The following is a 130335-nucleotide window of genomic DNA, read 5'->3' on the forward strand; positions in this document are numbered from 1 at the left end:
CCCCACCTGTTTGCAAATTTTCTGGTCTGCATTCGAAATCTAAGCTCCCACAACTTTTCCACTGAGGCATCCAGTGAGGTTTGGAAGGAGCTTCTGGGTCAGCAAATGGGATGGTGGGACAGACCAGAAGAAGGCCTTCAGCACTGCCCGCAAAGACCTGAGGTTACTTCCTTGCATCTGGAAATAGCAGAACACATTTCTACTTCCTCCTCTTCCATGTCTTTCCCCCTACCTTCTCTCTGCCACCCATACCTGCTTCTCACCGTACTCCCACCAGTAGAAATGGGGGTGGGGGTGGTGAAAGGGGAGCAGAAAGATTTCCAGCTGCTCTGAGGCCTTCCATATTGATCCATGTTTAGGCACACTTCCCCTCACCTCCTGAGGGAAGGGGTACTCCACAGGGGTATGGCTGAAAGGGAAGGGGAATTAGTCCTCCAGGCCACAACTTAGGGACATCATGAAAGTTCCTCAGCATTATGGGTCTTTATTCACTTTTCAAAATAACTCAGGTAATATTGTAAATACATATTTGTTGCAAACCATCTACATACAGGTATACATACAGCTAAAGTTAAAGGACTTCTTCACTCCTTCCATCCCTCCTTCATTCCCACTCCCTAGAGGAATTTGTTTTTAACATTAAAAAACAAAAAGTCTTTTCCTGCCTGTATGTGTGCGTGCCTGCTACATCGCTTCAGTCCTGTCTGACTCTGTGTGATCCTATGGACTGTAACCTGCCAGGTTCCTCCATTCATGTGATTCTCCAGGCAAGAATACTGGAGTGGATTGGCATTTCCTGCTCCAGGCGGATTTTCCTGACCCAAGGATTGGACTGGTGTCTCTTGAGTCTCCTGCATTGGCAGGTGGGTTCTTTACCACTAGCGCCACCCAGGACGCCCCATGTATGTGTGTATGTGTGTTTATCTCCACCTGTATCTGGAGAGCTACCTGCCATACCTGAGAGGTGTCAAATGCGTGTTTGTTCATTTCCTTAGATAAGTCTCAGCTACTGCACTCTGTAGGCTAGAACAAAAATTGCTTTAAACTCAGTCACCTGTGCCAAATAACAAACCACTTACAAAGGTAGTGACTTTAAAAACAAAACAGAACACCATTTTACTTCACTTGCAGTTCTGGAGTTCAGCTGTGTGAGGTTCTGACCTGGGCCCACTGGTTCATCCCTTTGGTCAGCCGGTGGATGGGCTGGGGTGTTCATTCACAGTAGCTGGCTGGCTGACTAGAGGGTGCAGGACCCTCTGCTGCAACTGCTCCGCCTGCCTCGAAGCGGGCTAGCATCTGCCAGCAGCTTAACCCAGGCTTCAGCACCTGAGGGCTTCCTGCGTTCCCAGTAGGAAAAACAGGTAAGCCTCCCAAAGCGGAAGTGCGTACGTACTTCTGCAATATGTCATGTTTGCAAACACTCTTGGCCACAGCCGATCACATGACCAGAACCAACTTCAAGAAGTGGGGAAATGGACTCTAACCTCTTGAGGGCAGAAGATGCAAAGTTACCATAACAGTGAAGGCAGGGAGGGGAGGAATTTGCAGCCATTTTAGTGTTCAATGGACCAGATTCCCTAAAGACCTGTGTAAGGCACGTGGGAATTCCTAGGAGTGTCTGACCTGGCCAGAAGAACAAGAAGCTAGAATGTCTATGGGAAAGGCACACCCCGATTTCAGATTCTTCGTGCTCAGGATGTTTAAGGGGAAAGCTCCTCTTTCAAAGGCAGAGCCTAAGAGGGAAGGCAATCAGTGGTTCCGGTCTAAGAGGTGGTGGGTAGCGGGGTTCAGTCCCGAGCAGCTATGATAGGAACAGAATGGGATAAGAGCTGTAAGTTTGTGAACCCAAGCAAAGGGCACTTGTCAACCAGGATGTGAATTATCCTCTCTGGAAAACTCAGGGCAGCGGCCTTTGCAGTTGAGATTGTGCCAACCAGGCAGGTAAGGGCTTAAGTGATTAACCTGTGAAAGGCAATGAGTGTGACCACTTTCACACCATTTATGGAGAAGTTTATATTAATTATACATATTTTAGTGAATGTTTGGTCATTAAAACTTGTCCTAATGTGTTTACTTCATGAAATTTGCTTCTGCTTCTTGGTCACCACCCCGCTACAATGGCTCACTGGAAACCTTGGCCCTTTTGTTTTCTTCAAGGTGGGTATTATAGACTGAATGTTTTCATCCCCTCAAAATTCATATGTTGAAGCCCTGACGCCAAGGGTGACTCTATGTGGAGATGGGTCCAGGGAAGAAATTAGGGTTAAATGAGGTCTTGTGGGGAGGGGCTCTGATCTGATAGGATTACTGTTCTTCCAAGGAGAGACACTAGGGAACTCACTCCACACTCCCCCACCCCCACCCTCAAGTGATCATGCACCAAGGCAAGGCCTATGAGGACACAGCAAGAAAGCAGCCAGAAAGAAAAATTGCTGGTCCCTTGGTCATGAATTTCTAGCCTCTAAAACTGTGAGAAAATAAGTTCATGTTGTTTAAGCCACCCTTAAACAGGCTATGGTATTAGCAGCCATAGCCAATTAAGACAGTGAATTTAACCTGGTCCTCTAACTGCTTCCCCTCCTTTGCCAGTTCTTCAGTATTCTCTCATGGTCAGAAGTCTGAAATGAGTCTTATGGGGCTAAAGTCACCGTGTTGGCAGGGCTTTGTTGTTGTTTAGTCACTAAGTCACGTCCCACGCTTTTGCAACCCCATGGACTGTAGCGTGCCAGGCTCCTCTGTTTGTGGGATTTCCCTGGCAAGAATACTAGAGTGAGTTGCCATTTCCTTCTCCAGGGAATCTTCCTGACCCAGAAATCCAACCAGAGTCTCCTGCTTGGCAGGCAGATTCTTTACCACTGAGCCACCAGGGAAGCCCATTGGCAGGGCTAGTTCCTTTCAAAAAAATAAAAGAGGAGAATGTAATGGAAGCCTGAGTGGTAGTTCTCTGTGAGGAGGTAACATGTGCCTTAAGACCTCAGTGAGAATTCCCTAGCGGTCCAGTGGTTAGGACTCCGCATTTTCACTGCAGGGGGCATGGGTTTGATCCCTGGTCAGGGAACTAAGGGAGAAAACAATGGCACCCCACTCCAGTACTCTTGCCTGGAAAATCCCATGGACGGAGAAGCCTGGTGGGCTGCAGTCCATGGGGTTGCTAAGAGTCGGACATGACTGAGTGACTTCACTTTCAGTTTTCACTTTCATGCATTGGAGAAGGAAATGGCAACCCACTCCAGTATTCTTGCCTGGAGAATCCCAGGGATGGGGGAGCCTGGTGGGCTGCCATCTATGGGGTCGCACAGAGTCGGACACTCCTGAAGCGATTTAGCAGCAGCAACATCAGGGAACTAAGATCCTGCATGTTGCAGAGTGCAGGAGTGAGGCCAAAAAGAGAACTGAGTGAGGAGGAACCAGCCTTGCAAAGGACTGAAGGAAGATCCAGAGCTAGAGCTGTAAGGTGGACCTTAGTGTCTTGGTTACCTATTACTGCTATAACAAATTACTACAAAGTTGGTGACTTAAAACAACATAAATGTATTATCTTACAGATAGCACTGTTTCGTTTCCTTCTCTAACTCCTTCCAGGATACTAACTTCATGAAGGCAAGGCCAGGCTTCCCAAGACAGCTCCCAACCAATGGTCTTACCCCATGTGTATCCTCAGAGCCTAAAGCACTGAAATCAAGTATTTAATGGATAATTCTCTAACTGAATGTAAAAATAATTGAATAAACTGGGGCATATTTACTTGATGTGATGCAAAAATTAACAAAACGATTGTGACATCATGTCAAATGAAGAAAAGCAAGATATAAAATTGTATATAATCACAAGATGTAAAACAAATGAATATACAGAGAAAGATGAGTAAAGGAAATGCCTCAAATGTTAATAGTGTTTTCTTATGTTTAGATGTTAGAAATGGGAGTAGGTTTTTCCCCTTCCTTTCTTTTATTTTTATTTTTTGAATTTTCAGATTTGCTACTATGAGCATGTGTTACTATCCCCTCACCCCAGCTTTACTGAAGTACAATTAGAATATGTATTAATACTTTTTTCAGTGTCTAGTACTCTGAGTTAGAAATAATCTGCCCAGTCATGCCTGAGTGCCTTCCCAGTAGTAATGTCATCGCACTCTAAGACACCCCCTAATGCCTGTGTGGTGGCATAGGTCACATTTTATTTTCTGTTAGAATTATTTGGAAGCTAGTCATAGCTCCTTCCCATCTGCTGGCTAGGGGCAGAGACTTTCCTTACTCATTTGTGCCCTCAGTGGTATTTCTTTTGCCCTTGGGTCTGCACTTCAAACACACTGCCCAACATATTGCCCATTACAATAATTTTCAGTTGAGTCTCCCTACTAATTAAGCCTCTGTGTTCCCATAATCTAGTGAGTCTAGTCGAATAATCTAGTGAGTCTAGTAGAGCCTAGTTTCAATAGTAAACTAGGCCTTGCTCAAAGCCCTGCAGTGGCTCCCCATCTCACTCAGAGTAAAAGCCAAGGCCCCACACTATTGCCCCCCTTGCATCCTCTGCTCCAGCCACACTGGCCCTTATGTGTCTACAATACTCCTCCCCAGGATCCCTCAACACAGCTCCCTGGCTTTCTTCAGGCTTCTGCTGAAATATTACCCTATCTATAATAGGACGACAGAGGATGAGATGGTTGGATGACATCACCGACTCAATGGACATGAGTTTGAGTAAACTCCGGGAGTTGGCGATGGACCAGGGAGGCCTGGCATGCTGCAGTCCATGGGGTCACAAAGAGTTGGACATGACTGAGCAACTGAACTGAACTGAGAGTAGAACAGAGGTCTTCTGGGCCCACTCTTAAAAGCAACTATTCCTATCCACAACTCTGTGTCCCTCCCACACATACTTTAATTTTCTCCATAGCACTATGACCTTCAGACACACTGATTATTTACTGAGTGTCCCTCCCCTAGTGTAAGCCTCATTCATAGTGGAAGAACAATAGCAAAAAACTGCCACCTTAATGAGGGCTGATGAAGGATGTGCCTGGCATCCCCAGTGTCTTGGTCCATTTAGACTGCTGTAACAAAACACCATAGTCTGGGTGTTTATTTCTCAGAGATTTATTTATCTGAGTTTATTTCTCAGAGATTTATTTCTCTGAGATTTATTTCTCTGAGTAAGAACAGAAGCCGTTTGTACTGCTGCTCCCCCAGGGCGGGGAATGGTCCCTGCTATATAGTACACACTGAGCATTTTTGGAATGAATGATTCCTGAGTGCCCTAAATGAATGAATGAAGTGGTGGATGGTGAGTCCTGTAGGAGGCAGAAAAGGGAGGGATGACCCTGGAGTGGTTAAGTTTCAGCAAAGATAAAGAGTATTTATTTCTCTGAACTTCAGGGGCAGTCCAGAGACAAGAAACAAGAAACAGAGTTAAGCTTAAGGACTGAAAGTGATGGAAGCAAAAGAGTTGAAGCTGGGTTTGACTGCAAAAAAAAAAAAAAATCATAAGGGGATATGCAGTCAGGGAGGGGAGAGCAGCAGAAGGATTTAAGGACTTTGGTAAAGAGGAATGTTTGCTACATCTCCCTTTCCCAAGGCTGTCTCTGCTGGTTGCATGGCAATCAAGAGAGAGCAGTCCATGTAAAACATTGAGGGGAAAGAAAGGTCCGTCTAGTCAAGGCTGTGGTTGGGGAAACAGTGGAAACAGTGTCAGACTTTTTTGGGGGGGCTCCAAAATCACTGCAGATGTTGATTGCAGGCATGAAATTAAAAGATGGTTACTCCTTGGGAGGAAAGTTATGACCAACCTAGATAGCATATTCAAAAGCAGAGATATTACTTTGCCAACAGAGGTCCGTCTAGTCAAGGCTATGGTTTTCCCAGTGGTCATGTATGGATGTGAGAGTTGGACTGTGAAGAAGGCTGAGCGCCGAAGAAATGATGCTTTTGAACTGTGGTGCTGGAGAATACTCTTTTCGAGTCCCTTGGACTGCAAGGAGATCCAACCAGTCCATCCTAAAGGAGACCAGTTCTGGGTGTTCATTGGAAGGACTGATGCTGAAGCTGAAGCTCCAATGCTTTGGCCACCTCATGCGAACAGCTGACTCATTGGAAAAGACTCTGATGCTGGGAGGTATTGGGGGCAGGAGGAGAAGGGGACGACAGAGGATGAGATGGCTGGGTGGCATCACTGACTCGATGCACATGAGTTTGGGTGAACTCTGGGAGTTGGTGATGGACAGGGAGGCCTGGCGTGCTGCAATTCATGGGGTTGCAAAGAGTTGGACACGACTGAGCGACTGAACTGAACTGAACTGAACTGAAACGTGCTCTCAGAAAAATTTTCTGAAAGGAGCTTGTGGGAAAGGAGAGGGTTCTGACATTTAGAAAGATGCTCCTCATAGCTAATTACTATGATCTAAGTGTTTTTGTCATCCGCCTTCCCAAAGGTTATATATTGAAATTTTAAAACCCAGTGTGATGGTATTAGGAATTAGGGCCTTTGGGAGGTGCTTAGGTCATGATGGTGAAGCCCTCATGAATGAGATTAGTGCACTAATAAAAGAGATCCTCCAAAAGCTCCCTTGCTCCTTCCACTCTTCCTCTCTGAGGACACAGTGAAAAGACAGAGGTTTATAAGCCAGCCCGTGGGCCTTCACCAGGCACCAAATCTACCACCACCTGGATCTTGTACTTCCCAGTCTCTAGAACTGGGAGAAATAAATCTCTGAGAAATAAACACCCAGACTATGGTGTTTTGTTACAGCAGTCTAAATGGACCAAGACACTGGGGATGCCAGGCACATCCTTCATCAGCCCTCATTAAGGCTGCAGTTTTTCGCTGTTGTTCTTCCACTATGAATGAGAACAATGCAAAAGCATCCAAAGACCCTAAACTTTCTTCCTGAACAGAGAACTGTCTTATAGCACATTTGAAGTATTCTGTATACAAATAAGTTTGCACTGGGCAAAAATTCACTCACTTGACTTTCTCAAAGTGGCTGTATTCATGGCAGTCTTCAGAGAGAAAATGGCAAATAGAAAGAGAAACAAAATTCCAAATGATGACAACAGAGAATATTCCACAGGAAAAAATATTTTTTAAAAAAATCTACTTACATCGGAAACACGTAAAACATTATTTCACAGATACTAGAAGTAATATTTTTTCCTAAACGAAACTATATGGTCTTATATGGAAGCAACCTAAATGTCCATCAACAGATGAATGGAAAAATAAGATGTGGTACATATATACAAGGGAATATGCAGTTCAGTTCAGTTGCTCAGTCGTGTCCGACTCTTCTCGACCCCATGAATCGCAGCATGCCACCCCATGAATCGCAGCATGCCAGGCCTCCCTGTCCATCAACAACTCCCAGAGTTCACTGAGACTCACGTCCATCGAGTCAGTGATGCCATCCAGCCATCTCATCCTCTGTCATCCCCTTCTCCTCCTGCCCCAATCCCTCCCAGCATCAGAGTCTTTTCCAATGAGTCAACTCTTCGCATGAGGTGGCCAAAGTACTGGAGTTTCAGCTTTAGCATCATTCCTTCCAAAGAAATCCCAGGACTGATCTCCTTTAGAATGGACTGGTTGGATCTTCTTGCAGTCCATGGGATATTACTCAGCCATAAAAATGAATAAAATAATGCCATTTGCACCAACATGGATGGATCTAGAGATTGTTATACTGAGGGACTTAAGTGAGACACAGGAAGACAATTATCATATGATATTGCTTATATGTTTGAAATCTGAAAAAAAGGGTACAAATGAACTTATTTACAAAATAGTAACAGACTCATAGGGCTTCCCTCACGGCTCAGTGGTAAAGAACATACGTGCCAATGCAGGAGACATCAGTTCAATTCCTGGATTGGTAAGAGCCCTTGGAGAAGGAAATGGCAACCCGCTCCAGTATTCTTGCCTGGGAAATCCCATGGACAAAGGACCCTGGAGGTTTACAGTCCCTGGAGTTGCAAAAGAGTCAGACACGACTTAGCAACTAAACAGCAACAACAACAGACTCATAGACACAGAAAACAAACTTATGGTTACCAAAGGGGAAAGCTGAGGGGAAGGATAAATTAGGAAGTTGGGGTATTAATATATACACACAGCTGCTGCTGCTGCTGCTGCTAAGTCGCTTCAGTCGTGTCCGACTCTGTGCAACCCCATGGACAGCAGCCCACCAGGCTCCCCCGTCCCTGGGATTCTCCAGGCAAGAACACTGGAGTGGGTTGCCATTTCCTTCTCCAATGCAGGAAAGTGAAAAGTGAAAGTGAAGTCGCTCAGCCCACCAGGCTCCTCCGTCCATGGGATTTTCCAAGCAAGAGTACTGGAGTCAGGTGCCATCGCCTTCTCCGATAGACCTCCATATTATTACAAGCTAGGCTGGTGCTCACTGCCAGGCCATGTAGTCCTCCTGTTGGATAGATTCTCGAAGAATAACAACCTCAAACAAGGGGCTACAAACTGGAATGTTGGTATCCCCTTAAAATTCTTCTGTTGAAACCTAATTTCCAATGTGATGGTACTTGGAGGTGGGGCCTTAGTGTAATGATTAGGTCATAAGGACAGAGCCCTCATGAATGGGATTAATGCCCTTAAAAAAGAGGCCCAGAGAGTTCCCTCTCTCCTTCTGGCATGTGAGTTCACTTCAGTTCAGTTGCTCAGTTGTGTCCGACTCTGTGATACCATGAACTGCAGCACGCCAGGCCTCCCTGTCCATCACCAACTCCCGGAGTTCACCCAAACCCATGTCCATTGAGTTGGTGATGCCATTCAACCATCTCATCCTCTGTCGTCCCCTTCTCCTCCTGCCCTCAATCTTTCCCAGCATCAGGAAATGAGCTCTTTTCAAAAGAGCTCTTTTCAAGTGACTCTTTTCAAATGAGTCAGCTCTTCACAGCAGGTGGCCAAAGTATTGGAGTTTCAGCTTCAGCATCAGTCCTTCCAATGAACAGCCAGGACTGATCTCCTTTAGGATGGACTGGTTGGATCTCCTTGCAGTCCAAGGGACTCTCAAGAGTCTTCTCCAACACCACAGTTCAAAAGCATCAATCCTTCAGCACTCAGCCTTCATTATAGTCCAACTCTCACATCCATACATGGCTACTGGAAAACCATATCCTTGACTAGATGGACCTTTGCTGGCAAAGTAATGTCTCTTCTTTTCAATATGCTATCAAGGTTGGTCATAACTTTTCTTCCAAGGAGTAAGCGTCTTTTAATTTCATGGCTGCAATCACCATCTGCAGTGATTTTGGAGCCCCAAAAAATAAAGTCAGCCACTGTTTCCCCATCTATTTCCCATGAAGTGATGGGACCGGATGCCATGATTTTAGTTTTCTGAATGTTGAGCTTTAAGTCAACTTTTTTACTCTCCTCTTTCACCTTTATCAAGAGGCTCTTTAGTTCCTCTTCATTTTCTGCCATAAGGGTGGTGTCATCTGCGTATCTGAGGTTATTGATATTTCTCCCGGCAATCTTGATTCCAGCTTGGGCTTCCTCCAGCCCAGCGTTTTTCATGATATACTCTGCATATAAGTTAAATAAAGCAGGGTGACAATATACAGCCTTGACGTACTCCTTTTCCTAACCAGTCTGTTGTACCATGTCCAGTTCTAACTGTTGCTTCCTGACCTGCATACAGGTTTCTCTGAGCGCCCAAGAATTGATGCTTTTGAACTGTGGTGTTGGAGAAGACTCTTGAAAGTCCCTTGGACTGCAAAGAGATCCAACCAGTCCATTCTGAAGGAGATCAGCCCTGGGATTTCTTTGGAAGGAATGATGCTAAAGCTGAAACTCCAGTACTTTGGCCACCTCATGCGAAGAGTTGACTCCTTGGACAAGACTCTGATGTTGGGAGGGATTGGGGGCAAGAGGAGAAGGGGACGACAGAGGATGAGATGGCTGGATGGCATCACTGACTCGGTGGATGTGAGTCTGAGTGAACTCTGGGAGTTGGTGATGGACAGGGAGGCCTGGCGTGCTGCGATTCATGGGGTCGCAGAGTCGGACACGACTGAGCGACTGATCTGATCTGATCTGAAGTTCTACAAAAATATCGAATCGTGTTGTACACTAGAAATTAATACAATATTTTAAGTCAACTATACCTCCTTTTTTTTTTAATTAAAAAAAATTTTAAAGACTGGCTCCAAATAAGCTGAGAAATTAGAAAGGAGGATCAGTTAGCAGCAGGCCGTTAGAATTTCCCGCTGGAGTCCAGAACACAGATGCCAAAGGAATCTGCAGGGGTCCTGGCTACCGTCCCCGTCGGCCCCTCTCCTCCCAGCGCCAGTCCTCCCGGCTGAGGGGTCCTGCGACTTTAACCTCCAGGCTCGCAGGCCGAACTGCGGGCGGTTGCCCAGGGAGACGGACGCACAGAAGGCGGCGCGCCCCCGGGCCCTGGACCCGCCGGTGTCCTTTGTGCTAGCGGGGATCCTGCTTCCCGCCTGCCACGGCCAACATGCACTCGCAACGCAGCTTCGGAAAGCCCGAGAAGGAGCAGGGCCACGAGGAGGAGGAAGAGGAGGAAGAGGAGCAGGAGGTGAACGTGGAGGAAGAGGAGGAGGAGGAAGAAGAGGAGGCGGTGGAGGAGGAAGAGGAGGAGGAGAAGGAAGAGGACCAGCAGGCGGTGGCGGAGCTGGAAAAGGAGCTGGAGGCCTTTGGGAGGTTCAGCGAGGAGTACTTTTCGAAGTTTTGGGACTTCGGAGATGCCAGTGAGGAAGGCTGGCCTCGCCCCCGCTTAGCCAGCGTCGTTAGCCCCAGCCTGAGCCCAACGCTGACGCTCAGGACGCCGAGCCTGTCGTGGTGGAGCCAGACGTCTGTGCCCAGCGACAGCGCCCCCTCCAGGATCTCTTCCCAAAAAAGTACCGCCCCCTCGCCCCTCGCCCCCGACGCCGAGCCCTTTCCTCTAAGGCTTCTCGATCCCTAGGGGAGAGCTGATACAACTCCTCTATAACCTTCGTCTACCGGGTGTCAGTTTCCAAATACACTCACCACTGCCCATACACCCGTATCTCAGTCCTTTCTCTCAAAGACCTTGAAATCTTGGCTGAGCGGCTGTGATAGTTCATAGTTTAGAATGAAGGGGAAGCATCCTCCTAAAACAGGAAACAGACAGTACTGTACCGAGTGCTCGCTTTATAACTTGTACGAGTGCATTCAGTGATCGTGTCCTCTGTCTCATATTCATTCTGTCCTCCCGCCTCTCTCTCTCTCTCTCATACCACGAGGAAGAGGAAGGAGTAGTGCTTTAAGGATGTTCTGCTATTGAAACAGCCCTACCTCCCCTTACCCCCCCCCCCAAAAATAAACAGCTCACATTTGTGCCTAAGTGTACTGAAACCACTCCAACCACTTGGAAGCAGAGCAGTTGCTTAGAGTAGATTTCGTCCATCCCCCAGTTTTGGTCTGGATCACTCTTTGCTGAGGCTAAGCGTGTTGAGGGCAGGAGGAGGGACTGTACTCGGCTTTATGGTATGTTTAACAGCATCCCTGTCTACATCTGACTCTGCTAGTTAGCCCCTACTAGGCTTTGTGACAATCAAAAATTGTCAAAATGTCTTTAGATATTGCTAAATGTTTCCTGGGGACAAAAGTGACCTTTGAGAACCATTGATTCAAATGGAATGGCTAAATTGTTTCGTGTTTTATTCAACAGGTTTTCCTAAAATATTTCAGACATTTAGGAAAGACATGTCTGAAATGAATTTTGATAGGTAAGAAATTGTTTTCAGTTTTCATCTTATTATTTTTTGAAAATGATGTTTACTTTGGGGATGAACGTGTCAGGAAGGTAGAGTAAGATCATCCAGGGCATTTGCAACTAATATATATATATTTAAAATTTTAATCTACACTGTTAGACACTTTGGAGCGGATAGAGACAGGGTCCTTGCCCATCTCTGGCCTATTATTTACCTGTAGATTTCTGTACCCCTCTCTGTTCCCTCTTCCACTCACCAGAGTTAACATACTATTAACAGTTTGTTTTGTTTCCAGTAAAATTTAAATAGCAGATTTTCATTACTTGATTTATTAACATAGCTACTGACCTCCCATCATGAAAGCTGAGGAATGTAACTCACACCACTTCCCTCCTCTCCATTTTCAGTAGTTATATTATATTTAATTTTTCTAACCTTTAAGACTTTAGAGTATTTAAATCTCTACTTCTTGGTTTATCAATTTTAGTGACTATTAACTCTTTTAAAAAATTAACACCTTAATGAACTGCTACTTCCTTCTCTCCTCTTACCCTTTACTTTCCCAATAAACAACAAATTATTTAACAGATTTTATTAAAATATATAATATAGTCATATAAAGTCATATTACTTTACTAAGTTTTATTGTGATTGTGTGTTGTGTAATTATTATTAGTTCTTAGTGCTTTGGGTGCAAGTTGATTCTAAAAGTTGGAAACCAATAACCAATACTCATAATTTCTTGCTGAGAAACCAATACTGTGACTGCACGCTTGTACAAGAAAATGAAAGCCTATGTCCATAAAACTTGGCTCCTAAAAGGAGAACTTCTGAACCCTTGGTTGTTTTTAGTTGTCTTCAATTTTTCTGAATTGGGCTAATGGCCATTCTTTCTTGATTTCCATTTTGCTCTTTTTCTTTTTATCCCTCTTCTTTTTGCTGGAGAAAATTCCTCAGGTAATTATTTTGTATTGATCTCATGGACAGTCAAATTTCTGAGTTCTTGCCTGTCTTAAAATTTCTTCCATGTTCCTTTACTCTTGGTCTCGTAACTTGTTTCCCTGGGAAGTTAGACAAACAGGACTCCCCCAGATGGAGTGGCTTCAACAGAGCAGTTCTCCAGCCATTACAGTACAGTCATTTCAGAATTAAAACACACAATGTACCAGAAACAAAGCTTCAAAAAAGGAAGGTGGAGACATAAGAGAACTGAGAAAGGTGAAAAAGTAACAGTCCTAACGTTGACTAAACTCTTTGGGAAATTTTTGTCTGATATTTTTAGAAGAGCCAGCAAATTACTGCAAAACAAACAAACAAACAAAAAACCCCTGAAACTCAAAGAGGCAAAGGAACTTGAAAAGCAATAGTTACTATTTATTTGTTACCAGTAACAGTCATTTTAGCTAGTCAGTAAATTCCTGCTTCCGGTTATGTCAATGTTAACTGACTGATAAAGCTCCACAATACTTGTGGGATGAATACAGAATGCTTAATTACGATGCATTTAACTTCAGCCCTTTAAAAAGACTGGATTTTTGTACAGCTATTTTAAAACGAACAGTATGTTCTAATTTAAATTCAAATAAATGTTTAAACACACATACCATCATTGCCAATGCCAACAATAATGACACACATACACAGAGAGAGGGGTGGTAATTTACTCTCTGAGAGAAATAATATGGTATTGGGAGCCTCTAAGATTTAGAAAGGAGTACTTTGCAAAGAACAGATACGACACTAGCACAGTGTGCCTGACTTTACTGAAGACATAAGAATGGAAGAAAATATTTCCAAGAAATCAGGGTCTTCTAGGGACATTTGTTATTTGATTGTTAAATGTACCAGATTTAAAAGGACTGCTAACAACTCTCTAGGTATACTGAAAACAAGCATTTTGTCTAAATTTCAGGGCTATCTATCACAGTCTGCATCCAAAAGTTCCAGTATCAATACAAACAGAAGAAAGTTGGCTTCAAGAATTGGCTGACATGGAGAAGCCCAGTGAGTGGTTTGGTTCTGAAGCTTTTGCTGGGAGGTGGGACTGCATGCTGGAAAGAGCATGGGGGTAGGCGACCAGGGGAGGTAGAATTAAACCCCAGCACCAACACGAACTAACACTGTGACAACTAGGCAAGTCAGTTCACCTCACTGACTCTCCTTCTTCCTCTATTGGCCATAATAATCCTTGTCTCATAGGACCATTAATGAAGATCAAAGTGAGATTCAACATTGAAAATCCTTGGCACTGAGTCTTTAGTAAATGGTAGCACCTGTGTTCACATCAAGAGATAGTCTGCCATCATATTTTGATACATATCTCTCTTTTTTATTATAGAAGTAACATATGCATGCTGTTTTTTAAACATCAAACCATTAAGAAAAATATAATGGGAACATTAAGTTTTTAACTTACTCAGTATATTCCTCAGAAGTGATCATTATGAACAGCCTTTCCTTTAAACTTTATTATTTGTTGTATGTTGGATCGTATGTTCATCAGATGTTTACAGAGCACATACCTGTAATAGGTCAAGTACCTGTCATAGGTCAGTTTCCTATTCTAGCGTCACAGCAACGAATAAAGCAGACAAACCCCTGTCTCAGTGGTCTTCTATTAAAGTGTGGGGGATGGAGGTGACGGTGATAGTGACATAAATAATACACAAAGCAAGTAAATGCACAATGGCTTAGATGATGTAAGTGCTAAGGAGAAAAATAGAGCAGGCAGAGGGCTGGGAAGTGCTGGACAAGTGGGTCAAAGTTTACACAGGATGCTCAGGGAAATCTTCACTGAGAAACTGAAGTGTTTGAGTACAGACCTCGAAGTGTGAGAGTGATGATGATCTCTGGGGAAAGAGTGTTACAGGCATAGGGAAGAGCAAGCTCTTCCCTCTAAAACAATGGAGGCAGCCAGAGTGGCTGCAGTGGAGTGAGGAAGGAAGTGAATTCTAGGTAATAAGGTCAGAGAGATGGTGAGGACCAGACCTTATTCAATGAGAATGAAGTCCGAAGTCACTGGAGGGCCTGCCCAGAGGAGTGACACAATCTAACATAAAAATCAGATGTAGAATTAATATCATATGTTAATATAATATTAAACCTACTATTAGAAAATTTGTTGGAGAAGGCAATGGCACCCCACTCCAGTACTCTTGCCTGGAAAATCCCATGGACGGAGGAGCCTGGTAGGCTGCAGTCCGTGGGGTCGCTAAGAGTCAGAAACAACTGAACGACTTCGCTTGCACTTTTTACTTTCATGCATTGGAGGAGGAAATGGCAACCCACTCCAGGGTTCTTGCCTGGAGAATCCCAGGGACCGGGGAGCTTGGTGGGCTGCCGTTATGGAGTCGCACAGAGTTGGACACAACTGAAGCGACTTAGCAGCAGCAGCAAACTTGTTAATTATTCCCAAATTAATCTATATAGTCCAAGTAATTGTGATGAGGTTTTTCAGCGGAACTTGACAAGTTGACTCTTTGATCTTGCTTTGTAGCATTAAAAGATAAACTGAGACATTTTCCATTTTTTTAGAGTTTACTTGGCAGATATGGATTGGAATTGGCCAGCGCCAAACCAGATATGGTTAGGAGCATTCCACAGAGGAGAGCTCTGGAGAGGTTTTTATAGAGAAGTCGAAAGAGCAAACCAAGGAAGTTATTTGATTGGCTATTGCTTAAGGTTGCATTATTTGGGAAAGCCCAGTTGGCTGTTTGCAGTTAGCTGTTCTTAACCTTGAGGCATTAACCTTGGCTCTGGCTTAGGTTGCCCTTTTGCTAACAGTTGGCTACCAAGGCATTATTAGAGCCACCTCATCGAATAGTTTCCTTCTTTGAACAACAGGAGCCTAATGTACATTTTCAATGTATAATGTACATTGTACTTTTGTACATGTACTTTTTTCATATCTTCTTTTATAGTTCCTTTTAATACAGAACTTATTTGTAGCTCTAATTAATTTATTCTGAGATGTTTTGCAGTTGTCTTTATTGATATAACAATTGGAATTTTTTTCTATTATATTTTCTAATTGGTTATTGTCCATGTATAAACTCGTTTGAAAAGACCCTGATGCTGGGAAAGATTGAAGGTGGGAGGAGAAGGGGACAACAGAGGATGAGATGGTTGGATGGCATCACTGACTCAATGCACATGAGTTTGAGTAAACTCCAGGAGTTGGTGATGGACAGGGAGGCCTGGCGTGCTGCAGTCCGTGGGGTTACAAAGAGTTGGACGCGACTGAGCAACTGAACTGAACTGAGGAAAATTATTGATTGATTGTATTAATCTTGTTATCTGATTCTCTTGCTGAACTTCCTAATTCTAATAATTTGTCAGTTAAAGGTCTACCAGACAATTATATTTCCTGTGATTAACAGCAGTTTTATCTTTTTTAATTAAAAAAAATTTTTTTACCTTCCTATGTCAGGAACAACTGATCTACTTTCTTGAAATGACTACGTAGCGTTCCCTTATATACCTATAGCATTCCCTATATATACACCATATACACCTATATATATATTCCCTTATATACTTACTGTGACTTATGTAATACATCTGATTGTTAGATGTTTCAAGGTCATTTGATTTGGTTTGGTTTGGTGTTTTGACCTCTTCACTATAACAAAAAATACTTTAATGAAAACCTTTGTTCACTCTTTTTTAAAAAAATATCTGTGCTGGCATTTCTGTTGGGCAAAATGCCTAAAACTTATTTTTAAATTGTTCAGGGGCTTCCCTGGAAGGCCAGGGGCTAAAACTTCACCTTCCAATGCAGGGGATATGGGTTTGATCCCTAGTCAGGGAGTTAAGATGCCACATGCCTCACAACCAAAAAACCAGAACATAAACAACAGAAGTAATACTGTGACAAATTTAATGAAGACTTTAAAAAATGGTCCACTTAAAAAAATAAAATTATTCAGATCCTCCACATAGGAAGTTGGAGAAGGAAATGGCAACCCACTCCAATATTCTTGCTTGGAGAATTCCACGGACAGAGGATCCTGGCAGGCTACAGTCCATGTGGTCGCAAGAGTCAGACACGACTTAGCGACTAAACCACCACCACCACAGAGGAAGGGTCTCATCTTCTGACACCTGTCTCTTTTTCCAGAACCAGCTCTGGCTGTACTGGGAGAATGGGCCCACCCTCCCCCTTTACCTCTGTCCCATTGTGGAATGTTCTGATTGGTTTTTCATCATGCCAATCTCATTTGTCTAACCTTCTAGACATTTATTCCAAGTGGCCTGTGTGCTGATGGCTGTCTTTCCCATTCCCAGTATTGCCCTGGAATCTGCAGAGGGAATTATCATGGTGGTTTAATTCAGTGTTTTGAATGGGAACTACTTGACCCCAGCCCAGCACTCCTCCCGCTGAAGACTCTTTTGCAGAATGATGGTCATAAATTAGACAGAATGGTATGCTTAAAAGGCAGAACACAAAAGGGCCTGCAAACCATGATTATAATCAAGTAAAATGTGCATTCCTGTAGTATTCTGAGACTCAAAAGCAGCAAGGAAACATCTTTTACGTCTCCTGCATTGGCAGGCGGGTTCTTTACCACTAGTGCCACCTGGGAAGCCCCAGGAAACATTTTTTAATGTGTTTCATTAGTGGTGCACCTCCTCTGTTTGTTATTTACTGTTGATAACATGTTATTTGGGAAAAGGAAAAACATTAAAAGATAAACACAATAAGGGCACTTATTTTCCTAAGAGGCGTATTTTCTTTTCTATGAGACTTCTTTTCTCCTTTGTCAGGACTGATTGACAAATGTACACTCTTTTTTCAGAGAAGAAAGTGCCCTCTGTAAAGAAGGAGGATGAACCTGAAAATCTAGCATCTAAGTTAAGAGGTAACTGGATGTTTGGCATCAACCCCACCTCCAACAAAGATAAACTGCCCTTAGGGAGTCTGCCTGAACTTGGGTGGCGTCCAACCCCTTTAGAAAAGAGCTCCCCTAAGAATATAGCAGAAACTAACACAACAGTGTAAAGCAATTATATTCCAATAAAAAAAGAATATATGCAAGAAGGTGGTGAAGGTAGGGTTTCAGGGCATTTAGACTCTGTGTGTGTGTGTGTGTGTGTGTGTGTGTGATGGGCTAGGACTTTACAGAAAATGGTTTTCAAACTACACTGCATAAAAGTTTTTAACTTTCCTTCTAAATCTGTCCCTTTTTTTCTTCAGCAAAATGGATAATTAACCCAGAAGAACCAAAACTAAGTATTTTATGTGAACTGGAGGTAAGAGATGTTTATCAACCCAACTAGTACACCATACTCATGGTAAAAATCACTTATTCAATCTTCCATTTTTTTCTTTCTCTCTTTTTAAAATTTAGTTTAAGGAAGACTTCGTAACACTCTTTGAGCCCTCACTGAGAACATTACCCAGCATTGGGCCACCATCTATTCTGACATTCAAACAAGAGAGTTCCAATTTAGGCATTAAGTTCAAGGTAATTTTCATTTACATTTTTTTTTATTTCTGTCATAAATGATGTAAAAAGACACATGATGATTTGCACAAAAGATACTGAACATAATTTTTTTAAGATTTTTTTTTTTTGATGTGGACCATTTTTAAAGTTGTTATTCAATTTGTTACAGAATTGTTTCTGTTTTATATTTTCGTTTTTTGGCCAAGAGTCATGTGGGATCTTAGTTCCCCAACCAGGGCTGAAATCCACACTCCCTGCGTTAGAAGGCAAAGTCTTAACAACTGGACTGCCAGGGAAGACCGAACTTACTTTAAAAAAAAAAAAAAGCAGGCTAAGAGCTCACTTACTTGAAATAGCACTTAGGGTGGCTGTGTTCATTTCCTAGGGCTTCTGTAACAAAATGCCAGAAACTAGGTGGCTTATGGCTTATGGCAACAGAAAAGTATTGTCTCACAGTTCTGAAGGCTAAAAGTCCAAAATCAAGGTGTCAACAAGTCCAGCCTGGGGGAGTCCCTTCTTGCCTCTTCTGAGCTTCTGGTGACGGCATCAGTCATCGGCATTCCTTGGCTTGCGGCCGCATCACTGTAGTCTCTGCCTTGACTGTCACAGCGTGTGTCTGTGTCCAAATGTCCCACTTCTCCAAGGATACCAGTCATATTGCTTTATTGCCCACCCTAATGACCTCCTCTTAACTTCATTGCATCTTCAGAGACCCCATTCTAAGTCAGGCCACATTCACAGGTACCAGGGATTAGGATTAACATAGCCTTTGGAGGAACACAGTTCAACCTATAACAATGGCCATAAGCCTGGAAGCACAGTGAGCGTTAGCTGTATTTAATAGTGTTAAGTGACCAATTAATGTCTGCTTTCAATGGGCAAGGGAGAGGTCACCTTAGTCATTCCGACAGGACGCACACCACCTTGCTTGGCCAAAGAGGTATGGGACTGACTGGCAGTATGATTATTTCCAAACTTGGACTTGTGCTGAGAGCTGCACACTCCCCAAACTGGAACCTCCTTGATTACTTCTTCTGGGGCACACTAAAGGTACAGCCTTATTTGCTGAAAATAAGATTCACCAACAAGTGAGGCAGGGCAGCACAGATATGCGTGCAGGAGTTGACAGGAACGCCCTGTGGATGCAGCAACATGGTTGGTGTTCACTGTTATTTTGTGCAGCACATTGAACTAAGCAATTCTAATGCGTGGTGACACATTAAATACATCATGTAATGTAAATTCTTTCTTGAAGAAAGAAATTCTTTCCTCAAGCATAAGTGTTAATCGTGCAGTCATGTCCAACTCTTTGCGACCCCATGGACTATATAGCCCACCAGTTTCCTTTGTCCATGGAATTTTCCAGGCAAGAATACTGGAGTGCGTGGCCATTCCTTTCTACAGGGGATATTGCTGACCCAGGGATTGAACCAGGTCTCTTGCATTGCAAACACAGCAGCTTCGTTTTTCTGAAGCACAAGAGCTTGTATTGAGCTTTCTTCCCTTGACACCCAGAGATGGGCCTGAGCTTGAGGAAGGCCTTGGGGGCTCCCTTCCACAGAGCTGTCCCTGCACTGGTCTCTGGGCAGGGCTGGTTCCACCTGAATCCCAGGCAGACCTTTCAGGTCTTCTGAGATGGGCCTTGACACTAGTTTAGGTTCAGGGTGGCGGCAGCTGATTGGCCAGCTCTCTTTTCCAGCCACACTCTTTGAAATGTGGATTCGCTAGCCTTGCCCAGGGCTCTGGCTTCTCCTGCTCTGAGAGGCTCTGGGCCTCCATGTGGGCATATCTTCATTTTTTCTCTCCTCTCTGAAGGAAGAAGAGGAGGAGGAATCACCCAAGTGTGAATTCTGTGGGAGCGACCTAAGAACATTTCTCTCCAATGTGGATGTTTCCTCTGATTACAGCAGCTCTGAACTGCCAGAACACGTAAGTTCTGGAGCAGGTTTACTGAGGAAATAGTGTTATTTTTAGACATTACTTTAAACATAAGCAGCATGTTCTTCTGCATCTTCCCACTACATCACCCCCCACCTTTTTTTTTTTTTTTGCCACACTGCATGGCTTGTAGGACCCTAGTTCCCCGAACAGGGATTGAACCTGAGCCCCCAGCAGTGAAAACCTGGAATTCTAACCACTAGATTGCCAGGGAATTCCATGAATTGCCATTCTTAAAAGGGTTCTGCCCCATTCTCTTGGGGCAATGCAAATCATAACCACAACGGGATACCATTTCACACCCCTTGAATGGCTATAACCCAAAAGACAGATAAAACAACTGTTGGCAAGGGTGTAGGGAAACTGGAATTCTCAAACATTGCTGAAGGGGAATATAAAATGATGCTGCCACCTTGGACAAGTCTAAACAGTAGCTCATCAAAAAGTTAAACATACAGATACCACATAACCCAACAAATAATTCCATTCCTAGGTATATACCCATTAAAACTAACAACATATGTCCACCCAGAAACACATATAAATGTTCACAGCAACATAATTCATGACAGCTAGAAAGTGAAAACAACCCAGATGCTCATCAAGATAGTGTAAAGAAATGTGGAGCATCCAGACTATAGAATCTTTTTTTTTTTCCAGATCATTAATTTTATTTTATTTTTAAAATTTATTTTTTAATTGAAGGATATTTGCTTTACAGAATTTTGTTGTTTTCTGTCAAACCTCAACATGAATAAGCCATAGGTGTACATATATCCCCTCCCTTTTGAACCTCCCTCCCATCTCCCTCCCCATCCCATCCCTCTAGATTGATATAGAGCCCCTGTTTGAGTGTCCTGAGCCATACAGCAAATTCCCATTGGCTATCTATTTTACATATGGTAATATAAGTTTCCATGTTACTCTTTCCATACATCTCACCCTCTCCTCACCTCTCCCCATGTCCATAAGTCTATTCTCTATGTCTGTTTCTCCATTGCTGCTCTGTAAATAAATTCTTCAGTACCATTTTTCTAGATCTAGATTGCATATGTATATGTTAGAATACAATATTTGTCTTTCTCTTTCTGACTTACTTCACTCTGTATAATAGGCTCTAGGTTCATCTACCTCATTAGAACTGACTCAAAGATGTTCCTTCTTATGGCTGAATAATATTCCATTGTGTATATGTACCAAAACTTCTTTATCCATTCTCTGTCAATGGACATCTAGGTTGCTTCCATGTTCTACCTATTGTAAATAGTGCTGTAATGAACAATAGGATAAATGTGTCTCTTTAAATTTTGTTTTCCTCAGGGTATATGCCTAGGAGTGAGATTGCTGGGTCATATGGTGGTTTTATTCCTAGTGTTTAAGGAATCTCCATACCGCCTTCCATAGTGGCTGCATCAGTTTACATTCCCAGCAACAGTGCAGGAGCGTTTGCTTTTCTCCACACCCTCTCCAGCATTTATTGTCTGCAGACTTTTTGATTCTTTTTCATTCTGACCAGTGTGAGGTGATATCTCATTGTAGTTTTGATTTGCATTTCTTTAATAATGAGACATGGACATGGACATCACCAGAGGGTCAACACTGAAATCAGATTGATTATATTCTTTGCAGCCAAAGATGGAGAAGCTCTATTCAGTGCAGTTCAGTTCAGTTCAGTCGCTCAGTCGTGTCCAACTCTTTGCAACCCCATGAATCGCAGCACGCCAGGCCTCCCTGTCCATCACCAACTCCCAGAGTTCACTCAGACTCACGTCCATCGAGTCAGTGATGCCATCCAGCCATCTCATCTTCTGTCGTCCCCTTCTCCTCCTGCCCCCGATCCCTCCCAGCATCAGAGTCTTTTCCAATGAGTCAACTTTTCGCATGAGGTGGCCAAAGTACTGGAGTTTCAGCTTCAGCATCATTCTCTCCAAAGAAATCCCAGGGCTCATCTCCTTCAGAATGGACTGGTTGGATCTCCTTGCAGTCCAAGGGACTCTCAAGAGTCTTCTCCAACACCACAATTCAAAAGCATCAATTCTTTGGCATTCAGCCTTCTTCACAGTCCAACTCTCACATCCATACATGACCACAGGAAAACCCATAGCCTTGACTAGACAGACCTTTGTTGGCAGGGTAATGTCTCTGCTTTTGAATATGCTATCTAGGTTGGACATAACTTTCCTTCCAATGAGTAAGCGTCTTTTAATTTCATGGCTGCAGTCACCATCTGCAGTGATTTTGGAGCCCAAAAAAGTAAAGTCTGACTCTGTTTCCACTGTTTCCCCATCTATTACCCATGAAGTGATGGGATCGGATGCCATGATCTTCGTTTTCTCTATACAGTCAACAAAAACAAGACCAGGAGCTGACTGGGGCTCAGATCATGAACTCCTTATTACCAAATTCAGACTTAAATTGAAGAAAGTAGGGAAAACCACTAGACCATTCAGGTATGACCTAAATCAAATCCCTTATGATTATACAGTGGAAGTAAGAAATAGATTTAAGGGCCTAGATCTGATAGATAGAGAACCTATGGAATGAGGTTCGTGACATTGTACAGGAGACAGGGATCAAGACCATCCCCATGGAAAAGAAATGCAAAAAAGCAAAATGGCTGTCTGAGGAGGCCTTACAAATAGCTGTGAAAAGAAGAGAAGAGAAAAGCAAATGAGAAAAGGAAAGATATAAGTAAATGAATGCAGAGTTCCAAAGAATAGCAAGAAGACATAAGAAAACCTTCCTCAGTGATCAATGCAAAGAAATAGAGGAAAACAACAGAATGGGAAAGACTAGAGATCTCTTAAAAAAATTAGAGATACCAAGGGAACATTTCATGCAAAGATGGGCTCGATAAAGGACAGAAATGATATGGACCTAACAGAAGCAGAAGATATTAAGAAGAGGTGGCAAGAATACACAGAAGAACTGTACAAAAGAGATCTTCACAACCCAGATAATCACGATGGTGTGATCACTCACCTAGAGTCAGACATCCTGGAATGTGAAGTCAAGTGGGCCTTAGAAAGCATCACTACAAACAAAGCTAGTGGACGTAATGGAATTCCAGTTGAGCTATTTCAAATCCTGAAAGATGACGCTGTGAAAGTGCTGCACTCAATATGCCAGCAAATTTGGAAACCTCAGCAGTGGCCACAGGACTGGAAAAAGTCAGTTTTCATTCCAATCCCAAAGAAAGGCAATGCCAAAGAATGCTCAAACTACCTCACAATTGCACTCATCTCACATGCTAGTAAAGTAATGCTCAAAATTCTCCAAGCCAGGCTTCAGCAACATGTGAACCATGAACTTCCTGATGTTCAAGCTGGTTTTAGAAAAGGAAGAGGAACCAGAGATCAAATTGCCAACATCCGCTGGATCATGGAAAAAGCAAGAGAGTAGCAGAAAAACATCTATTTCTGCTTTATTGACTATGCCAAAGCCTTTGACTGTGTGAATCACAATAAGCTGTGGAAAATTCTGAAAGAGATGGGAATACCAGACCACCTGATCTGCCTCTTGAGAAATTTGTGTGCAGGTCAGGAAGCAACAGTTAGAACTGGACATGGAACAACAGACTGGTTCCAAATAGGAAAAGGAGTACATCAAGGCTGTATATTGTCACCCTGTTTATTTAACTTATATGCAGAGTATATCATGAGAAACGCTGGACTGGAAGAAACACAAGCTGGAATCAAGATTGCCAGGAAAAATATCAATAACCTCAGATATGCAGATGACACCACCCTTATGGCAGAAAGTGAAGAGGAACTCAAAAGCCTCTTGATAAAAGTGAAAGTGGAGAGTGAAAAAGTTGGCTTAAAGCTCAACATTCAGAAAACAAAGATCATGGCATCCAGTCCCATCACTTCATGGGAAATAGATGGGGAAACAGTGGAAACAGTGTCAGACTTTATTTTTCTGGGCTCCAAAATCACTGCAGATGGTGACTGCAGCCATGAAATTAAAAGATGCTTACTCCTTGGAAGGAAAGTTATGACCAACCTAGAGAGCATATTCAAAAGCAGAGACATTACTTTGCCAACAAAGGTCCGTCTAGTCAAAGCTATGGGTTTTCCTGTGGTCATGTATGGATGTGAGAGTTGGACTGTGAAGAAGGCTGAATGCCAAAGAATTGATGCTTTTGAATTGTGGTGTTGGAGAAGAATACTCTTGAGAGTCCCTTGGACTGCAAGGAGATCCAACCAGTCCATTCTGAAGGAGATGAGCCCTGGGATTTCTTTGGAGGGAATGATGCTGAAGCTGAAACTCCAGTACTTTGGCCACCTCATGCGAAAAGTTGACTCATTGGAAAAGACTCTGATGCTGGGAGGGATCGGGGGCAGGAGGAGAAGGGGACGACAGAAGATGAGATGGCTGGATGGCATCACTGATTCAATGGACGTGAGTCTGAGTGAACTCCGGGAGTTGGTGATGGACAGGGAGGCCTGGTGTGCTGCAGTTCATGGGGTCGCAAAGAGTTGGACACGACTGAGAGACTGAACTGAACTGAACTGAATAATGAGCAGTGTTGAGCACCTTTTCATGTGTTTGTTAGCCATCTGTGTGTCTTCTTTGGAGAAATGTCTGTTTAGGTCTTTTTCCCAGTTTTTGATTGGGTTGTTTGTTTTTCTGTTATTGAGTTGTATGAGCTGCTTGTATATTTTGGAAATTAATCCTTTGTCAGTTGTTTTATTTGCTATCATTTTCTCCCATTCTGAGGGTTGTCTTTTCGCCTTGCTGATAGTTTCCTTTGCTTTCCAAAAGCTTTTAAGTTTAGTCAGATTCCACTTGTTTGATTTTGTTTTCATTTCCATTACTCTAGGAGGTGGGTCATAGAGGCTCTTGCTTTAATATATGTCACTGAGTGTTCTGCCTGTGTTTTCCTCTAAGGGTGTTATAGTTTCTGGTCTTATGTTTAGGTCTTTAATCGATTTTGAGTTTATCTTTGTATATGGTGTTAAGAAGTGTTCTAATTTCATTCTTTTACATGTAGCTGTCCAGTTTTCCCAGCACCATTTATTGAAGAGGCTGTCTTTGCCCCATTGTATATTCTTGACTCCTTTGTCAAAAATAAAGTACCCATAGGTGCATGGTTTTTTTCTGGGCTTTCTGTCTTGTTCCATTGGTCTATATTTCTGTTTTTGTGCCACTATCATGCTGTCTTGATGACTGTAGCTTTGTAGTATAATCTGAAGTCAGGAAGTCCTCTAGTCAGTCAGTCCTCTAGCTCCACGCTTCTTTCTCAAGACTGCTTTGGCTATTCAGGGTCTTTTGTGTTTCCATATGAATTGTGAAAATTTTTGCTCTAGTTCTGTGAAAAATGCCATTGGTAATTTGATAGGGATTGCATTGAATCTGTAGGTTGTGTTTGGTAGTATAGTCATTTTCACAATATTGATTCTTCCTACCCAGGAATATGGAATATCTCTCCATCTGTTTTTGTCATCTTTGATTTCTTTCATCAGTATCTTATAATTTTCTGTGTACAGTTCTTTTGTCTCCTTAGGTAAGTTTATTCCTAGATATTTAATTATTTTTGTTTCAATGGTGAATGAGATTGATTCCTTAATTTCTCTCTGATTTTTCATTGTTAGTATATAGAAATGCAAGTGACTTCTGTGTATTGATTTTGTATCCTGAAACTTTGCTAAATTTACTAATTAGCTCTAGTAATTTCCTGATACTATCTTTAGGGTTTTCTATGTACAGCATCATGTCATCTGCAAATAGACTTCTTCTTTTCCAGTCTGGATTCCTTTTATTTCTTTTTCTTTTCTGATTGCTGTAGCTAGGACTTCCAGAACTATGTTGAATAATAGTGGTGAAAATGGATACCCTTGTCTTGTTCCTGATCTTAGGGGAAATGCTTTCAGTTTTTCACCATTGAGAATAACGTTTGCTGTAGGCTCTTCATATATGGCCTTTACTATGTTGAGGTTTTTTTGAAGTTTTTATAAATGGGTGTTGGATTTTGTCAAAGGCTTTTTTGCATCTACTGAGATTATCATATGGTTTTTATCTTTTGATTTGTTAATATCATGTATCACATTGATTGATTTGCTTGTATTGAAAAATCCTTGCATCCATGGAATAAACACAACTTGATCATGGTGTATGAGCTTTTTGATGTGTTGCTGAATTCTGTTTGCTAAAATTTTGTTGAGGATTTTTGCATCTATGTTCACCAGGGATATTGGCCTGTAGTTTTCTTTTTGTGTGTTGTCTTTGTATGGTTTTGGTATCAGGGTGATGGTGGCCCCATAGAATGAGTTTGGAAGTGTTCCTTTCTCTGCAATTTTTGAAAGAGTTTTAGAAGGATAGCACTAGCTCTTTAAATGTTTGATAGAATTTTCCTGTAAAGCCATCTGGTCCTGGGCTTTTGTTTTTTGGGAGATTTTTTATCACAGCTTCAATTTCAGTGCTTGTAATTTGGTTTTTCATAATTTCTGTTTCTTCCTTGTTCAGTCTTGGAAGATTGAACTTTACTAAGCATCTGTCCATTTCTTCCAGGTTATCCATTTTATTGCCATATGGTTGTTCATAATAGTCTCTTATAATCCTTTGTATTTCTGCATTTGTATTTCTGTCTGTTGTAACCTCTCCTTTTTCATTTCTAATTTTGTTGATTTGATTCTTCTCTCTTTTTTTCTTTATGATTCTGGCTAAAGGTTTGTCAATTTTGTTTATCTTCTCAAAGAACTACCTTTTAGTTTTATTAATCGTTACTATTGTTTCTTTCATTTCTTTTTCACTTATTTCTGCTCTGATATTTATGATTTCTTTCCTTCTACTAATTTTGGGATTTTTTGTTCTTCTTTTTCCAGTTGTTTTAGGTGTAAAGTTAGGTTGTCTATTCGATGTTTTTCTTGTTTCTTAAGGTAGGATTGTATTGCTATAAACTTCCCTCTTAGAACTGCTTTTGCTGTATCCCATAGGTTTTGAGTTGTTAAGTTTTCATTGTCATTTGTTCCTAGAAATTTTTGATTTCCCTTTTGATTTCTTCAGTAACATGTTGGTTATTTAGAAATGTATTGGTTAATCTCCATGTGCTTGTGTTTTTTACAGTTTTTTTCTTGTAGTTGATATCTAGTCTCATTGTGGTCAGAGAAGATGCATGATACAATTTCAGTTTTCTTAAATTTATTGAGGTTTCATTTGTAACCCAAGATGTTGTCTATCCTGGAGAATGTTCCATGTACACTTGAGAAGAAGGTATATTCTTCTGCATTTGGATGGAATGTCCTGAAGATATCAATGAGATCCATCTCATCTAATGTATTATTTAAGATTTATTTCCTTATTTTCTGTGTTGATGATCTGTCCATTGGTGTGAGTGGGGTGTTAAAGTCTCCTACTGTTATTGTGTTACTGTCAATTTCTCCTTTTATGTCTGTTAGTGTTTATCTTATGTACTGAGGTGCTCCTATGTTGGGTGCATAGATATTTACAATTGTTATGTCTTCCTCTTGGATTGATCCCTTGATCATTATGTAGTGACCTTCCTTATCTCTTGTAATCTTCTTTATTTTAATGTCTATTTTGTCTGATATGAGGATTGCTACTCCAGCTTTCTTTTGCTTCCCATTTGCATGGAATATATTTTTCCATCCTCTCACTTTCAGTCTATATGAGTCTTGAGGTCTGAAGTGGGTTTCTTGTAGACAGCATATATATGGGTCTTGTTTTATTATCCATTCAACCAGTCTTTGTCTTTTGGTTAGAGCATTTAATCCATTTACATTTAAAGTAATTGTTGATGTGTATGTTCCAATTGCTATTTTCTTAATTGTTTGGGGTTGATTTTGTAGATATTTTTTCTTCTCTTGTATTTCTTGACTATATAAGTCCCTTTAACACTTGTTGTAAAGCTGGTTTGGTGGTACTGAATTCTCTTAACTTTTGCTTGTCTGAAAAGCTCTTGATTTCTCCATCAATTTTGAATGATATCCTTGCCAGGTAAAGTAACCTTGGTTGTAGATTTTTCCCTTTCAGTACTTTAAATGTATCCTGCCATTCCCTTCTGGCATGCAGAGTTTCCGCTGAAAGATCAGCTGTTAAGCGTATGGGGTTTCCCTTATATGTTACTTGTTACTTCTCCTTTGCTGCTTTTAATATTCTTTCTTTGTGTTTAGTCTTTGTTAGTTTGATGAGTATGTGTCTTGGCATGTTTCTCCTTGGGTTTATCCTGTATGGGACTCTTTGTGCCTCTTGGACTTGATTGACTTTTCCAGTTGGGGAACTTTTCAACTATAATCTCTTCAAAAATTTTCTTTTTCTATTTCTTTTTCTCTTCTTCTTCTGGGACCCCTATAATTTGAATGTTGGGGCATTTGATATGGTCCCAGAGATCTCTGAGACTGTCCTCAGCTCTTTTCATTCTTTTTACTTTATTCGGCTCTTCAGAAGTTATTTCCACCATTTTATCTTCCAGCTCTCTGATTTGTTCTTCTGCTTCAGATATTCTCCTATTGATTCCTTCTAGAGTATTTTTAACTTCAGTAATTGTGTTGTTTGTCTCTGTGTGTTTATTCTTTCATTCTTCTAGATCGTTGTTAATTGATTCTTACATTTTCTCCATTTTGTTTTCAAGGTTTTTGGTCATCTCTACTACCATTATTCTGATTTCTTTTTCAGGTAGTGTGCCTGTTTCCTCTTCATTTATTTGGACTCCTGTGTTTCTAGTTTGTTCCTTCATTTGTGCAGTATTTCTCTGCCTTTTCATTATTTTTTTTAACTTATTGTGTTTGAGGTCTCCTTTTCCCAGGCTTCAAGGCCGAATTCTTTCTTCCTTTTGGCTTCTTCCTTCCTAAGGTTGGTCCAGTGGCCTGTGTAAGCTTCATATAGGGTGAGATTTGTGCTGAGTTTTTTGTTTGCTTCTTTGTTTTTCCCTGTGATGGGTAAGGCTGAGTGAGGTGCTAATCCTGTCTGCTGATGAATTTTCATTTTGTTTGTTGTTTAGATAAGATGTCCTGCACAGGATGCTACTGGTGGTTGGGTGATGCCAGGTCTTGTATTCCAGTGGTTTCCTTTGTGTGAGTTCTTGATACTCCCTAGGGTTAGTTCTCTGGTAGTCTAGGTCTTGGAGTCAGTGCTCCCACTCCATAGGCTCAGGGGTTGATCTCTGGTCAGTAACGAAGATTTCACAAGTGGTTTGTTATGGCATTAAGTGGGATTAAAACAAATACCCAAAAACGAGAAACCAAAGATGAACCCCAGACAAATGGCAGTTACAAAATCAGGCAAATAATAATTAAAATAATGGAATATATACCCATAAGCAAAATCAAAACAGTCCAACAAAAATAAAGTACAGTAGAGTGATCTGCTGAACAAAGGAAACCAAGAATTATATCTACCAGTAACAGCAAAACTAAAGCACAAACTGGAAAACATAACTAAATCAAGGTGCCAAGTTGGGAATAAAGCAATGAAAACAAAACTAACAAATATGTTGAGAGTAAAGGAAAGAAAAAAAGAATAGATATGCAAAGATAAATAGAGGTAGATAAAGAAGATTTATATATATTAAAGATTAACTGCAAGGGGTAAAGAACAGTAGGAAAAGCAAACAAAGGAATAAATGTATAAAAAAATAATAACAAGTTTAAGAAAATTAAAAAAGAGAAAAGGAAAAAAAAAGGAAGAAGAAAGGAAAAAAGGAAAAACTCCCCAGAACAGCAAAACCCCACAGAAAGGCAGTGGTTTATAACAACAATAAATAATGTGATGAGAAAAAAAAAAGCTTAATTAGATTTCATAGTGCCAATAAAATTGACAACTAGAACAGAAGTTTGGGGGGAGAAAAAAAAGAATCCAAAAGAATCTGTAAAACAAGTCAAAACATAAGAATAATAAATGTTTTTCTTGAGTTACTGCTGTCAGAGTCCTTTCCCTCGCTGGGAGTCACAATCTACTTCACCTCACCTCCCTAGGATGCCCTCCAACACTGTGCTGGTCACTGGACCTGCTGTGGGGGCAGCTCAGATTCTAATCTGGTCCTACCCCTGTGTGTTCTTGCCTCCAATGTCCACAGCTATCAGAACTAGTGTGTTTTCTTTTGTGGAGCTCTCAATGTCCTTTTACATACTGCATAGACACAGAGTCTGCCTAGTTGATCATGTGGATTTAATCTGCAGCTTGTACAATTGGTGGGAAGGTTTTGGGTCTTCTTCCTCAGCCACGCTGCCTCTGGGTTTCAGTTGTGCTTTTATTTCCAAATGTGTGGGTCGTCCACTGGGGTTTGCACCTGAGGCTGCCCTGGAGGATTTGGGTCTGCCCCAGTGAGGGCCAGGTGTGGAGGTGGTGCAGCTGCTTGGGTCACAGGGCTTCTGGCAACACCAGGTACTCAGAGGAGTTGGTGAAATATAGGGCTTTAGAAGGGTATGGCAACCAGTATTGGCCAATACACTCCAGTATTCTCACCTGGAGAACCCCCCTGACAGAGAGAAGCCTGGCAGGCCACAGTCCACAGGGTTGCAAAGACTTGGACATGACCAAAGCGACCCTGCATGCATAGATGCAAGACTTTTTTGCCTGTGGCAGCTCTGCCCCGGTGAGGGTTGAGCATGAACGTGGTGCATCTTCTTGGCTTGCAGGGACCCTGGCAGCGCCAAGTGTTCAGGGACACGGACTGCCTCCACTGCAGGAGTTATGGCCCTAACAGAGTCTTTTTTCAAGCCTCTTATAGCTGGCAATCAGAACGCTTCTTTGGGCAGTCTTTCTCTGTAGCTCTGCCTGTTCAGGCACTTAGAGGGTTCCCTTGCCTGGGGTCCTTCTCTACTGTTAGGCATGTCAGGCACATAGGGGGGCCCCCCTGGCTGGGGTCCTACTCTGGAGTTCAGTGGTGAGGCGTTTGATGGGCCAGCCTCTCTATTTTCAGCTCCCAATGCTGGCATGTGGGGAGAGAGAGGCTATGGTGATGGCTACACCCCATACACATGACTCAGCACTATTGCCTTGCTTCCATGGCTGCCCAGCTTTCCTCCACAGGCATTTCCCATCACAATCTCCTCCCTCACATCCCCTTGATTGTTCTTTCCACAGTCAACAGCAGCCCTTGCCCCGGGATTGCTCCACAATCCCTAAACTCCAGCTCCCAGCTGTTGTACCTTCTAGGGGACCTGTGTCCCTGTCTGGGGCACATATGGCTGCAGCAAGGACTGTCTGATTCTCATTCCATTTAGGCTGCCACAGATCAGCTGTTTGCCTCTCAGCCTTTATATTTCTCCTCTGACTCAGACAATTGCCCCGCTGTGGGGATTGGACCCCTGCTTCAGTTCCCCCACCCGCCAAGGGCAGGTCCATCCTAACACTCCTGTTTTTCCCCCTAGTTCCTTTGTCCTATTGAGTTTCACATGGTTCTATATATTCTCTTCCGCTGGTCAGGTACTCCTGTCAGCTCTCAGCTTGTGTTCTTCATGCACTTCTGTGTCTGAAGGTGTATTCCTGATGTATCTGTGGAGAGAGACATGCTCCACATCCACCTACTCCTCTGCCATCTTGTTCCTCCTCCCATACTATGGAATCTTATGCAGCCATAAAAAGACATGAAGCATTTAAACATGCTTCAACATAAATTAAAATATTGTACTAGGTGAAAAAAGCCAGTTACAAAGCACCACATTCCATTTATATTAACATACAGAACAGGCAAATCTACAGAGACAGCAGATAGATTAGTGGCAGCCATGTGGGGAGGAGAAGGAGTAACTGTTACTGGGTACAGGTTTCATGTTCTAAAATGGATTGCTGTGATCACTGCACACTTCTGTGAATATACTAAAAATTATCGAATTATACACTTGAAATGGGTGAATTGTATGATATGGGAATTATACCTCAATAAAGCTGTTAGCCACCCCCCCAAAAATATGATAGATTGTTATCCAAAACCCCATTAGCCATTTTGGGTTTCATTTTGTTCCCCTCCTGTAATCACCTTCATCTAGGGCTGAGGAGAAGAAAATAACGTCTTTCTTTTTCAGACCTCCTGTTGTGGTCATTTCCAAAATCTGGTCGACTACATCTGTGAAGAAAACCAAAAAATCCAGAGCTCTAAAGCTGAATTAATCAGTATTAACCCTCATGCCGCCCACGGCAGTGAAGTTGACAGACTCAAAGCGAAAGAAAAAGCTTTGCGGAGGTAACAGTGAGCCTTTGATATTGGAACTCAGATAGGCCCACTTAATTAGAAAGCCTTTTTTTTTTTAAGATTTACTTACTTATTTATTTTTGCCTGTACTGGGTCTTCGTTGCTACGCGCAGGCTTTCCCTAGTTTTAGCGAGCAGGTGCTACTCTCTTGCTGTGGTACATAGGCTTCTGTCTGTGGTGGCTTCTCTTGTTGCACAGTGTGGGCTCTGGGGTGCAAGCCCTTCAGTAGCTGTGTCCTGTGGGCTCCGTAGTTGTGGTCTGAGGGCTTAGTGGCATGTGCGATCTTCCCAGACCAGGGATTGAACTCATGTCCCCTGCATTGGCAGGTGGATTCTCAACCACCGGACCACCAGGGAAGCCCTAGAAAGCCTTTTGTAAAAACAAACCTCATTTTTTCAAAGCAGATAACTTTGTAGATGCATTCCCAGTGAAGAAACAAAAATTGGCTAAAGCAAACCTCGTGCAGTTCCTGGTGGATGTCATAAGAGTCAGAAGGTGTCAGAAACTCAGTGAGCTCACTGACTTTTAGAGTAGAAAATTTACCCATCCCAAATTCTCAGGGCAGTTGGGAATTCCTATTAATATATTAGAGAAATTTGTCCACCAAGTCCAGTAGAAACACACATGCACTGAGTAAATGACTGGGTTCACAAGTAATAACAGATACAAAGAATAAGGAACGGCATGTAAACGGTAAAAATTATAGTATACTTCTTTTTTTGAAAGAAGTAGAATGGTGGCTTTTATTCTCAACTGGTGGAGAGGGGAACACCTTATGCTCCTGCCTCAAGAACTGTGCGCCTAAGGCAAGTGCTCACAGTCAGGAGTTGGTGATGAGGAGACAAACGCGACAGGGTCTAGGTTTCTCCCTTTTGCTTTGTTTCAAAGACCGTCATAAACTGGCATCAGTAACCCAGTAACTGCATCTGTCAGCTTGGAGGCTCTGAGGCCTTCTTTCTGACTTGTAACTACAAGGGAAGGGCTGTTATAAAGGTAAACACTGGATAGGGAATGTGTTTAGCATGTAGCTCCTGCAGAGTTAGGGGGCAGAAAAGCAAACTTACTAGCAGCAGTTACAGTAAAATAAACTCGGAATGTTCAGGCCTGCTCACTGTTCTCTTTATCTTCTTTGCTCTCAGAGAAGTGAAAAAGAAAAACTCATTCGTCTTTTTCCCTTTTCACTGCTACAGATTCCCCCGTTAGTTTATTCCCTCCATATCAATGGAGGAAGGGAAATACATGTCATTCTTTTCTGGCTGAGGACAAACTTCAATTTTGCTGTGTTTGAAAATGACCAGCTGTTCAGTCCAGAGACCCATCTATCTCCTACTTCAAATTTTCCTTGAGACATGAACCCCAAGAAATCTTTATTGGGGTGTTGAGGGACAGATGGTCAGTCTTCTATAACTTCTTTAATGCTTACACGGGACTCGTAGACACAGTGGGGTCATGGAGTTCTCGCCCTGTTCTATTAAGGGGCTCTGGGGTGACTTTTGTGGTTATTCCTGCTGGATCTGTTTGGAGGAGTGGCTGTAATCTCTTTGGGGGTTTGGGTTTTTCTCTGCACATCGTGTTTATCTTGATGTAAATCTGTGTCATCTGATAAGGGTCCTTCTGTCCAGGTTGGAGATAGTCCTTTGAATAATGTCTTTTTCAGAATGTATAATCCTCTGGTTGCAGGTCACGGGGCATCTCACAGTTAGAGGCGGCTTTATCCAATGAAATACATATGAGGTTTGTCAGAGTGGGGGCAGGAAAAGCCAAGCGGCTGGCTTGGATTTCTTATAGCCCTTAGCTAACTGGGGCCTGTAATCCTGCATTCTGAGAGTTTCCTCTAGGTTCACCACAGGGCTGCAGTCGAATGAAGGCCTGGTGGCAGCTATTCCCCTTTCTCAGGGCCTGCTGACCCACATTGAATGGCTACAACCGCTGATTCCATGTCTCAGGTCTTTCCTTCTTGGTCATGAATGACCATTATCCTCCTGGAATTTAGGCTCTGGGTCCTGCTTTGGAGTCATCTATAAGTGATTCACCACCACCTCCTCCTTCTCCCACCACACTGTAGTATACTATTTTAAACTTGGAACACATTTCAGACTTGTGCATCATGTTTTTAATTTTGTAGAAAACAAGAACGACAAATGGCCAAACACTATGAAATACTAGCAAAAGAACAGCCTACTTTCTCTGAAGAAGGTAAGTTCCTCAAAGCTGATGTTATAGATCAGGTATACATCAGAGAGCTCATGTGTTTGACCGAGGGCAAAAACTGATGTATTTTAAAAATAATATTAAAATTTTTCATTTTGGTCAATGCCTCAGTCAAAATGGCTAAAAAGTCAGAAAACCCCACTTTTCTATCACCTGGCTTTTGAAGTTTTGACTTCAGTTCACTGCTGTTATTGACTGAAATAATTTAGCAGCATATATAGAGCACTGACTTCAACTGGCTTCCCTTGTAGCTCAGTCGGTAAAGAATCTGCCTGCAATGCAGGAGACCCAGGTTCAATTCCTTGGTCGGGAAGATCACCTGCAGAAGGAAGTGGCAACCCACTCTAGTATTCTTGCCTAGAGGATCCCATGGACTGGGGAGCCTGGCAGGCTACTGTCCATGGGGTCACAAGAGTCGTACAGGACTTGGTGACTAAACCACCACCAGAGAGCACTTGGGAGCTTTCCAGGTAGCACTAATGGTAAAGAACCCGCTGGCCAATGCAGGAGACATAAGAGATGTGGGTTCAGTCCTTGCGATCAGAAGATCCCCTGGAGGATGGAATGGAAACCCACTCCAGTATTCTTGCCTGGAGAATACCCATGGACAGAGGAGCCTTGTGGGCTACGGTCCATAGGGTTGCAAAGAGTCAGACATGACTGAAGCGACTTAGCACATAGCGCATTTTACAGAGAGCTAGAACGAGCTTTTGAGTTCATTGTCTCTCTTTTAGTAAAACATACATTCCATTTTGTTTCAAGCTAGGATATGGAAAGTCTGTCAAAAATGAATCAGATTCCTTTCTTATAGATGGGCCCCATTGGTCAGCTGGCCAGTACAGCTGCAGTACTAGTACAACTGAAGGGGCATCAATTTTAGAATCAGAAGTTCTAGAGTTATATTCTTGCTTTTCTCCTTATAGGCTGCACAATTGGAGTTAACTTTTATTTTTAATATTTCTGAGCATCAGGCTCCTCTGAAACTCAGAGCTATTGAAAAGATACTTTGAGAACATTTTTTTTTTTCCCCAACTCAATCCCTAGTATGAAGTTCCTTGGGATTCAATTCTTTCCTACTAAACCTATGGCCAAAAAATTCCACATAATGAAAATCATTATTTTTGTTCTTCCAACGAAATGAGAATGTTCTCATTTTTTTTTAACAAAAGAGGGCCCCTCAATTTAATTTAATGAAGCTCCTGATTCTTCTTTCGTTAAAAAAAAAAGTCCAATGGAAAAAAGTGTCCAATGAATCAATGCATTTGTAATAGAGTTTGAAATTTCATTTTAGAAGAGAGATTTTGGAAAGTTTTAAACATATATATATTTTCATGTGATTCTTGTCCCATTAGATGCAAAACACTATAAAACAATTTCTTATCAACTTTCGGTGGATATTCCAGAAATAGAGTCAGTTAAGGAAGAACTAACTGATTATCAAGTGGACAAAAGAAACATATCCATTGTTTGCTGTGATTCTAGGATAGCATGTGGAAAGGTAATTAGCTTGTAATTTTTTAATTTGCTACTCTTTAAAAACCAGTTTTACTTAAAATTATAAAAGCTGTCTCGATGAAGATGGTGGCTTGGTTACAGGACACGTTTAACTATTAGTCATAAAGAATTGGTACAGACTTGGCCTTTTAACTTCTACTTTAGAATAATGGGCTTCCTTGGTGGCTCAGTGGTGAAAAATCCACCTGCAATGTAGGAACTGTGGGAGATACAGGTTCGATCCTTGGGTTGGGAAGTTCCCTGAAGTAGTACGTGGCAGCCCATTCCAGTATTCTTGCCTAGAGAATCCCATGGACAAAGGAGCCTAGTGGGCTACAGTCCATAGGGTCACAAAGAGTCAGACAAGACTAACGTGACTTAGCATGCACGAACGCAGACTTTATAACAATACCTTACGTGTGTCTTATGAGGGGCTATTTTGGTTAAAGCCTTTTTACTTTAAAATGTGATCACTGTATAGTGAGGAACATTTGGAACCCTTTAGAAACCTAAAATCAATGGTAGAAAATTACCAGAAGTCTTAGCCTCATCCCCAAAATCATGATTAATATTTCAATATTATCTAGATCTGCACCGCCCAATGTGGTAACAAATATTTCACATGGCTATCCAAGTTTAAAGGAATTAAAATAAAATAAAATTTGAATTTAATTCTTCAGTCACACTAGCTAAATTTCAAGTGTTCAATAACTGTGTGTGACTAATGGCAACCATATTTCAAGGCAGTTATAGAAAACTTTTATGGTCAATAAAAGTTCTATTAGCACTGTTCCAGAGTTTTTAAGCATAGGTTTTTGTTAACAGACCTGTAATTATATTACATATGTAATTTTTTCTACTTTTAACTTTGTGTTATTGTGTTACTCACTCAGTTGTGTCCGACTCTTTGCTACCCCATGGACTGTAACCCACCAGGCTCTTCTGTCCGTGGGACAACAGTACTGGAGTGGGTTGCCCTAATTTTCAACAATTTTCCCATGATACTATATAGCTTACATTGCTGTTGTTTAGTTGTTAAGTTGTGTCCTATTCTTTTACAACCTCATGGACTGTAGCCCTCCAGGCTTCTCTGTCCATGGGATTTCCCAGGCAAGAATACTGGAGTGGGTTGCCATTTCCTTTTCCAAAGGATCTTCCCAACTCAGGGGTCAAACCTGCATTTCCCACATTGGCAGGGGTATTCTTTACCACTGAGCCACCAGGAAAGCCCATAGGTTACATTAACATCATTTTAATATCTATGAGCCTTTTCATATAGTATCTAACCATTCTACTGATATTGGAAATAAAAATTATTATAAGTTCTTTTGTTTTACTAAATAATGTTGCTTTGAATATCCTTTTGTATAAATTTATTTTTATATAAGTATAGAATCTGCCTGCAATGCAATTTGATTCCTGGGTCAGGGAGATCTGCTGGAGAAGGGATAGGCTGCCCACTCCAGTATTTTTGGGCTTTCCTAGTGGCTCAGATGGTAAAGAATCCGTCTGCAATGTGGAAGACCTGGGTTCGATCCCTGGGTTGGGAAGATCCCCTTGAGAAGGAAACAGCTACCCACTCTAGTATTCTGAGCTGGAGAACTCTGTGGACTATAGCATGCCAGGCTTCTCTGTCCATGGGATTCTCCAGATAAGAATATTGGAGTGGGTTGCCATTCCCTTCTTCAATATGCAGAGTATATTATGCAAAATGCTGGGCTGGATGACTCACAAGCTGGAATCAAGAAGGCTGCAAGAAATATCAACAACCTCAGATAACGACAGAGAGAGTTGGTGATGGACAGGGAAGTCTGGCATGCTGCAGTCCATGGGGTCACAAAGAGTCGGACACAACTGAGCAACTGAGCAACAACAACATTACAAAGTATAGTAATTAAGATGGTGTAGCTTGGGGGCAGGATAAACAAAAAATCCATGATACAGAATCAAACTTATGCACACACAGACATCTGATAGGTGCCAGCAGTAACACTGCAAGGTAATGGAGAAAGGAAAATGTTCTCAACACCTGGTGCTGGGACAGTTAGATATCCATAGTTTTTAATGAAGTTGAAATAATATTTCATTCCCAGTGGATTAAAGAATTAAATGTGAAATGTAAAGCTACAATGATTTTTAAAAAAAATAGGTGAATAGCTTTATTATTTCAGGTTAGGGAAAGATTTACTAATTCTAAAAAGCAGTACCATAAAGGAATTGATAAAATTTAAAAGAAAAGCCAAGAAGGGAGATATTTTATAGCACATATGATATACAAAGGGCTTTTATCCTAAATGTATAAAGAATTTTTGTAAATCAACATGAAAAAAAAGTCTCCCTAGTAGAAAAAAATGAACTAAAAAAAACTTGATGACTTCTCCAAGGAGAAAATCCAAATGGTCAATAAACATATGAAAAGATGCTCAACCTCATTAGTAACCTAGGAGAAGAAAACTGAAACCATAATTAGAGATCAGTGTACACCAGCAGAGGAGCCTGGTGGGCTACAGTCCATGGGGTCGCAAAGAGTTGGACAAGACAGGACGGAGCGACTAAGCACACACACACACACACGTATGTACACACCTATCATATTGGCTAAATAAATAAATAGTAAAGTCTGATACTACTGAATGTTAGAAAGGATGTAGAATAACAGTCACTACAGTTTAGCCTGTAGTGGGAATGCAAATTGATACAACAGCTTGAAAATCATTTTAGCAGTTTTTTTGTAAAGTGAAAGACACATATCCTTTTGTAAAGTGGAATTCAACAATTCTTCCTCTGGATATAAGATCTGAGAGGAACTGGGTACCAGCATACATGCAAACGAGTGTTCAGAGTATCATTATCTATAAGCCAAAAACTGGGAACAACCCATATACCCATTAAAAATACAATGGATAAATAAATGATGAAGTCATACAATAGAATACTAGACACAAGTGGAAGCTATTGGACTCTGGCTACACACTGGGGCACATATGAATCTTACAAATGTAGTGTTGATTAAAAGAAACAAAATATAAAAAATTCCCATTATATGATTCCATTTATGTACAATTCAAAATGGGAAAGAAACTATATTGTTTAGAGATCATAGAACACTGACTTTGGGTTAGCACACAGGGGACTTCTAGAGTTTTAGCACTGTTCTATTTCTTGATGGTAATAACATGGATGTTCATGTTGTAACTATCCATTAACAAAATAGCATATTTTAGTGCTTCTCTGAATGTATTTTATATTTCATAAAAATGAGAAACATATTATCTTTCAAAATAAATGGCACATTTACATGAAAATTTAGATTATTTCATTGTTTAGCCCTAGGAATTCTTATATCCATTTTATTATAATTCAAGATTAGGAAGAAATAGAATTAAACTGAATTTTTAGTTCATTATAAAACATTGTTGGGTACAAATTCATTTTCCTGTTGAGTATTACCTAGATAATAAAATAGTTAGGCTTAGAGCTATAATGCAGAATCTCTCTCAGTATTTCTTTCTTCATCTTCCCATATTTCACTAGTATTTTGCTCAAATGAATTTCAAGAGCAACCTTGAAGAGACACCAGATGCTACAGCTTATACTAGAGTGTAAAGTCATTTTATTGAAGTATAATTTATAGTGAAACTCACTTTTTTTATATGTACAGCTCCATTAATTTTGATAGTTATAAAATCACCTCTACAATCAGGATATAGGATATCTCCATTGTACTAGAGCTGGGTTTTTTTTTTTTTTTAATCTTCTGTTTTCACAGCAATATGTGTATAAAGTAAAAGTAGATAAATAAAAAATAAACTTGGTTGAAAAACTGGCATAAGACCTGAATAGACATTTTTTTTTTAAAAAGACATAAAGATGGCCTTACAGGCACATTAAAAGATGCTCAACGTCACTAATCATCAAGGAAATGCAAATTAAAACTACAATAAGATATCACCCTCACAGCTGTCAAGAATGGTGTCATCCAGAAGAACACAAATAACAAATATTGGCAAGGACGTGGAGAAACGGGAATCTTTATACACTGTTAGAGGGAATGTGCATTGGTGCAGTCACTACAGAAAACAGTATGGTGTTTCCCCAAAAACCTAAAAATAGAATTACCATATGATTCAGCATTTCCACTCTTGAGCGTATACATGAAAAAATAAAAATGCTAATTTGCAAAGAGACATGCACCACAGTGTTCATAGCAGCATTATTTATTGTACAATAGCCAAGACATAGAAACAACCCAAGTGTCCATCAACAGATGAATGGATAAAGAAGACGAGACATATACACACACACACATACATATGAATGGCCTTACCCTGGTGGCTCCAATGGTAAAGAATCTGCTTGAAAGGCAGGAGACACAGGTTCAGTCCCTTCGTTGGGAAGATCCTCTGGGGAAGAAAATGGCAACCCACTCCTGTATTCTTGCCTGGAGAATTCCAAGGACAGAGAAGCCTGGTGGGCTACAGTCCACAGGGTTGCAAAGAGTTGGACACAACTGAATGACTAACACATGTAGATATGAATAGTACTCAGCCATAAAAAAAGAATGAAGTTTTGCCATTTGTTGCAACACGGATGGAAGGTATTTGACTAAGTGAAATAAGTCAAAGACAAATACTGCCTTGTATCACTAATATGTAGAGTCTAAAAGAAAATAAACTAGTGAATATAATGAAAAGCAGACTCATAGAAAACAAACCAGTATTTTTCAGTGGGGAGAGGGAAGTGGGGAAGAGCAAGATAGGGATAGGAGGTTACGAGGTACAAACAACTATGTATAAAATAAATAAGCTACAAGGATAATACTGTACAGCACAGAGAATACAGCCCATATTTTATAATAAGTATAAGTGAAATATAGCCTTTAAAATTGTGAATCATTCTGTTGAAGCTTATATAATATTGTACATCAACTATACTTCAATTTTTAAAAAATACCTACCATGTGATAAGCTCTTTTTAAGTGTTTGCTGTTTTGATGAGAACAATTACTTAAAATATAATCCTGACTAAGGAATGGTGCTAAAGCTGAAGCTCCAGTACTTTGGCCACCTCATGCGAAGAGTTGACTCATTGGAAAAGACTCTGATGCTGGGAGGGATTGGGGGCAAGAGGAGAAGGGGAGGACAGAGGATGAGATGGCTGGATGGCATCACTGACTCGATGGATGGGAGTCTGAGTGAACTCTGGGAGTTGGTGATGGACAGGCAGGCCTGGCATGCTGTGATTCATGGGGTCGCAAAGAGTCGGACACGACTGAGCGACTGATCTGATCTGATCTGAAAGCCTAAGCACTCTATCTTGTCCTACTGAATACATTTTTTTAAACTTTTAAATAAATTAAAAAAGACAAAAAACACAGACCCTTTAAACAGAAAAGTAATGTCAGATTTTTGCCAGAAAGATTTTATTAAGTTATCTGCATGGGTTAGGGACAATCTTTAATGGTTCCTAAGGATTGTCCCCTGTTGCTGATGCAGGACTAAAAACTTAAGAAATGGTTTGCATCACTATCTAGCAAGCAAGAATGTCTGTTGTCATCACATAACCATCCTTTTGTTTTCTGCGGTGTGTAGATCGTGACGAATGAGCTCTTTGAAAAGCACTACAAACATGGGAGCAAGTTTCTGACTTCATTTCCAGACGGGACAACGCAAATATTGTATCCTTTCTTTTAACAACTTATTTTCATTAGCTTATTTCTTCACAAAATGAAAGCTAAAGAAAAAAGAGATTAAAAAAATATGAAGGAAAAAGATAGATATGACTAAATCCTATCATGCAGAGCAAAGCTATTAGCATCTATTTATACATCTTTTCTTATTTTTTCCTAGGAACAATTATATAATTCTTTAAAATTAATTCTAAACAAGTTCATTATTTTATAACTTGCTCCCTTTACATAATAATATTAGACAATAAATACTCATAAACATTATGAGTATATAATATGCAATAAATACAGAGATTCTACATCATCTTTATATGCATATGGTATTCCATCATAGGGAGGAACTATAATTCCTTTAATCTATCCACTATTACTGATCAAAGGTGGTTTCACAATTTGGGGCTGTTTTATACAATGGCTAAATGAACAGCTTTGTGCATACTTTGCTGCATACTTATCACTTACTTTCTTGAATTAAATACCTAGAGAGAGAAATTCTGGGTAAGAAAAAAGCTTTACTAGATTTTGTCCCCCAGAAAATGTGTACCAGTCTACACATCCATGAGCAGTATGTTGTTTTTTAATACAAAAATTCAATATCCATCTTATGGAACACTAAGTTATTGATCACTTGAACTGGCCTGATGGCCAGGCCATTTGCTATTTGGACACAAAGGCCATTTAATATCTCTGGGAAAGTAAAACAAAGCTATGAAATTAGGAGGAGTTTTTGGTGAACTAAGGGCCTCACTTTGTAGGAGAAAGTCATTTTTAGCCATAGTTACCTACGTGTTTAGTCAAACCCCATCAAGAACCCAGAAAAATGACTTTATGGCATAAGAAGTATAAGGAAGTTTTAGTTCCCCAGCCCTATAAGAAAGAGAGTAGGTTTTTCTTTCATTATATCAAAAAATTTTTAAATAACTTTCCAACTTGTAGCATTACTTATCATTTCCTGCCCTGGCTTTAATTCTTTTTCAATCCTTTGAAGACTAAGGCTGATTTTCAAAATGATTCAGAATCAATTTTGTGTTTACTTCACTGCTGGACTTCCAATCCGTTTAGATAGGACTGAATATTAATAGTTCGTGAATTATCCTCAGTATATTCATTCTTTGATGCTATTGTAAATGGAATTATTTTCTTAATTTCATCTTCACTGCTTAGAAATACAATTTTTTTCATATATATTGACCTTTTAGTTTACAATCCTACTGAACTCTTTTGTTAGTTCTATGACATTGTTTTGTAGATTCCTTAGGATTTTCTTTTATACAAGAGTATGTTTTCTGCACTTAGAGATAGTTTACTTCTTCTATTTCCAATATAGGTGCCTTCATTTCTTTTTCTTCCATAATATTTTCCTGATTGGAACCTCCAGCATGAGGTTGAATGGAAGTGGGGAGAGTGGACATTTTTGTTTGCTTCCTGACCTTAGGGGGGAAACACCTAGTCTGCCATCAGTAAGTGTGACGTTAACTGTGGGTTTTTGTTAGACATGACTTATTTGGTTGAGGAGGTTCCTTTCTATTCCTAGTTCATTGAGTCATTTATCACAATAAGGTATTGGATTTTGTCAGATGCTTCTTCTGTGTCTGTTGCAATGATCATCTCTGTTTTTGCTCTTTTCTCTATCAATGTAGTATGTTTCCATTAATTTATTTTTAGATGGTAATCCAACCTTGCATTCCTGGGATGGACTCCGGTTTGTTGTTGTACATATAATCCTTTTTATATTTTGCTAGATTCCATTTGCTGGTATTTTTGGTGAGGATTTTTGTGTCTCATAAATATATTTTGATGCACACACAAAGCATAAAATTTTTTAGTAATTAACAGTGCTTCCCATTCATTTTCAGAATGCTTTATAGCTTCAAAGGACTCTCTCATAAGTTAAATTTATTCTCAGGCTAGTCAAAGACCATTAGAATAACTCAAATGACCTTAACTGATCTCAGTTACCCATCTGGAAACCTAGCCATCATCCGAGTGCCCAACAAGATAAATGGTTTCACTTGTATAGTCCAAGAAGACATGCCCACTAACCCTGCAATCCTGGCATTGCTAGATTCTTCTGGTAGAAGTTCCTGCTATCATCCCAATGGAAATGTCTGGTAGGCTTCTAGATTCCTCCTGCAGGCATTTTGTTTCTCAAGTTTCATGAAATTTTATTTTTCCTTTTGTTTTTTCAACTTTTTTGAAATATAACTGACATATACTAGGTAAGTTATAAGTGTACAATGGTTATTGATTTGATACACTTATATGGTGCAAAATGATTACCTCTGTAGCATTAGCTAACTAACAACTGCACCATGTCACATAATTACCATTTCTTTCTAAGACATTTAAGATCCACTGTCTTAGCAACTTTCAACTACATAACTGCAGTGTTAATGAAAATCACTGTGCTATACATTAGATCGCCAGATTTTATTCATCTTATAACTAGAAAGACAAAAATGAGTTTAAGAAGATTTGTTTACATTAGTGGTTGTAGGATAGGAATGTTCAATTCAGAGAAGTTTTTTATTTATGTCATCCCATATGCAGTGGAAAAATCCCAGGCAGTTACATAAAACAAAGCTCATCATATTTTTTCTATAAGCAGCAAGAAAATATAGCTGTACAACTTTAATATTAGGAAAAAAAAAAACCCTCTAGATAAATTGTATGGCCACTCTAGGGATGTGAGATATAAACCCAGCAGTCTCTCTTCAGCCTAAATGCTGGCCTCATCAGTGGAAATAATTCACAACGGACAGCTGTCATACTCTGTTGTTGTTTGAGATATAGTCCTAACAAGTAGGCATCCCATTGGAAAAGGAAATGGCAACCCACTCCAGTATTCTTGTCTGGGAAATGCCATGAACAGAGGAGCCTGGTGGATTACAGTCCATGGGGTCACAAAAAGAGTCAGATACAACTTAGTGACTAAACAACAAGGCACCCCATAGCCACAGTGATCAGCACTTTTCCTATGAGCAACTATATAATTCTTTAACAATTAATTCTTTTTTTTTTTTTTTTTAACATGTGAAGCCCAGTGGTCTGGGAGCAGGGCTGACACACGCAGAGAAAGCAAACAGATGGCATCCAACAATTAATTCTTAACAACAATATACAAACAAAATCTCTAGCAATTAAGGTCCTGGTGCCTTTGATCTACTATTTATATGCTCTGTGACCTTGTATTATTTCATTTAGCCTGAGAAAGTGAAATTTGGGTTCTAACTTCAAATACAATTTCAACTTTTTAAGTTTTTCAGAAAGAGATATTCTCTGCCTTTAAACTATTTAGAAGTATAACAATTTCATCTTGAGAAACTCTGCCAATAAATTGACAAAAGTTTGAACACTTTGCCAGTACTTGAGAAAGTTAGGACACAGGGACCTATTAATATTGCACTTATAGTTCAAAGGAGTAGTCAAACCATTTTCCCCAATTATATTGGAGGATTTCTACTTGTCCTTCAGTGTTCAGTAGCAATTCTGTGGGGCTTCCTTGGTGTCTGAGTGGTAAACAATCTGCCTGCCAATGCAGGAGACCTGGGTTTGATCCCTGGGTTGAGAAGATCCCCTGGAGAAGGAAATGGCAACCCACTCCAGTATTCTTGCCTGGAAAACTCCATGTACAGAGGAGCCTGGCAGGCCTTAGTCTGTGGGGTGGCAAAAGAGTCAGACACGAGTTGACAACTGAACAATAACAGCAGTAATTCTGTATTATATTTATTTGCTAAGGCACAATATTAATTGTCACCAAATATTCACTGGCTTCTAGGACTTTTCTGAACCAATGAACCCTTCCTACCCACCAAATGAACTCTGGGCCCCCTGACATGGCTCTTAACACCCTCATAGCCTCTTGTGTAGCAAGCCCACCTCTCCTGTAGGATTGAAGTTCCTTGAAGGCACACCCTGAATCTTTGCTACTACATGCTATGTAAATGCCACGGACTCAAAGTTTATTTAATAAACAATTTATATAGATAATTTTAACCAAATGTTTTCTTCGCCTACATAGCATGATAAAACTAAATCTCCTTCCCAGAAACAATAAGAACCACCTCAATTTCTCATTTGTATTTTTGCTATTAGATTACTGCTACTACTCAAAATTGGGAAAATAAGACGTGAGTTATCTTACTCTAGGGGGCCCTCATAGCTGGTTCATCTGATTTAAAAAAATAACTTATTATCAAATTAAGCCAACTTTCTAAGTACCTGGAACCCTACCTGCCGGGGTCCAGCCCCGGTGGATCCAGGGAATTCGAAGCGGGGACGCGACGGCGAGGATCAGGGAACAATTGCTTAATTAAATGTTAATTAAGGATATAAAGAGTAATAGAATAAGGATAGCTCAGCAGGAAAATTCAGTGGAGAAAAGAGGCTGAATAATTCAGCCAGAAGGTGAGAGAAAGAACGACATGGGGAGACCAAGCTTCGGTGAACAAGGCCCGCACTTTATTTTCCAAAGTAGTTTTTATACCTTAAGTTATGCATAGAGGATAATGGGGGAAAGGGTAGAGTCATGCAGTAAGCCAGGCTTTCTTCCTGCAAACTTATCATATGCAAAAGTTTAGGTGATTTGCATCATCTTCTGGCCCGGAGGCCTGTTAACATTTTAAGACCCTTTCTTCAGAAAACTTATTTTTCTCTAAAGGTGATTAGTCAGGCGCCACCCTCCAGAAGCATTAGATAAAGTTGCATTCCTACAGGGCAAAGGTGTGGTGGGCTATAACAAGAAAAAGAATTAACTCAAGGGTCCAAGGTTACAAACATTAAAGCTACTACTTAGACCAATTATATTAATCAATACACTGCCAGGGACACAGCAGTTAAAGGATATGGAAACTTAGCAGCAAACATTGGCCCAACAAGTGAAAAACCCTTCACCAATACAATTTCTAATCAATCTTTTAACTGCTCAAAGGAATCTGTATTTAGACAGTTTAGAACATCTCATGCCTCTCACAGTTGGGAGGCTCTGAGCAATCACATGTGGCCGGAAAAACCTATTCAGGCAGGCTAGAGGACTTCCAAAGGAGTTTGTAGGTTGAAACAGTATCACACCCAGGAAGTTTATTAACTGGAGCTGTAAGCTAACTCTTTTTTTCAGAGAGAGGTAGTGGGGGACAGCCCCCCGTAAAGTCAGAGGTATAGGTGAGAGCACAAAGCAGAAAGTAGGCAGACTCTGGTTTTGGGGGTAGATGCCTGAGAATTTCCAGGGGGACGCCTGAGGCTCGATCCCACCTTTGCATATGCCGAGCCTCCTTCCTCATGACATTTGCCACGGGCGGAGTGCCTCACGCTGGCTCCCAGCACATACCTATCCTCTCTCCCTGAGAAACACATGGTGAGCTGAGATGGAAGAATGTGATAGAGAGTGCAGAGGAGCTCATGGAATACAATGGCAGTCACCAGTGACACCAGATCTCAGACGGTACAGGGCTGCTTCTGTTGGTAATGTAGTAAAATGTGGCATTAGCGACTCTGAGAGATTGGGGCGCCTGGCTGGTGTCAGTTCCCCCTTCTACTCCATTACTGGGATCAACCACAGTGATCTCAAAGATGTTCCCTGAGCCCTTTCTACCCACACCAGCCTTGATATCCTAGAAGTCCTAGCCCCCCAGTTGCTGTTAGAAAACAAGTCTCAGTACTGAGGCCAGTACAGCCTTTCCTAGAGCTTACACTCACTGATATCCTTACTGGCACAGGAAACGTCTAAGCACCAGTCCTCACCCGTCTTCCAGGCAGAGCCTGCCTTCTTGTGTTTTCTCATGTCCAGACTAAATCTTCCCTGCTCCCTGTTAATCCTCCCCAGCACATCAATCCCTTTATCATCCTGGTTTCACCTGTGGACACATTTTGGTTTATCACTAGGTCTTAAACTATACCCAGTACTTCAAATTAGTATAGAATTCTGTCACAGTATTATGGCTCCTATGATTATATGAGGTTTTCCATTATTCATATGCTATTGTGCACATCGTGTGTGTGTGTAGTTGTGTCCAACTCTTTGTGACCCCATGGACTGTAACCCAGCAGGTTCCTCTGTTCATGGGATTTTCCAGGCAAGAATGGTGGAGAAGGTTGCCATTTCCTACTCAGGGAATCTTCCTGACCCAGGGACTGAACTCATGTCTCCTCTGTCCCCTGCACTGCAGGTGGATTCTTTACCACTGAGCCATCAGGGAAGTCATAAGCTGTTGGCTAGTATAAACTGCTACTCTCTTTGGTTAGCAAGCGGTAGAGCTAATTTCAAGGTTGAATTATAATGTTCCTGTTTATGATTTTTAATTTCCTTTTCCTCAGGGTATACATCAATATCTTGGGTGGTCAATATTCAGATCAAGCTGGCAACAGAGTAAGGGCTTGGAATTGGTCAAGTTCCGTCATTTCCTCACCCTTTGTTTCATTTAAACCTGTGTTTCTGGCTTTGAACCATTATGTTGGAATCCGTATCTTAGAACAAGACAAGATTTCAATCACTTTTCTAGCAATGGGCCAACAGGCAAGAATCAGTGTCGGAACCAAAGTGAAGGTAGGTCCGTTTTTATAAACATTTTAAAGCATTTAAATAATAAGAGTAAAATAATGTTAGTGTTATTACTGACAGATTATACTCATGTGTAATCTACTGTGCACCACTGTGAATTTTGAAATTCAAGGAAAAAACAGTGAAAGTTTTATAAGGAATTGAATTGAATTCATATGGAATTGAGACAGCCTTATTATTTCTTCTTCCTCAAATTCCTTTTTAGTTCAAACTTGATTCCAAATAACATTTACTGTGTGTCTACTGTATGAGTAGTGCAGCTTTGAGGTTTTGGTTTTAGTATTTTATACTGTTTTTCTCTGTGTTCTAGCTGAAAGCCTTTGGCTGAGTCAGGAGACCTGGGTTCTGACCATGTTCAAGACCCAGCACAAGCCCTGTTTCCTTAGAGACACTTCCCAGACCTCCCTGCCCTTTGTCCAAACAAGGTCAATCGTGTCCTTCTCGAGGTTGTCCATGTGCGAGCTTGCTGAACTATTGAACTATGCGCCTTACTTGCCTTCGGGGCTGCCTTTCCTACTGGATGGTGAGCTCCTGCAGGATAGAATCTCTTTATTACTGATTTCTCTACACCACCCAGGGCATGGCCCAAAGAACACTCTCAGTGACCAGCAGTGCTGCACGATGGTTAAGAACACACACTTCAGGTTATAGGACATAGTTTCAAACCTCAAATCTGCCACTTAGCTAAGCTGGTGAACTTGAACTTCAGTGCCCTCCCCTATAAAATGGGGATGACTCCTCCATTATATTATTGATTGCTGTGACGACTCAATGAGAATATAAAGTGCTTAGCATGTTTCTTGGCACCAACTACTTAATAAATGATAGCCCAATAGAGATGTTTGTTGTTGTTTAGTCGCTAAGTCCTGTCCAGCTCTTTTGCAATCCTATGGATGTAGCCCACCAACCTTCTCTGTCCATGGAATTTCCCAAGCAAGCCCCAATAGAGATGTAGAATTTGTCGATTATATCTGTAAAGCTGAGATATGTATGCATGTATATGTATAGATTCAAGGGATTAGATGTATTAAAATTACATGTATATAAACGGATTACATGTATATAAAAGGGATTACATGTATATACACAGATTCAAGGGATTAGATCTGATAGACAGAGTGCCTGAAGAATTATGGACGGAGGTTTGTGACATTGCACAGGAGGCAGTGATCAAGACCATCCCCAAGAAAAAGAAATGCAAAAAGGCAAAATGGTTGTCTGAGGAGGCCTTACAAATAGCTGAGAAAAGAAGAGAAGTGAAAGGCAAAGGAGCAAAGGAAAGATATACCCATTTGAATGCAGAGTTCCAAAGAATAGCAAGGAGTAATAAGAAAGCCTTCCTCAGTAATCAATGCAAAGAAATAGAGGAAAACAATAGAATGGGAAAGACTAGAGATCTCTTCAAGAAAATTAGAGATAAAAAGGGAACATTTCATGCAAAGATGGGCTCAATAAAGGACAGAGATGGTAGGGACCTAACAGAAGCAGAAGATATTAAGAAGAGGTGGCAAGAATGCACAGAACTATACAAAAAAGATCTTCATAGCCCAGATAACCAGGATGGTGTGATCATGCACCTTGAGCCAGACATCCTGGAATGCAAAGTCAAGTGGGCCTTAGGAAGCATCACTATGAACAAAGCTAGTGGAGGTGTGATGGAATTCCAGTTGAGCTATTTCAAATCTTAAAAGATGATGCTGTGAAAGTGCCGCACTCAGTATGCCAGCAAATTTGGAAAACAGCAGTGGCCACAGAACTGGAAAAGGTCAGTTTTCATTCCAATCCCAAAGAAGGGCAATGCCAAAGAATGTTCAAACTACTGCACAATTGCACTCATCTCACATGCTAGCAAAGTGTGAAGTTGCTCAGTCGTGTCCGACTCTGCGACACCATGGATGTAGCCCACCAGGCTCCTCCGTCCATGGGATTTTCCAGGCAAGAGTACTGGAGTGGGTTGCCATTTCCTTCTCCAGGGGGTCTTCCTGACCCAGGGTCAATCAAGTCATTGCAGGCAGACTCTTTACCATCTGAGCCATACAACTCAACACATGCTAGCAAAGTAATGCTCAAAATTCTCCAAGCCAGGCTTCAACAGTACGTGAACCGTGACTTCCAGATATTCAAGCTGGATTTTAGACAAGGCAGAGGAACCAGAGATCAAATTGCCAACATCCATTGGATCATCGAAAAAGTAAGAGAGTTCCAGAAAAACATTTACTTCTGCTTTATTGACTGTGGCCAAAGCCTTTGACTGTGTAGATCACAACAAACTGTGGAAAATTCTTAATGAGATGGGAATACCAGACCAGTTTACCTGCCTCCTAAGAAATCTGTATGCAGGTCAAGAAGCAACAGTTAGAACTGGACATGGAACAACAGACTGGTTCTGAATCAGGAAAGAAGTACGTCAAGGCTGTATATTGTCACCCTGCTTATTTAACTTATATGCAGAGTACATTATGTGAAATGCTGGGCTGGATGAAGTACAAGCTGGAATTAAGATTGCCAGGAGAAATATCAATAACCTCAGACACACAGATGACACCACCCTTATGGCAGAAAGTGGAGAAGAACTAAAGAGCCTCTTGATGAAAGTGAAAGAGGAGAGTGAAAAACTTGGCTTAAAACTCAACATTCAGAAAACTAAGATGGCATCTGGTCCCATCACTTCATGACAAATAGATGGGAAAACAATGGAAACAGTGAAAGACTTTATTTTGGGGGGCTCCAAAATCACTGAAGATGGTGACTGCAGTCATGAAATTAAAAGACACTTGCTCCTTGGAAGAAAAGCTATGACCAACTTAGCGTATTAGAAAGCAGAGACATTACTTTGCTGACAAAGGTCCATCTTGCCAAAGCTATGGTTTTTCCAGTAGTCATGTATGGATGTGAGAACTGGACCATAAAGAAGGGTGAGCACTGAAGAACTGATGCTTTCAAACTGGGTTGCTGGAGAAGACTCTTGAGAGTCCCTTGGGGTGCAATGAGATCAAACCAGTCAACCCTAAAGGAAGTCAACCCTTAATATTCATTGGAAGGACTGATGTTGAAGCTGAAACGCCAATATTTTGGCCACCTGATGCGAAGAGCCAACTCATAGGAAAAGACCCTGATGCTGGGAAAGATTGAGGGCAAGAGGAGAAGGAGGTGACAGAGGATGAGATGGTTGGATGGCATCACTCACTTGATGGACATGAGTTTGAGCAAGCTCCAGGAGTTGGTGAAGGACAGGGAAGCCTGGTGTGCTGTAGTCCATGGGGTCACAAAGTCGGACACGACCGAGTGACTATATATAGAACATACATAATATGTGACTTTGAATAAGTATCCTAAACTCTGAGGACCTTGTTTCATCAATCATTCAAGGAAGAGATGGCTCCAAACTTCAAAGACATCTTCAGTTTCTAAAACATCTATACATTTAAGCAAGTGGAAATATGACTTCAGGATTCCCCATAGGCAGGGATATTTTATAAGCACCAAACAAAAGGAAGACTTCAGATTCAGTCAACAGAGAGCGAGGGTCCACGCTGTGCTAAGCAATATTCAAGCGGCTTCCAGTTGATCTAGCTACTGCAGTCAGCTGGCAAGTCCAAACAAGTTTCTTCCTTGGTTAGAAATCTACAATATAGCCTCTTTTTGGTTCAATACATTCATGGTAAATGCATCCGTACCAAAAATGTCAAAAATGCTCTGTCTCTTTCTCCTCGCCTCTCTTCTTCGAAATGAGTTTTGAAAAAGAGTTGGTGCAAAAGAATCTGATGTTAAAAACGTTTGCTTTTCTCATCATCCTCATAATTACCCTTTCAGTTTTTTAAAATTGCAAAAGTGACATGTGAATACACTGTTATATTTGAAGATTCGAATAATATAGACATAAAAGAGTTAAAAACGATATTCTTCCCTTCCATCCTTTCTTCTATTCTAATCCTCTTCCCAAAGGTAATCACATTGAAAATTTGGTGTGTATTTCTCTTTTCTATATATTTATAAATTATTCATATACATATTTTTAAAATAAAAATTGCATCTGACTACACTGATTGTCGGAGATGGCAATGGCAACCCACTCCAGTACTCTGACCTGGAAAATCCCATGGATGGAGAGGCCTGGTAGGCTGCAGTCCTTGGGGTTGCTAAGAGTCAGGCACGACTAAGCGACTTCACTTTCACTTTTCACTTTCATGATTGGAGAAGGAAATGGCAACCCACTCCAGTGTTCTTGCCTGGAGAATCCCAGGGACGGGGGAGGCTGGTGGGCTGCCGTCTATGGGGTCGCACAGAGTCGGACACGACTGAAGCGACTTAGCAGCAGCAGCAGCAGCAGCACACTGATTGTACTATTAGACTTGTTCTATTTGTTTTTGTTTTCCACAAGTTAAATGGAATATCTTTCATGTCTACATATCCAAGTAAATTTGTCTATTCGGTTGTTGCATAGCATTACACGTTTACTGTGGTTACCATATGCTAAATCTAATGCCCTCTCAGTGGCAATGGGCACACATAGTTTCTCACCCCCTCCCCCCAGAAGCATTTCCTCTCTTGCTTCCAGGAGTTACTCTGCTTTGATTTTACTTCGACCTCAGGGGCTACTCCTCATTTTTCTTTGCCTATTTTCTTCATCTCCCCTCTTTTAAATACTGAAAGGCTCCAGGGCCTGTCATTGGGCTCACCTCTTCTCTCTCTGTACTAACTCCCTAGGTGATCTCATTAGGTTTCTGTCCTGAAATGCCATCTGCTTGCTGATAACCCCTCCTTTGATCTCCAGGTGGATCTCCCAGGAACTTTAAACTTGCATATCTCTGATTCCAACCCTGCATCTCCATCTGGCATCTAAAGGGTATTAAGAACTTCACAGAGTAAAATGACATTGGAAGGCATATTCTGCCTTTGGTCTTCTCCATCTCAGGAAATGGCAACACCTTTCTTTCAGTTGCTCAGACCCAAAACTTTGGGGTTGGTCCTCTCTTCTCTGTTTCACAACCCCACGTCTTTCATCTGCAAGTCCTCTAAACGCCACCACCAACTTGTCACCAGATTCCAACACTGCTTGCATCCTTCATTACTGTCACCCCGTCTGCCTCATGTATCTACTTAATCCATCTTGTTTAAATTATTACAACAGCCTCCTCCCGAGTGTCCCAGCTTCCACTCTTCCCAAAGTCAATTCTATCATGATAGTAAGAGTGATATTTTGAAAGCGTAGTTGATATTTATAGGGCATTCCATCCAAAAGCAGCAGAATACATGTTCTTCAGAAGTACACATGGAACATTCTCCAGGATTGACCACATGCTGGGCCACAAAGTCAGCCTCGGTAAATTTAAGAAAATTGAAATCATATCAAACATCTTTTCCAATCACGAAGCCATAAGATTAGAAATAAACCACAAGAAAAAAACTGTAAAGAACACAAACACATGGAAGCTAAACAATCTGCTACTAAACAACCATTGGATCACTGAAGAAATCAGAGGAAATCAAAAAATACCTAGCGACTAATGAAAATGGTCTAACTGTGACTTCTAACGTTACTCAGAGTAAAAGCCAAGATCCTATAAAACACCTACAATACTATACATGATCTGGACTTCCTTTTTTAATATTTCTCTGTGGTCCTCTTTTCCTACCCACTTTGCTCTAGCCACCATGGCCTTTTTGCTGTTGTGGACAATGCCATGCACATCACTGCTGCAGGGCTTTTGCACTTGCTGTTCCCTCAACCTAAAATGCCCCATACCCCACTTAGCACTTCCCTCAGGTTCTGCTCTCAGAGTCCTTTCCTGACCACCCTGTGTAAACTCCCAGCACCCCACCCCACCCCTACCATGGGACTCATATAGTGCTCTTGTTTTCTTTCACTTCTATATAGTCTATGAGTTCTATTTTGATTTCTTCAACTCAGTAATTACTGAACTTTCAAATAAGGTTTTTTAAATTTGCTACCTTTTCTCATTAACTTCTAAATGGTCAAGGAATATGGCTTACATTTGTTCTTGCTGTTTAGAATGCAGGGATATTTTCTTTGTAGTTGATGACATAATTTGTGACTGTTCCATGTATATTTGACCCCCCAAATGGTTGCATGTTTATTGGCACAAAGTGTATAATGTATGTTTAATTGTTCTCTTCATACTTCTCTCTATATCCTTTTCTTCTTATATTGTTGGTTTACTTCTGAGAGATGTATGAAAATATCCCAGTAGAACTGTGAATTTGTCTGTTTTTTCCTGTAATTTCTATCATGCTTTGCTTTGTCTGTCTTGAAGTTCTGTGGTTAGGAAATTCAAGGCGTTGTCTTCATGGTGAGTTACACCTTTCACCCCTGGGTCAGCCCACCTATTGGCCCTTCAGCTTTGTGTCCATTGTGTGACTCAGAGTATCACTGAGGGTTTTTGTTTCTATTTTGACAAAAAAATTTAACATCATCAATATGTTTCCCTCTTAACGCTCTTTGCCTGAAATGCCATCCTGATATTCACTTGCCTTTGAGCTCAGAATATGTGTGCTCTGGACCAGTGCATTCATCTGATCATTGGTCTCTCAGTGGTCCCAGCTGCTTCTCAATTTTCAGGAATTCCTTAAGATTATTCCTGCTGATGAAAATCTTTCCTATTTCCTATTGATTTACTCTCTGAAAATGTTTCCTGTTTTATGGGATTTGGGATTGAAGAAAACTAAAAATGGTGATTCACCCTTCATTTCTCAGCTATCTTAACCTCCTTCCCCCATCCCTCTTTCCTTTCTCCCTCCCTTCCTTCCAATGTGGGGAGGGGTGAAAATGCAGAATACTGTGATCTCACATCTCTGGCAGGTGAATAAGTGGCCACTCTGCCTGCAGGAGGTAGCAGATGGGCTTGCTTTAGCCCACCCCACTGAGGCTACATGCCCCTCCTGGGCTGGTCCTAAAGCTCAGCCTTGGAAACATTCCAAGCAAGGCTGGGGACCTTTGACCTTCCTGCAGCTCGAGGAGACAGCATCAGCCTGGGTCACCCAAGGCTGAGAGGACATGGGCAGCACAGAGGGCAAGGAAGGGTCTTGGGGATGTTCATGTGCAGCAGCTCCTGGAGGTGGGGGCGCATTTGGGAGAAGAAAAGGAGTGTCAGTCATCCCGGGGCCTTCTGGAAAGCCCAGCTCAGGTGCTCCCCACCACCTTCCCAGCCTCCAAACCAGTACTCACTCCACACTGGGTGTGTCCCAGGGACAGGATAACTATAGCATTTCTGTGCTCCCCTCAATAGATGCTGGTGAAATAGTATATGCTGTTATAATGACTTGAATGCGTAGTAAGCATTTGAAAGAAAATACGCAAATTCTGTTTGGTCTGGTCTGCTCTAGTCTCTCAAATCTCCAGAGATCATTCCTGTTCAGATCAGAATTAATACCACTGCCCCTATTTATAGATAACAATGGCACCCCACTCCAGTACTCTTGCCTGGAGAATCCCATGGACGAAGGAGCCTGGTGGGCTGCAGTCCATGGGGTCGCCAAGAGTCGGACACAACTGAGCGACTTCACTTTCACTTTTCACTTTCATGCATTGGAGAAGGAAGTGGCAACCCACTCTAGTGTTCTTGCCTGGAGAATCACAGGGACGGGGGAGCCTGGTGGGCTGCCTATGGGGTCACACAGAGTTGGACACGACTGAAGTGACGTAGCAGCAGCAGCAGACTCACAGGAGACTCCAGCCCCTAACTAGTGTTGCCTCTTGCCTCCTCCCACCTCCTGCTTCTGCAGTCACTATTTCCACACGGAACCCTGAGCTTCCTTTCTCTTTCTCTTTGCTGAAAAGCTGCTAAATGCTAAGGAGATTCCAGCGCTCCGATACCTGAACGGGGATGACCTTCTTCTGCTGGCCAGTTTAATAAAGATCCGTCGCCTGTTTCATAAACTGGAAGGATGTGTGAATTTCCCCTCCAGCCAGGTTTGGGAAAAATTAAAGCAACCTTCCTACCTTTCTTCACTTTCTCTAAAACTAATTGCCCTTTGTCACAATTCTGGTATGAAGCAAGACATAATAACAACAATAGCAGCTATGATAAATGAAAACATTTAACAAATGATGATGGTGCTTTCATTTGTTCTGCTGTGTTTTTCTGGGAGGCAGTGTGGGAGATCTCAAGAAAAGTGTATACAATGACTAGGAAATACCAAGAAATGGGCTTTATTACAAATTTGGAGCACATCCTGAGTCATCCCTGGTTTGCACTCTTGGTCAGAAAACTAAACCACTGACTTTGGGGACAACAGAGAATAAGTAAGTCAGCCAAAGGCCTTATTTTTCAGTCAGAGTTCCATCAGGAAAACAGAAAGCAGGGAGGGAGCAGGTGCTTTCACAACCTCCGGAAAAGCTGGGAAAGTGAAGGTCAAGGAACAGCTCTGCTATTTGGGAAAATGAGGGAATCTCAGGAAGCCGTCTACAGGGTCACACAGAGTCGGACACGACTGACGTGACTTAGCAGCAGCAGCAGCAGGAAGTCACAAAGCCAACAGCACCAAGGGAGAGAGTGGCAGGAGCTACTCACACTCCAATGCAGGAATGGCAAACAACTGCCATCCTGCAAAGGCCACCCTCCTGCCAGAAGTGAGCAACGGCCGCTGCTCCTCTTCCACCTCCCACACCTCAGGCAGGTGCATCTCCCTGGGGAACCATAGTGGGATCCCACTGGCAAAGGATTATGGGACCACGTGTCTTTCCCCTTCTGAGGGGAGGGAGGAGGGATTTGCTGGATCCACAGGGATAGCACAGCACAGCACAGCAGCCTCTGCTCAGTGATAAAATTACTTAAGAGCAGAAAGCAGAGGTGAGAGTCTTTAGGTGGAGAGCCCTAAAGACTGGAATGCCCAGCCTGCCCTCTCCTGAACTTCCTGACTTCTCAGTTCTCTATTCTTGGGAGAGGGAGGAATCTCGTAGGAGGGGCCATTCCTTACAGTGATAACAGATTTGGTGTTTAAGTGTGTGTAGCAAGAGGAGAAGGCAATGGCACCCCACTCCAGTACTCTTGCCTAGAAAATCCCACGGACAGAGGAGCCTGGTAGGCTGCAGTCCATGGGGTCGCCAAGAGTCGGACACAACTGAGCGACTTCACTTTCACTTTTCACTTTCATGCATTGGAGAAGGAAATGGCAACCCACTCCAGTGTTCTTGCCTGGAGAATCCCAGGGACGGGGGAGCCTGGTGGGCTGCCGTCTCTGGGGTCGCACAGAGTTGGACACGACTGAAGCGACTTAGCAGCAGCAGCAAGAGGAAGTAAATCTAGCTGCTAGTTATTCATCAGTGTTAGGACTAAATCATATTGCTTTCCTACTAAGAGGCTGCTGAGGAAGCATGGGGAAGGGCTGAAGGGCACAGGAGTGGAAGGATGAGGTGTCCCAGGGAGGGCTGAGTGCTGGGCCGCAGGAAGTGGGTGAGCTACTGGGAGACTGAGGGTTGGCTTTGGTATTAATCCATTCACCATCTTTTTTTTTTTTTTTTTTTAACAAACTTATGTTACCAAAGGTGAAGGCAGGGTGGGGGAGGGATGAATTAGGAGTTTGGGATTAGCAGATACAAAGTATTACATATAAAACAGATGAACAAGGTCTCATTGTATAGTATAGAGAACTATTCAATATCCTGTAATAAACCATAATGGAAAAGAATATGAAAAAGAAAACATATGTGTATAACCAAACGACTTTACTATACCCCATTAACTAACACAACATTGTAAATTAACTTCTATAAAAAAATTTTTTTAAGGCAGTTGTTATTTAAGGGTTTCAGTTGTTAAAAACAACAGTGATAAATTTTACTTTGGATATCTGCATCCCAAAGTATATTGAGATATGCCATAGACTTTATTTATCAATGCCTGTTTTTTCACATGGCTGTTTAAAGTAAACTTGGTGGGTTTTTTAAAATAATCTACTCTGTTAATTCATAGGGTATTTTTTTTTCTCATTTTTCACAATAAAAACCTCTTCAAAAAAATTAAACTTTTCTAGGAAACCATAAACAAAATGACAACCTACTAACTGGGAGAAAATATTTGCTAACAATGCAACTAACAAGAGCTTAATTTCCAAAATATACAAACAGCTCATACAACTCAATATCAAAAAACAAACCACCCAATTTTAAAAAAATGGGCAGAAAACCTAAATAGACATTTCACCAAAGAAGATATACAGATGGCCGACAAACACATGAAAAGATTCTCAACATCACTAATTATTAGAGAAATGCAAATTGAGACTACAATGAGGTGTCACCCCACTCCAGTCACAAATAATAAATGCTGGAGAGAGTGTGGAGAAAAGGGAACCATCTTATACTGTTGGTGGGAATGTAAATTGGTGCAGCCACTTCATGCTGGAGAACAGCATGGAGATTCTTTAAAAAAATAAACACAAAACTAAAAATAGAGGTACCATATGATCTAGCAGTCCCACTCCTGGGCATATATCTGGAAAAGATGAAAACTCTAATTCAAAAAGTTCATACACCCCAATGTTCACAGCAGCACTATTTGCAATAGCCAAGACAAGGAAGCAACCTAGAAGATACGGTACATATATACAATGGAATATTACTCAGCCACAAAAAGGAATGAAATAAATGCCATTTGCAGCAAGCAACGTGGATGGACCTAGAGATTATCATACTAAGTGAAGCAAATCAGAGAAAGACACATATCATACGATATCACTTATATGTGGAATCTAAAAAAATAGTACAAATCAACTTATTTTCAAACCAGAAACAAACTCACAGACATAAACAAATTTATGATTACCAAAGGAGAAGGGGAAGTAGGGGAAAATCAGGAGTATAGAATTAACAGATACACATTGCCATATATAAAATAGCTAAACAAGGATTTATTGACTTCCTTGGTAGCTCAGATGGTAAAGCATCTGCCTACAATGTGGGAGACCCAGGTTCGATCCTTGGGTTGGGAAGATCCTCTGGAGAAGAAAATGGCAACCCACTCCAGTACTCTCGCCTGGAAAATCCCATGGACAGAGGAGCGTGGTAGGCTACAGTCCATAGGGTTGCAAAGAGTCGGACATGACTGAGTGACTTCACTTTCACTTTCTTTCACTTTTACAAAGAACTATAGTCAATATCTTGTAATAACCTGTAATGGAAAATAATTTTTAAAAAGAATATACATAAATGCATAGATTATATATAACCAAATCACTTTGTATCTGAAAATAATAAAATATTACAAATCAATTACAGTTTGACATAAGAAAAAAATTAAACTCTTCTAGCCATAAAGTTGTCATATGGTAATGCTGCATAAATTGAGAGAGAAGAAAACACTCTAAGTCTGTAGGTCTGCCCATTTGTAAATTTCAAAGGAATTATTAATATACTTAAAGCTTACAGTAGTACTACAAATCCTTGTATTCTTTTATTCCTGATCTCAGGATTATCATTTTATTTTGCTTATGCATATTTTAAATTTTATGTGTACAATTTTGAACAGATAAAATTATCATCTTTGAGAAGATACACATATGCACATCAGTGTAACAGATGAGGAAAGAAATGAAAACTTTTGGACTTCCCTGGCAGTGCAGTGGATAAGAATCTGTCTGCCAGTGCAGGGGACACGAGTTCTATCCCACGTGCCCAGAAGTAACTAAACCCATGTGCCACAACTACTGAGCCTGTGCTCTAGAGCCAGAGACCCACAACTGCTGAAGCTCCAGCATGCTAGAACCTGTGCTCTGCAACAGGGGAAGCTACCACAGTGAGAAGCGGATGTACCATAACTCCTGCTCACAGCAGCTAGAGAAAGCCGGCCTGCAACAGCGAAGACCTAGCCCAGCCAAAAGTAAATAATAAAATAAATAAAAATTATTTTTTAAAAAAAAGAAGAAATGAAAACTTTTTGCTTCAGGTAAAGCTGGCAGCAACGTCAGCAAAGCCCTAGGGGACTGAAACATAAGAGACATGTCCAGTGTATTGGCATCTATGCAGCTCTAATAGTGAGTGAGCAGTATGTTCCAGAGTGCATTTCCTTGCTAGGTTTTCCTGCTAATCAAAGTCATACCAGGGAATTTCATAGCAGTCCAGTGGTTGGGAATCTGCACTTTCACTGTGGAGAGCGTGGATTCCGTACATCAGAAAACTTAAGATTCCATACGCCACAAGGGGCGGGCAAAAAAAACAAAAAGTCATATCAACTCACTGTAGAAATGATGCAAGATTACAGAAAAAAAAATATAGCTGACCCCTGAACAGCTGGACTAAGGGGCACCAACACTCCACATACTGGGGAAAAAAAAAAAAAAAAGGAGAGAGGGAGAGTATTATTTTTAGTCACCCCTCCCTACCTTCTGGAGAAGGCAATGGCAGCCCACTCCAGTACTCTTGCCTAGAAAATCCCATGGATGGAGGAGCCTGGTAGGCTGCAGTCCATGGGATCACTAAGAGTCGGACACGACTGGGTGATTTACTTTCACTTTTCACTTTCATGCATTGGAGAAGGAAATGGCAACCCACTCCAGGGTTCTTGCCTGGAGAATCCCAGGGACGGCGGAGCCTGGTGGGCTGCTGTCTATGGGGTCGCACAGAGTCAGACACGACTGAAGTGACTTAGCAGTAGCAGCCCTACCTTCAGTTTCTCTGCATCCAGCATGCCTCAGGAGCCACAGTTCCTCTAGATCAGCAGTTCTGCATCTGTGGATTTGACACACTTGAGAACAGAGGAGTTTGTGGTGGTACTACTGAAAAAATTCCCCGCACAAGTGGACCTGAGTAGTTCGAACACCTGTTGTTCAAGGGTCAACCGTATAAAGATTTTATGTGTTTTATTGACATATATTTGCCCTGCAATACTATGTTAGTTCCAGGAGCACAGCGTAGTGATTGGATGTTTCTGTACATTACAAAGTGATTACCACTAAAGCCTAAAGATTTTGAAAGCAGTCTCACTAGATGGAGATATCCATCTCTAATGTTGTGCTTTCTTTCCAGTCCTTTTCCTGTATTTGTGTATGGGTGTGTTTTTGGAAAACGAAAACAGAAGCCTCTCAAACAAGGGAATTTAGTCATTCCCAATAAGAATTTTGAAAGAGGAAGAAAACTGGATTTCTACTCCCCAAGAAAAGCTGTAGAAAGTTAAACTCTATTAAATAGAGAGCCACAAAATAAGTCAAAAAACTAAATGCACACTATTTCTTAGTGAACTGGAAACAAATATCTCATGAAACTTTAGTATTTCCATTTTCACTGGTAAATGTACTACCACTTTATGAAAAATGCTGCTACTGCTACTACTGCTAAGTCGCTTCAGTCATGTCTGACTCTGTGCGACCCCATAGAGGGCAGCCCACCTGGCTTCCCGTCCCTGGGGTTCTCCAGGCAAGAACACTGGAATGGGTTGCCATTTCCTTCTCCAATGCAGGAAAGTGAAAAGTAAAAGTGAAGTCGCTCAGTCGTGTCCGACTCTTAGTGACCCCATGGACTGCAGCCCACCAGGCTTCTCCATCCATGGGATTTTCCAGGCAAGAGTACTGGAGTAGGGTGCCATTGCCTTCGTGAATGAATAAAGCAAAAGCTTTCAGAGTTTAACTTGTTTCAATAGATGTATCTAAATAAAATTGGTAAAATTTTGGATGCCAATGTTACATTTTGAGGAAGCAAATATTATACTTTAATGATGCTATGCTATGCTAAGTCACTTCAGTCGTGTCCGACTCTGTGTGACCCCATAGAGGGCAGCCCACCAGGCTTCCCCGTCCCTGGGATTCTCCAGGCAAGAACACTGGAGTGGGTTGCCATTTCCTTCTCCAATACATGAAAGTGAAAAGAGAAAGTGAAGTCGCTCAGTCATGTCCAACTCTTAGCAACCCCAAGGACTGCAGCCTACCAGGCTCCTCCGTCCATGGGATTTTCCAGGCAAGAATACTGGAGTGGGGTGCCATTGCCTTCTCCGACTTTAATGATAATTTTTTATAAACATAGAAACCGCACAGTCCTTTTTTAAAGCTATGTTAGAAAATACCGAAAGGGTAATTAAGACTTTACTTAATGCAAGTAATTTATCAGGATCATTCTCTCATTTTCCTGTGAGACAACAAAGATCATGTATGTATATTTTGTTTATACTCTACCTTATTCCAGAAACAATATAAGAAATATTTTCAGAATATAGTCAATATAGAAAAACAATTTTTAAATAGGTGAATATAATTCAGGTAATAAGAAAATAGTATGAGGAGTAAAGTTATTTCCAAAATGCATCCCTTTGGGACTTCCTTGATGGTCCAGTGGCTAAGACTCTGTGCTCCCAATGCAGGGGGCCCAGGTTCAATCCCTAATCAGGGAACTAGATCCCATATGCTGCAACTAAGACACAGGACAGCCAAATACATAAATACATAATAATTTATTTTAAATGCATCTCTTTGACAAAGCCTAAGTTAAAGGCTGGCCCAAGACTTTGTTAAAGTTGGCTCAAGACAACCTATAATGCAAAGATAGCCAGTGAGCTAGTGCTGCTGCTGCTGCTGCTAAGTCGCGTCAGTCGTGTCCAGCTCTTCGAAACCCCATGGACTGTAGCCCACCAGGCTCCTCCGTCCATGGGATTTTCCAGGCAATGAGCTAGTGGGAACTCCTCAAATTATATGCTTCCTTGGAGGGAGTGTCTGTGTCAGTTTTTCCCCCATGACACACAGTAAAATCCAAGAATTAGGAAAACCTTGATTTGAGCCAAACTGGGAAATCAAACTCAGGTGATAAAAAGACTTACTTGTGTCCACAGCTAGGAAGAGAATCACGTACATTTCTCTGTCACACCTGTAGTGACCCAGCATTGACCAATGCATACAGGAGTCAGTCCTGTGGGGGGCGGGGGGATGACTCTACTATCTGCATCCACTTTTTACATCCTTGTCTTGGAAGATGAAAATGACTATGTAACATCCATCCAGACTCCTCAGAGATGATGCCCCATTGAGTCATTTTCCAAATAACACAGGCTTTTTGTGGGGAAACTAGTAAGCAAAGTGACAACACACTAGGGGAAAAAATCAGCCTCTTTCTCTCTTGTTTATGTGAAAACATATTTACACCTGATGAATGAATAAAGTCTCTACCTGGGATGGACATGGCCAGGGAGCAAAATTCTGGGTGTCTCTTCACTGCTCTATTTGTGCTTAATGGTGGAGTTTGAGAATACACTAAAATTGACTCTGCCCCAAGTGTAGTTCAATCTACCAGTCTGTGGAAAATCTGGTTTTCTCAAGAGTGAATAGCCACTGATTACAAATTTCTACCAGAAACATCTGGAACACACACTGTCTCTCTTCAGATTCAATGTGCTAATAAACCAGGTTTTCATTCCAGATCTAGAGGTTATACCATGCATTCATTTCTTCACCTGTTTAATAAGCATTTATTACATGCCTACTTTGTGACATCCACTAGTGATACAAAGCTAAAAATCACATTTCTCTATCCTCAGGGGAAAAGAGACCAGGACAAAACAATGAGTAAGTGCAGAGGTAGAATTATAGGGAGCACCGAAAACAGATCACCTGTCCCAGCCCAGGAACTAAATGTCATGTAGGGTTGAAGAGGGAGGCACAAAGGTGAGCGGGTCAGCTGACCAGTCTCAGAATAATCACAGAATTTCCCCCGCCTAAGGCAACTAGTAATCCTTAAGTAGGGTGACTGCAGAAATCACAGGTAATTCAAATGATGCCCATAGAGTCACTGTGTCCAGAAGATGAGTAAGTGAAATGTGCTCAGCGGCCTTTGAGGTATTTTCCACCCCATCAGGTTGGCAGGAAACGGCCAGAGATGACTTGAGCAAACCCTACCCTTGACCAAGCACTTACAGAAGCCACAATGATTTGCGGAAACATGCAGAGATGGGTGGAGGGTCACAGGTTTTACTCCAGGCATTGAGGGTAGAGGGGCTTCAATCCAAAGAGAAAAGTAGTCTGTAAGCTGGAAAAGGGCTCTCACCAAAGTGTGACCGTGCAGGAACCCTGATCTCACATTTCCAGTCTCCAGAGCTGTGAGAAATAAAATTGTGTTTGTAAGCTATCCAGTCTGTGGCACTTAGTTAAGCAACCTGAACTGACATATTCTATATAATGGAATTCCATACAGCAGTGAAATGAATGAACTAGACCTACCTAAATCAGTATGAACAACCCTCAAAAACTCTTCACTTTGAATGAAAAGATCAAGAGGGCAGATGGATATGTTTGCTGCTGCTGCTGCTAAGTCGCTTCAGTCGTGTCGGACTCTGTGCGACCCCAGAGATGGCAGCCCACTAAGCTCCCCCGTCCCTGGGATTCTCCAGGCAAGAACACTGGAGTGGGTTGCCATTTCCTTCTTCAATGCAGGAAAGTGAAAAGTGAAAGTGAAGACGCTCAGTTGTGTCCGACTCTTAGCGACCCCATGGACTGCAGCCTACCAGGCTTCTCTGTCCATGGGATTTTCCAGGCAAGAGTACTGGAGTGGGGTGCCATTGCCTTCTCCATGGATATGTTTAGTATTGTTCTATTTATATAAAGTTTTAAAGCATGCAAAAGCAACCATTTATATCATTTAGCTAGACATATCCATGCAGGTAAAGTATAAAGAAAGGCATGGGAATTACAGATGTCAAATTTCAGGCTGGTGCTTGCCACTGGAGGTTTATGTATGGGGAGAGGACTGCAGGGCCTTTAACTATTGCTTAAGCAAGGCGGTAAGTTTATGGACCCTCGTTAATTATTCTTTATGTTTTTAATATCTGAAATTGTTCTAAAAAAAAAAAAAGACTAGCCAGAAGCAGGCAAACAAACATAGAAAAGACAGTTGAAGCAGTTATTGGGGAGAAACAACAATTTTATGAGTCAGCAAAAGCTTTAACTGAATTCTTGAAAGTAGAGTGGGGAACCAGGCTGGAACCTAGAAATTTCTTTTCTCCTTAAGGAACAAGTGATATTCCTTTAATACACACTGTATTCTTGTTTTGTAACTCTGCTGCTGCTGCTGCTAAGTCGCTTCAGTCGTGTCCAACTCTGTGCAACCCCATAGATGGCAGCCCACCAGGCTCCACCATCCCTGGGATTCTCCAGGCAAGAACACTGGAGTGGGTTGCCATTTCCTTCTCCAATGCATGAAAGTGAAAAGCGAAAGTGAAGTCGCTCAGTTGTGTCCGACTCTTGGCGACCCCATGGACTGCAGCCTACCAGGCTCCTGGATTTTCCAGGCAAGAGTACCCTTACATAATTCTAGAGACCAGATTCAGAGCTCAACATGAACAGCGTAGATGTTCTCTACCCAAGTTCATTCAATTCATGGATCATCTGTACAAAACGTTAAACAGAAACCTCAGTGGAATAAAACTGGGAGACCAGAAGGGGCAGCTCTCACGTCCTACAAGGTAGCGGAGCCCAACTAGAAGATTTGTTTCCTGGCAAAGACCCACTGAAAAGCCATGGACTCTTTTATTTCCTATACCCTCCCAGGATTCTTTCCCCATCTGTAAAACAGTTCTCTTTACCTTTTATTGGGTGGAAACCTGCACATGGCCCAACATGGCTGCAGACTCTATAATTCTTTGCTGTGATCCAAAATAAACCATTTTAGTTAGAGAAATATCTGGCAGTCCAGATCAACATCTAGAATGCACACAGGTAATATTTATCTTAAAAAGATGTGCAAATATTTTCCTAATATCCATCCACTACCTGGGTTCTTTTCCCAATGCCAAAATCAGGGAGGAATACTCCACACTTCTACACACTTCCAAGCTTTGACAATACAAACACTGTAGGATTTAACAGAGGCAGGAAAACATAACCCAGTCCCCAATCCCAGAAAACTGAATGATGTTTTATGAACACTGTGACCAAAAGGTGATATGATGGTTTCCCATTAATTCTATAACAAAGTAAGAGCTAGGAGACAGTACGAAATAATGCTTCTACATACTCCTGTATTGCTTGCAGTTTAAATCTCATATAATCCTGCAAAGTTCCAATGAGAGTAAGACAGGAAGATGGTGACTTCTTATGATGTCACAACTAGTCAGGAAGTTGAGCCCAGGTCTGGAAAGTGAGTCCAGGTCTTCAGATTCCATCCAGTGTTCTTCCCTCTGTTCCTCACCTGAGTGCTCTTCTTTGCTCTTAGAGCCCAGAGGGCAGTATGCTGAAGTGGAAGTCATCCGATAGACCATCCCAGGGATACATCCTAGCTCTCCACCAACTAGCTGTGTGCCTTTGGGCTACTTACCTCCGTCAGCCTCAGTTCTCTCAGATGTAAACTGAAAAAGACAGAATCAACTTGCCATGGCTGCAGTGGCCATTAGAGAGGATAAACGTACAGGGCATAGCCTGGAGTAGGTTGTGCTCAGTTATGGGAACCCTCATCTGTTACAGGAACCTTGCAAAGCTTGTGCAGAGCCCCACATTCCCACAGTCCCTCTGACCAAACCAAAGAATGAACCCACCTTTCTTCTGAGAATTCATAGAAATAGTAATAAAGTTAGGTTAGGTAAATTGGACTAAAAATTGACAGGAAATGAAGGCTGATGTCAGAATGGAATGATTTCATTATTCCTATGAAATAAACTGTATTGATAAGTATTAATGACAGCAAAAGTAACTTGGTACTACACAGACATATTTGTTTCTCCTTTAAGGACACGGAATGGATAGAAAGTGAATATACAAAACACACCCACACAATTTCCCTAAACATACTTTTTTTTTTTTTTGCGGTGTTTGTTAGTTATCAGTCCTAAAACAGGTGAAGGTGTAAAGTATGAATCAATTTCTGCTTCATTAACTATGAAGACAAAGTTTAAAATAAAAATACCTTGTAGCGAGTGGTCCTTGGCCCTCCAGAAGGAAACAGGAATCTAGACCAGTGATTTTCACTTTTCCCTTCTTGAGCCCTTAAAAAAAATTTTTTTAATGCACGGTCTCCCTTCTACATTTTTCAGTTGACATCTATAATGATTCATCATAAGTTTAAGCAGTTGTGAAGGACCTAATTTCCAATATACTATGAATCTTGACATTTTGAAATAAAACATTACTTTCGGAAATGAATCCAACTGAACCTAAAGGCCACAGCAATATGACCTGTCATTTTCCATTAAAAAATATATGAACTCACTCTTAACAACATTCTTTTTTTCCTTTTTGAACTTACACTGTTTTTTAAAAATTTGTTTGATTAGAGGGTAATTGGTTTATATTGTAGTTTTCTGCCATACATCAACATGAATCGACCATAGGTATACGTATGTCCCCTCCCTCTTGAACCTCCCTCCCACCTCCCACCTTGAACTTACACTTTCAGCCCTACTTCTTTCAAAGATGTTTATTGGACTGTGATACATTTTTATGCTTAAAGATCTATTACTGATCATCTCCTCATATTTCTTGACTAGCAAAGTATATATTTACTTTAAAAATGTTTAAACTTAACTTCCTATGATCTTAAGGCTCTAAGTGTTCAAAATAACATTTGACTGAGTTAACATTACAATTACTAGTAGCACATGGTTGATTAAAATGACAAATATGGATAATTGAAAGTAAAATTTTAGTGGACATTTATGACTTACCCTTTCAAAATTTTATTGAAAGCAAAGAACTGCAAACCCCTTGACATGATCTTCAAACTGGCAGTTGTCAATTAACACCCAGGCCCCAACCACTAGGACGTAAGGCAACGGGAAAATTTTTTCTCCCAACAGTGTTTATATGTGTGTGTATTTGTGTGTGTGTAACAGTATCTGTTTCATGACCAAGACTCACCTCAATTTTGCACCTCATATGATAGGGAAACTGGACAAAGTATACTTGGGATGTCAACTCTACCCTGGATATTCAGCTAAAGCTGATTCCCTGGAGAAGTCTTCCACCCCCAGGGGTCTTCATACACCCAGTTTAAAGATCACTGTTCTCACCACTTCAGAATATATTTTTAAATTTTCAAATAATAGTGAAAAAAACACAACATGCATATATACATACATATACAATACACATAGTTTACATTTATATATATACACATGCACACATACATATATATTTACACACATACACACACATACTGACAAGCAGGAGACGTGGGTTTGGTCCCTGGGTCGGGAAGATCCCCTGGAGAAGGAAATGGCAACCCACCCCAGTATTCTTGCCTGGAGGATCCCATGGACAGAGGAGCCTGGTGGGCTATGGTCCACGGGGTCACAAAGAGTTGGACATGACTTGGCGACTAAACAGCAACAGCAGCAGGCTAGAAATGGGCTTCAGTGGTTTTCTAAAAACTCCCCAGCTGATTCTAAAGCACAGTTGAGGTTGATAATGACTGGATTAAGGCTAAAAGGAAGGAGGAAAAAAATTCCATAAAAGCGTCATAATCAGTGCAGACTCCTGCTTACACTGGGACCACAGCGCACTATGCTTTGCTTCGTTTTTTTCCTTTTTTGCTGGAAGGAAAAACCATCACCTCTACCATGAACTCTGGGACATGGTATTATCTGAGAATTTGGGGACGGGGAAAGTGTACTGTCTCATGCAAAGGTCAAACGTAGTATTTAGACTCAAAGGAAACATGCTTTTTTTTAAAAAAACAAATTTTTTAAAAGAAATTCAATGCAGCCATTTTAAGTGTAGTACCCTTAGGTTCTGTATTAGTAGGTGTTCTTCCTCTATAAGCAAGCAAGTCTTCCGCTGAAAGCAAGCAAGTCTTGTTTTCCTCTGGCTGCTTTTTCAGCAGATAGAAAAACAACAGAAAAAAAAAAAAAATCAATAAACCAGAAGTTGTTTCCTTGAGAAAATCAACAAAATTGGCAAGTCTTTAGCCGGACAGGCCAAGGGAAAGAAAAGAGACTCAAATTATCTAAAAAAGAAACAAAAGAGACATTTACAAAACTTAAAGAAATGAAAAGGTTTATAAGGGAATACTATGAACAACTGTATGCTAACAAAACAGATAAATGAAATGGACAGATTACCAGGCAACACAAAATACTAAACTGATAGACAAAGAAATGGAAAATATAAGCAAAGAGATCATCAGCAATAGAAGATGAGAACAAGCTGGCATAAGGCTAAACAGAATAGAATTGAAAATCCAGGGAATTCCCTAGCTGTCTGGTGGTTAGCACTTGGCACTTTCACTGCTGGAGTGTGGGTTTGATCCGTGGTTAGGGAACTAAGATACCACAAGCCGTGTGACATGGCAAAAAAAACAAAAATGAGAATACAGATATAAGCCCTTACACTTATCGTCAGTAGACCTTTGACAAGGTGACAACACAATTCAGTGAGGGAAAAAACAGTCTTTTTAACAGTGTTGAGGCAACTGAACTCCACATGCAAAAAATGAACTTGGAAGCCTCCTTAAGCCATTTACAAGAATTAATGCAAAATGGATCAAAGACCCAATTGTAAGAACTATAAAACTCTTATAAGAAAACATAGGCATAAATCTTGATGACCCTGAATCAGGCAATGTCTTTTCAGATATGATACCAATAGGAAAAGTAACAACAACAAAAAATAAAAATTGGATTTCACCAATAGTAAAAAAAAAATTTCTGCTTTGAAGCACATTATTAAGAGTCAAAGCAACCTTGAGGGAAAAAAATGAAGCTGGAGGAATCAGGGTCCCTGACTACAGTCTATACTACAAAGATTCAGTAATCAAAACAGTATGATACTGACACAAAAACAGAAATATAGATCAATGAAGCTGGATACAAAGTCCAGAGATAAATCTAAACACCCATCTATGACACCTAATCTATGTCAAAGGAGGCAAGAATATAAAATGGAGAAAATACCATCTCTTCAATAAGCGGTGCTGGGAAAACTGGACAGCTACATGTAAAAGAACACTTTTACATGAACACTTACAAGCACACTTCTCACACTACACACAGAAATAAACTCAAAATGGATTAAAGATCTAAATGTAAGGTCAGATACTATAAAACTCCTGGAGGAAAACACCGGCAGAACACTCTGATATAAATTGCAGCACAATCTTTTTTGATCCACCCCCTAGAGTAATGAAAATAAAAACAAAAATAAACAAATGGAACCTAATTAAACTTAAAAGATAATGAACAGCAAAGGAAACCATAAACACAACAAAAAGACAACCCCAAAGAATGGGAGAAAACTTTTGCAAATGAAGTGGCCAACCAGGGATTCTCCAAAATAAACAAACAGCTCATTTAGCTCAATATGAAAAAAAAAAAAAAAACACACAATTCAAAATGAATAGACATTTCTCCAAAGACATCTGTTCATTTCAGTTGCTCAGTCATCTCCGACTCTTTGCGACCCCATGAATTGCAGCACGCCAGGCCTCCCTATCCATCACCAACTCCCGGAGTTCACTCAGACTCATGTCCGAGTCAGTGATGCCATCCAGCCATCTCATCCTCTGTCGTCCCCTTCTCCTCCTGCCCCCAATCCCTCCCAGCATCAGAGTCTTTTCCAATGAGTCAACTCTTCACATGAGGTGGCCAAAGTATCGGAGTTTCAGCTTTGGCATCATTCCTTCCAAAGAACACCCAGGACTGATCTCCTTTAGGATGGACTGGTTGGATCTCCTTGCAGTCCAAGGGACTCTCAAGAGTCTTCTCCAACACCTCAGTTCAAAAGCATTGATTCTTCAGCGCTCAGCTTTCTTCACAGTCCAACTCTCACATCCATACATGACCACAGGAAAAACCATAGCCTTGACTAGATAGACCTTTGTTGGCAAAGTAATGTCTCTGCTTTTGAATATGCTATCTAGGTTGGTCATAACTTTCCTTCCAAGAAGGAAGCATCTTTTAATTTCATGGCTGCAGTCACCATCTGCAGTGATTTTGGAGCCCAAAAAAATAAAATCTGACACTGTTTCCACTGTTTCCCCATCTATTTCCCATGAAGTGATGGGACCAGATGCCATGATCTTCATTTTCTGAATGTTGACCTTTAAGCCAACTTTTTCACTCTCCTCTTTCACTTTCACCAAGAGGCTTTTGAGTTCCTCTTCACTTTCTGCCATAAGGGTGGTGTCATCTGCATATCTGAGGTTATTAATATTTCTCCTGGCAATCTTGATTCCAGCTTGTGCTTCTTCCAGCCCAGCGTTTCTCATGATGTACTCTGCATATAAGTTAAATAAGCAGGGTCACAATATACAGCCTTCACGTACTCCTTTTGATCAAAAAAGCACATGAAAAGGTTATCAACATCACTGATTATTAGAGAAGTGCAAACCAAAACTACAATGAGGTATCACCTCACAGTGGTCAGAGTGGCCACCATCAAAAAAACCTACAAACAAGGAATTCTCTGGCAGCCAGTGGTTAGGACTCTACGCTTTAAATGCTGAGGGTTCAGGTTCGATCCCTGGTCAGGGAATTAAGATCCCACAAGCTGCCTAGTGCAGCCAACAACAACAAAAAGTCTACAAGCAATAAGTGCTGGAGAGGGTGTGGAGAAAAGGGAACCCTCCTCACTTGCTAGTGGAAATGTAAATTGGCACAGCCACTATGAAGAACAGTATGGAGGTTCCTTAAAAAACTAAACATAGAGTTCAAATATGATACAGCACTTTCATTCCTAGGCATATATCCAGAAAAAGTGTAATTTGAAATGCTATATGCATCCCAATGTTCATTGCAGTGCTATTTATAACAGTCAGGACATGGAAGCAACCTAAACGTCCACTGACGGAGAAATGGGTAAAGAGGATGTGGCACATACATACAATGGAATATTAAGATATAAAAAGAATGAAATAATGCCATTTGCAGCAACATGGATGGGCCTAGAGATTGTCATACTGATTGAAGTAAGCTAGAGAGAGATAAAATATCATGATATCACTTATACATGGAATCTAAAACCTAGTACAAAAAAACTTATTTACAAGACAGAAACAGACTCACAGATATAGAAAATAAATTTGTTTACTAAAGGAGAAGCAGGGATGGACAACTATGGAGATTGAGATTGACATATACACATTACTATATACAAAACAGAAAACTAATAAGGATCTACAGTGTAGCACAGGGAACTCTTCTCAATACCCTGAAATGACCTATATCGGAAAAGAATCTAAAAAAGAGTTGATATATGTAATATGTAAATGATTCACTTTGCTATACACCTGCAATGTAATATATAAATAATTCACTTTGCTGTACACTTGAAACTAACACAACATTGTAAATCAACTATACTCCAATAAAATTTTAAGTTGCCTAAAAAAAGAAAAAAGAATGTAAAAAGATAACCCACAAAATGAGACATTTGCAAATCATATATCTGATAAAATTTAATATGCAGGATATATGAAGACATATATATAAGACATATATATATATGTCTTATAACTTATAGACATTTCTTCAAAGAAGATATACAAATGGCAAATAAGCACATGACAATATGCTCAGTACCATTAGCTATCAAAATTTCAGATAAAACCACCATGAAATACCACTTCACAAACCACTAGGATGGCTATAATCAGAAAGTCAAATAATAGGTGTTGGTGAAGATGTTGACAAGCTGGAGCAATGTTGTTGAGAATGCAAAATGGTGTAGCCACTTTGGATTTTTCTTTCTTTCGTTTCTTTTGCAATGTCCTTAAGTTCATAGATCTTTTAATCAGTGTCCAATCTTTTAAGCCCCTCCAGTGAACTATTCATCTAAGATATTGTATTGTTTCACTGCTACAATTTCCATTTGGTTCTTTGTTTGTTATCTCCAAATCCTCTCATCACCATATGCATGTTTTTCCTTAAGTATTTGAATAGATGGATAAAAACTATTTAAAAATCTTTGCTAATCCTATTGTCAGTCATTTCTGATTGCTGTCTATTTATCAGTGTTTCTGCTATGATTCATATTTTCCTAATTCCTTCAATGAGTAGTAAGTTTTTTAATGGATTGACATTGCAAACTCTACATTGTGAAGGATTTAATTTTGTTAGTTCCTTCAGGGTGTAAGACTGTTCAATGTGACAGGTTACTTCTGGATCGTGCTGCTTTCAAGGCTTGTTATTAAGCTTATGGGTGGGAGTTTAAGGTAATCTTTACTCTGGGCTAGTTTAGCTCTCCTGCCAAGATGCGACCCGTCTGCGGTGTCTACTGAATGCCCTAAATTTCTCTCTCCATTCTGGCAGCTCAGAACATGAATGTTTCCCAGCCCTTTTGCGCTCTGGTAACTGTTCAGCTTGCAACTCCCCATTCTTTGCCCAGCATTAAAAGGTTTCAGCAGTACACTCAAGAAAATACCTGTGGAGACTTTTGTGGCTGTTCCTTTGCATAAGTCTTTCTTCAATTTTCTGCCCTACAAATTCTAGCCCCCTCCATGAACTCCCACCTCAACTTAGGACTGTGCTTTGACTGGGACTCCCCCCTTCTCTGCATCTTAGCACAGAAAGTGCCCATTATGAACTGTGTTCCCCCAAATTCATATGTTGAAGCCCTAACCCTCAATGTGACTATATATCAGAGACAGGGCCTTTACCAAGATAAAGCTAAATAAGGTCATAATGGTACAGCTCTAATCCTATAAGGTTGGTGTCCTTTAAAGAAGAGATACCAAAGATCTCTCTCCCCCTCCACATGGGCACAGAAGAAATGTCACGTGAGGACATAGTAAGAAGACAGTCGTCTACAAGCCAGGAAGAGAGGCCTCCCCAGAAACCAACCCTGATAGCACCTTGATTACTTTAGTCTCCAGAATTGTGAGAACCTAAATTCCTGTTGCTCAAGCCACCCAGTCTGAGGGTTTTTGTCAGGGCAGCCTGAGCTGACTAAGATACACTCCCAGGATAAAGTCTGAATGTGGTGGTTAATTGCTATGTTCTTTCTCTTGGGGATCAGTCCTGTACTGCCTGTTGTCCAGTTTCTCAAAGTAGTTGTTTCACAAATTTCATCTACTTTTAATTATCTATTCAGGAAGTTTAGTTAGGTCTGTTACTCCATCATGGCCAGAAGCATGAATTCCCTTGTAACATGGTTTTTTGTCTTCTAACCAAATGATCTTCAGAAATTTCTGGGATAGTAAGAGATGGAGAGGTACAACCCCATCGTGAGGGACCACTGAGAAGCCTTTAGTCACTGCCCATTATTCTCCTGAGAAAAGCAAGTGTATTATGCCACCTTGACTGCTATGGAAGAGGGGAATCTATACGTCAATATATCTGGCAGCTTAGTATAGGCTAATCAAGATTTCAGGAGGACAAGGCTTTTAGGTCCTACTCATACTTCACTTTCACGCACTGGAGAAGGAAATGGCAACCCACTCCAGTGTTCTTGCCTGGAGAATCCCAGGACGGTGGAGCCTGGTGGGCTGCCGTCTATGGGGTCACACAGAGTTGGACACGACTGAAGCGATTTAGCAGCAGCAGCAGCAGCATACTTGTACTGAGTTCTCTTGTACTGAGTTCTCGTTCAGTCCAAGAGAGTAATCAGTTTAATATCCATCATATGATTTTCCTTAGAGTTAAGAAAAATTAATTCCCTACACAAGTATCTAGCTGTATCATTCCTGAAATCAAAATTCATAAGATACAGAGTATTGTCCCTAGAGACCAAAGTCACGATTATGTCCTTAACTGGGTCACAAAGGGCAAGGATGGATTCTTAAAAACAGAAAACAAGAGGGACTTACTTCCCTGGCAGTCCAGTGGTTGGGACTCCACCATTCCACTGCAAAAGGAATGGTTTTGATCCCTGATTGCGGAACTCAGATCTAGCAAGCTGCATGGTGCAGCTAAAAAACCCCACAAGAATAATTACTCTAAAACTCCAGACACTTTTAATTACAATGAATTTCATGCACTCTGGGCAAGGCAGGCAGGCTCCTTAGCCAATGAGCATAAAATAGATACAAAAAGAAACTTAAATGATACCAAAGGGTTAAAAATTACGTTGTAAACATGAGACTTTCTATTTAAGGAGGATAATTCTAAGGGAATGTAAATTTTAGCATGACTCTAAACCCTGAAGTAAAAGAAAACTCCAGAATATAAAGGGACTATGCCCACAGAAACTGACAATGAGTTGTAACTGCATAAATCACTGTGTGTTTGTCTCTGAGGTCAAAAATATCTGAAAAGATGCTATGAGGATACCAGAATATTTTTGTTAGAACCTCTGCCTCCCCTCTGCTCCAGCCCCCCACACCCTCACCTAGAGCCAAATCACCTCAAAACCAGATCTGATCCTACTACTCACCTGTACAAAACCCCTCCTTGGCTATTAATCCATAGAATGCAGACCAATTATTCCTCAGCTCTCAATGCCCTCTACCATCTTCCCCCCAACCTAGCGTTCCAGCCCATTTCCCATCACATCACTCACCCCTCATCCTCCCACCCTCTCCCAGACACCTCCCCTCAATGATCCTTCCCTGCAGGAATTATCAGAGATTCTATTCCTCTGCACTTTCCCATCTCCAAAATCCTTGTTCCTCTTGCCTCCCCAATCTCCCTCCCCCATTTACCAAAAATTCTATATTCAAGGGTTTAGAGCCAATGCCCCACCCTCTACTTCTGTAGCCCCCTTTGTTAGGCTTCTTTCACCAGGACTTACTATTTTGTGCTGTGTTTAACTTGAACTATAAGCTCCCTGAATGCAGGAACTGCACTATACATCTTCACAATTGTTAGCCTCCACATTTCCTGACACAAAGAAACCTCAAAACATGCTTTAAGAAGCTAAACAGAAACACTGTTCTGCAGTTGGAATATTAAAAGAACACAGTTGCCTTTCAAGTGTGGATTTGCTTGTTCTTCCTACAGACTCCAGAGCTATTCCCCACCACACTCTCAGTCAGCCTAAGAAAAGGTGGAAACCTGGAGGATTTAAACACAAGTTATTTTAATTGTTAGACGTTTCTGGACTCTTATTAATCTGAAATATTAATCATCTTTTACCATCCAACTCATAAATACGAATCTCTCCAGGGGAAAAAATATTCCTGCCGGGAGCCAGCGAGAGGCACTCCACTCATGACAAAGGTCATGAGGAAGGAGGCTTGGCATACGCAAAGGCGGGATCGAGCCTCAGGAGTCCCCCTGGATATTCTCGAGCATCTACCCCCAAAAAACCAGAGTCTGCCTGCTTTATTGCTTTGTGCTCTCACCTCTGACTTGGGGGCTGTCCCCCACCACCATCTCGCTCTCTCTGACAAAGAGTTAACTTACAGCTCCAATTAATAAAGTTCCTGGGCATTAGGAGTGTTTAAATCCAAACCACTCAGATCGCTCTCTAACTCGCCTGACAAGTTTACCCGGACTCCTACAGCTATGCAAACGATTGTTTACAGTCTCCCAGCCTCAAGAGGCACCGGAAGCTTAAGATATTCAAATAGCTTAGAGCCTCTCAGAGTTAGAAACTGTCAGAATAAAACTAGTAAAAGATTTCATTGATGAGCCAATGCTTGCTGCCAAGTTTCCACATCCCCTGTATTGTATCCTTGAATGTGTATTAATTAATATAGTTGGTATGTAGAAAAAATAAGTAGTGGCCTCGGTGTTAGCAACTTTAGACCCTTAAGGTAATAAACTCTTTCCTTTGTTGTAAACCCACTGCACCTCTGCCCTATAGGAATGCAACTTTATCTAATGCCTTCGGAGGATGGCGCCAAACCTTAAAATAATTACTCTTAGAGAAAATAAGTCTTACGGTTGACAAACCTTTGTCAAGAGTCATAAAATGTTAATAGGCCTTCTGGCCAGAAGATGATGTAAATCACCTCAACCATTTTTTTGTATAAGATAAATTTGCAGGAAAGAAACCCTGGTTTTGATAAGGATCAAAGACTGCTGACTTTGCATGATTTCACATCCCCTATTATCCTTTATGTGCAACTTAGGGTATAAAAGCCCCTGTTGAAAATAAAGCTACGGGCCTTGTTCACCAAAGCTTGGTCTCCCCATGTCATTTTTTTCCTCAATTTCCAGCTGAGTCTCCATCTGGAGCACGGAGGTCCTCTGTGACCATTTATTTGCCTGGGCTTCTAAGACCCACTCGAGGTGTCTAAGGTGGGGCACCTTCCGTTATTCGAGAGGGCGCCTGCGGCCTCTGTGGTCAGAGCTAACCTGGTGTCACAGGTTATATTGATTTTCCGCGTAAACCAAGCTACTCAGCCTCTTTTCTCTACTGAATTTTCCTACTGAGCTATCCTCATTCTATTACTCTTTATATCTTTGATGAATATTTAAATAAGTCGCCGACGCCGTCTCCCCTTCGAATACCCTGGATCAGCCAGGGCTCGACCCCGGCATAGTCCTACACCAATGCTAGGCTATTTTTAAACTTATTTACCTCAAAGCTGCTTCTGATCATGGTTCACTTGCTCACACAAGTTCCAAGGAAATAGGGACTTCCCCAGGAAACAATGTGAAGCCTCTTTCTGTGTCCCCTTCCGTGCTCTGCAGTGGCCCACTACCAACCTCAAGCCCTCAAAGTCCTTCTCCTCTGTTCCTAATCAAAACCAGACATTATTTACTAACAGCCATTTCTCTTTGTTGGCTTGACAGTCTTTTCCCACAAAAATGTTTGTCACCTTCAATTTAGCTCTTTATTTTTGGAATGAAAGTCTTCCTCTGTCGAAGCAATTTTAAATACGCAAAAACTACAGGGAAGCAAAGGAGACTCTTGAAACTATACCAGGCCTCCTTAATAGGAAATCCTTTCAGTCTTGGTTAGAAAATAACTGCCCTCCTCACTCTACCCCACCACCAACCCCAGGTCCCAGGTAAAGGATATGGTTCCCAGGATCCATTCCAGTATCCTCTAAGCAAGCATATGCTGGTCCACTGGTCTCTGTCTCTCAATCTTTTTCTTCGCCTTTCCCAGCACCCTCCTCCAACACTCCTAACAGCTGCCCTACTAACATTTTGATCCAAGATTATTCTTTGTTGTGGGAATGTGTCTTGGCCACTGTAGGATGTTTCATAACATTTCTGGCTCTACCAGCTATAGACCATGAGTTACACACCGCACCCTCCCAAGAGTGACAATCAAAAATGTCTCATCACCAGTGTCTCCTGGACAAAACCTCCAGCTGAGAACCACTGCCTTAACCAAATCCATTCCTCCATCCAGCCATTCATTCACAGGCAACATTTATAAAACCAGCATTTTAGCCTTCCTCAAGACTTTCAGAGGCTTAGGTTTCCAGCATGTTTGTCATTACTTTACTCTGGACAGTATTTAATTGGTTTCTTGGCATTGTAACTCTCTTTAACATTTTCAAACTCACAGCTACACTTCTCACATTATCTTTCACATGCCTCTTCTGGATGCAAATTTCCTGGAACACATCCTCTTCAGTTACTGTAATAATCTTTAAGTATAATGCTATAGTGCAGATTATGCATAAACTTTATGTACATTTAAAGCAAGTGACTATAATGTGTACATTATGTACATTTTAAAGCAAATGACTCCATGTTTCCTAAGATAATGGGTACAAACAGGTGCACACACACACCCCACCCCAAGAAAAATAAGCAGTGCAGCAGGGGTTACATACATGTCTCAGGAGAAATGGCTTCCTAGAATGCAAATTTTAAGACTTAGGAGTTATTAAAAACAATAAAAAGTTTTGTTAAAAGCAACATGAACAATTTGGAGTGCATTTCTTGCACGGATTTTGAAATAGGTCTTTGGCAAAATTGTTTTGCAAAGTCACATCAAGCCAATCCCAGGCAGACATGTGCTTCAGCACAAAGGTTGAGAGGCCCTACTTTAATGGGTTGGAGGACCTTCTTTGAATTAAAATTACAAGAACTTCAAGAAAACCTATGATCCAAACTCCAGTTCAGACACAGGTGCAGTATTTTCAAATCCATCTTACAGATGAGCTTTGCCTTCCCTAGGACTGGTACCCTCCTTCTTTCGCAATTCTCATCTTGTAAAGCAAGGAGGGAAAGTGGTCAGGAAAACTATGATTCCTAAATCCCTTCTGGGGGAAGGGTCCTTCCAGGTCTGAGTCCATCTGTAGCCTGACTTCAGTTATGTCAGGACAAGAAAACTGTCATGTAAACTTGCCTTCTCTTCTGGTGTATCCTGCCTTTTCAGTTTAGTTGAAAAATTCCACATCATAGCTAAAGCAAATAAACAGTTGTGAAGTGAAACTGAGATTAAAATTTTAAGTTGGCTTTGTTAGTGGTCTCTTCTCTTCCCACAAGCGTTAATTCCTTATTTGCTCTCTTTACTTTTCTCCTCCTTCCTCAAGCCTCACCAAGCGTATACGATTTTGTTTTCCTTTCGGTTTAGCATTCCCACAAGCTAAACAATCAGGGCAAGATTCTTAACTCTTAGTCTTTTCTCCAGAATTCTGAAGCAAATCTCAAAATCTTTCATATCACCAAATTTCCACATATGTTTATTATAAATTTTATTGGCACAATCACACTAATAATCAACCTATTATTTCAGTTCAGATTCAGTCGCTCAGTCATGTCCAACTCTTTGTGACCCCATGAACAGCAGCACACCAGGCCTCCCTATCCATCACCAACTCCCAGGGTTTACCCAAACTCATGTCCATTGAGTCAGTGATGCCATCCAACCATCTCATCCTCTGTTGTCCCCTTCTCCTCCTGCCTTCAATCTTTCCCAACATCAGGGTCTTTTAAATTAGTCAGCTCTTCTCATGAGGTGGCCAAAATATTGGAGTTTCAACTTCAACATCAGTCCTTCCAATGAACACCCAGGACTGATCTCCTCTAGGATGGACTGGTTGGATCTCCTTGCAGTCCAAGGGACTCTCAAGAGTCTTCTCCAACACCACAGTTTAAAAGCATCAATTCTTCGGTGCTCAGCCTTCCTTATAGTCCAACTCTCACATCCATACATGACTACTCGAAAAACCATAGCCTTGACTAGATGGACCTTTGTTGACAAAGTAATGTCTCTGCTTTTTAATATGCTGTCTAGGTTGGTCATAACTTTCCTGCCAAGGAGTAAGCATCTTTTAATTTCATGGCTGCAATCACCATCTGCAGTGATTTTGGAGCCCAAAAATATAAAGTCAGCCACAGTTTTCCCATCTACTTGCCATAGAAGTGATGGGACTGGATGCCATGATCTTCGTTTTCTGAGTGTTGAGCTTTAAGCCAACTTTTTCACTCTCCTCTTTCACTTTCAAGAGGCTCTTCAGTTCTTCTTCACTTTCTGCCATAAGGGTGGTGTCATCTGCTATCTGAGGTTATTGGTATTTCTCCTGGCAATTTTGCTTCCAGCTTTTGCTTCCTCCAGCCCAACGTTTCTCATGATGTACTCTGCATATAAGTTAAATAAGCAGGGTGACAATATACAGCCTTGACATACTCCTTTTCCTATTTGGAACCAGTCTGATTTTCCATATCCTGTTCTAACTGTTGCTTCCTTACCTGCATACAGGTTTCTCAAGAGGCAGGTCAAGTGGTCTGGTATTCCCATCTCTTTCAGAATTTTCCAGTTTATTGTGATCCACACAGTCAAAGGCTTTGGCATAGTAAATAAAGCAGAAATAGATGTTTTTCTGGAACTCTTACTTTTTTGATGATCCAGCAAATACTGGCAATTTGATCTGGTTCCTCTGCCTTATCTAAAACCAGCTTGAACATCTGGAAGTTCATGGTTCATGTATTATTTAAATACACTATATGTATTAATACCTTAAAAACAGTGTCTCATTTCTAGATCATTTGGACTATTAAGAGATGAAATGCAGTAGCATTTTCTAATACATTAAAAAAGTATTTAGGTGGAAATGTCATCAGCATACTTCCCTGCAAACAGACCTGTTCTTAGCAACTCAAGAATAGGCATAAACAAGAGTGGTAATTGTTTTTTTCTCTAGTAAGAGTTGCTAGTACACAAAGTAAATGAGTATAGCCAGTGGCCCCAGGGAATACTGGCAGCAACCTGCCAGCCAGGTTCTAACACTTTACTAGCCAAGCCAAGCAATCCAACACTGGCTCCATATATTCCAGATAATTCCCAGGTACCTAAGCACTTGATCTCAGCAGCTTATAACCACAAAGCCATAAACCTGTCTTACACAGTTATGATCCTGAATAGGAAGAAGGTTGTGTGCAGGGAATAAAGTCAATAATTAGAGAAAAGTAGACTTAACATGTCAGAATTATTAGAGTGGATATTATTTGAGAAAAAGAATCCAAAGAATGTAACTCAAGTTTCAACAAAGTGATTTGAGACTTTATCAACATTTCATATTCCTTTCCCATTCTCCCCAGGCCCCCACAAAATCTCCCAAATTACGGTGGAGGCGCATAGAAAATGAGACTAACTTTACATTGGATTTTTCTATTACATGAAAATTAATCTTTTCCTTTTGGGAGGCTTAAGTTTAGAGTGGGTTTCCCTAGTGATTTAAGAACTCTACTGTGGTTACTACAATAAAACTAAAAGTATACATTTTGCCTACTCAGAATGGTAAAAATTTAAATACTCTGCCTTGAGAAAATCTGACAATTCAAATGCGTTATTTTATACTCAAAGATTTAACATTTCATTTTAAAATACCCACCCCCAAAAGTCTTATTAACCCCAAGGATAACAAATATACTGTATTGATAAAACAGATTAATTGGGACAATTAAACCCTCAATTTATTTCCTTTAAAACAATCTCATCTCGTTCCGTTTCTTCTTCAAGGTTCTCATTTTACTGACTGTCTTGTTCTTAGTAAGTCATTCTACAAATGTGAAGTGAATGTGGAAAATCTGTTCCACAAGCTACATCTGTCCTGAGCTCTCCGCACTCTGACCTCTGGTACCTCTGCGACTGTGCTCTTCAGTGTGGACCTCAAACTGAGGGCATTAGCATTATCTGGAAGCTGGGCTAAAGTACAAATTACTGGAACCTCTCTCAGACCAAATGAATCAGAATCTCTAGGGACAGGATCCAGGAATTTGCCTTAATTGTTCTCTCAAGTTGTAAAACCACTGCTGTTACACGTTTGCCTAGATATCATGTTTCCTTTTATTTTGCTCATGCTTAACAAAGGCAACAAAAGACATTCCACAAGCCTCGACAGAGAATGGGTGATTTAACACTCTTCCCACTGTTCCTGAGACCAACTTCTATTTTTCTCAACTTCTATTTTTCTTCAGTTCAGATCTGTATCTGCTTCTATTTGTTTTTAAGCCTAGAGGAAAGGAGCCAGGGACTTTGAAGGAAAAGGCTCAGCTGGATTTAAGGAAAAACAACTTTGCTTTCTCTTCTGAGACTGTTAAACGGTCTGTATCAGTCAAGACAGAAACCCTCATTTTATTTCTCTCCAGATTTGGGGATGTTAGCATGACTTTCACAGGGATTCTGGAAGTTAGGGGTGAAGGACAATAATCTAAACTGCTGCTCTTTGCTCCACCTCAGCACAGAACATACCACAGAGCTGCTGAAAAGCACACACTGAAGTACACACAACTGGCCCATCAGGTTCAGGAAGCAGTTTAAGGGCCAAGAGTATTAAGACTAGAGTGCCAAACTGCAGGCGGGGCTGCTACGTGGGAACGGGGGTGCGTTAGCACTGGGTGGGTTAGGAAGCCATTAGAAAACATCACTTGATAACAACTTTTACAACGACGTAAAATTTCCTAAATACAGTTATCAAGTGTTCTAACCACAGAGTCAGCTTCAGAAAGGAGGGATTCCTTTCACATCAGCTTAATAAAAGTTTATTTTCACAATGCTATAGAGGTAAGCCCCTGAACTTCAATTCCTCATGTTTCTCTCAAAAAAGATTTTAAGTCTTAGTATTAAATATCAAATCATGCTTTAAGGTTCTGTAGGCTATTTTTAAAAATCAAAATTAATTAAAATTGTGACAATGATAAAATGCCAACCAATCAAAGTCCCAAACTAATAAAATTCAAAATAAGAATGATTAGGATCCTGTTATATTTTGATAGTCATGTTTGATCAACTGCTATCATTAATCTCAGTGCCATGAGTTAATAATGCATATATATCCTGAAAGCCTATGTTTTTTGTACATTTTGTTGCTGAGGTATAAAGCCAGGTTTTACCAACTTTTCTTTATTAATCTAATATATAATCTCTTCCACAAAGCAACTACGTAAAGACCCCAATAACATTAACCAAACTGGTGTCACGTTCTATGGTCTCCTAATTAACACAGTACATAAACATTTATAAACTATACAGCCACAGCAATTTATAAGCAACTACGTAATAAATTTTGAACTGTTAGGAATATAATAAAGCCACATTTTAAATAGCTTTCTCTTTTTTTGTATTTTTTTATATTCACACATTCCACTAATTTCTTCACTAGACTCTATTAAATCTTAAATTTAAATATGGCCAAACATAAAATAATATTGAAGGGTGTCAACAAAATAGTTGAGTTTTATCAGTGACCAAGTCACTTAAAGCTATTCTTCAAAAGACGAGTCATTCACCCAAGGCAAACATGGAAAAAGTTAGAATTAAATCTTAAATTCTTCATGGCTGGCCTGTCAGACACATGGGACTATCTAAGATTCAAGTTTGGAAGTTCTAAATGTCAAAAGGCTAACCATCACTAGTGGAATGTCTGGTGCTGAAGAAAGACCCTGCACAAACTCAACAGTGTGTTCAACTTGTAAGAGGGAAAAAGTCTGGGCTGGTACAAACCAAGTTAACAGGGCTTTAAACCCTAGTCAAAGACAGCGAAATGTTATTACACCTGAGTAATAACCTCCAAGTAACCTCTAGCTTAAATTATATTGACTCTTGCCACAGTGTGATCTTAGGTTAACAGTTCTGCAGCCTTAATTAAAAGGATAAGGCATTTAATCAATTTTCTGTCATGAATTATTAGGCTAACTTCTGTTCAGCTAGGGACTGCAGTGTGTTCTACCTTGAGGCTGTCACAATCATGATAACCAGACATACATTTTAACAAATATTCACTGACAAATGAAGTATAACATTGTGCAAAGTGTTTGGTGGACTCAGTATTGAAACATCTCATAACTTTTCCATAAATCCCTTTTCTTCCACTAACAAAACTGGACCTACCACTTCTATTCCTACATGGAAGCTGAAGTATGGTATGACTGTAGCTATATGACTATTTTTCTACTTTATGGCCCTATTTCTGCTAAATTATAGTCTTTATCAATTTAAATTTAAAAAAAAAAAAAAACCTATCTTTTTAGAACTCTGGAAAGACATTAAATTCACCAAATAAAAAAACTTCAATTTTGTTCTTCAAATATAATACAATTCTGATATGATGTCAAGTTAAATTATTAGACAAGTGATCTCCATGTACCTAACATTAATGTTGTAAAGAGGTTTAACTAAACTTTCTTTAGTGAAGCAAGTTTCAATTATTCTAACAATGGTGAGTGACCTATTACTAACGTGTGAATCTAAAGTGTGTCGCCTAGGAAATTATCAGTGAGTCAAAGGACAAAAATTTAGGTAGACAATTGTTAAATATAATGTTAATAGGTACGCTGGGCAATGAACTTGAACTTTTTATTTAACTTATATCTGTTTAGTTTTTTATTGAGTTAAGTATAAAGGCCCAGTTAATCAACTCATTAAATTGGTCAAGGCAGAACACTTGAACTACATAACAGGATTTAAAAAGCAGTTGGTCTTTTAGTAGTTCTCTGGTAATCACACACGCACACACACACACATACACAATTGGTAGAGTACTCTGGATATAGGATTTCCCCCCCATAATCTTATATAATATGCTGTTCACAATCTGCAGTATTTTGAAAACTATATAAATTGGACACGACCAAATTAGAGATGTCTGATAAACTCTTATAAAGTATTTGGGAACTTCAGCTCTAGTCCCCAAAAGATCAATTTTAAACTATAAAAAAGGAAAATTTATATAAAATCACAACAGATTTAACAGAAATCTTTGAAAAAAAAATAAAATTGTAACGCAATTTTCTACTTTTGAAAATATGACCAAGAAAAAAAAAGTACAAGGAGTATGTCTGCATTTTTTAAAACTATTAACTGAGTGGATCTGGGGAACAAAAAAAGCTATACAGTATTATTGCACTCCACGAATGTGCAGAATTCCAAAATGTGCCAGCACTGAAAAACTGCCTTGCATTGAGGTTTTCCAAGAGGTACAACGAGCCTGCCAAGAAAGCATCTGGTCTGTACTAACAGCTTGCTGTCTTCAGTACAGGCCTTCATAATGTCAGTCACGCTGCTCTTGCAAAAATCCCTTAATGTCTGAAAGATACAAAGAAAAAAAAAAAGAGAATTTTATTTTAAAAATTCACTCTTATAAAATTAACTTGCTGATCAGAAAAGAACTGAGAACAGCTCTGCTAAACAAAATTAACTTTCACCCCTCCATGTTCATGCACATTTGCTTCTAAATTTTCTATCATGATCATGTGAAAAGAAATTGCATAGTCCTAAGAACTAGTTATTTGACGGTAAAGAGAGGGTTTATATGTACAATACAGGTATAGTACATGAATTCTAGTCATTAGGAGTTCATAGTCAAAAAAATGCTATTACCCGGCCCAGTTATTAAGCTTTAAACATAAAACTAATAGCACAACCTTACTTTATGGTCCAAACTCTCTTGGACACTTATAAGTTTAATGAAAAAGACATTCATTTGTTAAATCTTAAGTTGGAAACTCAACTGACAATAAATGTAATATCTATTATTATATATGTATATCTAGTATACTAATATATATGTAATATCTTACTGATTCATGAGAATTAACTGATACCTATAGTTATTGCATTTTTAAACTACTTACAAAAGAGTTTTCAGTGCTGATAGTTGGGGCTATGATCGATGGTGTGGGATTGAATCCATATGCACGTTGAGCTTCATTTCATTGTCAAGAATTTGAACCAGCTGTTGCATGGATGGAAGGTGACCAGATTCCAACTTAGACCACACAGGTACATCTACAAAAATAAATGGTACCGCCCTCTCCAAATTAAAGATGATTCTATAATAGACATTCATTCTACAAATATGTACTGACTCTATGCACACAGCTGGAGACAGAATTAAGCTTTTTGCTTTTATGAAATTTACATTCTAGTAGAGGAAATATAAAAAGAACTATACAAATAGCTACAAAGTTACCCTTGTACACTAAAAATTAAAACCAGAAGATGCTACAAGAGGGATATATGAGGCTGGGAAGGAGCCTTTGTACTTACTGTTATTAAAACAGAGATACTATTAAAATTGAGAGATATTATTATTAAACATAAAAGCTAAAATATAGAAGAATGGTACAAAGGAGGCTGGAGAGGTAAGCAGGGATTACATCAGGGATCAAAAAACTATAAAGGGTGAGAGAGCAAGCATGTTTAGTTCAAGAAGATATATAGTCTGTCCCAGCTACTTAAGATCCATTATAGCCCCAAAGCAGTACCAGGCAACAGATAAATGAATGGGCATGGCTGTGTTCCAATAAAACTTTATTTACAAAGCAGGAAGCAGAAGATATGGTACACAGGGCCATGGTTTGTCCGTGCCTATGTTACATCATGCACGGCCTTTTGTCCATGTTAAATGTTTTGGTCTTTATCTTGAGAACAAAATAAAGCCATTTAATAAATTTGAGGCAGTGAAGCAACAAGATGAAAGGTGCATTTAAAAAATCTTCTTTTAAATAACTCAACTGTTTGGAGCAGGTGTCAGCAAATTTTTCTGTATAAAGCCAGACAGTAAATATTTTAGACTTTACAAACCAAGAGGCAAAATCAAGGATATTATATAGGTACTTATATAAATTTTTCATTGATGAAACACAAGACTCTAGGTATGAGTACTGAAATTTGAATTTCATATAATTTCTATGTCACAAAATATTCTTTTGATTATTTATCCATTAAAAAATGTAAAAAGAAATTCTCTAGTGGTACAGTGGTTAGGATTTAGCATTATCACTGCAAAGGCCTGGATTCAATCCCTGCTCAGGGAACTAAGACCCTGCAAACCACATTAAAAAAACCAACAAAATCACATTAAAAAAAGTAAGCCCAAAAATCCCCAACAAAACCACATAAAAAAAACCAAGCCAAAAAAACCCAACAAAACGTAAGCACCACCTAGCAACAATGGATGGACCTAGAGATTATCAAACTAAGTGAAGCAAGCCAGACAAAGACAAATATATGATATCACTTATATGTGGAATCTTAAAAAAAAAAAAAAAGATACAAATGAGCTTATTCACAAAACAGAAAGACTCACAGACACAGAAAACAAACTTACGGCTACGAAAGAGGAAAAGGATTAGGGAGAAGGATAACTTAGGAGGCTGGGATTAACATATATATGTTGCTTCCCATAAAATAAATAAATAAGGACCTACTGTATAGCACAGGAAAATGTACTCAATGTTAATAACCCATAAGGGAAAAGAATTCAAAAAAGAATATATATATACATAGAGAGAGAGGAATCACTGTACTGTATATTTGAAAACTACATGCCATCGTAAATCAACTATACTTCAATAAAAAAAAAAAAAACTTTTAATAAAAATAAGTAAATAAAATTTAAAACTGTAAAAGCCATTGTTAGCTCCTAGGCCATACTATACTTGCCAACCTCTGGTTCAGACAATATGTTAAAGGGTAACAAGATAAATGTGGCTTGGATTAGGGTGGCTAGCAAAGAAGATAAACAGAAGCTGATCTTTGAAAATTGTAAAAAGTAGAATTGAGAAAAATTGGTAATCCATTAGATATGGAGAGCAAGTGATGTTATCCTAGGTTTCTGACATGAGCAACTGGGTAGAATGATAACGATGCCATTAAATAAGTGAGAAATGCCAGGAAAGGAGCAAATGGAGTATAAAAGAACTGCAGGAAGCTGAGGCAATCAATCATTTGGGAGTAAGCAATGTTTAGGATTCCTGGCTACATACAGAACATAGAAGAGCAGTCTAGAACTCTCCAGACTATACATTCAAGGGTCATCACACAGATGTTATTCTAAAGCCATGGGAGTAGCTGAGGACCATACAAGGATATAATTTAGCATAGTATGAAAAATAGAAAAGCCTAATGCTTAGTATAAATCATTTAAAATTTATTACAAAATGCAAACTGAATCAGAACCTACCATTCAAAGTTATCTCAAATGCACCTGTTGACATACACTGGTTTTCAATCATGTTGCTCAAGAAGAATACCATCATACATGCATAGACCTAAAAGAAAATACAATAAAACACAACAGGTTAAGTCAGTCTCAAATCAAAACAACATGACAAGTAATCTTTTAAATACAGTCTCATTTTTATTTGGTAACTGTTCTTTTTAAATCTACCTGAAGATTATATACAACTACTCCCTTTCCATATATTCAGATAATGTACACAGCAAACTGCAATACTAATTTGCAGCTCTATATATTCTGAAGAATTTATACATGTTATTCCTAATGTAAAGATAAAATTTCTGGGGACTTCCCTGGTGGTCCAGTGGTTAAGACTCCACACTCCCACTTCAGGGGGCATGGGTTTGATCCCTGGTTGGGGAACTAAGATTCCACATGTGGCCAAAAAATTGAAAAAAAAAAAAAAAAGATAAAATTTCTAAAAATCTCATAATAGCCTTAATAAGTTAAACATAAGAACACCAGCTTAAGATGGATTCATTTTAGCATTTTTATGATCTAATGTATGAATTCCCAGGAGACTAGTGATGCAATCATCAGCAATTCCATGTATTCAATACAACCCGTCCATGTTCCAAATAAATCATGTGAAGTCAAACTGGAAAAAAGTAGGTTAGAAAGCACTAGCATATTAAGTTACATTCATTCACTTTCTGAAGGCAAATCCATACCCTCCCAAGAAATTAAAAGCTCCTGCTGGACAGAAAGGTTTTAATTTAACAAAATCACCCAATCAAAAGTAGGAAGTAGTAAGGATGTCAATTCACAGCAAGCTGCTTCAGAAAAATAAATTAAAATGCCTACAGCAGATGAGAAGGAGCTTTCCCCTAGTCCCACTTGAGCTAGCTGGGCTCTGATTTCATAGAAGTTATCCAGGCATTTAGGGACAAAGTTTGCTTTCATGAGAACAATACACAAGGAAGTGTCACGAAAGCTACAGCTTTCAGGTATTCTCTTCCACAGTAGATAAACAATGTGTTAAGTCTATACAAGTAAACTGCACTAAAGATAATGTAGAATCAACAGAATTAACAAACATGGCACAAAACACTGTCGTAAGTACTCTTAATCCTACATAAAAAAACATTTTGTTAATAAGAGTAGACACACATCTCAATTAGAAGTAGCACCTGAGGATGTTTATGTTAAGAAGTCTTGCCTGCTACTGGAAATTAAGTGATTCTGTAAGAAAAAGAACAGCTTTGTTATGAGCTGGCTAAAGGTTGTCTCAGCACAGAACTAATGGATAAGACAGAGAACTCCAAAAGACAGTAATTCTTAGAAGGAAATCTAAGCAATATCATTCAAGAGAGAAACAAAAATTAGTCCTATGTCTCATAGAAGAAAGGTAGACCCTGCAGAAAAATGATTTTAAGTAAAACAGATGAGAGCTCTAGAAAACAGTAGGCTGCAACAAGACCCTACAAAGAAGAAAGCAGCACAAGATCCTTACGTATATTTATACTGATTTTTTCCAGTTAATTTGCTTTAGATTCCTCATGGACAGAAACATCAAAGAACAAATAATAAAAACAGAGAGTTGGATAAGAGTAAATTGGTGGAAATCTCATTTTTAATGTGAATAAACCTATTAATACTCATTGCTGCTACTGCTAAGTCGCTTCAGTTGTGTCCAACTCTGTGCGACCCCATAGACAGCAGCCCACTAGGCTCCTCTGTCCCTGGGATTCTCCAGGCAAGAATACTGGAGTGGGTTGCCATTTCCTTCTCCAATGCATGAAAGTGAAAAGTGAAAGTGAAATCGCTCAGTCGTGCCCGACTCTTAGCGACCCTATGGACTGCAGCCCACCAGGCTCCTCCGTCCATGGGATTTTCCAGGCAAGAGTACTGGAGTGGGTCGCCATTGATAAAAGGCCTACATTGTGTATACATTGTTTTGCTGTATGACCTGGCCCAAGTTATACAATCAAAATCAGGTATGAAATTATTTTGTGCCCAGGTTCTACTAAAGTAACACTTCTCTATCTTTCAAACAATAAAACATAAGACCTAATCATTCTTAATATATAAATATGGAGACTACAGCCAAAGGAAGTTAAGTGCTTTGCCAAGAGGGAAAAAAAAACCAAACTGGTTTAAGTTGAAATAGCACATGTAAATGGCAAAAAGTACTTAAAAAAAGAAAAACCCAGTAGACTATTTCATTGACAACCTAAAAACCTAAAGGTATCAAACCTATTATATACATACCTTATTTTCTTGGCCCCACTGCCAGATGCTAGGAGCTTGCATGCCAAAGAAAGCAAAAGGATCCTTGCCAACAATTATTAAGCCTATTAACACTAGCTTGAAGACTGACAGGAAAGATGCTATGTGTCTATCAAAAGAAAAGAAATAAATTAATCAGAAGCTGCAATTTCTCATCTATTTCAAAATTTCATAAATCAAGTCTATGTGTATAGACAACACTAAATCTAAAAATTGCTAAATATACCAGGAAAAAGCTAGTAACTAATTTTTTTCTCTTCAGGAAGTTCTTGTTGTTTATCCATTTTAAATATAGCAGTGTGTACCTGTCCATCCCAAACTCCCGTAACTAAATTTTACTGTGCAGCATAAAACAAAAATGTTTAAGATCCTGGAATCAATCAAAACTTAATTTATAAAATTATATATAGCACTGATTGGTAAAGATACTATTATTTTAACAGTACACAACTTTGTACCATTGACTTGATTTATTGCCACAATAAAAATTAAGAAAACACATCTTTAGAAGGGTTGCCATCTCTGAAATGATCTTCTTTTCCTTCTTACAGAAAAATTCTTTGGTATTTGGCTCAAATAAACTTGCTATTTACAAAACTGTTCTCTGTAAAGTATAACCAACTAAGAAATTATAATAATGAAGGATAGTTAATTCAACCAATTCATAAAAGTTTATTGACAAATGAGAAAAAAATTCATTTAAAAACTCCTTAATAAGCCAACATTTACTTACCTATATATTGGTTGAGGGAGGTAATTCTCTCCTTCTATGCGGATGTCAGGGTACCGCTGGCTAATAACCCGCATGTACTCCTCAAACACCCGCCTGTAACCTCAGGAAACACTGCAAAAAATAAAAGTGTTTTCATTAAGTGGTTTAGAATATGACTAGATTTATTTTGTAGTTACAGGACTTCCTTGGTGACTTAGTGGTAAAAAAAAAAAAAAAAATCTGCCTGCCAATGCAGGAGACACAGATTAGATCCCTGGGTCAGGAAGATCCCCTGGAGAAGCCAATGGCAATCCACTCCAGTATTCTTGCCTGGAAAATCCCGTGGACAGAGGAGCCTGGCAGGCTACAGTCCATGGGATCACAAAAGAGTCAGATATGACTTACTGACTAAACAACAACATTTTGTAATTATATAAAACTTAAAAATTATTACCAAGATTAAAAATCTTTCTCAAAACAGTCATATATTAGTAATGACTGACGGTGTATAAATGGACTTTTCTCACAAATGAGTTATCTTACCTTCAAGTAAATCCTTCTATTAGAACATTAATCTTTACAGATGTGGGTTATTGTTGAAGAAGCAAATGCCTATTTACAGAAGTCACCTTATCCTCAACTTCCAAATACCGTTTTTCTGTTTTTTTGTTTATCAACAACTGTATAAACAATGAAATGAAAACAACTCATTTATCTGAATTAGAGACATTCAAAATCTGGACACAGGGGACTTTCCTGGTGGTCCAGTGGTTAAGAATCCGCCTGCCAATACAGGGGACATGGGTCTGATCCTTAGTCCAGGAAGATTCCACGTACCACAGAGCAAATAAGTCCATGCACCGCAACTATGGAGCTCTAGAGCCCATGCCCTGCAGCAAGAGAAGCTACCACAACGAGGCCCATGAACAGCAATGAAGAGTAGTCCTCCCTTGCCGTAACTAGAGAAAGCACGTGCACAGAAATGAAGACCCAGTGAAGCCAATAATAAATAAATATAATTTTTTAAAAAGTCTGGGCACAGGAATCTTAAAAAAATGCTAAGGCGTTAGACACAACATATTGTTTCTTATTCCAACTCTACCCTTAACTGCCTGCTCAATCACAATAAAAGAAACTTTAAAATTTCTTAGATCCCTTCTGACTCTCTACCTTACAAATAAAAACAGACTGAGAAGATACTTTTCAGCAATGACAGTAATCCATGTCATTACTCCAGAAATTAAGTCAACAGCATCCAATCATCTCCATTAAAATCTCTGAATAACTAAACTGTGGATCTATATGTTGCTCCAGGAAGAAAAGGAAGATATGCCACCAGAATGCATATACAGGGGGAAAAAAGTGCATTGAAAACTTACTAGTAAGACACTGACTAAATAAACTGAAGACACAAATAAATGAAAACATTTCATGTCCATGGATTAGAAAAATTTAAATTGTTAAAATGTCCATACTTTCCAAAGCAATTTATAGATTTAATGCAATGCCTAACAAAACTCCAATGACATTTTTCACAGAAATAGAACAAACAATTCTAGTACTTGTATAAAACCAGAAAAGACCCCAAGTAGCCAAAGAAATCTTTAGAAAGAAGAATAAAGCTGGAGGCACCATGCTTCCTTACTTCAAACTATGTTACAAAGCTACAGTATGTATGGCAGGTGTATAAAGGCACAGAGATCAAGGAGACAGAATCCAGAAATAAACCCACACATACATATGCTCAAGTAATTTATAACACAGGAGCCAGGAATATAAAATGGGAAAAGGATAGTCTCTTTAATAAATGGTGTTGGGAAAAGTGGACATGCAAAGAATGAAAGGAGACCACTGTCTTACATCATACACAAAAATCAACTCAAAACGGAAGTTGAACAGAAGATCTGAAATCATTAAACTCCTAGAAGAAAACACAGGGCTAAGCTCTTTGACACTGGTCTTCATGATGAATTTTTTGAACTTGACATCAAAAGCAAAAATTAGTAAGTGGAGCTACAACAAACTAAAAAGCTTCTGCACAGCAAAGAAACCCATCAATAAACAAAATGAAAGGGCAATCTACAGAATGGGACAAAATACTTGCATATATAACTTCCAATAAGGGGTTAATATCCAAAATATATAAGAAATTCATATAATTCAATAGCCAAAAAATCAATAATCCACTTCAAAAATGGGCAACAGGGGAATTCTCTAGTGATCCAGTGGTTAGAACTCAGTGATTTCACTGTGGGAGACTGGGTTCAATCCCTGGTCCAGAAACTAAGATCCTACAAGCTGCACTGTGGCCAAAAAAAGAAGAAAACATGGGCAAAGGAACCTGAATAGACATTTCCCAAAAAAGACATAAATATGGCCCACAAACACTTGAAAAAATGCTCAACATCATTAATCAACAGGGAAATGCAAATCAAAACCACAATGAGTTATCACCTCATACCTGTTAGGATGTCTATCATCAAAAATACAATATAAAGCAATGAAGGTTCCACTTGGTAGGAAGAAATAGGATCAGTAATTGATAGCAGGACGAAACCTGAGATGCAAGCTTTGTCAAATCATACAATCATCCAAGAAAAAAAAAATATCAACCACCACCATCACCAGCCCAAACTGCTGCTGCTACTAAGTCACTTCAGTTGTGTCCGACTCTGTGCAACCCCATAGACAGCAGCCAACCAGGCTTCCCCGTCCCTGGGATTCTCCAGGCAAGAACACTGGAGTGGGTTGCCATTTCCTTCTCCAATGCGTGAAAGTGAAAAGTGAAAGTGAAGTCGCTCAGTCATGTCTGACTCTGTGACCCCATGGACTGTAACCTACCAGGCTCCTCCATCCAAGAGATTTTCCAGGCAAGAGTACTGGAGTGGGTTGCCATTGCCTTCTCCGCACCAGCCCAAACTAACAGCATCAAATTTATATCTGACAGGGAGAATAAGTCCAAATGTTAGTAGATCTCAATATAAGAAAACTCACTAAAAAAAAAAAGAGAAATTCACCATTCTTTCTTTACAAATAATACTTCTTCTACACTGAGAATGAAAATTTCACAAAAGATAAGTACGAAATTTTTGCAAAAGGAGACATGTCTCTATTAACTAAACAAAAGAACTTAAGAATCTCCAGATACTTCATGTTTACTAATAAACATTTACTTTATCCAACATTTTATTATTACTATTGTTAGATTCACCAAGTATTGGTCTTTTTGCCACAACTGCTTTCTATATGAGAGAATTTTAACGTTGCTTTTGTTTTGAAGATATTACAAAAATAATGTAAAGCACTTATGTGCTTTACATTACCTTTTTATACTGCACATGGGGTTCAAACCAGTCAATGTGGGAATCAAACCAGACAATCCTAAAGAAAATCAACCCTCAGTATTTATTGGAAGGACTGATGCGAAAGCTGAAGCTCCAATACTTTGGCCACCTGATGCGAAGAGCCAAATCATTGGAAAAGACCATGATGCTGGGAAAGATTGAAGGCAAAAGGCAAAGAGGGCAGCAGATAAGATGTTAGATAGCATCACCAACTCAACGGACATGAATTGGAGCAAACTCCAGGAGATAGTGAAGGACAGAGAAACCTGATCACAAAGAATCAGACATGACTGAGTGACTGAACAGCAACAACTTACACACCTAACTACCTTGAAACCAAGAAATGCCACATAATTTCAATGCCTAAGTTTGCATCAGTATTTACAATAGAGTTGATGATCTAAAATGATAATATGTAACTTTTAATGCAGTATTTGAGAGCTGGAGACTTGAGCTGAAATTTCCTTTTTTATAGACAAAGAGGGAAAAACTGAATCCCAGAGAGATCAAGTGACTTCAGATATGGTCCCCCTTAGTCAGGGCTGAGACTGGAACACAGACTTTATGATTTCAGATCCTAGGCCCTTTCCATTAAACCTCAACAAGACAGTTAGATGATGTAAGAGCTAACTTTTCCTGTGTCCACAAATCTCTGCTACTTTAAGGCTACAATCAAGTATCCATAAAGTAGCAGAGAACTCTTGAGGTTCTTCTGATGAAAATACAGATTCTCCCTCTGGGAGAACTAAGCCTGTGGGTCCCACAATCCTCGTCTTTGCTCTAGGAGTTCCAACCCTTCTTCAAGGGAAGCCCCAAGAGGCCCAGCTAGAGAGGAATATCTAAGTACAGGCAACACACAGGTTAGATTCCTCCCTGGCTACTGTGCTCAGAAACCAGTTCTCCTGGTCCCAACCCCTCAGTTAAATCTCAGATCTTTGTATCAAACTCCACACCATATTCTTGAATCAACCCATAATCTTGACATCTAAAAAGGACTTTAAATCTGTAACTTTCTTCAAATTTCCAGTTATAAAATGAATAAGTCAAGGGGATGTATAATGTACAACATGGTTGACTATAAACTAATAATACTGTATTTCATATATGAATGTAGCTCTTGAAATCAAGTTTTCATCACGGAAAAAAACCCCAACAATGTAACTATGTGCATAATGACAGATGTTAACTGGACTTATTGTGTGATTATTTTGCAATATATACAAATATCAAGTCACTACACTGTACACCTGAAACTGTTATATCTCAAAACAAACAACTGTATATTTCTGAAAAATGAAGCAATTTACAAGACTGACAACATATTCTTAGACAAGTTTTCTCATACATAAGTAAACATTCCTCCCTATATTTGCCTTCAGATGTGTAAAGAAAAAACAAGTAACTTTTTTCCTATATAATGATTTCCCCAAAATGTTAAAATTGTTTTGAAATAGCAACCATTATTGCTGACAGATGTTTTCCAAAATAAAACATACCTAGTGTTTATCGAGGTATGAAAGATATTAAATTAAAGGCACACATGGTAAGGAATCAGTAATCATTTCACATCTACCACTACACCCAGCTCTTTCAACTTTCCCACTCTTTCTGGGTCAGTGAGTAAAACTATATACCTCATAGAATACCTTCAAAAAATAAGTATGTGAACATACTAAAAACATGTTGTAGCTGCTGCCTATTCCTTCGGCCCCTGAACCAAAGTTCTTAAGAAGTAAATTAATCCACCTGCAGTGCAGGAAGGGAATATTAATCCACCTGCAGTGCAGGAAGCACAGGAGACAAAGGTTTGATTCCTAGGTTGGGAAGATCCCCTGGAGAAGGAAATAACAACCCACTCCAGTATTCTTGCCTGGAAAATCCCATGGACAGAGGAGCCCGGAAGACTACAATCCATGGGGTCGTAAAAGAGTTGGACACGACTTAGCAACTAAACATATAATCACTTTGAAATCTCTTCCTTGTGATACAAAAATACCTTACAATAAGAAGCAACTTTTGTAACTGCTAAATTTAAAATATTTCACATAGTACTTCTCAAAGATTAATTTTGTAAAAGAAAGAACCTGCATACAAACTAGATGAACCTTTCTGTAATGAACAGAAAGGAAATTTAGGAATGGTCATGCTCCAGGCAAGAACACTGGAGTGGGTTGCCATTTCCTTCTCCAAAGCATGAAAGTGAAAAGTGAAAGTGAAGTCTCTGGGTCGTGTCCGACTCTTCGCAACCCCATAGACTGCAGCCTACCAGGCTCCTCCGTCCATGGGATTTTCCAGGCAAGAGTACTGGAGTCGGATGCCAGGGACGGGGGAGCCTGGTGGGCTGCCACCTATGGGGTCGCACAGAGTCAGACACGACTGAAGCGACTTAGCAGCAGCAGCAGCAGCATGCTGTTTCAAATACATTCTGTGCTTTTTTCAGTCCATCGTGTTTCAGTCTAATTCATGGTACCAATCATCCCACTTTTCCTTTTCTATACCAACATCTGCCCATAACTGTAGTCAAATGCCTGCTTACATCAAAACCTACCCCTCCTATTTCCTTACTAAAGGAAAACAGGGCAAAATCTCAGCTATTTGTTGTTATAAAATAAAACCTTGTGAGTTCTTTCTCTTTTTTGCATCTCTTGAACTTACCACCCTCCCCCTCTTTTATTCAGAATAATCTCCCCTCCAATCATCAACTACCCACACATAGGATTGGCTCCTGTTTCTACAATAAAACTCAACTTCCTCCCAGTATCTGATGTTCCAGAAATGCAAACCTGTCCCAGGAAGACCTGAGTGCCCTCTCTAAAAATGAAGAACCAGGATTTTAAAAAGTAACTATCAGGACTTCCCTAGTGGTTCAGTGGCTGAGAATCTGTGCTCCCAACGCAGGGGGCCCAGGTTTGACCCCTGCTCAGGGAACTAAATGCCACTAGCTAAGAGTTCACATGCACCAATGAAGACTGAAGACCCAAAACAGCCAAATAAATAAAAAATATTTTTTTAAAAGGGAACTCTCTCCAGACAGGTGAACATTTAATCAGAGCTGTTGTGGGTAGAGAGGGGTAATCTTTTAAAAGGACTAGGGAGAGGAGATAAATCAATCTTCAAAGAGAAAAAAAATAAAATCTTTTACTGAGAAAAGTACAAGTGTGAGCCAGGGGAAGCGTGAACAAAGTCCTCTCAGACGGTTCAGCCTTATATTTAGGTCCATCCTGAGGCACAGTTGCATTCCTGCCTTTGGATTCTGTACTGTTCTTTTAGTAATTTTAAATGGATTTCCAAATATGTTGTTTAAACCAGTTTAAATTAGGTTTCTCTTCTTGCATTCTAGGAATTCCAACTAATATTTCCCCTGTGCTGAACCCAGAAAACCAGGAAAGTATTTGGTAAATACCACGTCTTATAACTATCAACAGCACTGACCAGTCCAACAGTTCACTGATCATTGAAAACTGCATTTTTACAAGTAATCTTTATTTCTCCTTGTTCTGTTTTAGTAGACAAACTAGTAATAGACATTTGTCTAGTGCATCCCCTGCTATGCTCTAAGTGCTTTAAGCAATGAAATCTGAACAAGGGGTTCTATAAACCATATAAGAAACAAGATATTTGGGGTGAATAGACAAACCTGATAAATGCTTTTTAAGAAAAACTACAAACAAGAATGCTTACACAGTGTTCATAGCAGCACTATTTATAATAGTGAGGACATGAAAGCAACCTAAATGTCCACTGACAGATGAATGGATAAAGAAAATGTAGTACCTGTATACAATGGAATATTACTCAACCAGGAAAAAGAATAAAACAATTTCATTTGCAGCAACATGAATGTACCCAGTAATTATCATACTAAGTGAAGTTAACTCAGACAAAGACAAGTATATGATACCACTTACAGGAAGAATCTAAAAAAAGATGCAAATTAATGATGCAAAAAACAAAAGTAAGACTCACAGACATACAAAACAAACCTATGGCTACCAAAGACAAAAAGCAGGAGAGAGATAAATTAGGAATTTGAGATTAACAGATAAACACTACTACGTATAAAACAGATAAAACAACAAGGACTTACTGTATAGTACAGGGAATTATATTCATTATCTTGTAATACCTCTAATGGAAAAGAATCTAAAAAAAAAATTGAACCACTATGCTGTACACCCAAAATACTATAAATTAACTACACTGTATTTCAATTTAAAAAAAAAGAGTGCATACACACTCTGACTGAAGATCAAAATAGAGACCAGAATTTGCTCAGCATTTTTAAAAGTTACAAAACTTTTAAACAGGTATGAGCTTACCAGGTTTTAAGAATGGTATTATATGAAACCAAATGATATCCATTCCACTTGCCTAACTCTCAGAACACTGCAATGGCCACCACAGTAAAAACATCTAGGATTACAAAATACACCTAACAAAGCTTCTAAGATTCCAGGTTTCTTGAGTTTATTCCAAAGATTTGACAAACATAAAATTCAATAAAAGATCTGTTTTTATTCTCTCTAGTCTTTGTGTCTTATTCTTGAGGTGACTAGTTTCTAGTTTCCCTATACCTTTGGCATAACATTTCAGGAAATCTTTTGCTGCAGACTATTCCATAAAGAACTAATAAATTGTATAAGTTCCTCAGCTCTTTGTGGGGAAGGGATTTTATCTCTTTAATCTGGAAAGCATTTCTCATCAACAGATTTATAAGATATATAGCCATTCAGTAAAAGGGATTAGATGAAAGCATTCAATAAATGGCAACTCACCTGCATTTTGCAAGAATTTTTGTCTCAACTTAAAATATTTCACATAATTTCATGCTTTTATTCTTTTCAATACATTGTTTTAAACTGAGGTATAATTCACATGCCATAAAGTTCATCCTCAATGCATTTTTATAAGTTGTCAGAATGATTAGGAAAAAAACAACACTGTGTTCTATGCTAATTCATTGGCCAAACTAGAGATGTCTCCAGGCTGCTTTACTGCTTTCCTGTTACTCCTATGCTTTTACCAGCATGCTGTAGACTGACTTCAGATATTAGAATCAGATCAGATCAGATCAGATCAGTCGCTCAGTTGTGTCCGATTCTTTTCGACCCCATGAATTGCAGCACGCCAGGCCTCCCTGTCCATCACCAACTCCCGGAGTTCACTCAGACTCACGTCCATCGAGTCAGTGATGCCATCCAGCCATCTCATCCTCTGTCGTCCCCTTCTCCTGCCCCCAATCCCTCCCAGCATCAGAGTCTTTTCCAATGAGTCAACTCTTCCCATGAGGTGGCCAAAGTACTGGAGTTTCAGCTTTAGCACCATTCCTTCCAAAGAAATCCCAGGGCTGATCTCCTTTAGAATGGACTGGTTGGATCTCTTTGCAGTCCAAGGGACTCTCAAGAGTCTTCTCCAACACCACGGTTCAAAAGCATCAATTCTTCGGCCCTCAGCCTTCTTCACAGTCCAACTCTCACATCCATACATGACCACAGGAAAAGCCAGAGCCTTGACTAGACGAACCTTTGTTGGCAAAGTAATGTCTCTGCTTTTGAATATGCTATCTAGGTTGGTCATAACTTCCTTCCAAGGAGTAAGCGTCTTTTAATTTCATGGCTGCAGTCACCATCTGTAGTGATTTTGGAGCCCAGAAAAATAAAGTCTGACACTGTTTCCATTGTTTCCCCATCTATTTACCATAAGGCCAGGAACCTTAGAAAGAAAACCACAAACAGGAACCTTAGAAAGAAAACCACCAACAGGATAAGTAGTAGGGGTATCTCAGAAATGAGAGCAGCAGAAAGATGACAGACAATAACACAATGAATTTTGGAAGGTTAGCCCCACCCGTAAAGATGGCAGCCAGGTAAAAAAGGTTACTGAGTATGGAGTACATTCAAAACTGATGTTTTACATGTATCACATTCTACGCCTAAAAGCTACCAAACTGAAGTAGAGGCCAACCAGGTAAAAATCCAACTGAAAGGAACAATATTAGCACTGTTCAACACTCCAGTTAGAAATTTTTAAATGGGGGTCAGGGGGAGAAGACAGATTATGTCATGACCTGAGTGGCCTACCACGGGATTGTATTCATTTTTTCGATAAATATTGCCTGATGGCAGGTACTGTTTTAGGTTCTAGATATTCAGCAGCAAGCAAAATAGACAAAGATCTATGCTGTTGTGATGCTGGCAACATTCTAATGAAGAAAAGAGAGTAAGCTGGTAACAGTCTAATGGAGAGGATACAATTCATCAATTGATAATATCTGAAGCTGTTTTCCTTGTCTTGCTTGAGAAACAGGAATGAAAAAAATGAAACACCTGAGGGACTATGCAAAAACTGTCACAACTTCAGAGTAGAAACAGAAAAAAAAAAAAAAAAAAGATTCAAAATAAAAGCCTACATCCAAAAACATTCTGCAAGAAGAAAAAAAGAATGATAAAAAGAGATAAGGAAGGACTGTAAGAAACCGTGAAACCAAAAAGCAGAAGAAAAATATATATATATTTGAGGCCCTAAAAGAAGTAAACTGATGGGTGAAAAACTGAATCAGTAATAGGTGAATAATACACAAAAATTACAGATCTGAGTAGTATCATCAATAGAGGGGGTTTATTGATAAACCAGGTCTCTTTCCTATAGAAAACACCCTGAGAGACCACAGAATATTTACAACAATTGATCACAATTGGTCACAAAGAAAGCCCAATAAGTATGTGGATGAAGAATGTCATCAGCTATCTCAGTCAGCAAAGCATGCTGCAACCATTAAGCCATCAGCCACAGAAGACACCCCCAGCTGCGCGCCCTGAGGGGATTAGGGACGGAGAAAAACAGGATACTGGACCTAGACAGTTAAAGTACATATCAAAGAAATTTCAGTAAGCCCAGACTCTTGCAACTTCCCACATATAGAAAAGCGCTAAATTCATTAACCTGAGAGGTTTTTCTTTCGTTCATTCTTTCATTTCTTCCAGTAATCTGACACTCTGATAACCAATTTTTTTTTTCCTGCAAAAACTCCTGGTTCCTCCCCTACCTCTTCGTAATAGTCCCTTGTTGATGAGAGGCTGTCTCCAAGGGCTAAGTCCTCAGTACGTCCGTGGAATAAAACATGACAGCAAATGTCACGTTCTCTGATTACAGAGAAATAAACTAGAGAATTCTAAAAAACCCAACCCACTGTAAGATCTTCTAGTAAGAGAATTACCTAGTTTAACTATGTCAAAATTTTAAATGTGATACCCATTAATGTAATCATAATATTTTACTTATATGGATTTAGTTTATGGAAATGATTGGACAAGTACACTAGATAACTGACAGTCACCTTAACAAAGTAATTTTATGAAAAATTAGGACCAACATAGGACTTCTCTGGTGGACCGGTGGTTAAGAATCCACTTGCCAATGCAGGGGACACAGGTTCAATTCCTGGTCTAAGAAGATTCCAAAGCCCAGGCACCACAACTACTGAAGCCCACGTGCCCTAGAGCCCATGCTCCGCAACAAGAGAAGCCACTGCAACCAGAAGCCTGTGCACCGAAACTAGAGAAAGCCTGTGGCAGCAATGAAGACCCAGTACAGCCAAAAATAAATACATTCTAAAACAAGAATAATTAGGTCAAACATAAATGTTAAACAAAAGACTGAGTAGCTTAAATAAATTAAAGAATAGCTGTGGACTTCCCTATAGCTCAGATGGTAAAGAATCTGCCTGCAATGCAGGAGATCCAGGTTTCATCCTTGGGTCAGGAAGATCCCCTGGAGAAGGAAATGGCAACCCACTCCAGTATTCTTGCCTGGAGAATTCCATGGACGGAGGGGCCTGGCTGGCTACAGTCCATAGGGTCACAAAGAGTCTGACACGACTACGTGAGTAACACAAAAAGAATACCTATCTTATGGAATACTATGCCTGTTGATACTCTTGCCTGGAAAATCCCATGGATGGAGGAGCCTGGTAGGCTGCAGTCCATGGGGTTGCTAAGAGTCGGACACGACTGAGAGACTTCACTTTCACTTTTCACTTTCCTGCATTGGAGAAGGAAATGGCAACCCACTCCAGTGTTCTTGCCTGGAGAATCCCAGGGACGGGGGAGCCTGGTGGTTGCCGTCTATGGGGTCACACAGAGTCGGACACGACTGAAGCGACTTAGTATAGCATAGCATGCCTGTTGATACAGAACAGTATTTACTGATATGAACAGATAAGTGATGGAGGGGAAGGCAAATTTCATAAAACCATACAACTATGAACTATGAACTCATTAATATAAAATATAGCATGTGTCTGTGAAGAGTCAGCTTGAAGGAAGATTCTTCAAAATGTTATCAAAGAGCTACAAGTGTTTTTCATTTTCTTCTATATACTTTCTTTTTTTATTATTTTTACAACAAACAAGTTATTTTCATAGTGAAACTGAGAAGGAACCTGTGGGGCTTCTGGGCACAGAAGCCTTTTTGTCCCTTGTTTCTTGTAGCCAAGACTCCAACCTCCAGGACACTCCCTGAGTTCCAAAGGGCACCAGTTCCAAAGCAAGCACTCTGGTGCTTGCTTATAAGGAAAGGAAACCACCCGAGGTGAGATTTAAGAGACCACAGAAGCTCAACAAGACCACCTGGAGCCCTGCACACACCCTAATCCTATCAGCAACTCCATCCAGAACTACTGTATAAAACTCATGAAATCCCCCTGGGTTGGGACACAAAGCAGGAGTCTGCTCTGCCTTCCTTTGCCTGGCAAACCAATAAAACTGATGTGTTCAGTTGCCAAGCTGTGTCCGACTCTATTTCGACCCCATGCACTCTAGCCCATCAGGCTCCTCTTCCATGGGATTTCCCACCAAGAATACTGGAGAAGGTTGCCATTTCCTTCTCCAGGGGGTCTTCCTGACCCAGGGATCGAACCCACATTTCCTATTTGGTAGGCAGATCCTTTTCTACTTCACCCAAAACTCTGTCTTTGAAATTCAATTCAGCAGCAGTGTACAGAGAAGCTAAGCTTTCAGCATCAACTGTCAGTAATCTATCTTAATTTTTTTAAAGGTGAAAGCCAGTAAGTAAAGCTTTCAAAGGTTTATTTACTGAAGTTACCATTATAACATTAACAAGAATACAAACAATAAATTACATAATGAGCACTTGATAAACGGCAGTAGCAGATATACTGTGCTGGGTGTTTTTAACAGATTATCTGACCCCAGCTCTCCTTATTTCCTGTGTACTCTGCCTGCATGCTGAGTCAGGCTTTATTTGCATGTGTTCTTCCTCTAGCTAGTAAAGCTCATCTTCTGTATCTCCTGATAGAGTTCCGCATACCCTTCAAGATTTCATTTCCTTCTCTGCAAAGCCTTCCAACCTCCTGAATAGGTAATCTTTCTTCCCTCTGGGTTTTTAAGACTTCTTTTAGAACACTCAGAACAGAATATTTGACTGTAATATTGTTTATATGTCTGTCTCTCCTACCAGACAACTGGTTTTTAAATGTTGCAGTTTAAAAAAAAAAATCATGTCTTCCTAAAAACTGAACAGAAAGAGAAAACAAGTGGTATGAAAAAGGGGGCATTAAAAACCAAGGACTTTGTTGAGGTTTGACAGAAAACAACAAAATTCTGTAAAGCAATTGTCCTCCAATCAAAAAACAAATTAAAAAAAACTAAGGGATTGATTATCAGTTCTTGCTAAAATCTACGTGGCCACGATTTCTGATCAATTTCAGGCTGCATCTCAATCAAGATAAAGTATTTGAAAACATGATTTTCCTTTTTGGAAAGCAGGGAATATCAATGAGATGAACTAGAGGTCTCCAACTACACTCTTACATGACAAAGATGTAAAGGAGACATACATACATGCTTTCACTTTTTTCCTTTAAGTTTCTTAACAGTACTTAATAGAATATTAGAAGTAACAGTGTAGAGATTCCTTAAAAAACTGGAAATAGAACTGCCATACGACCCAGCAATCCCACTGCTGGGCATACACACCAAGGAAACCAGAATTGAAAGAGACACATGTACCCCAATGTTCATCACAGCACTGCTTACAATAGCCAGGACATGGAAGCAACCTAGATGTCTATTGGCAGATGAATGAATAAGCAAGTTGTGGTACATATAGATGCCCATCAGCAGATGAATGGATAAGGAAGTTGTGGTACATACACACAATGGAGTATTACTCAGCTACTAAAAAGAATGCATTTGAATCAGTTCTAATGTGGTGGATGAAACTGGAGCCTATTATACAAAGTGAAGTAAGTCAGAAAGAGAAACACCAATACAGTATATTAATGCATATATATGGAATTTAGAAAGATGGTAATGATGACCCTATATGTGAGACAGCAAAAGAGGCACAGATGTAAAGAACAGACTTTTGGACTCTGTGGGAGAAGGCGAGGGTGGGATGATTTGAGAGAATAGCATTGAAGTATATTATCACATGTGAAATAGATCGCCAGTCCAGATTCGATGCATGAGACAGGGTGCTCAGGGCTGGTGCACTGGGATGACCCTGAGGGATGGGATGGGAGGGAGGTGGGAAGGGGGTTCAGGATGTGTTCAGGACACAGGTACACCCGTGGCTGATTCATGTCAATGTATGACAAAAACCACTACAGTATTGTAAAGTAATTAGCCTCCAATGAAAATAAATTAATTTTAAAAAATAAAAATAAATAAAAAAGAAGTAACTAGAATACAACCAACATCCTTATTGTACAGAAGAAAAAGTTGAGAGCTAAAGAGATATATAATTTCCCCTAAGTGATGCAGAAGATAAAAAGGCAGACCTTTTTAGACCTCCAAACTGCTGGTCCAGTAAATGCTCAGTTTCCCAGTAACTACACCATTCAAAATTTATGAGGTTTCTAAATGATATATTAAATTTGATTTTGGCTACCACTTACCTTAATGGCAAACTGTAAGGAAACAATGTTCTAATTTTCTGTAAGGAGATAAAATCTTAAAACCATTCATATTTTACTTACATTTAAATGCTTTGAACTAAAGTACTTCATTCATTATTAAGAAGAAACAACTATTATACGCGCAGCACTCAGTTAGCTCCTGCTATTTATTTTCAAAATGGTCAAAACAAAATGATGACTAAATTCTATACAACTTTAAACATATACCACAGTGGCAGGTGCAACCGCTACCATTTTACTTCCCTCTGTAGCACTCTACCACTACTCTACTATCTGGATCAACTTCCTATTACTCCTTTATTTCACTGTTTCCAAGTAGTTCATTCTTCCCTTTCAGCATCTTTCTAAAAACCAAAATTTATCTCATAATCATTAGTGTGTCACAGTTTAAATGGCCATATTTTTTCCCTTCTGAGTGCTGCATAAAATAATGGTGTATCTTACAATCTATCATATCTTAGCTTTGGAGAAATATAATCCCTGCTATTTTAAGTTTTTAGTTTCAGTTACTGTGACTGTTTGGGAGAAGTGAAACTTTCTTTGTAGGATTTTGCCCTGGCAACTCTGTTTTTAGTTTTAAAACTGAACAAACAAAACAAACTTGTGGTTACCAAAGGGGATGGGGAGGTGGTAAATTAAGAGTTTAGGATTAACATATATGTACCACTAAATATAAAACAGGTATAGCACAGGAAACTACACTCAATATCTTGTAACAACCTATAATGGGGAAGAATCTGAAAAAGAAAATATATATAATATATATCTATCTATCACTTTACTGTACACTTTAAACACAACATTGTAACCTAACACTTCAGTTAAAAAAAAAATTCAGGATTCCTCCCCTTTCATTCTCCCACTACACACACACAAATCTGCAAAAAACTATTATTTCCTTATACCATTTATCATTAGACATTGCTCCAGAACTGAGAAGCCACCTTTGACACCTCTCATTCCATGCCACCTCTCCAGCCCCTCAAATATATAATCACTAGGAACTAACTTAATCTCAGAAAGATCTCTTAGACCTGTCCCTTTACTTCTGCCACCACCTTTCTATTCCAAGCTCCACTGTCTCTTGCCTGGGCAATTTCAAGAGTCCCCCTAAATGGTCTCCCTGTATCTGTTTTTTGTCCCCTGTAAGGGGCTTCCCTAGTAGCTCAGACGGTAAAGCGTCCGCCTGCAATGCAGGAGACCCAGGTTCGATTCCTGGGTCAGGAAGATCCCCTAAGGCCACCGAACATGTTATTGCTCAAAAGTGCTCTCTAAATATATTTTAACCTTCAAATCTCTGTTCAAAGTACATTTTCTCATGGAAACCTTCCCTGATCCTGTGACTAGGTCTCTCTCATACTACATTACTTTCCTATTGCAATCAACTTCCGTGAACTTCCTGATGTTCAAGTTGGTTTTAGAAAAGGCAGAGGAACCAGAGATCAAATTGTCAACATCCGCAGGATCATGGAAAAAGCAATAGAGTTCCAGAAAAACATCTATTTCTGCTTTATTGACTATGCCACAATAAACTGTGGAAAATTCTGAAAGAGATGGGAATACCAGACCACCTGATCTGCCTCTTGAGAAATCTGTATGCAGATCAGGAAGCAACAGTTAGAACTGGACATGGAACAACAGACTGGTTCCAAATAGGAAAAGGAGTTCGTCAAGACTGTATATTGTCACCCTGTTTATTTAACTTCTATGCAGAGTACATCATGAGAAATGCTGGGCTGGAAGAAACACAAGCTGGAATCAAGATTGCTGGGAGAAATATCAATAACCTCAGATATGCAGATGACACCACCCTTATGGCAGACAGTGAAGAGAAACTAAAAAGCCTCTTGATGAAAGTGAAAGAGGAGAGTGAAAAAGTTGGCTTAAAGCTCAACACTCAGAAAACGAAGATCATGGCATCCGGTCCCATCACTTCATGGGAAATAGATGGGGAAACAGTGGAAACAGTGTCAGACTTTATTTTGGGGGGCTCCAAAATCACTGCAGATGGTGACTGCAGCCATGAAATTAAAAGACGCTTGCTCCTTGGAAGGAAAGTTATGACCAACCTAGATAGCATATTCAAAAGCAGAGACATTACTTTGCCAACAAAGGTCCGTCTAGTCAAGGCTATGGTTTTTCCAGTGGTCATGTATGGATGTGAGAGTTGGACTGTGAAGAAGGCTGGGCGCCGAAGAATTGATGCTTTTGAACTGTGGTGTTGGAGAAGACTCTTGAGAGTCCCTTGGACTGCAAGGAGATCCAACCAGTCCATTCTAAAGGAAATCAGCCCTGGGATTTCTTTGGAAGGAATGATGCTAAAGCTGAAACTCCAGTACTTTGGCCACCTCATGCGAAGAGTTGACTCATTGGAAAAGACTCTGACGCTGGGAGGGATTAGGGGCAAGAGCAGAAGGGGACAACAGAGGATGAGATGGCTGGATGGCATCACTGACTCTATGGACGGGAGTCTGAGTGAACTCCGGGAGTTGGTGATAGACAGGGAGGCCTGGTGTGCTGTGATTCATGGGGTCAAAAAGAGTCAGACACGACTGAGTGACTGATCTGATCTGATTGCAATTAACACAACGATAATTTTATGTGTTGTCATGGATTAATGACTGCCTTCTATTCTTGCCTTTAACATCTATGAGAGCACTGAACTGAACTCCCAGCACCAAACAAAGCACCTGCATAGACCTGGGGCTCAACTATTTGTTAAACATACAAATATTTGTCTAAAAAACTATAACTCAAAATTTCTCAGATTTCCTCCATTCAGCATTTTACTAATCTTGATCAATATTAACATCCAAATCAGTGTTTGGTCTTTACTTTCTTGCCTCTATACTATGAAAGCAAAGGCTAAAAATTGGCATAAATTTCATTTAAAATGTCTTCTAGTAATTGTTCCATTTACTTCTTAAAACTCCATTTAGAAATTGGTTGTCCTAAAATTATAGCAGTGTGTTCTTTAACAAAAATTGGAAAATTCTGATGCATTCTGCTTATGTTTTGAAATCTTAACTTTAATCTACTATTCTTAGAAAATCAATTGTCAAATGTTGACTAAGTATTAACCACGAAGAGCTGCAGATAGTAATCTCTTTAAACTGCAACAACTGATACTATGCTGGAAGTATGATTACATGTTAATTCACATATATGGGAGGAAAAAAGCATGCATACGAACATGCCAAACAGTACCTGTCAGAATACATTTACACAAAAATCACAGGAGAAAAAAATGTGATAAGGGAATCTTAAGGTTGGATCAGAAAACTTCCTTTTCTATGCTTAATGCCTAAACGTCCAAGTAAACAGTATAAACTTTCCTCCGAATATGCAACATCCTTACATGCATCTTCTTCAACTGCTTGATCAACTGATGTAATAAACCAAACATTCAGTTATATTGTGCTTCTCAGTAGGCTTTGAGAGGAGCCACATCTGCCCTGTTCACCAAGTTATCTTTAGCCTTTGGCACAAGCGGGTCTTGAATGAAGATTTACTGAAAAAATACATGAAAACAGAATAGGAAGTTTGTTGAAGCTACTCTGAATGCTTGATCTCTCTCTCTCTTCAATTCCATTATGCATTATCTTGTTCTATTAGCAATTACAAAAGTGCCACAATTAACAGATGATATATTGAGTTAAAGAAAGAGTACTCATAAGGAATATAAAATACTAAAAGGCAAAAGAAATGGAAAGGAAGGGGAAAACAGCTCATGTGCACACTGCTATATTTAAAATGGATAACCAACAAGGACCTACTGTATAGCCATGGAACTCTGCTCAATGTTATGTGCCAGCCTGGGCGGTTTGGGGGAGAATGGATACATGTATATGCATGACTGAGTCCCTTTGCTGTTCACCTGAAACTACCACAGCGTTGTTAATCGGTTACACACCAATACAAAATAAAAGTTTAAAGTTTGAAAAAACAAAAGTTTAAAGTTTTGGAAAAAAGAGTTCTCTGTTAAAACTGGTAATTAATGAAAAGTTGCACTTTACAGCACTTTGATTTTAAATGGAATTAAAAGAGTCTTCACAGATTTATCCTCGTCTTAGCTTCCTTCTTTTCCCAAACAAACTTGCAAATAAATGCCCAAGAGATTCTATCAAAATCAGAAACCAAAGATTCACTTTACTATATACAGATTAGTCTCAGGGGGAAAAAGTAACAAACAAGCTAAATTTACCTGTATTTGGTAGGGCATAGGGCATATTTTAATTTATTTATTTATTTGGAGGATAATTACTTTACAATATCGTGGTGGTTTTTGCCATACATCGCCATGAATCAGCCACAGGTGCATGTGTCCCCCCATCCTGAACCGTCCCCTCCCCCTCTCTCCCACCCCATCCCTCTGGGTTGTCCCAGTGCACTGGCCTGAGTGCCCTGCTTCATGCATCGAACTTGCACTGGTCCTCTATTTCACATATGGTAACATACATGTTTCAATGCTATTCTCTCAAATCACCCCATCCTCACCTTCTCCCGCATAGTCCAAAAGTCTGCTCTTTACATCTGTGTGTCTTTTGCTGTCCTGCATATAGGATCATCATTACCGTCTTTCTAAATTCCATGTATATGCATTAATATACTATTGGTGCTTCTCTTTCTGACTTACTTCACTCTGTATAATAGGCTCCAGTTTTCACCCACCTCATTAGAACTGATTCAAATGTGTTCTGGTTTTTTTAATAGCTGAGTAATTCCATTGTGTATATGTACCACAACTTCCTTATTCATTTGTCTGCCGATGGACATCTAGGTTGCTTCCGTGTCTTAGATATTGTAAACAATGCTGAAATGAACATTGAGGTATATACGTCTCTTTCAATTCTGGTTTCCTCGGTGTGTATGCCCAGCAGCGGGATTGCTGGGTCACAAAAGGGCACAGGGCATATTGACAGGCATATATGGCATATCTGCCATATACAGATTTTTTTAGAGTGAAGCATTTTTGTATGTAACATGCTTAGGATCACTGCAAAAGAATTTAGGACAAGTCTGTACTTCTCTACTTAAAGAACAAAAGGAAACAAAAACTAAGTAACAAAGTTCAACTGAGGGCTTTTCCTGGTGGCTTAGTGGTAAAGAAGCTGCTTCCCAATTCAGGAGACACTGGTTCCATCCCTGATCCAGGAAGATCCCACAGGCCAAGGAGCAACGAAGCCCGCCACAACTACCGAGCCTGTGCTCTAGAGCCTGGGAGCTGCAACTATGGAAGGCCCAGTGCTCTTCTCTTGTTGTGCTCTGCAACAGGAAAAGCCACCGCAACGAGACACCCGTACGCTGCAAATAGACAGCAGCCACTACTCATCACAACTAAGGAAAAGCCCGTGCAGCAATTAAGAACCAGCACAGCCAAATATAATTAAATAAATAATCTTTTAAAAAGAAGTTCAACTGAAGTACTTATGACTTTTTTGAAGCTTAATTTTAAGAACGGAATGTCTTTCCCTACATTTACTTATACATTTTCAAAATTTTGCTGTGTACCTAAGAGGAAGGTACATTTGTTAAATTACTGTGACAAGTAAACCAATATAAGCAACTGTAAAAGAATATTTTTGAAGAGCACAAATGAAACCCAGAGATAACAAATAGAAAAATTACTTAACTTGGAAAATGCAGTCTTTTTTTTAACTACTTAAATCCAAAAGTATCACACTTAATCCTTAATAATATTTATAAGTGAGTAAGAAGACTGCCACTTTCAAATGAAAAAAAAAAGGGACGGGGAGGGGGGGAGTCAAGCCAAAATTCCCATTTACAGTATCACATATGAAAGATGAAATACAATGATATATGCCAGGCACACAGTAAACACTACAGGAAGCTTTTTTTCAATCAGAAAGAGGAAGCAAGGTTTTAGTTTTCACTTCAAAAATCTTATTTTCTGACTTTCTTTAAATGTCACTTAAATTGATTTAATTTTAAAGATTTGCTTAGTCTTTAAGATTGAGCAAAAAGCTAATTGGATAAGCAGAAAATCTAAATTTTAGTACACTTATATTAATACATGAAGCTTGAAAAAACTGATTTTAAATGTATTAAGGCCAACACCAGTATTCAAAAATAACAGGATTCTTCAGATTTACTAATCTGACCACCCTATTCTGAGGGAAGAAAAAAAAAAACATCTTTTGAGATACAGGATTCTAATTTTACAATTTTGGTTTTTGTTTTTCATCGGAGCCTTTCAAACGTTTCCCAACACCACTTACCTTATCACATGCATTGCTATTCTGCTTCTAACACTTAACTAGGTAACAACAAACTTACAGAAAACTGTCAAAAACTGCCGGGTTTGGGGGGATGAGGGATTGTTTTTACTACTTCTGTTAAGGCCGAAGAGATCTGAAAGGTGGAGAGAGATGCCAGAGCAAGAAACTCCAGGGAGTAAGGGGATTGGAGAAGATGCAGTTGTCTGGAAGTGAACGTTTGTCAGAAGGGCAACGTGCTCCTTTTCAAAAACATTTTGGAAATTGCAAACAGAGATCAGCTTCCCTATCCAAGCCCATCAGCTATCAGAATCCCTACTCCCTCATCCAACAGTCACGTTGGCGGATGCTGGAGAAAAAGACGTCTGTCCCTCGCGGGATCCCTCCAATGACTCAAGTTAACCTTCGTCTAGCCGGGCAGCGAGGCCGCCAGGCGTAACCCACGAAAGGCGAGAGGAAAAGTGAACCCAGTGGCAAACGCTGGAGCTCCCGCGCTGACACAGCGCCGACTCATACATAACCCACCTCCGCAAGGCAGCCGGATGGCCGTGGCGTGACGCCGCCGACCGGTTCTCCGTACTGACAAGTGTCCCCAAGCCTTCGCCTTTCAGTATTTACCATTCCCCGACCCTCCATCTCCATCCCATTCATTCGAGGAACAAAAATAAATAAATAAATAAAGTGAGCGGCTGTGCTTGGAGGCAAGGAGGGCGGACAGGCCATCCCCGGGAAACGACCGGGAGGAGACAGGCGGCGGAAGGCTGCTGGCGCCGTTCTTTCGGGCCGGGGAAGGTTCAGCCCTCTAGGCCGCGGATCCGGGGCCTCGCGTAGTCCAGAGGGGCCGAGCAGAGGTGCGGCCGGGAGCCGGCGTTCCTACTCACCAAATCTGGAACTTGAGCAGAGGCCCCGTGGCGTACTGCATCTTTAATCTCTTGCCAGGCACGCCGCCCAAGTTGGCCGAGGCATCGCTCCGGACCACGGCCGACGCCGCCACCAGCAGAAGTAGCAGAAGCCTCATCTTAAACGAGCCAGGCCCTTCGGCCGCCCTCACACTGAGACCGCAGGCAGCCCGAAACCGAGCCGGTGCTGGGAACTGATCCCCACCGCGCAAACGCGATCCGCCAAGGTCGACGAGGGAAGCAGCAATGCGCATGCGCATCCCGGCGCCCGCGCAGGCTGTGAGAGGGAGAGCTGACCCATTTTACTGTCCTGACCCACCATGTTGGGTGCGCGGGAGACTCTGGGATGGAATGAGAGGAGTAGGGAGGGACCTACTGCCGGTGGGACGTCAGAGGAGCCTGTTAATGAAAGCTCGTGACACAACTGAATTCTGCATACAATTTAATTCAGACATTTATCTCCCCGAGACGTTTAAAAACACGTGTTTAACAGTCTTGATTCAGGTGTGGGAGCTAAAAGAGAAAGCCCCTGCCTTCCGAACGGAGAAGGAAATGGCAACTCTGTCCAGTATTCTTGCCTGGAGAATCCTGTGGACGGAGGAGCCTGGTGGGCTTCCATCTATGGGGTCGCACAGAGTCGGACACTGCTGAAGCAACTTAGCAGTAGCAGCTGCCTTCCGAACAAGAATGCTTCACTCCTTCTGGCCGCGTGCTATGGCCTTTTGTTTGAATTTCCTTGCAATATTGCTCTTTCCTAAAGGAATCTTTCAAAAAGAAAAAAAAAGACCTTTGGAAAACTTAAATCATATAGTGGTTTTAGTTGCTAAGTCGTGTCCCACTCTTGTGATCCCATGGACTGTAGCTCAACAGGCTTCTCTGTCCATGCGATTTCCTAGGCAAGAATACTGGAGTGGGTTGCCATTTTCTTCTCCAGGTGATCTTCCCAATCCAGGGATTGAACCCTGGTCTCTTGCAGGCAGGGGTTCTTTACCAAGTGAGCTACCAGGGAATTCCCAAAATCATATAGAAGAACAGAATAATTACCTTACTCATTAACGACCGTTAACAATTACTGGCATTTTGACAATCTTAATTGTCTGTAGTACAGCTCCAACTGCTTTTCCCAAAGGGAAGATAGTCGGAGACAAATAACTTCATCTATAGATTTTTAAGGGTGTATATCTAAAAAATAACCAGCTGGGGGAGAGGGGAGCAGGAACTGATCACGATACCATTATCCCACTGTAAAAAATGAATTATTGCTTAATACCAAAATATCCCAAGAGCTTCCCTGGTGGCTCACAGGTTAAAGCGTCTGCCTGCAATGCAGGAGATCTGGGTTCGATCTCTGGGTCGGGAAGATCCCCTGGAGAAGGAAATGGCAACCCATTCCAGTATTCTTGCCTGGAGAATCCCATGGACAGAGGAGCTTGGTAAGGTAGTGTCCATGGGGTTGCAAAGAGTCAGCATGACTGAGCGACTTCACTTTCACTTTGACAAAATATCCACTGTTCACATTTCTCCTGTCTTAGTATTTATTTTTATTGTTAATTTTTCAAATTGTTACTGAACCAAATGGGTCTGCTCACTCCAAGCTACTAACAGTGGACTGTAGTGAAGGAAAACGCAGCATTTACTATAAACGGGCCAATACAAGGGGGATGAGTGCTTTGTGCCTAAAATCTTGAAATCTTCGATGGTTGTGGGGGATAGCTTTATAGGCAAAATTTGGGGTGAAACCCCAGGGTGGGTGGCTTTCTTTTGATTGGTTGGTGGTGAGGTAACAGGGTGGTGTACCAGGAATCTTGGGCTCAGGCTTAAATTGCCATCCTCCACCTGAGTAGGGGCCTTGTAGTCTCTGCCTATTTCCCAAGACCACACAGTTGTGGCTGCACAGATTCTTTTCTTTTTTTTTCTTGGCTGCGTCCAGTCTTAGTGCTGGCACTTGGGATCTTCACTGCGTCATGTAGGATCTTTCAATGCATCTCAAGGACTCTCCAGTTGTCACACAACAGCTCAGCAATTGTGGCGTTCTAGTATAGCTGGCCTAAGGCATGCAGGATCATAGTTCTCTGCATTGCAAGGTGCATTCTTAACCACTGGACCACCACCCTGCATTATTTCTTGACTGCACTTCTCTGGTTTCTGCATTGTCTAACTTCCCTGACAGCAACCTTTTGAATCTGCTCTTTGGAACTCAGGGAATGTCAAAGAGGCTAAATGAAGCCTACTTTCTGCAACCAAGAAGTTGGGGACACGAAAAGGACTAAAATCAAAAGCAAAATAAAAAATAATCCATTGCCATTGGTTGATATCTGTTTTAGGTCCCGTCACAGAAAACCTTAAGGTCAAGATTACACCAGGAATTTGTAAAGTTTCATTTATTATTCAGTGCAGCACACACTGCAGGAAATCAAGGAGAGTCTCAGTAAGAGGGTTTTAGGAAAATTATTATAGTATCTGGGCTTCAGATGATTTGGAGAAGAGTATTGGGAATACCAATGGAAAATTTGGCCATATTTTTGAAAAATAAAGCCTCAGAATTAATAAATTTTAGTCATTTTGAATCATTTAGCCCAGATATCATAATTAATGAAATGCATCAGGTATGAGTTCTCAGTTCAGTTCAGTCGCTCAGTCATGTCCGACTCTTTGCAACCCCATGAATCGCAGCACGCCAGGCCTCCCTGTCCATCACCAACTCCCGGAGTTCACCCAGACTCACGTCCATCGAATCAGTGATGCCATCCAGCCATCTCATCCTGTCATCCCCTTCTCCTCCTGCCCCCAATCCCTCCCAGCATCAGAGGCTTTTCCAATGAGTCAACTCTTCCCATGAGGTGGCCAAAGTACTGGAGTTTCAGCTTCAGCATCATTCCTTCCAAAGAAATCCCAGGGCTGATCTCCTTCAGAATGGACTGGTTAGATCTCCTTGCAGTCCAAGGGACTCTCAAGAGTCTTCTCCAACACCACAGTTCAAAAGCATCAATTCTTGGGCGCTCAGCCTTCTTCACAGTCCAACTCTCACATCCATACTGACCACTGGAAAAATCATAACCTTGACTAGACGGACCTTTGTTGGCAAAGTAATGTCTCTGCTTTTGAATATGCTATCTAGGTTGGTCATAACTTTCCTTCCAAGAAGGAAGCATCTTTTAATTTCATGGCTGCAGTCACCATCTGCAGTGATTTTGGAGCCCCCAAAAATAAAGTCTGACACTGTTTCCACTGTTTCCCCATCTATTTCCCATGAAGTGATGGGACCGGATGCCATGATCTTCGTTTTCTGAGTGTTGAGCTTTAAGCCAACATTTTCACCCTCCTCTTTCACTTTCATCAAGAGGCCTTTTAGTTCCTCTTCACTTTCTGCCATAAGGGTGGTGTCATCTGCATATCTGAGGTTATTGATATTTCTCTTGGCAATCTTGATTCCAGCTTGTGCTTCTTCCAGCCCAGCGTTTCTCATGATGTACTCTGCATAGAAGTTAAATAAACAGGGTGACAATATACAGCCTTGATGTACTCCTTTTCCTATTTGGAACCGGTCTGTTGTTCCATGTCCAGTTCTAACTGTTGCTTCCTGACCTGCATACAGATTTCTCAAGAGGCAGATCAGGTGGTCTGGTATAATTTTCCACAGTTTATTGTGATCCACACAGTCAAAGGCTTTGGCATAGTCAATAAAGCAGAAATAGATGTTTTTCTGGAACTCTCTTGCTCTTTCTATGATCCAGCGGATATTGGCAATTTGATCTCTGGTTCCTCTGCCTTTCTAGTTCTCAATAAATGTGTATGTCCATGAGTCAGATGTCCAAGCTGGATTTAGAAAACACAGAGGAACCAGAGATCAAATTGGCAACATCTGTTGGACTGTAGAAAAAGCAAGGGAATTCCAAAAAATAGCTTCTTCATTACCTATGCTAAAGCCTTTGACTGTGTGGATCACAATAGAGTAGAGAAAATTCTTAAAGAGATGAGAATACCAGACCACCTTACCTGTCTCCTGAGAAGCCAGTATGCAGGAAAAGAAGCAACAGTTAGAACCAGACATGGTACAATGGACCGATTCAAAATCAAGAAAGGAGTATGTCAAGGCTACATATCGTCACCCTGCTTATTTGACTTCTATGCAGACTGCATAATGCAAAATGCTGGGCTGGATGACTCACAAGCTGGAATCAAGATTTCCAATCAACAATCTCAGATATGCAAATTATACCACTTGAATGGCAGAAAGCAAAGAGGAACCTAAAGAACCTCTTGATAAGGGTGAGAGTGAAAAAGCTGGCTTAAAACTCAACATTCAAAAATCTAAGATCATGGCATCTGGTCCCATCACTTTATGGCAAATAGATGGGGAAAAAGTGGAAACAATGATTTTCTTTTCTTGGGCTCCAAAATCACTGTGGATGGTGATTGCAGCCATGAAATTAAAAGATACTTACTCCTTGGCAGGAAAATTATAACCAACCTAGACAGCATATTAAAAAGCAGAGACATTATTTTGCCAACAAAGGTCCATCTAGTCAAGGCTATGGTTTGTCCAGTAGTCATGAATGGATGTGAGAGTTGGACTATAAAGAAAGCTGAGCACCGAAGGATTGATAGTTTTAAAGTGTGGTGTTGGATAAGACTCTTAAGAGTCCCTTGGACTGCAAGGAGATCCAACCAGTACATCCTAAAGGAGGTCAGTCCTGGGTGTTCATTGGAGGGACTGATGTCGAAGCTGAAACTCCAATACTTTGGCCACCTGATGCAAAGAGCTGACTCATTGGAAAAGATCCTGATGCTGGAAAAGATTGAGGGCAGGAGGAGAAGGAGGTGACAGAGGATGAGATGGCTGGATGGCATCACTGACTCAATGGACATGAGTTTGAAAAAACTCTGGGAGATAGTGAAGGACAAAGGAAGCCTGGTGTGCCTCAGTTCAGGGGTTGCAAATAGTCAGACACGACCTAGTGACTGAACAACAACAGTTTCTCATATCCAACAGTTTGAATGAAACACATGATTAAAAATTGTTTTTTAAGAATGTAGTGAAAGTCTGAAAACATTTCTGAATAGTTATTTCAGTTCACTCTGACTAAAACAAGTCATACATCTTAGTGAGACAGGAAGAGGGCAGGGCACAGTCTTTCATCAACAATTTTAAAATATAATTAAAAAAAAAATTCCCTGGTGGCTCAGTGGTAAGGATCCACCAGCCAATGCAGGAGATGTGAGTTCAATCCTGGGTCAAGAAGACCCGTTGGAGAAGGAAATAGCAACACACTCCAGCAATCTTCCCTGGGAAATCACATAGACAGGGAATACTGCTGGGCTACAGTCCATGGAGTCGCAAAAGGGTCACAACTTAGTGACTAAACAGCAACAAAAAATTTAAAAAGGTATCTTTTACAAATACTTCCTAGAATAAATCTAAAATGAAATGTGCAAAACTTTTACAAAGAAAAATAAAAAACTTTCTATTTACTCTTCAAGGCCAATTCACTGTTCAGTGACGTTTGCCCTTAACCCTTCCTGCACTATACCCCTGAGGCACGCAGCTCTGACCTCCTACCTAGTCATTATGCATCATTGTAATCAGTTATTACTCTGTCAGACTCTTCTGTTTTTAGCCGGGATTGGCAAGGGCAAGAACTGTCATCAGTCCTTGTAGTCCAGGTAACTATGGACTTCTTGAAATAGTAACAGTGAGAATAAAATGAGAACAAATAATATCAACTACTATCTATTGAGTGCCTGGGGCTTTACCTTTATTATTTTTTATTTATTAATTCATTACTGACACAGCAAATAATGTTTGAATGTGTGTATGTCATGGATGGTAAAGATTTTAAATAGTGAGGAAGAAAAGAGAATGTAAATAAAAGCCAGGAGCAGGGTGGTTGCATGACTACCGTGCTGGAGAGGGCTTCATTAGGGGATGAATGGGAAACCAGAATGGAAATGTAGGTGGGGGGGATTGTGGAAGTTCTTGAATGCCAGGCTAAGCAGTTTAAATTTTTTTCCTATAAAAAAATGGGAGCTACTGAAGGTTGGCAGCATTATCAAAGCACTAAGGAAGACTGATGTAGTAACCGTGTGCATGCCTGAAGAAAGAAGTGTCTAAAGGTAGGAAGTCACATACAACATGAAGACGCAGACAATCATTATAAACAACTTTGACATAGCACAGAAACAGGGCACAAGGGGGACTTCCCTGGTGGTTCAATGGTTGAGAATCCCCCTTGCAATGTTGCTGTTGTTCAGTTGTTAAGTCATGTCCAACTCTTTGTGACCCCATGGACTGCAGCATGCCAGGCCTTCCTGTCCCTCACTATCTCCCAGAGTTTGCCCAAGTTCATGTCCATTGAATCGCTGATGCTATCCAACCATCTCATCTTCATCCTTGCAATGTAGGGGACACAAACTCGATTCCTGGTCAGAGAACTAAGATCCCATATGCCACAGGGCAACTAATTCCAAGCGCTGCAACAAAAGATCTCACGTGCAGCAGCTAAGACCCGAGGCAGCCAAATAGATAAATATTTTTAAAAAGAACAGGGCACAAGGAATAACTAGACTTGTGGGTTCTTGAGGAAAGACTTCTTAACAAAGGATCGCTATAGGATACAAAAATATTCCAAGTGGAAACAATAAGATGTGCAAAAGTAGGCTAATGGGAAATCTCATTTTTCACTGCTAGGGCTCAGACATGTGGGGTGTGGCTGGCAAGTAAACACATGTGGATTGTAGGTGGGGGTTGGGGGGACATTGAGTGAATCCTGGGAAATAAAGCATTTCAAGAGAATGAACCAGGGCTTCCCTGGTGGCTCAGTGGAAGAATCTGCCTGCCAGTGCAGAAGACACAGGTTTGATCCCTGATCCAGAAAGATCCACATGCTGTGCAGCAACTAAGCCCATGTGCCACAACTACTGAGCCTGTGCTCTAGAGCCCATGCTCCACAACAAGAGACGGTACTGCAATGAGAAGCCGTAGCACCACAGCTAGACAGTAGCTCCCACTCTCTGCAACTAGAGAAAAACTAGTGCAGGAAGGAAGACCCAGCACAGCCAAAAATAAATAAATTTAAAAAGAGAGAGAGAGAACGAGCCAAACAACATAGAGCGCAGGCAGCAACAGAGCACAGGTCTCTGGAGGAAAGATGGTTCCAACTCCAGCTCAGGAATACTGTCACTCAGATTGCATCCCCAAGCCAGCCTAACTCGATTCAAAAATAAGTTAATAGGTCTAAAAGCCTAAGAATGCAGCACTACATTGGAACCCCAGAAGCACTGGTGGCTCAGACAGTTTTTAACAACTCTCTCCCAAAAGAATATAATATAAAAAGGAGAGATATTCTCCATCTCACCAGGGTTACTACGTATAGTATGATGAAGCTCTAGCATCTTAGGATTGTGATATGCTAAATATGCACAAATGTTGAAAGCAACCTCAGGGCCTGGTGGAGCAGCAACAGGTGCCAGCAGGGGTTGGGGTCTTCAGCAAAGGTAGCACTCATCAGAAGACTTACGGGGCAAGTGGAGGCAGTGACAACACTTGATAAGAGTGAATTCATTTACTGACCATACAGCAGACATCCCCCAAAGCCTCCTAGACATACCTGGAAGTGGGGTGGGGGTGGCAGGCATAAGGAAAAGGAGAAACCTGAAATGCATTATTACGAAGTGCAAGAAGCCAGTCTGAAAACGCGGCATACAGTATGATTCCAACTCTATGACATTCTGGAAAGGGCAAAACTATGGAGACAGTAAGGTCAGTGGCTGCCAGGGAGAGAGTGGGATGAATAGGTGGAGAACAGAGGATTTTCCAGTCAGAGAAACTGTTCTGTATGATTCTATAATGGTGGATATATGTTATTGCACCTGTGACCAAACCCATAGAATGTTCAACACCAAGAGTGAAACTTAATGTAAATTATGGACTTTGAGTGATTATGTGTCAAGGCATTCACCAGTTGTAACAAATGTACTACTGTGGTGGAAGATCACCTCAATTTTGCTGCGAACCCAAAACTCATCTAAAAAAAAATCTTCCCTTCCTCTGCAGCAGTCTTGTTAGAGTCAGCCACCACCTCTTTCTCCTCCAGGCAACAGGGGGATGTCCAGAAACAAAGTAAAGTCACTTCTTTTAGGTCAGAGGGATTTCGGTTTCTTACAGCTTCTATGCAGGGTTGGCATCATGGCTGCACAACCTGTGCAGGTGTACAGGGTCCAGCATGTAAAGACCCCGCGTACTTGGTTTAATGCTTTGCTGTTACCACTTTGAAATTCTTATTTTTTGAACAAGAACTCCCTATTTTCATTTTGCACTCCCCACCCCCCGACACCCACCCACTTCTATGTCTAAGGCTAATCACTTCTCTGCTCCGGTCAATACTATCAAAAACGAAATTCTCAAGTCTTTCATTGCCAGTGTTTAAATGCCAACGCATGCTTGAGTTTTGTTGTCCAAAGGTATTTTTTTCAACCAATAAGTATGCCTGAATTGTCTCCATTATATGACTGTGGGCTTGGAAGAGGAGGAACAAGCCCGAGATTCTGAACTCCTTAAGAGGGTACTATTCACCCCTGCTGGAAAGAAGAGGGGAAGGGACACAAAAGCAAAGCAGACTGGACACAATAAAAATGTCTCTGGTGATACCACAATTTTAGGATTTGACCTGTTTAGTTTCAACTGAACATAAACAAATAAACCAAACTGCCCAGAAGTAACTTTGCCTGAGAATGTGAATGCAAACAGCTCTGCTTTGCCAGAGCTTTTAAGACTTCAAAAATGCAGCTGAATTTTCTTCTAAAGGGAACTTAGTTCCTAAGAGAATTGGGGAGGCATTCCCAAGTCACATAGTGCCTCATTTGCAACTATTTCTGGGTTGCACACTGATTTCCTTTTCCAAGGGTGCCATCCCTCCCCAGGTCAAAAAAAAAACCAACCCGAGATGGCACCCTGATTGTGATGGCTCCGATCCAATTCCAGGCTCTCTTTGCTTCACTTCCCCTTTTCTCTCTTTCTCTGTCCATCTCATGTCTTTTTCTCTGAAATGGTCTTTTTCTCATTCCCTCCTGCATCCAGTTTTTGCTTAGTGATCTTAAGAAAAATCTCCTTTCTTTCCTTCTCTGTTTCATTGATAAACACTCAGTGACCTCAACTGTGGTAGAATTTGAGAATAGTAATAATTTAATTGAGAAAGAGAAGATAAGTTTATGTGTGTGGAACACAGAACCAGTATCTAAAGTGCAGAAAAATAACCAAAAGCATTTAGGAATCTCCTTAAAATTATTTTCTTCTTTTTCCATTACTTAAGTCTGCTTAAAAAAAAAAAGTTAGCATTCAAACTTACAAAAAGAATTCTCATTCTGTTTTCTTATATTGGCATTAATTTTTAAAAATTAACTTGTAAATAGCATTTTTGTTTTAATTAATACCCAGTTCTTCCATGTAAGGTTTTCGTGGGATAATCTCAGCACCAATAAGCACTTATTACCTCTGTGGGAAAACATGCAAATTTTCATTTGTGAACATTTGACCTACAAATTCTTGAGACATGATTCATTTGCAGCCAATAGTTCCTGACAGAACTCAGGGATAAGGTAGGAATAAGTCTGATGGCAAGGAGCTAACAAGGGTTAATTCAAGGAGTTTGGCAATATAAAAGCAAAGAGCAGCAATACAGGTGATTATATTTGCAAGTTGCAGGGTGTAGGCTTATTTACCCTGTGGCATATGGTATCTCAGTCCCACGACAAGGAATCGAACCCGTGTCTCCTGCATTGGAAGGCGGATTCTTAACCACTGGACCACCAGGGAAATCCCTACATTTGCACCTTTTAAGTGAGTGAACATATTTTCCAGGTATGTTCTACGATTTCTAATTCCTTAATTTTCCAATATTCTGATCTTTGAAACCCTCTAGTGGCCATAACAGGAATTGCGTTTTGGGGGAAACCTGCATCAGCATATGTTCCTTGTTTTCTGATTTTTTTTCACTATGTGCTAAAGTGAGAAATATATTCAAGGGATTAGATCTGATAGAGAGAATGCCTGAAGAACTATAGATGGAGGTTTGTGACATTGTACAGGAGGCAGAGGTCAAGACCGTCTCCAAGAAAAAAAATGCAAAAAAGCAAAATGGTTGTCTGAGGAGGCCTTACGAACAGCTGTGAAAAGAAGAGAAGCTAAAGGCAAAGGAGAAAAAGAAAGATATACCCATTTGAGTGCAGAGTTCCAAAGAATAGCAAGGAGCGATAAGAAAGCCTTCCTCAGTGATCAGTGCAAAGAAAGAGGAAAACAACAGAATGGGAAAGATTAGCGATCTCTTCAAGAAAATTAGAGATACCAAGGGGACATTCATGCAAAGATGGGCTCAATAAAGAACAAAAACGGTGTGGACCTAACAGAAGCAGAAGATATTAAGACGAGGTGGCAAGAATACACAGAAGAACTGTACAAAAAAGAGCTTCATGACCCAGAGAATCACGATGGTGTGATCACTCACCTAGAGCCAGACATCCTGAAATGTGAAGTCGAGTGGGCCTTAGGAAGCATCACTACGAAAAGCTACTGGAGGTGATGAAATTCCAATTGAGCTATTTCAAATCCAAAAAGATGATGCCGTGAAAGTGCTGCACTCAATATGCCAGCAAATTTGGAAAACTCAGCAGTGGCCACAGGACTGGAAAAGGTCAGTTTTCATTCCACTCCCAAAGAAAGGCAATGCCAAAGAATGTTCAAACTACTGCACAACTGAATTCATCTCACATGCTAGTAAAATAATGCTCAAAATTCTCCAAGCAAGCTTCAACTGTATGTGAACCATGAACTTCCAGATGTTCAGGCTGGATTTAGAAAAGGCAAAGGAACCAGAAATCAAATTGCCAGTATCTGCCAGATTATCGAAAAAGCAAGAGAGTTCCAGAAAAACATCTATTTCTGCTTTATTGACTATGCCAAAGCCTTTGACTGTGTGGATCACAATAAACTGTGGAAAATTCTGAAGGAGATGGGAATACCTGATTCCCATCAAGATCGCCTGTTCTGCCTCTTGAGAAATCTATATGCAGGTCAGGAAGCAACAGTTAGAACTGGACATGGAATAACAGACTGGTTCCAAATAGGAAAAGGAGTACATCAAGGCTGTATATTGTCACCCTGCTTATTTAACTTATATGAAGAGTCCATCATGAGAAATGCTGGGCTAGATGAAGCACAAGCTGGAATCAAGATACCCGGGAGAAATATCAATAACCTCAGATATGCAGATGGCACCACCCTCATGGCAGAAAGTGAAGAACTGAAGAGCCTTCTTGATGAAAGTGAAAGAGGAGAGTGAAAAAGTTGGCTTAAAGCTCAACATTCAAAAAACGAAGATCATGGCATCCGGTCCCATCACTTCATGGGAAATAGATGGGGAAACAGTGGAAACAGTGTCAGACTTTATTTTGGGGGGCTCCAAAATCACTGCAGATGGTGATTGCAGCCATGAAATTAAAAGACACTTACTCCTTGGAAGGAAAGTTATGACCAACCTAGACAGCATATTAAAAAGCAGAGACATTACTTCACCAACAAAGGTCTGTCTCATCAAGGCTATGGTTTTTCCAGAAGTCATGTATGGATGTGAGAGTTGGACTGTAAAGAAAGCTGAGCGCCGAAGGATTGATGGTTTTGAACTGTGGTGTTGGAGAAGACCCTTGAGAGTCCCTTGGACTGCAAGGAGATCCAAACAGTCCATCCTAAAGGAGATCAGTCCTGGGTGTTCATTGGAAGGACTGATGGTGAAGCTGAAACTCCAATACTTTGACCACCTGATGCAAAGAGCTGACTCATTTGAAAAGAGCCTGATGCTGAGAAAGACTGAAGGCAGGAAGAGAAGGGGATGACAGAGGATGTGATGGCTGGATGGCATCACCAACTCAATGGAGATGAGTATGAGTAGACTCCAGGAGTTGGTGATGGACAGGGAGGCCTGGAGTGCTGTGGTCCATGGGGTTGCAAAGAGTTGGACATGACTGAGCGACTGAACTGAACTGAGAGATCTCTTCAAGAAAATTAGAGATACCAAGGAAACATCTCATGCAAAGATGGGCACAATAAAGGATAGAAATGGTATGGACCTAAAAGCAGAAGATATTAAGAAGGGTGGCAAGAATACACAGAACTATACAAAAAAGATCTTCACAACCCAGATAATCACGATGGTGTGATCACTCACCTAGAACCAGACATTCTGGAATGCAAAGTCAAGTGGTCCTTAGGAAGCATCACTATGAACAAAGTTTATGGAGGGGATGGAATTCCAGTTGAGCTGTTTCAAATCCTGAAAGATGATGCTGTGAATGTACTACACTCGATATGCCAGCAAATTTGGAAAACTCAGTAGTGGCCACAGGACTGGAAAAGGTCAGTTTTCACTCCAATCCCAAAGAAAGGCAATACCAAAGAATGCTCAAACTACCGCACAATTGCCTTCATCTCACACACTAGTAGGAGAAGGTGATGGCACCCCACTCCAGTATTCTTGCCTGGAAAATCCCATGGATGGCAGAGCCTGGTAGGCTGCGGTCCATGGGGTTGCGAAGAGTCGGACACAACTGAGCGACTTCCCTTTCACTTTTCACTTTCATGCATTGGAGAAGGAAATGGCAACCCACTCCAGTGTTCTTGCCTGGAGAATCCCAGGGACGGAGGAGCCTGGTGGGCTGCCATCTATGAGGTCGCACAGCGTCGGACACGACTGAAGCGACTTAGCAGCAGCAGCAGCACACGCTAGTAAAGTAATGCTCAAAATTCTCCAAGCCAGGCTTCAACAGTACGTGAACCGTGAACTTCCAGTAGTTCAGGCTGGGTTTAGAAAAGGCAGAGGAACCAGAGATCAAATTGCCGACATCCATTGGATATCAAAAAAGCTAGTGAGTTCCAAAAAAACATCTACTTCTGCTTTATTGACTATGTCAAATTCTTTCACTGTATGGATTACAATAAACTGTGGAAAATTCCTCAAAGGATGGGAATATCAGACCACCTTACCCACCTCATGAGAAATCTGTATGCAGGTCAGGAAGCAACAGTTAGAAGTGGACATGGAACAATAGACTGGTTCCAAATAGGGAAAGGAGTACATCAAGGCCGTATATTGTCACCCTGCTTCTTTGACTTATATGCAGAGAACATCATGAGAAATGCTGGGCTGGATGAAGCACAAGTGGGAATCAAGATTGCCGGGAGAAATATCAATAACCTCACATACACAGAGGATACCACCCTTATGGCAGAAAGCAAAGAAAAAAGCCTCTTAATGAACATGAAAGAGGAGAGTGAAAAACTTGGCTTAAAACTCAACATTCAGAAAACGAAGATCATGGCATCTGGTCCCATCACTTCATGGTAAATAGATGGGGAAACAGTGGAAACAGTGAGAGACTAATATTTTGGGCTCCAAAATTACTGCAGATGGGGAGCAGCCATGAAATTAAAAGATGCTTGCTCCTGGAAGAAAACTTATGACCAACCTAGAGAGCATATTAAAAAGCAGAGACATTGCCGACAAACATCCATCTAGTCAAGGCTATGGTTTTTCCAGTGGTCACGTATGGATGTGAGAGTTGGACTATAAAGAAAGCTGAGAGCCGAATCGATGCTTTTGAACTGTGGTGTTGGAGATTGAGAGTCCCTTGGACTGCAAGGACATCCAACCAGTCCATCCTAAAAGAAATCAGTCCTGAATATTCATTGGAAGGACTAATGCTGAAGCTGAAAACTCCAATACTTTGGTCACCTAATGCAAAAAACTGACTCATTTGAAAAGACCCTGATGCTGGGAAAGATTGAAGGTGGGAGAAGCAGATGACAGAGGATGAGATGGTTGGATGGCATCACTGACTCAATGGACATAAGTTGGAGTAAACTCTGGGAGTTGGTGATGAACAAGGAGGCCTGGCATGCTGCAGTCTTTGGGGTCACAGAGTCAGACACGACTGAGCAACTGAAGCGAACTGATACAGACTGAATGTTTGTGTCCCTTCAAAATTCATACGTTGAACCTAGTTCCCAGCATCATGGTGTTTGGAAGTGAGGACTCGGCATAGCCCTCATAAAGGGGTCTAGCACCCTCATAAAAGCAGCCCCTAGAGCTCCCTCACACCTTCCACCATGTGAGGACACAGTAAGAAGACAGAACGAGGAAGCAGACTCTCACCCACTTCCACATTTGTCAGAAAGAAATTTTGGTTATTTATAACCAACCCAGACGATGATATTTTGTTATAGTAGCCCTGATGGATTAAGACACCTGGCCACATCTTTTGGCAGGAATCTTCAAGTATATTTTACTTCAATTCAATGTCAATCTTAAAACTTCTAAATACACTGTATTTCCTTTGTAACCTGCACTTTACACTGTAAACAACTGATCTATGTAGCTTAAAAAAAAAAAAGCATGAAAGTTATTCCTTCTAAATCTGATTTGATTCTATTACTTTTGGAGCCAAAGATGACCTGCAGAGTTAGGCACTTGGTGTTTGCTTATTCTATTATTCCTCCTGCCTTTCAGAAATTTAAAACGAAAAACAAAAAAACACTTAACTTTGGCAAGATTGGAACAGCAAGACAGTCACAGTAATTTGTCATTTTAGTACTTATAAACTCATACTTTTCCCCTGCTCTGGACATTAATATATTATTTTCAGAAGTGGATGAACCCAAGAACTGCTTTGAAACCTCATTTTAATAAAAAATTTTAATATTCCTAGTTATCTTTTCTCATAGTTCACTAACTTAAAGAAATACACTACAAAACTGATCACCAGTTAAACTGAGTATCCAAAGACCTAATTTAATTTTTTGAGACACTCAACTTGGGGCTTCCCTGGTGGTCCAGGGGTTAAGAACTTGCCTTGCAATGAAGGGTATGCTGGTTTGATTCCTGGTCTCGGAAGATCCCCCATGCCAAGGGGCAACCAAGCCCATGTGCCACAACCACTGAGCCTAAGCTCTGGAATCCATGTGCCACAACTACTGAAGCCCGCCTGCCCAGAGCCCATGCTCTGCAACAAGAGAAGCCATTGCAACAAGCCTGAGCACTGCAACTGGAGTAGCCCCTGTTCATAACTAGAGAAAGCCTGTGCCCAGCAATGAAGACCCAGTACAGCAAACCTATTTAAAGAAAAAAAAAGACACCCAAGTTAATCCCAGAATAAACATCTATACTTTAAAGCACGTGTATATGTGTATTTAACTGACATTTTATAACCTAAATGTACATTGGTGTGAGCTGGTTAAACTGTCTTACCTCCAAAGAATGTGGTCATTATAAAGGTATATGTATAAATTTTAAAAGGGCAATGTCCTGATATGAAATGACTTCCAAAATATGTTAAGGGAAAAAATACAGAACTCTGTGTGTGTATATATATATTTATTTATTTTGAAGGAAGTGTATGTACACTTGAATATAAATATGCAAAGTATCTTTAGAAAGATACCTAAGGAACTGGTAATCACTATATTTAGAACAGAAGTACCTTTCATTGTATGGCCTTTGTTCTGCTTGAATTAAAAAAAAAATCCTGTGCATGCTTTTCCCACTTAAAATTTTAAAAGTATTTTACATGTTACTATATAGGACATGCTTATAAATCAGTAAGATGAAAGCTAAATACTCAAATAGGGAAATGGGCCAATGAAAAGCAATTCACTAAAAAAAAATAAACCACCATCAAATGTGGAAAAATACATAACCCATTACTAATAAAAAGAAGTAACAAAAGCAAAAAGTATCATTTCTCCTCTCTTGATTTGGTAAAAATTCAAAAGCCTTATAGATCTGATAAGAATATGGGAAACTTTCATTGGTAGAAGTTAAACTTTTAAAGAAGGCAATTTGGCAGTATCCATAAAAACTGAAATGTGCACAGTCCAGCAGTCATGCTTATACAATCTATAATTACACTAAATCAAGTGTAGAAGGATATATTACCTCAGGATACAGAGGCAGTATTATCATAGTGACCTAGAGCACAAGGACTGTCATCAGACTGCCTGGGTTTAAATCCCACATCCTAGCTTGGTGATATTGGCAAATTTCTTAATTCTACAGCCATAGGGTCATATACCAGAGAAGGCAATGGCAACCCACTCCAGTACTCTTGCCTGGAAAATCCCATGGACCAAGGAGCCTGGAAGGCTGCAGTCCATGGGGTCGCTATGAGTTGGACACGACTGAGTGACTTCACTTTCACTTTTCACTTTCATGCATTGGAGAAGGAAATGGCAACCCACTCCAGTGTTCTTGCCTGGAGAATCCCAGGGATAGGGGAGCCTGGTGGGCTGCCGTCTATGGGGTTGCACAGACTCAGACATGACTGAAGCGACTTAGCAGCAGCAGGGTCATATACATTACAGAAAGATCATGTAGGTATCCATTAATAATAAAAATAATTACATGTGAATCAGTATGTGAAGTAGGAGTCAAACTCATTTTTTAAATATTAGATAACAGACCAGGATAAAGATGGAATCCCAATTTAATAGGCATTTATAAGAGAATACAGCAGATTTTCCATATTTACTTGCTAAAATTTCCTAGGGGAAAAAAAAATGAGAAGCATTTTTGCAAACATTTATCTTACTCTCATGCTGCCTCAGTTATTAGGTGCCATATTCCAAAGAGCAAATGAATTGCACATAATACCTATAACATTGAGTCCTTACCTTAGATATTATGGTGTATAGAAGTCATAAAATCGAACTGGAAGACAATTTTCTAGTTTGAAGCCTAGTCTCAGTTGGTTATGATTTTAAAATTGTACAAAATTATATTTTCCTTTATGTATAAAAAATTACACATTACAGATAAAGTTCCTTTTGACCACCCTCCACTCTAGTAGTCAATGTCATCAATTTAGTGCATATCCTTAGCAAACCTTTTTCTGTTAGTTTACATACTTAAATGTAACCATCAAAAAATGTATTGTTTTGAAAAATTTTGTTATTATTTGGCAACATACGTAAGTATGTCTTGACATTGTAGCTCTATTTCTTTTCTAAGAGAATTCTTTTTTTTGGCTATAAAAGTTGAGTTTTGCTCCTTTTTCTCCTCCCTCTCTGGGAAACTTGTGTAACTAAAGAGCCTTTGTGCTACTGAAGGACTTCCCCACAAGCTTATGTTCTTCACAGATGCTTATGGTAAATGCCAAATAATTTTTTCCCCCCAGCCATGCTGTGCAGCATGTGGGATCTTAGTTACCCTACAAGGGAACAAACCCATGTCCCCTGCATTGAAATGCAGTTTTAACTACTGGATTGCCAGGAAAAGTCCTCCAAATACATTTCTGAGAGGATTAATGAAAAGATTTTATGAGAATCCAGGAATTACATTTTTTCCTTTATAATGAATACACAACAGCGTATTTAAAATTTCAAGCACACTTTCATCACTTTACACACTTTTCTATAACTGCCAGAAGATAATATATTTAAAATAAAAATAAAATATGTAGTCCAAGAACATCTCAGTGATTTTTACATTGATATGTGCTCAGAAATAAACATGATGCTAGTGTTAAAAGAAACCACCTGCCAATGCAGGAGACATAAGAGACTCGGGTTTGATCCC

At 40.3% G+C, this 130335-nt stretch overlaps 2 protein-coding genes across 2 annotated transcripts; one reads left to right on the forward strand and one right to left on the reverse strand.

The window, feature by feature from the left end:
- Positions 1-10736: 10736 nt before the first annotated feature.
- Positions 10737-56252, forward strand: ERICH6 (glutamate rich 6). The gene is made up of 14 exons (XM_005904800.3): positions 10737-10859; positions 11654-11711; positions 13612-13703; positions 17498-17560; positions 17896-17951; positions 18050-18166; positions 19964-20077; positions 32074-32231; positions 34366-34436; positions 35804-35949; positions 41537-41622; positions 43590-43745; positions 47947-48175; positions 55989-56252. The coding sequence occupies exons 2-14, from the start codon at positions 11689-11691 to the stop codon at positions 56250-56252; spliced, it is 1575 nt and encodes a 524-aa protein (XP_005904862.3). The 5' UTR covers positions 10737-10859; positions 11654-11688.
- A 25916-nt stretch (positions 56253-82168) lies between these two features.
- Positions 82169-112955, reverse strand: SELENOT (selenoprotein T). Its single transcript, XM_005904793.3, has 6 exons — positions 112703-112955; positions 91324-91434; positions 90573-90699; positions 88305-88392; positions 85972-86125; positions 82169-85423 (listed from the first exon to the last, which is right to left on the reverse strand). Exons 1-5 carry the CDS (start codon positions 112837-112839, stop codon positions 86001-86003), a joined length of 588 nt encoding a protein of 195 aa, XP_005904855.3. The 5' UTR covers positions 112840-112955; the 3' UTR covers positions 82169-85423; positions 85972-86000.
- Between the last annotated feature and the right edge of the window lie 17380 nt (positions 112956-130335).

This window comes from Bos mutus, chromosome 1 (genome assembly GCF_027580195.1).
Source record: "Bos mutus isolate GX-2022 chromosome 1, NWIPB_WYAK_1.1, whole genome shotgun sequence".
NCBI classification, from domain to species: Eukaryota; Metazoa; Chordata; class Mammalia; order Artiodactyla; family Bovidae; genus Bos; species Bos mutus.

What these genes read in the sequence shown, in the direction of transcription:
- ERICH6 (XM_005904800.3), top strand. Translation starts at nt 11,689, where the DNA reads ATGTCTGAAATGAATTTTGATAG. An exon ending in GCTCTGAACTGCCAGAACAC is followed by an intron (nt 20,078 to 32,073) that starts GTAAGTTCTGGA and finishes TTTCTTTTTCAG; the next exon opens with ACCTCCTGTTGTGGTCATTT. An exon ending in AAAGAAAAAGCTTTGCGGAG is followed by an intron (nt 32,232 to 34,365) that starts GTAACAGTGAGC and finishes TTAATTTTGTAG; the next exon opens with AAAACAAGAACGACAAATGG.